At 41.2% G+C, this 144,179-nt stretch overlaps 5 protein-coding genes across 9 annotated transcripts in view; 3 read left to right on the forward strand and 2 right to left on the reverse strand.

The window, feature by feature from the left end:
* Positions 1–22,112: 22,112 nt before the first annotated feature.
* On the forward strand, positions 22,113–43,542 carry LOC308330888 (polycystin-1-like protein 2; the record flags this gene model as incomplete). Its single annotated transcript, XM_080785961.1, has 22 exons — positions 22,113–22,227; positions 22,784–22,974; positions 23,070–23,300; positions 23,621–23,722; positions 25,399–25,577; positions 28,002–28,148; positions 28,790–28,989; positions 29,318–29,547; positions 29,739–29,949; positions 31,413–31,641; positions 31,862–32,090; positions 32,339–32,432; positions 35,125–35,253; positions 35,906–36,091; positions 36,876–37,203; positions 37,596–37,729; positions 38,564–38,691; positions 39,683–39,843; positions 40,231–40,441; positions 41,061–41,162; positions 42,832–42,963; positions 43,363–43,542. 22 exons carry the CDS (start codon positions 22,113–22,115, stop codon positions 43,540–43,542), a joined length of 3,849 nt encoding a protein of 1,282 aa, XP_080642087.1.
* Positions 43,543–48,300: 4,758 nt separating this feature from the next.
* pth2ra (parathyroid hormone 2 receptor a) lies at positions 48,301–86,672 on the reverse strand (the record flags this gene model as incomplete). The annotated part of the gene is made up of 13 exons (XM_080785715.1): positions 86,655–86,672; positions 81,830–81,935; positions 79,961–80,071; positions 77,972–78,093; positions 73,283–73,380; positions 70,913–71,096; positions 61,235–61,388; positions 60,138–60,198; positions 57,830–57,896; positions 55,489–55,583; positions 51,744–51,882; positions 50,662–50,703; positions 48,301–48,711 (listed from the first exon to the last, which is right to left on the reverse strand). The coding sequence occupies exons 2-13, from the start codon at positions 81,933–81,935 to the stop codon at positions 48,301–48,303; spliced, it is 1,590 nt and encodes a 529-aa protein (XP_080641841.1). The 5' UTR covers positions 86,655–86,672.
* Positions 86,673–94,549: 7,877 nt separating this feature from the next.
* Positions 94,550–117,492, reverse strand: mrasa (muscle RAS oncogene homolog a). The gene is made up of 6 exons (XM_080786617.1): positions 117,351–117,492; positions 105,594–105,878; positions 103,273–103,426; positions 101,477–101,576; positions 100,619–100,698; positions 94,550–99,777 (listed from the first exon to the last, which is right to left on the reverse strand). The coding sequence occupies exons 2-6, from the start codon at positions 105,784–105,786 to the stop codon at positions 99,678–99,680; spliced, it is 627 nt and encodes a 208-aa protein (XP_080642743.1). The 5' UTR covers positions 105,787–105,878; positions 117,351–117,492; the 3' UTR covers positions 94,550–99,677.
* A 10,274-nt stretch (positions 117,493–127,766) lies between these two features.
* tmem177 (transmembrane protein 177) lies at positions 127,767–129,801 on the forward strand. 2 transcript variants are annotated; one of them, XM_080785432.1, is made up of 3 exons: positions 127,767–127,842; positions 128,392–128,632; positions 128,778–129,801. In XM_080785432.1, the coding sequence occupies exons 2-3, from the start codon at positions 128,432–128,434 to the stop codon at positions 129,507–129,509; spliced, it is 933 nt and encodes a 310-aa protein (XP_080641558.1). In that variant the 5' UTR covers positions 127,767–127,842; positions 128,392–128,431; the 3' UTR covers positions 129,510–129,801. The 2 variants fall into 2 exon arrangements, with proteins under 2 accessions (XP_080641558.1, XP_080641559.1); XM_080785433.1 differs by having other exon boundaries at positions 127,813–127,842; positions 128,471–128,632.
* Positions 129,802–133,476: 3,675 nt separating this feature from the next.
* ptpn4a (protein tyrosine phosphatase non-receptor type 4a) overlaps positions 133,477–144,179 on the forward strand; it is a 106,876-nt gene continuing 96,173 nt past the window's right edge. For all 4 annotated transcript variants that reach the window (XM_080786317.1, XM_080786319.1, XM_080786318.1 and 1 more), the window contains exon 1: positions 133,477–134,005. The gene's annotated coding sequence lies outside the window, so the exon portion shown is untranslated. The remainder of the gene's footprint in view (positions 134,006–144,179) is intronic.

Raw genomic sequence — 144,179 nt, forward strand, 5'->3', positions numbered from 1 at the left:
TGGGCCAGGCAAGGTTGAGAGAAAGTGCTGTCAGGGACATTCAGACAGACAGACAGACATTCGCTGAATTTTAGTATGATTATTGGTTTTTTCCTGTTTTTGCACTGTTGAATCTGTACTGGACCCTTAAACTGCATTATTGACTGTTGTTGGAGCCTTGGCCGTTCGGGCAACACACTCCTACCGGAGACTTTAAAGGAGAACTCCATGCTAGAAGGCATTCTTACCTTTATTTGTAGTTGTTACGTCCCCACCAAAGAGGTCCTGGTGTTATTTTGTGCAAAAGCGCGTAATTGGCTATTTCCCCTACCATAAGCCCTCAATGAATTGCATTGAATTGAATGGGGCTATGGGGTGTTATGGTAATTTACTTATTTCCATTGCTCAAAAATCTATATTTTTTTATATCCTCTCTTTATAATGTAAATGGTATCCTGAGCGGCACACTTTACTACTTATTTTGATGAAAATAAGCGATTTAGCACAAAAACCCAACCCCCATATGTGGTTCACAGGTAACCACAATCTATCTCTGTTTGGATCTTGATAATAGAAGGCAGGCTGTCATCCATTCATGACAAGGTTTGTGTACAGAGATAATGTGCATAGGTCTCTGAAAGAAGCAGACTATTAGGCAGCCTATTGTTATATCCAGAACAAGGTGCGCCAGAAACGCTCATTCAGTCCCCTTTAAAAGCACCAAGTCGCTGGATACAAGCTATATCAGCAACAACAACGTTGATTAAGTGCAGAGTAGACAATCTACTATGCTGAGATCTATGCTCTGTCTAGAGTAGAGTTTATCCTTCAAAAGTTGGGAATAACTGACAGCAGATAGGGGAATGATGGACAGCACTGGTCTTCCAGTACTTCTCCTGTTGACGCTCAGCTGCCTTTCTTGTGCCGAGAATGAGAGAAATAATTTTCTTCCCTGCCCAGAGGTCCGGGAGACATTTGGAGACTCTTGCTATGAGTTTGTGATTCTCCGGCGTTCCTTTGCCGGTGCCCAGGCTTGGTGTGAGCAGGCCGGGGGTCACCTCGCCTTCATCCCAAATGAAGAAACCCAGTACTTCCTTCAAAACCACCTGGACCCAGAAATGGACTGGTGGATAGGAGCAGTACCAGAGGCGTCTCCACACCTGAGATTGCAACAATTTGATGTTGTTAAAGGTAAGCGGTAGTCGGTAGACAGCCAACTCGAAAAGAGATTTACTATAACATTATTCCCATGAGGTCTATAAGATCACTCTATAATGGTAATGGATCTCATCATGCACAGATTTAAAGCAGTAATTGTGGTTAAATTTGTAAGCTAGTATAACTATTATCAATAGTGTTACACGGAAGGGCAACATTTAAACAAGGCAATTCAAAATGCTTTATAAAAAGGAGTGACCAAAAATATCTGATTTACAAGCTCATAGTGAGTGATGCAAGCTTGTAGATCGTCTATTTTTGAAAATGTATTTAATAAAATAAAATAAAAATTGGGATAGAAGGTTCCATTGGCACTGGAGGAAGATTTTGATATTTGTTAAAATGTCGTTATTATGTGGACACCCCCACCAGTTCATTAAGTATGCCTGGTTTGCCTGGTGGGGTGATCCACCTGAACTGAAGCCGCACCCACAGCTGCTGTTGTATGATAAAGGACGAGGGGTTAAGGGGATGGGATGATAGTGTGATGTCACTATATCACTATTTCTTTTATTGGCACGTTTGACTGTCAAGGTTTCGGCCTCCAGGAAGAAACCCTGAATACAGACATCATTGCACATAACAACCACACCAAGGGGACTAATGAAGTAAACATATTGGCCTCATAAACATATGAAAAACTGTAAAAAATACAAAAATCACGGCACTCCATCTTTAAAGGTCTCGTTAATACAATTCATTGTTAAATAAATATATAACCTAATGAAAGAGTTAACTACTTGCATCCTGGCGTCCTCATTTTGCGCTAATCCCTATATGCAAATTTGTTTTATTTTTTCAAAGGTAATGCAAATAGCTGAAATACAAGTATACAGTATACAATAGGGCAGCATTCATTAATGCAATATGCATTTACAAGGTTCTCCCCGACAGAGACGACACTTTGGTCAGTGTTGGAATGTTTTCTCTGCAGGTCCTCTTTCGTGGCTGGATGGTTCACATATCAGCTACTCCAACTGGGTGAGCAGCCCACAGCCAGAAGCAGGCTGTGGACACATTCTGAGACACTCAGCCTTCCGCTGGATGGCCACAGGCAACTGTACTCAAGAATTGCAGTTTGTCTGCCAGTTTAGTATGTTTATTTATGTCTTAAACATATAGGGCTGGATTTTGAAGGTGCGTTTTACCATGTGGTAATACATAAATTGGCCTCGCTCTGCGCACAATCGTATTATGAAAGCCTTATCGTCCCGTGTTGAACGCACACACATATGGAATACGACGTTGCTGAATATTTTAACATTGTGGGAGTGTCCATATGTTAATTATTTTCGCTTTGCGCAATTTGCTATTAAGCCCCTTGACCTGCGCATAACGATTAGACGTGGGTCTAGGCACCTCATAAACGCAAAAAGAATTTAAAGCACTGTTTGATTTTACACTTGAGCGGCTCTGGGACGCTGCTGGAGTGTTGCCAAGTCTGTTTATTATAAGCGGCTTCTTTTTCTGTAAAGTTGCTTGTAAATATTGGTAGTTGTGGTTGCTTTTCTTGTTTCTAAAGGTTTCTCCTAATGTTGTTTAAACCAGTGATCCTCACACAGCACATTCCCATGTCAAGGATCCCCAGATTAATGCATTTGCCCAACTTAAGGACGGCTAATACAAAAATGTAATTAAAATGTTACTTTTGAAAATAGCAGATCTACCAGCTCACAATGAATCACATTCATTCATTAAAACTATGAACTCTGACTGCAGGCGGATATATAATGATCATTATAACAATGTGCAAGAAAATATTAAAAAATATGGAAGGACTTTATATTTGTGGACAATCAAAATATGTTTTTTATTTTAATGTGGTGTCATTAAAATTAATCTGGATATAGCAGACTCACTATCTAGAAAATAAAAACATGGCACTTCATTTAAAATAGGTTACAGACCCCTGTTATATGCGCTTATTTTGGGATTATTTTTATAGACCTATTTACTTGTTTCTATGAGACATGGCAACAGCCAGCAAAAGACGCATCCATTCTTTTTGAAAGGTTGAGATTAGAAACGACCATAATTATTTCATTTCTCAACCTTAAAAATAAATAAAAACATCTCCATAATCCTTGAGAGGTTTGCTTTCATACGCTGTATCACACTCGATCCAAGTCTTCTTCAATAAAATGCTACGAGCGAAGACCATACCATCACGGGCATACGCACCACGCATTCAACTCATTACTCATTTCAAATATAATATAATTATAATTTAAATTAAAATATAATTTTACTGGTGTTTCTCAATAGAAACAACTTATTTTGAGGCATAAAGGTGACAGCATGCAGTGCAATAGGAATAATTAACCCAAATGTGACAAAGTCATATGTCATGTCTTCTATGGTGCCAGCCTGAAGAAATGTAATAATAACGATCCCCAAAGTGCGCATTCCGTATGTGACATCAGCTGACTGGTAAAGAAAATAGTACGGACATGTTGATTGGGTAACTCTCAAACACGCCTTAAACACTCCCATGACTAATTCAAGGCCGTTTTGCGCACTCCACGGGGTGTCGAAAGCGCTTCTTAACATGCTTAAAATTGCAATATGACATACCTCACGCCCCCAGCTCATATTACTGTAATAGGTAAAACGCACCTTCAAAATCTAGCCCATACTGTACAAAGTGTACATGATTAATGATTATGAAATGAAATCCTAAAGCAGCTACAAAAAATTCTGTCTTTATACTTTCCTCCCCTGTGGTAGAGTCTGGGAGACGGATTGCGTGTGCAGGTCAGAGTGTCACTCTGCAGTGTGATGATGGTCAAGTATTAGAGATCGAGGGAGGCTTCTTCGGTCGTAAGACTGTCCACTACTGTCGGTCTGGCCTCACTCCCTCACCCACGTCCACAAAGGATCAGTGTAGCTTGCTGAAAGTTACGCATTCATTAAAAGGTAAACACTATGACCATCTGTTGCTTTCGTTGTTGGACTTTTAAAGATAATAATTGCATAATGATTACATGGAATCAATTTCATATATCACTTTATCCAGAAATGTTACTTTTTGAGCCCCTCCACTGCTCCAGTATGTGGCTTTTGAAGATTACGTCATATGGCAGCCAAGTCTATGTGATTTAATGTTTGTTTAGGGCAATAAGGATGTCATGTGGTTGATATAAATACATCTTGTAACATATTTATACAAGAAACAAGTCAGAATGGAAAAAGGAAATAAACAGTAACCAACTGTAACCAATGAGGATAACGTTTCACAAAAGCAAAAAAGGCACACTCCTCAAATCACAAGAGTTCTTTGCCTTAACAGTAGGTCTTTTCAATGCAGCCATTGAAATAGAGAACCACTTTGTCTTCAACAATGGATTAAAAAAAACAGTTTCACTAAAAGGTTCTGCATGGTTATAGAAGCTGTAATGCAATTCAATAATGGTCTTTATTGAAAGAGGTGATTGCTGGATGCCACAAAAGGGCTAGATATATTATGACATGCAGAAACCCAATATATGAAACAGGTGATACCCTCATCAAATGCAAGGCCATACAATGAACACATTTAAGCCTCAATACAGTCTAAGATATATATCAAACCACATTGAAGTAAATATTGACCCATGGATTTCACAGGCAAGCATGTCTTTCATGTATGAATGGCAGGCATAGAGATGAGAGTGTACCGTGTACTCCTGTGTAAACCATTTACAAAGTACAGTTCATGAATGGTAAATGGTGCATTCATACAGCGCTTTACAATGTACATTACATAAGTGTTTTATGCATTAGGACACCGAACTGATGGTGGTGTTGTTGATGTTAATTCATGAAATATTCAGTCAATCTTGTTTATTTGAGTGTTTTCAGGTCATTATCATAACCTTTAAATCAAGGGACCTTGTCTCTCTGTTGGATCTGTTGCCAATGTTTTTCACAGGCCCCTTTTCCACCACGGGTTGGCCTGGTTGAATTATTTTCCCCGCCTAATATTGAACCAGTTCAGAGTGTTTTCACTGAAAATGTATTGATTCAGAACCCTGACAGTTTCGGAACGGGAACCAAAATATGGCCGCCCGTTCCGTGAAAGCACCATGGTTCCAAGAATCTAGAACGGAACTAGTTCTATAGAACCAAAGCTCTTTTGGTGGAAAAGTGGCCACAGCTTATGATAATTTGGTATCGATTTCCCCTGGTATTATTGTGTCTAGGCTTGGGCATAGCAGTGGTGGCCATTTTGTGATGGCACAGATTGAAAGCCCATTCATGTTTCACCATAGAGATTTCCAAAATATTGATGGAACCAAGCCATCCAGCATGGTGAAACATGACCATAAAACATTTGATGCTCTGTCAAATAAATAATACTATTGAATTATGTTAATAATTCAATTATGTTAATAATTTATTGACACAATAATTGATTTAGATATATATATATGGGAAAAACTGTATGGGTTGTCAATCTGTAGCACCATAAAATGACAGTCACTGCTTACCCTATAGCCCAGATTGTAACATAACCACTTAAGCCAGGAATATTATGTCGTATAAGGGGGCGAGGGCGGCAGTGGCTATGGGGTAGAGTGGCCGGATGGGAAGCGGAACGTTCCCAGTTTGAAGCCGGTCTCCCCCAGAGTTAGTGTCAAAGTGTCCTTTGACACTAACTCTGAACAAAAGACTCTGAACCCCTAATTGCTCACGATGAGCAGGTTGGTGCCTTCCTCCGCATATGAATGTGTGTGTGAAATGGGTGAATGTAATGCATAAACTATGTAAAGCGATTTGGATAAAAGTGCACCATGTACCATTTATAACAAATATACAAAAACATATCCATGCTTGTGTATGCTGTTTTAGCTATTTTGGAAAATTTGCCCTTAAGAGACTTAAGAACAAAAGCAGACACTGCCTTGTTTGTTTTGTCTATCCTATAGGTCAGTGTGACGGACACCAGGTCTGCCAGGCTGTAGCAGCTGTCATCTCCTTTGATGATCCCTGCCCTGGACTAGGAAGTTACCTGTCTGTGGATTATCACTGCAAATACGGTCAGTAGCATCATTGGGTGATTGCTTGTTACTTCCAGTCCCACTCTAAAGTAGTAAAGGTGCAAGAAAAAAAATCCTGTTCTGCCAAGGTGTGGGCATTGGGTCCATTTCCCCATCGCTACAGCCACTAATGATACAACCAATCGGCAGATCTGTCTGATACAAAGGCAATCAATCCCATAGGCAACAAACAGTACTTCTTACTCTGGCTTCTTGGTTTCACTTCTAGCCTGACCAGGGAATGGAAGCCAATTAAGCACGCTATCTTTGACTTTCTATTTTCACTATAGTTTCGGTCTAATTTATTTTTTTGGGTCTTGAGCTGAAAGGTTTGGGAACCTCACACATCTGAAAGGTTTGGGCACCTCACACATCTTTGGACATGTCTTGCCCACAGGACTCAGATTATCAATGGTCAAGCTGGCTGCTGTCTTTGATAATATCACCATCAGCATAAAGTGGCTCTACCGACCGTTGCAGGGCAATGCTACCTGCAAGCTGAGTACTGGAGATGGCTCCATCACTGAACTTGAATACACTCCAGCTAGGTGAGTACTGGAGATGGCTCCATCACTGTACTTGAATACACTCCAGCTAGGTGAGTACTGGAGATGGCTCCATCACTGAACTTGAATACACTCCAGCTAGGTGAGTACTGGAGATGGCTCCATCACTGAACTTGAATACACTCCAGCTAGGTGAGTACTGGAGATGGCTCCATCACTGAACTTGAATACACTCCAGCTAGGTGAGTACTGGAGATGGCTCCATCACTGAACTTGAATACACTCCAGCTAGGTGAGTACTGGAGATGGCTCCATCACTGAACTTGAATACACTCCAGCTAGGTGAGTACTGGAGATGGCTCCATCACTGAACTTGAATACACTCCAGCTAGGTGAGTACTGGAGATGGCTCCATCACTGAACTTGTACACACTCCAGCTAGGTGAGCAACATCAGTGTTTGACTGAAACTAACACAAGAACTGTTGCTAATGTTTTACATTAAGTCTATGGTAGCTTCTCATTACGCAGTTTACAGTTACACCATCAATGACTCAATAATACATTTGTTAAAGTTACTAAAGGACCATTTCATGTAGGTACTGTAACACCTTCCATAATGCATCTGAACGATAGTGTTCTTGTTATTCTAGAAGATGTGAGCAGAGTCTGCTCACATCTTCTAGAATAACAACAAGAACAGCAGACAGCAGACTTATTCATTCAAAACAGAAAAATCACCAGCACTCACTCATTTAAAGTAGCTATAAGCAATATAGGGTTAGGGTAAGTGGTATTCAGACAGCCAACAATGGGTAAAACGCTCCCCAAAAAATAGTCTCTGTGACACATCTAGGGGCCACAATCTGCATTCAAAGATGTTCCTAAGAAGCTTTGTCATTGGTCAATTTGCCTGTTTACTTCACACACACACGCACACATGCACACACGCACGCGCACACACACACACACACACGCACACACACACACACACACACACACACACACACACACACTGTGTGGCATATAATAGGTTCATTGAAAATAACGGAGGCGGCTGTTTTGACCCGCGGCGTTCACAGACGGTGTGTGTTCGGCTTAATACATTGTCTGCGTGTCATCTTGAATGGGATTAAAAACGGAGTAGTTTGTAATCAAAACCAGCTGTGTTTTTAGGATGATGCAGCAATGGGAATCAAACGGGTGAGCTTCATTTTTATTGGCTTTTATTGATGTGGGCCTCGACACTTGAAAACGATGATGTTATGGACTTTTTATATAAAAATACACAAAAATGTAAATGTTTCTATTTTTTTGGAATCCATTGTTAGGTATGCCCAATTTGCCCATATGATGAAAAATGTATTTTTCATTTCACTGGGTCTTGGACCATTAACTCTCAAACTATTGCTGTGATTACTTCGTTTCTCAGGTTGGAGCAGCATTTTTTCCACACATATATCTTTCCGAGGGACTTTGAGGTGAAGGTGGAATGTACCAGTAACGATGTCGATGTCACAGCTCAAGAAACCATTACCATTCAGGAGTCCATCACAGGGCTTCGTGTCACAAAGTGTCACAGTGGGAATGTGTCATTAGATGGAGATTACTGTAAAGCCTTGTACGGGGCCCTGTTTCAAATTCAAGTGGAATTAGAAGCAGGTAAGAAGAAACTATAGTCTGACCATGTTAAAGGAGCTTGCAGTACATTTTATCGCTTTTAAAATGTGTTTGTTGTGGATGTGTTTTATATCTCAGTAGCATAACATATTTTTGTAACTTGTATGTATCGTTAAGCCATTAGAAATGCAATGAAGTATAATCAACAAGTTAATGTGATATGTTCCGTATGTGCTAAAAATACAGTATACAATATTACAACAAGATATCACATAATAAAATAAGTGATGCACGATTAATCGGTAATCGGAATTGGCCATATCGGACATTAAAATACCATATTGGTATCGGAACGGTCTCAAAATAATACAGAATATTTCATTGGTTTTCACAAGCAAAAATATTTTAAATGAAAAATGTTAAATCATCAATGAGTTCAATATAAATCAAGTGTCTAGTACCTCTAGTCTAGCACAAAAGCCAAATCAAATATGGTGTAAAAATGTAAGTCAAAATAATAAATATAAAAGAGTATAGGCTATTTATTGATTGATTTCATACTTTATTAACAGGCTTTGGGCCAAGCCCCTATATGGCCTAGGCTTGTTTCCATTGTGGTCCTCTGTATAATATCGGAATCGGTCAGAATCAAGAATACAAGATAGTCATAGTATCATACAATAAATAAAGTATAAAGATTTAGCAGCAATGGGGAGTGTAGGCCTACAGAATATAAAAGGAGAACAATGTATAGAGATAATATACATACACAATGCACAATGCACTTCCCTAGGAGAGATGGATAAATAGATACATGCAACACAATGCACTTCCCTAGGAGAGATGGATAAATAGTCAGTCTGGTAAGGCAGCAGAGTCAATATGCAGTGCGGAGCAGGATTTTAGAAGCTGCACGCTACAAACGCAAACTACATTTTAACCATCATCATACGATCAAGCTGTATTATTATTAGTATTATTTATTTATTTTTGGAAAATGAATAATACAATTAAAAGCTCACAATAATTGTAAGATTCGTAAAATTGTAGAGTAGACGATAAAATGATCCAGTTTTAAAGTGAAAGTGTGTGTGTGTGTGTGTGTGTGTGTGTGTGTGTGTGATTTCGATTCAGAAGTTCAAGAATTCATATTCTCTGAATTCTGTCTCTCACCTGCATGGCATTGGCAGGTACCGATGTGACCTACAGACTCCAGCATGGAGCAGTATTTTTGGCAGGTTCATCGGTGGTCAGAGGAATCACAGCAGAGAACATCACAGTGAGTCCAGAGATGATGAAGCTGCTGGCCCCGGGCTGCCACGTCCTGCTTCTTCATGCATCAAACAGGGTCGCAAGCCACGGCCCAGAGACCATAGAATTGAAGGTGAATGAAGCAAAACATAAAATGTGATATTATTCTTTCTACAAACCCTTAAGTTTCACGCTAGTATCTTGCAACAACAACAACAGGCTGTTGTTGATGCCACCCCAAAATAACATGAACATGCAGGTTACAGGATTCTCATTCTGTTACCGTCACTGCCTGCAAGGATGGCCGCCGTGCCATTTCTTATAAACTTTCTAGTTCATACGTGGGTTGTGAGTCCACGGTGGAGTTGTTGTTACGTTGTTGTTGTTGTTCATGCGTGCCGCGGTGCGCGGCATGGAGAGGGCATCATGTGCACTGGCTGGTTGGAGCGCAGCGCAACAGCCTCAGTAGTATGGCATATTGTCTGTACTCTTGTGCACTCTTGATTTTCTGTGTCTAGGCTGGTGTTTGTGTCGAATTATATTCACTAATAAAGAGAGCTGTAAAGGGGATATGTCTATCGTCAGTATAGTGTATATCATTCTTGTTTTTAACCATAGGTTAATTAATATGGGCCGCGATAATGCGGCGCAATAATGGTAGGCAGTAATACAATACAACGAACTTGCGCAAGCATTAAAAAATGAGTTTTAATTGTCAGATAACAATTTACAATTTACAATTTACAATTTAGGCATTTAGCAGACGCTCTTAATCCAGAGCGACTTACATTAAGCAAGAACAAAAGCATGGGAATACATCACATAAAGACATTTATCATGAAACATGCGTAGCTAAGAAAGTAACAGTGGAATATCTATAATGAAACTATACATATAAGCTATACATCTATACTACTATGCTACACATATGTAACGAAAAATAACATACAAATAACAACTTTTCTCAGAAGGTCATTTGTAATTTAACGGGATTAGTTTTATGGGCGGTAATCCTAATCCTGTAACCTAACGACATTACTTACAAAAGTAGCGATGCCCAACACTGTCTTGTGACCAAAAAGAGGATCCGGGGCTGGCGAAAGTGTTGAAGCTGAACCAAAATACAGTGCAGTCCGTAGTCACAGAGGGGTGTGTTGTGTGTTGGAGCATCTATAGTCATTGTTTTGTACTGCTGTACCTCCTGTGTCCAGGTGTGTGTGTTGGAGCAACTCGCAGGCCTGCAGGCCTCCGTGATGGCGGAGGAGGGCCAGTGTCTAGGATCCTCTGCTCTTGACATTGTTGTGTCCCTGGAACGGGGGGCCCCTGCATTGCTCCTCTTCTCTCGGATGGGAGACAGTGGCCCCAGACAGCTGCTACAGGAAATGAATACACGCCAGCACATTTTTCAGATCACAAACACAATCCAAGGTACTGAAATAAAACAACAAAACAGAAGCACTAAGCAGCTTTAGCAAACGGCGCTGTACATTAAAGGCCGTGAGGGGTGTGTGTGTGTGTGTGTGTGTGTGTGTGTGTAACATTCCCTCCCGTTACCATAGACTGCTATCTGGGGCCAGTGCTAACAGAATGCACGAAAAAGGCAGCAAAGAAGAGCCATGATCCGGTCGTGTGACCGGAAGTAGTAATCTGTCATTTTCCAGCCAGGGTCGTGGCCGTGATCTAGCGATAGAAACACTATGCTAAGAGATCGAATTAATTTTTTATTAAGCTTCTAACACCGTCCTTTACATTCCGATAATAGACACATTTTGAACTGGAACCCAGGCTGATGAATGGAGGTTTTTTGGAGTTATCCCTCTCTCCTGATTCAATGAAATTTGTAACCCACATGAAAATGTGTTGCAGAGTTAAGTAGACACCCCCGTTACTGAAAAAACAGGCTGCATAATTCCCTTAACCTCATATCAGTCTTAACCGGCCATATAAGTCAGTTTCACGATGTTTTCGCTTCGGCGCCAGTAATCTCACTTCCGCATGTCCTAGTCACCTAGTTGGGGTAGGCAGTATGTGGAAATGTCCATACTGGCTGCATTGAATGGTCTTGATAAGAACATACTATACTGTAGGTTGATTACATTCAAATATCAGCACGTACTGTAATGACATAAATTGATTATTATTGATGAGAATGAAGGTCTCAAGAAGGTTCTAAAATTAATTTAGCAGTTGAATATTCATCCTCAAATGTTTATTTGTTTTTTTGTTACAGAATCTTTAGAAGTGAAACTCAGAGCATGGAATGTCTTCTCATCGTTGGATGTAGATGTGGAAATGCATCACTTGGGTTCCTGTGCCACTCACTTCATCCCCAGATCAGACGGTTTTGGAAATGGCTTGTTGAACTTCAACCAGGAGAATGGTGGGCCGGTAAATGAACCCTATAATGTCCCTATTCTGACTGAGCATATCATAATTTATAGGCAAACGTTTTGGGGAAATAACCGATCTACAAGCTCACAACATGAACCCTATAATGCTTGTAGATTGGCTATTTTCGCCGAAGAGAAAAATAAGTAGACCTCTATGGGTCTACTTGAACTATTACAATTGCAATTACATTTATTTAGATTATAAAATTGTTTATGAGTCATGACTGAGATTTGTTTTCATTTTCAGAGAGCGGAAGAAGTTCGAGTTCTCAGATCCGTAAACAAATTAGAAATCAAAAAAGTGTCTTCAGATTCAGGTTCACATTCTACAGATTTGGTTTCAGATTATTCAGATAAACTTTCGCATTTGTTCAAATTCAGGTTATGATTCCTCTAAATCAGTTTCACATTCTTCACAGGAGACATCTCTCTTGAAATATTACATAATGGTTATCTGGGCAACAGGGACTACAAACAAGAATGGTCATGCAGTAAGACGTTTGTATTTCCTCTCCACAATACATTGCCAGATTGTATGCACCTTGAAATTAAGAAAATGCCAGCACTCATTGTATGTCCTTTTCACATGATTTTATTTACCTTTGACGAGAGTTGATAACGAACGTGTTTCGGCCTGTGAGGCCTTCGTCAGTGCTATCAATAACGTTTGATAACGTTATTACTACTTTATTGTACTCTTTCAGTACCATGATTCATTTTAATTTCTTTATCCCACAGTGCACCCCTGTACATGCCAAGGACCATGGTTGACATTGACCCACACTATTACAAAAGCCTGTCTACCAAAACCATTTGAGTATGATAGATACTTATTGAAGGTGACTATGACGAATAACGGTGAAGAGCATGCAGGTAAATGCATTACTTATGAACCCCGTCAGTGGCCACACACTTCCGTTGAGTTGAGGTAATTATTTGCATACAATGCATGTTTTCAATTCATAGTATTGCTGTCTTAAATCAACATTTTCCGAAACATGTTTGCAGTGTATGGGGAGTAGCCATGTAACGCACAATGATTTTTTAAAAATTATTATTACAAACTGAAAGGGCAACATGTAGTCAAGACCAGTTTGACAAAGAGGTCTGCACTTTTCAGACAAAAACAAACATCGAGTGAACTAATGACTTATGATTATGTAAATAACAATAATATAAACTATTTATATAGCACCTTTCATGACATAAAAGTGATTTACAGGGCAAAAAAGGAACAAAAACGTAAAATAGCATTAAAGTGCAATTGCAGTAATCGAGTCGAGAGAAAACAAAAGCGTGCAACGTTTTTGCATTGTCGAATGACATGCAATATTTCTTAGATGAAAGAAGGCATTAGGCTGACAATTAGCCTGAATTTTCATTTAATTTCAATTCAAACATATTTTTAATGGGAGTGGCTAGCGATTCAGGGGCTGGAGCCAGGCCAAGAAGGCAGTCTTGGTAGCGTAAATAAAGACATAAACTGTGGGTAAGGGGGGTGGAGGTTGCCAATAACATTACAAATCTGTGTAGAAATGTGTTAGTGGCAATCAGTATGCATACTTGTGTTTAAAATATCAACATTTAATTTGCGTCTATGTTAAATAAAAAAATGTATTAATCTGTTATCATTTCAGATGCACAAAGGGTTGTATAAACCCAGAGAATCACAGGACTGATATTAATATCAAGCTGATATGTAAGCAAGAAAATGATTGCCCAGCAGACTGGGCATGGCACATTGAGGATCCACGAAATAGTAACAATTGGGATGTAAGTCTCGCAAAATTACTAATTTACCTTCACAGCATTTGGTTGAAGCTGTTATTAAGTGATCCAAGCTAGTGTCCAGACAATATTACGATGATTCCGCATGCAGTGATCATTTTATAATGCTTGGAACATAAGAGACAAGAGTCAAGGGAGTGCAGTGTTTTCTAAACACATCTTTGTTTAGCTCATTAATTTGACGACACTGCCGGTTTTAAATATTAGAAAATAATGGTGATCAAATCAATTCTCAATTAAACACCCTTTTAAACATTTTTATTCCTTTTACAGCAGAATATCGGAGGAAGGACGAAACAATGCTATTTGAATAATGGCAAAAGGCCACTGATAGAAAGAACTGATGGAGCATCCGAATACAGAGTATCAAGACGTATGATTGACCATGCCATTCATAATAGGCTGAATATAAGGGTTGTGGTTTATGGTGAGTATGTATATATAATAAAGTGTGGTGGAACCAAATAAATAACACCAAGGTTATTATATTAAATAAAACTAACTAAATAACATGAACTATAATACAAAAATTAAAGAGAACTAACTAAAACTAACCTAAATCATACAGAAAATGTTCTTAGTAGCCTTATTCTATGTCAATATTTTCATTTCTTTGGGTCATATCTTATCCTGCAATATTAAAAAAAATAGCATAGGTAGAACAAGGTTCATAGGTTGTGAACTTCTAGGACTGTATACAAAATCTAAATTAAACATGCAAGCCTGCTTTAAAAACTAATCAAAACTAAATTGAGATTGCTCCCTCCATTGGCTCCCAGTCGCTGCCCACACAGAATACAAAACTCTGATGCTGGCCTTCAAAGTAACCAAAGGTATGTCACCCCCATATCTTGCAAGTCTGATCGGACCCTATACAAACCTTCCCACACGCTCAGATCAGCCAACGCAGGGTAGCTGGAAGTACATTCACAAAAATTTCTGGGACAACGCTCCACACACCCAAACGCTTCTCACTTCAGTACTGCAGACTCACTCAATGCATTATAAAGGCGACCTTAATATAAAGTGTTACCGTAAAGTGTAATTGTAACATTGTAAAGCAAAACTAATTAAAATGAACTACTATAATAACCTTGCTACTATAATGCTCTTTCTCAAACTTGGAAGCAGATTTGATTCTCTGATCCTCTTTGAAGCGCCTGAAAGGCCTTGTACACAAACACACATAATTGTTTTCTCATATATTATAGGGAAGAATGATGAGGGGTACACCAACTTAACCATTCCGACAATGAATCAGAATCAGAATCAAGCCCAAACAACTCCACCACGTACTATCGCACCCATAAATCCTTCAAACCGACCTGAGGTCACTTCTGTGAATCCAGACCCACTTGAAGTCACCTCTGTGAATCCAGTGATACCTGAAATTATCGTTGCCACTCCATCTCGCCCACCTGATGTTGCCAGGACCACCACTTCTTACACGCCATCACCGGGAGAGACAACCTCTATAACTTTGACGACAACCACTGACAACATCAGTAGCTTTTTTTGCACCCTTTCACCTCCAAAGGGAACTATTCTCGATGCTTTCAATGTAACCTGCACCACTAAACGTCCATGTTCAGGCTGCCGGTATTGCTTTCAGACTGACGAGGGTAGGTATTCAAATTTGACCTTCATGCAAATTATACCACCGTGGCTTGGATATTCTGTACCTTCTATTTTGGTTCATTCTATCAGAAGTATGTCTTGTCATTCTTTACTGTTTACAATTAATTTGCTGTCATTTTCAGGTCAACATATACGATGCAGTAACGACAGAAAGATGCAGTCCGTGTTCCTTCCTCTTGGGCCTGCTGTATCCAACTACACTCTGAAAATTGTGGCAACATTAAGAAATGGTAGTTCTACAAACACAACCTACATACTTACAGAGGTTTGTCAAGAAACTTTATCATAATTTTGACATGTTTTATGCTTTGTACAGAATGTGTAAGTAATATGCCATCTCTTTTATCTCATATTTCAAGTTTAAAAAAAAACCCCACCCATATATATTAGGGGTTGGACGATATGGGTACCTCACATATATTGTATATGTATGGCGATATTAGGCCATCAATAATGATAATATCACGATATTCGATATATTGCAAGAGATTTCATCAACGATATATCACGATATCTGCAACTGAAAATGAAAAAGGATAGAAAGGAAAAAATCAGGAATTACTGCCGTAAATCCCCATTTATTAATCCGGGCTTTTATTTGTCTCAACCGATTCTGATACCGGTCTTTTATTGGAAGGACATGACAATGTGCAATAAATGGCTAATGACAAATGAAGATGCAAATAATAAAATTAAAATTACATTCACAATGAGAGAGAGAGAGAGCTACGTAGAGAGAGCTCGTTCGTTGCATAAAAGGTAGATCTGTTAGCAACATGGGGCTGCTGTGACCGCAGATAGCAGCCCCATGTTGCTAGCAGATCTGCGTTTTATGCAGAAAAAGCTTTAGTCTACTAGGAATAAGTAACTTGGTCATGTTTTACGGATGATACGTGACCCGTTTTTCCTCCCAGAATTATCCCCCGTTACGTACACTCTGTGACCCGTCTTTGCCGGCGGTGTATCGATTATTTATCACGGGAGGAAGTATCGATATTGCGATATCGATATTTCAGCACACCCCTAATATATATACTATATACAGTATATGGCAAATCACAAAAATAGCCACTGATATACAGTGACTTATTTGAACTATTTCTCCAGTGGGTTTTTGTGTACAGTACATTAAATGCTGCATGTCCTTGTAAAATGTGTATGAAATATTAGTATTTAAGACATAATAACTTGGAACTTGGCACACTGTGGCCTACAGTATGTTAATAAAACAGTTTTTGCTCATTCATTCATGCATTCATTCATTCATGTGTTTGTTCTCCTCAGGTGCAAGGTATAGAAGAAGACTCTGATTCATCTTCACAGAAGCTTCAGTTAGTGAGGCAGTTAGTGAACGATACGGCTCAGCTGCTGAAGCAAGGCCTACTGTCTGGGGAGAGCTTGGGACAGATGTTCCGCTCTTTGTCCGATGTACTCAACAGTCAATCCAATGAGGCAGATAAGGATGCTAGGCAAGAGGTATGCCTGCACAAGCATTGAAACTTTGAAGACCCTAAACGTGAATGTTCAAGATGCGCTCCATATATGGCCAGTACAGAATTCATTCCATATTTTGTTTTCACGTAAGTAAATCACCATATGTTGATCTGACCCCCCATGCCAAAGCGCCAGTGCTCGCCCGCAGTCTGCCATCTGCCGTCACCCAGGAGGATGCGTGCATGCAACCTCATGCAATCTTCTGTGTGTGTCGCACGCGCATGCGTGCGTGCTTGCGGAAAATGCATGTGGAATTATTTCCTGGGCGTGTCGTCGTCATGAAAGGGGGCAGAAATACACTATAAGTGTTGCTTTGTGAAGTGCTTTGTTTATAACAAGCTTAGTTGTTTCAAATGTGTCTTGAAGGTGCGTGAGCAGATGCTGGGCACTATTATAACCGTATTGGAGGAGGTTCCCATCATGTCTCCGCAAGCAGTGGAGCTGATGGCTAGAGGACTGGCTGGGATCATCAAGAAGGGTTCTGAACTCAGCCCCTCTGCCCAGGTACACCCTGATAGATTGGACCTCCAGTTTGACACAAAGGGTTCTGAACTCAGCCCCTCTGCCCAGGTACACCCTGATAGATTGGACCTCCAGTTTGATACAAAGGGTTCTGAACTCAGCCCCTCTGCCCAGGTACACCCTGATAGATTGGACCTCCAGTTTGATACAAAGGGTTTTGAACTCAGCCCCTCTGCCCAGGTACACCCTGATAGATTGGACCTCCAGTTTGATACAATGTTGTATCTTTGGGACCCCAATCTGCATTGTAAAATCAAGTATTCATTTAACTCAAAACGAAAAAATTATAATCAAAACATAAAACACCAATGCAAATAAACAACATAGGAGAAAATCAGGGAAGAAAACATAGGTGTTCAATTGGGTGTACGGTAACGTGCCAGACAATGACATTTGCATTCCTCCGTGTTGCGAACTTGTTGATTGGCTATTTGTGGCTTAGAGGAAAAACAGGATAAACCTGATTCTTTACTAAATTAATGGTTGTATCATGTTCTCACCACTAGAAAGACGCAGCATCATTGGTTAAAAAACTCAGCGTGTGCCTTCGTGACCTTCCACATCCCTTGGATCCTCCCCTTCCACCTACCTCGGAATACAATGCGTCCAAGGCCATTGTGGAGTGTGCAAGCAATATCCTGGACTATGCCTCAGATGTGAGTGTTGGCGGTGGCGCTGTGAAAATACTGATTCTTCCATTTGCTATATATAATGTCCTTGATGTGAAATTTCCTTCACAGAAAAGCATCGCTGATGACCTTCTCGGGGCTATGAGCAATATCCAGAGTGTTTTATTAAGAGGGACAAAAGTTCATGAGAAGGCAGTCGTTGTTCATCAAGATCTTATCGATGTGTTTGTCAAGAGGTGAGTTAAGAGCTTGCACTCGTAGGTATAAATGGAGCGTAGCCTGCAGAGTTAGTTCATGCAGACATTCTCGAGGGGGTTCATGCCATGCTCAAGGCGCATACTATACTCAAGGGGTTAACATGCTGCATTACCATGTGGGTGTATAAGTGTGTGAAAGTCCCACACGTCATTCGCTGATGTGGCAGTCAGCTGAACAATTGGGTGGGCTACTTAAGCTCACCAGTCTGCATGCTCTTCCTGCCTTCCTCCAAGGAAGCTCTGAGAAGGAAGTGAAGTGGTCACGTGACTGGGCTGCGCCATGACACTTTCATGGGAGCCAAACTACCTGGAAGTTTGGCAGAATGCATTGGAGTCAATGAGAGCTCAGTGACCAGCTCATGAACAAACATTATTTATGAACAATTGAGACCTTTTGTAAAGTAATCACTTCTGGAAAATAACAGAAGACATGTAATACATTATTGTCTGCTGTGTTGTTATTCGATGTGTACACTGTGTAATTTTTATAGAGGTATGGTATCTCTATAAAAAATAGAGATACCATAAAGTACAAAGTACATTTCTGAACGCACCAAGTATCGCGAGACTTCCCACCGTTTCCTGTCTGGCAGCCAAATATCGCGATACTTCGGAGCCAGAAACGATACCTGCTGCTGTTTAGATCATCAGATAAAATTATATACTGTGCACTCTGTGCACATCGAAAAGTAAGTGATTAGAAAACAACCTGTGATATGTCTTCTGTTATTTTCCAGAAGTGATTACTTTACAAAAGGTCTCAATTGTTCATGAATAATGTTTGTTATGAGCTGGTCCAGCCGGCTCCATTCACTGCCATGTATTCATTGCACTTCCTGTGTGAGTTTGGCTCCCATGAAAGTGTCCATGAAAGTGTCATGGCGCAGCCCAGTCACGTGACCACTTCCCTTCCTTCTCAGAGCTTCCTTGCCTTCCTCTGCATATGGTTCCTTTATGGTTGTTATGTGTTGTTTTCTCCCAGCACAACTGGTGGGCTCTGTTATTTATGTTCCCCATGGGGGTTTATTATATATCTATCTCCCTGCTCTTTATTTTTTACGATGGTGTTTAATCGCGCCGAGCAGGGAGAAAATCCAGCAGAGTCTAATATCCTATGCACACTTGTATTCTCATTCTATAATAAATATTGGTTAAATCTATTCGTGAGTTGTCTGACTGAACTTCTATTATTTGAGTTGCGTCACCTACGTTCACTTCATCGGGCCAGGTCTTCTACATAGACATATATTGGCTTATTTTAATTAATACATTTATTTTATAATAATAAAAATCAGAGGAAAGAGGAAAGTTACATATACTGTAGTGCATCTTTAATACACTAAGTCACAATTGTCTATGTGTGGTTTTCTCCCCAGAGTGTCTCCTGGAAATTTACAGACCAATTTTACCATTCCTGATAATGCATCTGCTGGATTTTCTCTTCCATACCTACCTTCTAATATAATTCCTCCAGATGATCATAAACCCGTAGATGTTAAAGTAAGTGTACGTGCCTGCGTGCGTGCTTGAGTGTGTGCGCATGACCATGAGTGTGTGCATGTTGTGTGTACAACATGTACCAGGGTGTTGCAGCAGTGTGAGAGAAGCATATAATTAATACTCTCTTTCCAGATGCTAAGTTTAAAGAAGAACCCGTTTTCCTGGAGTGAAAGTGGAAACATCAGTGGTGTTGTAGGTGCTCTGTCACTCACCAGAGAGGATGGCTCAAGCATCCGTGTGGAGAACTTGGCAGAGGATATTGAGGTATTAAGGAATTCCATTTGATAGGGGACAATTCAGTCAAATGTGTCTCAGTCTGTACGATTATCATTTTAACCATAACCCTCAATATATCATTTTATCACGACACTAAACACCACCATCAGATCTGCTACAGTACAGTATGTCCCTGATAAGATCCTCAACATTGAGTCAGTACATCTGCAAATATAATGCCTTGTAAATATGCTTTAATTATTAATTTATTTAGGCATTTTGCATGATCCACAGATTTTCTTGCCGAGGTCTTTGGGGATGGAGGTGAACAATTCCGTTTTGGATCTGCGAAACTACAGCACAATGAAAATCAACATTACTTCATCTGACACTAGCCTGGTGTTAAAGGTTCTTTGACATTGATTTTAATATTCATGTTAAATATTGGATAATTGTTATAATACTGTGTTTGCAAATCTGCATAACCATCAATGAACTTAGAAATTATTCAGTGTTAAACTAGGACATTACCATTTTACCATGTCAACAATCCCATGTTGACACTGATGCCAGTGCTGGTATTGGTTCTTCGTGAATGTATTAATGACAGAAGCAGATTTTCACAACAAAAAAAAGAAAGAAAGAAAAAAGGTATAGGCAATATGTAATTGAAATCTGAAAATAATTTGTGCCAACTGACCCCCATAAAAGATTTGTGTTGTTAAATTGTTTCAAAAATCTTCCCAATTCACAAACCTTTCTTTCATGATTGTTGTGTTGTGATCTTGTAGGCTATAATGTCAAGGTTTGACTGCGCTGCTTACAGAACTCGCCTTCGGCTCGTTCTTGCAGCAACGCAGGCGTGCAATTAATGACAGTAGCGCACACCCTCTCGTGTAATATTGCTTTATTAAGACATCAAGACAGCAAAAGTAAGACATTTAAATATAATAAAAATAAGTGAAAAACAAATTAAAGAAGGATTAGAAAATCATTTAAAAGAGTTGTACAGACCTGCAGTTAGAACAGATTTTGCACTTCTTGACAAAAGAATAGTCACAACATTGGTGATCTAAGGCTCTTCGTGATTGGGAATGGCATCAACCAAAGATCGGTCAGGCTTTATTTTAAATATTTGTTACAAAGTAAGTATTGATATTGTATGTTACAAAGCTCTGAAAAGTTTAGGGGAGTTGAGTACATTTGTGAAGAAAAACAAATCTAAAATAATAGTCAATATATGGAAGTGTCTCTAACCAGTGGTGCAGTATTTCCAACTTTCAGTACTTTTACTTCTACTCCACTACATCTCAGAGTCAATAATTGTATTTTTATATAAGCTTACAATGCGAAAGTCTTATAAATCAATACTATTGAACACACTGGGTGTAAGCACACTTCCATGCGCGGAAGAAAGCCGATTGTGGCAGGCGTCTCTTCCTGGTTTTTTGACAGCTGGTGAATGGAAATGAAGCTCCACGTCGGACAGATTCCCAGAAGCGCTTGCCCCCGCGGCATTCAGCTTCATTTCCATCCACCAGCTGTCTAAAAACCCGGAAGAGATGCCTGCCGCTTGCGGCTTTTGGCATCTTGGTGACGCTAAAGTGTGCCTGCGCTGACTGTGTCCTGGTATTGGCGCTGCGTAATGTGGCTGCCTGTTGCTGTTGTAACACTTCAATCAATCTATCTATCTATCTATCTAAAAATATTGAACCAATGAAAAGTATAATAAACCGCTTCGGACAAAACCTCATAACTCCATTGGACCCTCAAACTGTCTGCTGAAGCACCACCTCTTCACCACCTCTCCACCACTCAATGCAAGTAATTGACAATATACAAAGTCAAAATACCAACTCATATGAGGCAGTATTGCATTGTTTTAATAATAGGCCTGTAACGTTTTCTTAATTTATAGATGTTTTTTTTTATTTCGGTACATTAAGTACATTTTTATGCCAATACTTTTGCACTTTTACTCAAGACATTTTGATTTCCACATTTCAGTGTTGATACTTTTACTCGAGTAAAGAACGTGAGTACTTTTTCCACCGCTGTCTCTAACCATGTATTGTATTCTTCTAAAGATGGAACCCTCGGTGGATTCTCTACCCCTCAAACTCTATCTGGGTCACGGAGATTATCCCACTGACACCAAGTATGTGGCCATGACTGAGATGCCTCATCAGGGAGAGACACAAGGTGACACATCCTTTTGTTTACAGCTTGGTAGAGATGGGACATTCTGACTTGATAAAAAAAAACACTTTCAACCGGGCATCACAGATTCTCATAAATCTCAAGTGAAGTTTTATGAAAATCTGTAATGCCCGGTTGAAAGTGTTTTTAAGTTAAAGAAATGTGATCGGGAAATCCCTATAGTATCAGTATCATATTATATCATGATATTAGACTGGATATTGTCTGTGATTTTGGATATTGTACTAAAGATAAATATCGGATCGGGAAAAATCAGTATCGGCAGATATAAAAAAAAAACTTGATCGGGACATAGTCTTCACCATTATTTCACAAACAGTAAATAGCAGGTATACAAGCTCACAATTAATGAGTCTTTATTGATTGCTGAGGAAATTATAGTTTACGTATAAAACATGTGAAAGAGAATATATTATACTGTATAAGAAGACATTAACAGTACGTTAAAGTTTAACATACTGTTAGAGCGCGAGTGCATGCGTGAGCAGCACCTTTCATGAAATGAAGTGCAGCTCACAGATGTGTTTATGTGTTGCAGAGGAGAAATACACCTGGCTGCTGGATGCCAAGGATTTGAAAGGAAACACTGGAGAGCACTATCTCGTAGTACGGCCCATTGTGGGCCCAGGAATTAAGTCCGTCAATGCCAGTTTAAACATCGCATCCATCGCCACCCAGTGTAAATACTGGGACGAATCAAAAATGGACTGGAGTACTGATGGCTGCAGGGTAGGTGGACAGCGGTAGAGTATATAAATCAACAACAGAACAGAACAAACTGCTCAGGCTAAACTGCTGGACGTACTTTTCCAATGCCTTCCTAGGTTGGTATTCGGACAACACATCAAGCCACTCAGTGCCTCTGCAACCACCTGACCACCTTTGGGAGCTCCTTCTTTGTCACCCCCAACCCTATCGACCTGTCACGCACTGCGGAACTCTTCGGTACCTTTGCTGAGAACCCTGTGGTCGTGTGCGTTGTCGGTGCACTCTTTCTGGCGTACTTCCTCGTGGTTGTGTGGGCGTGCAGAAAGGACATACAAGACACAGCCAAGGTACAGACACCGCAGGATCAGGGTTGTGAAGCTGCATTGCTGAATATTGTAGCCTTTGGTGAATGGCCCTTGGTGAATGGCCCTTGCAACTTAAGTAGAAAAAGGAAACCTTCAACCTTGAATAGAATTTTTCAATGCAATATGAAGTGCTTTTATACGAAACAGGATAAAAACCAAAAACAAACCTACATACCCAAAGGATTTCCTTTTTTTTTTAAATGCTATAGTCTCAAAAGGTTGTGTGGTCATTAAATGCCCATTATTCTGTTCTGTATTCACTGAACAGACTGTGAGATGTTTTTGTGCCTTCTGACTTACAGGTGAAGGTGACAGTACTAGAAGACAACAACCCTATGGATGAGTACGGTTACATGTTGACCATCAGCACTGGCCTACGGCGTGGCGCCGCCACCTCCTCTCAGGTTAGCTGGTTGAGTATTCACATGTTTTACTTAAGTGTCAATACTGCAATGTAGAAATTCAAGGTTCAAGGTTCTTTATTATTTGTCTCCCGAGGAAGAAATGTGTCTTAGACAAAGGGCCCGCATGCAAGCGTAGCCCTTATGTCCATGTCGCCGCAGTGCAGCGCCAGTACATCTTTCTTGCATCATAGAAGAAAATGTTTTTCTGGGTACCCAAATTATTTTCCAAAAGAAAAACTGAATGGCTGGGAAGTTTACATAGTAGGCCTACACATAGTGCATGCATAAACTTTCCTTAATTATTCTATTTTTTTTATAGTATCTTCTTTATATTCACACCAACAGGAGCAGAAAGTAAAGTGAATGCTGATTGTGAATAGCACCGGCTGTCAGGAGTTAATTTGGTTCCATTATGGTCAGCTAATGTTCCTGTTACAATCAGTCTATCGCAGAGCTGCCAACTCTCATCAGTGTGAGGGACACACAATTAACAACTGACGTCAACTCATGCACAACTGAGAAATCCAGCAAAGGGAATTAAATTATTGTATCAGAAGTAGTCCCATAGTCTTTCGTTAAACAGTAGTTTTGATGAATTGAACAAGGTTAACAGGTCTTTGTATTGAGTTGTGTGTAGTGGCCAAGCCCTATGCTTGAACACTGTGGTTGGCTGACGGCAAGGAGGATGTTCAGACGTGTGCTCAAATAAACTGAAAGTCCAAACTTGTCCATTGAGCTCACAAACAAAGATATTTATTAGCTGATCTGTCACCTCAGCATACAATAAATACTTACATAAATAAACTGTTCAGAATACATGACTACAGCTCAAAGAAACACAGTTGAAAAACATTGTGCCTCTGCCAATCGGCAACACCTGCTACTTGATTGGGGTCCATTAAATACCCAAGCAACCTGGGTCTAGCCCACGCCCTGTGGTGACATCAAATTAGTCTACAACACTACTAGACATCATATGGCTCTTACATTGTGCTTGAAATGTACTGTAATTCTGCAAACTGTTAATAAATATTTCAATCAATCAATCAAAAAAGCAGCCAGGCCTGTGTTCGTCTTGTGTGAGGAACACTGGGCAAATGCGCACGTCGTCATTCCATTGACCATTTAGGCTGCTGTAGGCTGCTATCACCAATGGACTTCCATCCATATAAACTCACCAACATGTCTTGAGATTGGATTCAGATGTTAACTTCAGGTATATATATAAAGTTATAAATATATAGTTATATATGAATAGAGAAGACACCCGAGTTCTCCTCCCATCCACTTGCATTAAGTTGCTCAAAAGCGCATGAAGCGATTTCACTCCTCCTTCCTGGTAGGAACAGAGTGCATTCTGGGATGGATTTGCCTCAAACACATGAACGCGCTGCCGTTGACTATCATTGTGCCGTTTGTGCGCGTTCACGTATGAAACATTCGTTCACGTGTCATGGCCTCAATCACATGAACGTGCGCAATGATAGTCAACGGAGCAGCGCTGGCTCGAGCTGCAATGACAAATTCGGCCACTATGTCCATTTCGCCTCAGGGTTTCCTCTGGGTGCCTTCTCTATTGTATATATACTCTGAGGTGAAGATTAGTTGACACTCATTTTACTAGGTGAGCGAGCTGCACCACCTGATAGCTTTGTGTTTGACTACTTTTTGAACAGGTGACAGTAACTCTGCAGGGTGTAGATGGAGAGAGTGAACCACACCACCTGACAGATCTCGAGAAGCCTGTGTTTGAAAGAGGCAACGTGGACACATTCCTGCTGACCACACCCTTCTCCCTGGGAGACCTGCAGGGCATCAGGCTTTGGCATGACAATTCAGGGGCTCACCCTTCTTGGTGCGTAACTGCGTATATACTAGTCTGTAGCTATACAAGCAAGCTGCAGCAATGAGAAGAGTCGCCTCGGGGACCGTAGGTGTTTTGTTTTCAAAAGAAAAGAAAAACAGCCTGGGCAAACAACGCAGGAAAACTGGTATAGGGGTGGGGAGCGAACCAATAATAATTTTGCCGGCAAATTAGATTGTTTTCCTCCACCCCTCTAGACCAGCACTCGCACTCACACAGCGGTCCTTATAGAGGGGCCCGCCAAATCTTTGTGTGATGGGGAACATTAGCTTGGCTATTTTGGGAGAGTTGGTGTAGGGAGAAGGAGCAGTCCAAGTACAGAACCAACGGTCGGTCATAAACTGAATATATTGAGGGTTTAAAATGTTAACTGTCTGAAAATTTGTGTGAATCTAACAAAAAATGTAATATATGTAATGTAATGTAATGTAAAAATGTAATATATGTCAAACAAGTCTATGAACCTATCTATGAAGTCAATGAAAGCTGCAACACAATTGTATACAATATGGGGGTCCCTGCATCTCTCTCTCTGCTAGGGGGTCCTAGGCCTGTTGCAAAAATGTTGCTTCAATCAATTTCAGATCAATATATGTACCTATGTACCTGTGCAGTATCAACCCACCGTGGACGCAAAATGTTAGCCTGGCTAATAAGCCATACTGAATCAGCCGTTAGTCTGGCTTATTAGCCAGGCTAGCGAAATGCATGAATATGACCATAAGCCAATTACCACCGCTTTCAGCGATTCGTCATCACGTCACTGTAGCACGCTGTAGCATGCTGAGTGCTAATGTGGGTTGTTGCCGACTTTGTAATTAAAGCTTCTGCACTTTGACCACATAAAAAGTTACACACGTGTTGGTGCATCAAGTCTAATTATGCTACTGTACTTGTAGCCCAGCTGCCAGCCTCGTTCGGTACTTCGGCAGTTGAGACGAATAACCAGTCCATAATTTATTCTGACCCCTCCACGAAAAGGCCTATCTTTCTGTCCTGAACCCTATAATCTATACATTATGGATAATTAGTATGGACTTAGATGGTTATTCGTCTCAACTGATAACTTTGCACCATTGAGCCAGCTCTGTGGGACTGGCCAACAGGGGTGCAAATGGTTAGGGGACGGTCAGGCGTCTACTTGTTCCTTGTCCTTGTTCCTGACTCGATATCCTGGTGTGGAAACCGTGGGCTCCCCCAGAGTTAGTGTCGAAGTGTCCTTGAGCAAGACTCTGAACCCCTAATTGCTCCTGATGTGCTGGTTGCGAAATAAAGGATTTATGTAACTCACATTAGACTGTTAATGTTCCATTTTCATATCATTCTAATGGATTTCAGAGGTGGTGAGTAGCCTAGCTCCCCTTAGTTTCCTCTGAAGTGAAGCAGCTATGTCCAAGACTCGGTCCCCGTTCGGTTTCCAAAAGAACAAACATAGCCTACAAAGTTTACAAACCATCCATGCACCGCTCATGGCGTGTCTCGACAGCTTATTATTTTAAATTGGGCACATATAACGAGGCGCACCGCCGCACCGAGGGACGGCGGTCATAATACTAATCATTTTGGAAATCAAATAGCCTGTAGCCTGCAGTGGGCTGTAACATTGCGTGGTCATACACTACAGAATTATATCATTTATATGGATCTGTTGGTGACTATATGATGTTGATTAGGCCTAATGATTAGGTTATTCATCACAGCCAGCTGGGTTTAACGAGATGGCTCAGTGCAACTGCAACATGACGAAAACCTGACGCTTCAGCTATCAAGTGATAATCCGGTTGATTTTATAAAACATTTAGCATATGAACTGAAGCTCATTTGGTGCGCCGCAAACCAGAGGCCAGCCAGCGGTATAAACAACCACCCCACTGTTCACTTCTCTCTGATCATGCCTGCGCGCATTCAGTAGGCTATGCGTGCTGCCGAGCTCGAGTCTGACTGAAATGCCACCGTGCTGCGCCAAAAGCCACTCCTCCGTCTTCCTCCTGTCACAATTAAGTGGATCAAATAACAGAATTGCTATTTTTATTATAATAACATTCTTAGAAAAAAGAGAAAGAAAAAAGAAAAAATCTGGAAAATCACTGAGCCCGAGGCTCGGCCAGGCCCGAATAATTAGCATATTCTTTTGGCCCGGCCCGGCCCGGCCCGAAAACGTCGTGTCGGTGGTCGGGCCAGGTCGGGCTCGGGCAGAGTTTGAGAACTTTATCCACTTGAGTAAGACTTCTAATAAACAGCATGAATTTGGGAAAACTGAAAAGTTTCCTCATTCCCTTCATATTCACTTCATCCCGTTGATCAGTCAATCTGGACGGACAGACGGACGGACGACAGGGTTTCTATATGATCAACACATCTGACACATGATGACCCCAGTCAATTTGTCATTTGACACGTGCGTTTTTTCCTCAGGTATGTGAGCAGGATCATGGTGCAGGATTTACAGACGGAGCAGAAATGGACTTTTCTGTGCAACTCCTGGCTGGGCATAGACATAGGCGATTGCGTGCTTGATAGGATTTTCCCTGTTGCTACGGAGATCGATTTGAAGAAGTTCAGGTGAGTGATAGTCCTTGTGCTTCTGCTGTGCACAGACATCTCACGCACGCATGCATGCACATTAGGTGTATACTGTATCAGTACGTACTGTTGTATGTTATATACTGTATGGTTTCTCTGTATGACCAATGTTGGCTTAATTTGTTTCTTAACAGCCCTAGCATCCCTATTCTAGGGGGAACATCCACCAAAAATAGTATGTAATACTAATGTATTTTCGCCAAAGAGACTTGACGTATATCTACTGTGTATAGGTAGAGGATCAGGTAGGATCAGGGGTGTACATTCGACTAAGTATAGGGTTTATGTGGTTATGTTCTTTTCTAATTTAAAGTACGACTCTTCATTACTACATTGACCAAGTTTTAAGACACTCCCTTGTGCATTAACTTGAACACACCGTGTTCTTTCTCTTTTGGAAGAAATAAAGAGCTCTGAATTATCGCATGCAGTGAGGAATTTTTCTGCTTCAAATGACTATAGGCCTACTAGTGCAGTGCCTGATTCTGACCTCCATTCAGAATCAGTGCTCAGTTAGAGCTGCCTGTCAAAAAGTGCATACTATTTATTTTCATCGTATACCTACTTTCTATTCAGTGTGTTCCAAATCACACAACCAATTTTTGTGACAATTTCCCTAGCAATTTGTTCTTCATGAAGACAACCAAGGACTTCAGTGACAGCCACCTGTGGTTCTCTGTGATCAGTCGCCCTCCCGGCAGCCCGTTCACCTGCGTTCAGAGAGTGTCTTGCTGCTTCTCCCTCCTCCTCTGCACAATGCTGACCAGCATCATGTTCTTCGGAATCCCCACTGACCCGTCTGAGCAGACCATGGATCTGGGTACAGAGAACAGTGCAGTTAAACCAGGAGACATGCAGTCAGTAGCAAGATTGTTGTGGCAAACATATTTTTAACTCTTCGCTTCTGGGCGTCCGTCGCCAGCTGCCACATATATATCATGTTGGGGGTCCTTGACATGAAAAAGTTTGAGCACACTGATAGGCCTATAAGTTTTTCAGAAAAAATGGTAGAATCAGCCTCATGTCATAATGGGTTATAGCTCTAATGGGTAATTGATTTAATGTATGTATGTATGTATTTTTGTAAAGTACAGTATGTTTGTATGTGTATGTAAGTCACAGTACGTATCTATGTGTTGTGATTACAGGTCATTTCGAGTTCACCTGGCAACAGCTCATGGTCGGAATCCAAAGTTCACTCATCATGTTTCCAGTCAATCTAATCATAGTGAGCATCTTCAGAAACACTCGTCCTCCAGAAACGTCTTGTTGTAAGTCCCTACCAGACGCCACTAAGCAGGAGAACATTCAGCCAAACCAGGTCACTCACGTCTCCTTAGTGGAAGTCAAGGATGTCTCTCTAGACACCATCATCAAGGTAAAGATCAGTGGTGGTAGTAAAAGTAAAAGTATCAATACTGCAATATAGAAATACTCCGTTTACAAGTAAAAGTCCTGAATTCAAAATATACTTGAGTAAAAGTACAAAAGTATTGGTATCAAATTTGAAAATAGCCGCTCACAATGTTTTCTCAGGATGTCACAAGAATTGCCCTCTTGCTCTCTAAGACTGTGAAAAGCAACCTCCCGATAGAGTCCGACTTTGGGCCCGGGCAGCAGGTCGACATCAATACTGTTCTCTCTGTGGTGGAAGACTTCATCAAACAGCATAACAAAAAGAACAATTCCACTGCCAGCACTGAGGCCACTGAAGGATCTCACGCTCTAATTGTAGAGCCACAGCCTCCAGATGTGAAAGCTGCATTCTGGAGAAACACACGTACGTATATACACATTCTACTAGTTTTGCCTTTATTTATTTTTTAAATCTCTATTTGGCACTTCAATTGCCACTAATCTCTAGAGGTTATACTAGTTTCTGCAGTTTAGCATTGTTTGTTACGAACGTGTCATTCAAAGTAATTAGCTCACTTATTTGGAAAAGATACTGCATGATCCGTCTAATTACTCCCTGAGGGGGTTTGCACCCACATGCATGGTTCTGAGTTTATTATCCTGCTAATATCCAGGTTGGTCACTTAATTAAAATATATGAATAAGTAATATTTATTCTTAATTTGAGGCAAAATGCTCCTTGAATAGAAACTTTGCGTTGGCATTATCTTCATCAATCTAGGAAATGTCCGTCTTTTACACACTGTTTTGTGTTCTTTGTAAATACATCAAAGATGCAATTATAATCCAGATAAAGCCTTGGCCTGGAAGAGAGGTCATCAGGTGGACCCCAACCTTCTTAAAGTGTTTCGACCCTTAATATAACCACAACACTCCAGTTAGATTTTTTTTTAATTCAATTTATTTTCACTGCACATAGTATACAAATACTTTGACAATGAAATGAATATTTTGGCGGGAGTGATTGGTCAAATCACTGCCCCTCTCATCCAGGCTTCCAGCTATTGTCCTTTCTCTATGCCAGATCCAACAGGAGGCTCCATCTGCCTTGTGTGTTCTTTGCAAGCACTTAGAGGTCTCTAGGACTGTAGTTTGTTTCTCACCAGACTATAAGTATGTGCGGTGTGCATGCATCCGTCCTTGTCCAAACTTGGCCTTACTCTGGTGTTTTTGAGTCAAGGTGGGTTGTTTGAGCCTTCTCTACGTCTGTGTCACTGTCGTCGTTGTTGCCGTTTAATCTGTCCTAGTGAGTCTCTCTTCCTCCCCTCCTCTCGGGAGACTGTGGGTATAGAGGGTATATGCGCATGCATAAAGTGAATGGGAAATCATTTAATGCAATCAGATTGACTTTTCTGTTTGGATGTATGGGCTATCAAGGCCGAAAAGTAGTTTTTTGCCACTCAGCAGGCGTTCCCGCATAACATCCGGGTATGATGATGATGCCACGCGGCCGCGCATACCCTCTATTGCTCATTTGTACGATCTGTAGCTTGCGTGGTGCATGCCCTCTTGCGAGTGATGCAACAGCAGTTGCACCATATATACTACTTTACGCAAACCTTTATCACCAGCACATGCATGTTATGTTTCCCCAGAAGGGGGCAAGATATTTAAGTCTATGTTTTTAAGAAGAGCCTGCATTTATTTATGTTGGGTTACATATAATAATACATATTATAATGGCTAGGCAGATCTACTGTAGATAGATACAATACATATATACAGCCTAGAATTAGCATTACAGTCATTATTAAATATTTGGTGCACAAAATAATAATCTTGGAGTAGGAGGTGTTACCAGTGTCAATTTAAAAAATGTGTTTACAGACACCAGCCCTGAGAAGATTGCAGATGGTGTTCAGAAAAGGAGCAACAAGATCCAGTATCTGTACAGACAGCTGTGTCACATAGACCAGGAGCTGAGTGCGCTGGGTTCTCGTGGGTTCCCTGAACCAGACAGCTACACGGAGGCTGTGGAGAAGGTCCAAGGAATGAAGGGCCTTCTGCAGGATCAGCTCCTGTCGTCCAGTCTCACAGACCCTGACAAACACACTCGGTACAGAACAATTTTAAATACTAGCAGAGCAGATATGTACAGCAATAGAATAATCGTGATGCTCGTGACTTAATTTAAATTGAAAAAGAAAAGTTTTATTCCAAGTTCCTCTAGCAAGTTATATAATGTATATAACGTCGTCCTTTAAGATTTAAAAATTAAAAACACCTTAAATATTTTCTTAGTAATAGTTATGTTCTTATTGATAATGTGCTCCCAGCTCCCCTTCTGAAGATAACACCAAAGGTAAAAAGAGGAAATGCTGTGAAGGAGGTCTACCCTGGTGGTTTGTGTTTGTCGGCTGGCTCCTGGTGATCGCGAGCAGCTGTGTGTCGGGATTCTTCACAATGCTGTACGGGTTGAAATTTGGGAAGACCCGCTCTGTGAGCTGGTTAATATCCATGGTGGTCTCCTTTTTTGAGAGTCTCCTCGTGACTCAACCGCTAAAGGTGAGATGTGCAAATGCATGCACCTTGTCTACTTGATGAAGACACTATAAATGAAGGTATATCCATGATGTGGAAGAAATGTTAACTGACTCACCACACAATATTTCATAAAACCTATACCGATTTTATATATTGTCTTGAAGTAAAATTCATGTTAAACCTTTTTGCAGCAAAACAACATTCAGTTTGTCCTGTTCTGGCATAATTCCATGCAGAGACAACATGTCCCTGTGTGCCTCTTGTTTCAGGTTTTATGCCTGGCAGTGTTTGTTGCTCTTGTACTCAAGAAAGTGGAAGAGGACGATAAAGAGGAACTTGTTATAGAAAATAACAGAAAGCCAGGTATATTTGCGATACTGTAAATAAAAAGAATAGGTGGAAAGTGGTGTGTGTGTGTGTGTGTGTGTGTGTGTGTGTGTGTGTGTGTGTGTGTGTGTGTGTGTGTGTGTGTGTGTGTGTGTGTGTGTGTGTGTGTGTGTGTGTGTGTGTGTGTGTGTGTGTGTGTGTGTGTGTGTGTGTGTGTGTGTGTGTGTGTGTGTTACACAAATTTGGCTGTAGAAAGATGTGTGTTTTTTACACACTAGAGAAAGTAGAAAATTCTGTAGATTGATTGGTATTTTTTTCATTTGAGGACCTGAATAGCTGGGTAGTTATTATGCATAGCCTTATTGGAGTAGCAGACTATGTCCACTGTTCTGAAGGACAGTTGGCTTTGTTATTTCTCCCCAATCTAGTCATTATGCAAATGCTGTCGGTCTGAGTGACTCTATACCGGGCACTGCATTCCCTGCGGGGGTTTGGAACGTGTGTGTCGAATGTGAAGTCGGTCGGCTAAACGGTTCTCGAGTTACATGCATTACAACCGTGTACACACACACACACACACACACACACACACACACACACACACACACACACACACACACACACACACACACACACACAGATGTGGCACATTTATAGTAGGATTTCTCCCAATTTGGACAGAGGGAATAGGACAGGTGGTTCTTTTTACATTTCCCCCCAGTTTTGTAATTATTTATCTTGTAGACCCATGTCAGTCACTGCCACTGCCAAATATGGAGACTGAGAGAGTAGGGTATTGAGTGACATGCAGCAAATTCCATTTGTACACTCTCAGAGTTATGGGTGTTGCTACAGTGCAGGCAGTACACTCCTGGTAAATCAGTAGCATACATATTCTTTTTATGATCAGTACTTTATTTGGATTTTTTACAAATACAAAAAACAGAAAACACAAGCAACAACAACAGAATACGTATGCATGGATATTATGTATGAACACAGAAACATAATATAAAACAAGGATAGACAAGATAAACAAAAAAAACATACAAATTAATCAAATTAAAAGTTTTAATTAGTTTACACGAGCAAACACGCAGCATCATCAACCGTATCATATGTATACTAATACAGTAAAAAATCAAAAGGGCATTGCCTGACCATGGATCACATCAAGGACCTGCAACATGACTGAGAAACACGTTCCACTTCGAATCATATTTATCCAACTCATTATTCATCTTAAAGGATAACCTCTCCAAAGCAGCCACAATACCAAGCTGAGTGAACCATACATGTGCTGGAGGCAAATCCTCAGACTTCCATTCCTTAACAATGAGTCCAGTAGACTCTATTCATTATTTTAAATTGAACTAATCTGGTTCTAAGTTCACGGGACATCTTCTTTGAGTTCCGTAGAATCATCTTCCATTCACTGTCTGTAAAGGATTGATTTAAATCAACCTCCCAAATCCTCTTTACGCTTGAGGGCTGACCTTGGTGTGCTATCATAATTTAATAATATGTTGATGCCTCATGTCCAGTTCCAAATAGCTTATAGCTAACAGTATCATACATATTCTGAAGAAAACCCAGCTGAAGAAAACCTATACTGCGAGACATGCCATTCAGTAATTATATCTTGATGAAAACAAACCTATACTGGAGACATGCCATTCAGTAATGATATCTTGATGAAAACAAACCTATACTGGAGACATGCCATTCAGTAATGATATCTTGATGAAAACCTATACTAGTGGAGACATGCCATTCAGTAATGATATCTTGATGAAAACCTATACTAGTGGAGACATGCCATTCAGTAATTATATCTTGATGAAAACCTATACTGGAGACATGCCATTCAGTAATGATATCTTGATGAAAACCTATACTAGTGGAGACATGCCATTCAGTAATTATATCTTGATGAAAACCTATACTAGTGGAGACATGCCATTCAGTAATTATATCTTGATGAAAACCTATACTAGTGGAGACATGCCATTCAGTAATTATATCTTGATGAAAACCTATACTAGTGGAGACATGCCATTCAGTAATTATATCTTGATGAAAACCTATACTGGAGACATGCCATTCAGTAATGATATCTTGATGAAAACAAACCTATACTGGAGACATGCCATTCAGTAATTATATCTTGATGAAAACCTATACTGGAGACATGCCATTCAGTAATTATATCTTGATGAAAACCTATACTGGAGACATGCCATTCAGTAATTATATCTTGATGAAAACCTATACTGGAGACATGCCATTCAGTAATTATATCTTGATGAAAACCTATACTGGAGACATGCCATTCAGTAATGATATCTTGATGAAAACAAACCTATACTGGAGACATGCCGTTCAGTAATTATGTCTTGGTTGAAAATGATGGAAAAATCAAATATCTGACACGGACAAGTCTTTCCCTCCTATATAAATTACATAGGTCTCCAGCTGCTTCTTTTCACCTGAGTTTCACTGGGAGGGTGTAATGGGTGCAGAGGAACAAACTATTCTTCCCAGTTTTGGAACCAAATGGACACTCATTCGGTTCCATTTGTACACACAGAGATACCGGTATAGCCCTATGTGCTTCTGGTCATTTCGTATGTCCGTGGCAAAAAATACATTTCAACAAAAATGTCCAACACAAGCCAACATGGCGATGACCCCTGCACATCATGACTATGATACTCTTGACACACAGGTGATTGTAAGATGGTCAGAAGAAGGGATAGCAGATTCTACAAGCCGCCACCTCTGGTGGACATCGAAAAGATGAGAATTAACATGATAAAGGAGCAGAAAGCCTTCGCTCTCATCAAGGAGATTCTCAGTACGTATGTCCAGTAGGCCTACAAACTTTGTGGTTTGTTCCAAGTATCAAAATGTACCTAAAGTAACACAATTAGAAAGTACTCAATGCAGAATGACCAGTTTCAAGTTTTCAAATGAATACAAATATTTTGAAAATAGCAGATCTGCAAGCTCACAATGTGTCGAATTGCAACGCATTGTGAGCTTGTTGATCAGAGGTCTTCATGGGTCAGAGTCTATATACTCTACTAGACTGCTATTTTCAAATGGCCATAATGTGGGCTGAAATAGTTAATATACGTTTTGTAATAATACTCATAATCTGCAAAGTTTTCACTTAATTATATAGTGAAGCTGAAGCACAAGTACAATATTTGAGATGTAGTGGAGTAGAAGTAAAAGTATGGGAAATTGGAAATACTCAAGTAAAGTACAAATAAAAATTCAGGACGGGAACCCCATTTGGTGTTTTAATTATGGGGGTCAGCAGCCAATTACATATATTTTTGGGGATCCTTGACATGAAAATGTTTTAGAATTTTCAGAAAACTGTCAGGATTTAGAAGACTTTATTTACGGACCGGGGAGGGGGGGGGGATTTCCAAATCACTGAATGCTCTTTAAGTACAGTACTTGTATTTAGTTACTTTCCACCACTGGTTGTGTTGCAGCGTATGTGGGCTTCATGTGGATGCTGCTGCTGGTGGTGTACGGACAGAGAGACCCCAACGCTTTCTTCTTGACCAGACACATTCGACAGAGATTCAGTAAAGGCATCTCAGACAGCATGACTCTCCAAGACATTTTCACATGGGCTGACACTTCTCTACTCCAGAATCTGTTTGGCACTTATCCAGGTAAGAAATAGCATTCAGAAAAGTGACTTTCTTTCTTTCTTTTTCACTTTATTTATGCAGGGAAGCATGCAAATAAATTATTATTATATTGACATTGACAATTAAATAATAATTGGCATGTGCTATACACTGTCCTTCAAAGCAAAAGTCCACTAACAAAATGTTTGGAGTATTGACTTATTTATTTGTCTCAAAGGTCAAATCAGACGTCATATTGGGGGATAAACTATTTCTAGTTTGTTGTACTAGTTTAATGCCTTTTTTATTTTTGTTTCTTTGCGTACTTTAATACTGAAGCTTGACTTTGACATTAGAAAAGAAAACTCACATACTAGTATGATTGTTGTAGCGACTACTTCTTCCCATCAAACCAAATTAAAGTAGCGATATAAGGCTGAGCTGTCGGCAGGAACTGTATGACGTTGTTAATGACAGAAAAGCAAGGTCCAAAATGTACTGAAAAGGTTGATAAACGAAATGTAAACGTAGGTACACTATAAACTTAAACGGTCAACAGAAATGATTGTGCCTAGAGCTCACCCACATTCTCTCACTGAATGCCCACTGCCCCAGACACATTAGCAGACACACAGCAGGAGCTCATGAATCAGGTAGGAAGTGGGACATCAAAACCAAGCGTTGGAAAAACTATAAAATAAAATCAACAAACAAAATGTATATTCTGGCTCCTACAATGAATATATTATGATTCTGACTCTGGGGAAAGAAAGTATGATATAATGCTAAAAGATTGTTGTCAGAGCATTGATATGGTTGATTGCAGGATTCATCACAGATGGGAACTCCAAGCTGGTGGGCAGTGCACGTCTTCGTCAAGTGAGGGTGAAGCGGAACGCTTGCCATATTGCCAAGTCCATGAAAGAGCATGTGCATGATTGTCATGCTCAATATTCATGGGAAGCAGAGGACATGGGATCCTACGGCTTAGGCTGGAACCGCTCTGTGCATGATAATGCCTCACAGAGCCGTCCCACTCCTTGGAAGTACCAGACGCAGTCTCAAATTAGAGCCTATCCTATCTGGGGATACGCGCTATACAGAGGAGGCGGTTTTGTAGCAGATCTTGGTCCTGACTTGCAAAATGCCAGCAGGTACTGTAGGCTTGCTGGTAATTAATTAAAAGTGTTGAAGGTTTAATAGAGGCTATGCGCATGATATCATCATCATCATACCCAGACGTTTCTGGCCTTGACAGCCCATACACACAAACAGAAAAGTCTTATCTTTTGCATTAAACAACGTTAAACTCACTTTGCCACTCACTTTGCCACTTGATTTTCCACTCACTTATGCATGCGCATAACCTCTCTATTATTAGTGATGCAAAGTCTAGATCATGTTTCTAATTATATAGTATATAGAAATACAATTCGTTTTTTCCTATACAAAAGAATCATGACTGTCGATATAAGGTTTTGAGCTGTGAAAAGTTTCATCTGCCATTGAGTGTGTGTACGTGTGTCCATGTCTAATGTGTCTACAGAAACCTGCAGTACCTATTCAAAAACACCTGGCTGGATGCGTACACAAGGGCAGTCTTTGTTCAGTTTACAGTGTACAATGCCAACGTCAACCTATTTTGCATCGTCACACTCATGCTGGAGACCATGGCGATCGGTACAACTGAGCACTTTCAACATCTGCAGTTTGTGTACAACTTAAACAACTCAACAATGCTTTACTCAGTAAATCCCCTATAGTGAAATGTTACCCTTGTGAGCTGCATGAATTGAATGATTTATTATTTGCCAGAAACGGGCTTAAACACACTTTTTCTATAAATGGAAGCCATTGTGTTGATGGTGACACAGTAATGAGAAGTTCTCATATTATGTTCTCAGAACATGTACTAAAAGAACTAGGGCTGCACGATATGGACAACATGTTATATCTTTTCTTTATGCCAAATATTGCGATATCGATACGATATACGTTTGGAAACTCTTTTCTTAATTCTTATTGGCTTTCCATATGTTCCACGTATTCATGTCGTAAAATCGGGGCGTTTCAAGGAATATTTAAGGGCGTGTTATTTAAATGACGGTCGTTTCAGACGTGACATTTATCAAAGCTCCGACCAAAAAGTTCAGCTGTTTACGATCACTTCACAAATGCCGTGCCGATGGAACCGTACGCCAAAACCCACGCTCGAATTTAAGGCAGAATTTACACTCCATTCATATAGGAGGGCCATTGTGTTCCCACACTTGTTATATAATATGCAACAATGAAAACTAGCATGGATGGGATGTTGCTGGCTTTAGAAGTGGACGATATATCGATATATCAATGATTATAATTGACATATCGCAATACCGTTGCCTTTTTGCAATACTGATATTGTGCATGTTCATACCTCGATAACGATTTATTGTGCAGCCTTAAAATGAACCTACTCTACATGTGATAACATTTCTATTTCTATGCTATTTCTGAATCTGAATTATAAAGGAGCGTTCCAGTTCCGCAGCGAGCTGCATAATGTCCGTCTCTACACTGCCCCTGGTGGCCTCCACGTTTTTGTCATGGCAGCTGAGGTCATTTACTTACTGTTTATCCTATACTACATGTTTCTTCAGGTAAGCATTAACCACTTGAATGGTATGCCTATAGTATATACATACCAGAAAAGCACATACAATTGTTAAATTAATTCAGATGCAGTGAAAGCCGTGTAAAATTGGACAAATAAATCAATCAGACAATGGGAGAAGAGATATATGGCCCAATATTGGGCCATATCTTACTATATTGAAAAACATTTTAAAATAGTTCAACTAGCTGATCTAAGGCCTGGGCCGTGGCTCAGCCGTCCAGGCACCTTGGCCGGTAGCCCAAGTCTGGCAGTGTGCTGGGGGTTTGACTCCCGATCCCGACGGCCTTTACTGCATGTCACCCCCCATCTCTCTCAATTCCTGTCAGCCTACTGTCTGTCCATCTATAAAAAAATATAAAATAAAGGTGAAAACATTAAAAGAATAGCTGATCTACATCGACACGTTGTGAGCTTTTAGATCGGCTATTTGAATTATTTAAAGAGGGTTTTTCAACATAGTAAAAAACTGCAAATAAGCTTAAGGGTAATAAGGTAATAAGGGTAAGGGCAAGATATATCCCTATAATATACAATGCTTTATATAATAACCTCAAAGCACGTGATTCTCTCAGAGACTTGCTGCAATTATTCCAGGAGAAAATGTGTGATTAATGCTGCATCTCAATTAAGGGGCCATCCACCCAATAAAGTTCTGAAAGTCCCAGTTTTGGGCATGTCTTTGTAGGTGTAAAATGAAAAATAATCTTTCAAACATAATTTTTCTTTTGTTGAAAATAACCAATGTAGCCAACAAGCACGTACGACACGGAACACGTCACAGCAATTTTTTTCAAAAGATGCAATATTACAAGGTTTCTGCATGCCTGACTGTGACAATATACAACAATGTACACATTACGCAAAATTGGATCATTTTGCACAAGCTATTCCATGAAGCGCAGTGGGATATTAGTATCTCAATGCAAGGCTAATTCCATTCCTGGCTGCTTTCCCATCCATCCATCTCCTGACAGGGCAAGTTAATGAAGCAGCAGAGATGGACTTACTTCAAGAGAAAGTGGAACTTGCTTGAGTTGGTTATCATTGCCCTCAGCTGGAGTGTCCTGTCTCTCTTAATCAAAAGGCATCTGCTCGGAAACCGGGAATTAAACTACTACCAAAACCACAAAGACCAGTAAGAATCATTTAGCATTGATTTAATCAAATATCACAATTTTTAGAAAGACTGACTGGTGTTATCTGGCTGCACTGAAGCGTATTATTCACCTTTTCATTGTTTATAATTGTTTTAAAATTCGAGTAGTAAAACAATCGAAGTAATATTCGTGATATCGAATCGCAACAATCGTTGAATCACAGAATCGCATTGAATCGGGAGGTAAGTGAATCGGCCAATCCCACCCCTAATAGACAGACCCTTTTATAGACGGCTAGCCTCTTTCAGACTCACCTGATGAAATAATGTATTACACATTACTCAAGAGAGCTTAAAGAGTCGCTATTTTTGCTGAATGTTCTTGAAACATTTTCTTTTTTCATTATTGTGTTTTGCTGCATATAGATTTGCCAACTTCCAAGACACAGCCATGGCTAACTCAGTGCTGGGGCATGTGATCGCCGTCCTGGTTCTCTTCGCCACCATCAAACTGTGGCACCTGCTTCGACTGAACCCCAAGTTGAACTTGATCACGGCCACACTGCATCGTGCCTGGACCGACATCTCAGGCTTTCTGATGGTTATGGCCATCATGTGTGTTGCCTACTCTGTTGCCGTGAGTTTGTGTATTATTTTCTTTTCCTTAAACAGTTGTTCTCATCCTGCTTTCATGGTTCTCTTTCTGTCTTCTTCTCTTAACAACAGCAGGGCTGTATAGCCACTGCCACTTAGTGACTGAGTACTGCAGTTTCACAGCCAATCGTGCAAAAGTGTAAATTTTGCTTGGTTTCAGTCAGTCATCCTGGCATGACCAACCATCTGTGAAATTAAAGTTATGGAATTAAACTTTGCTATATCTGCCTAAGGTTGTACTTTTACTGCTCCCTGCATGTCACTGTGTCATATTAATTGAAAGCCCTCCAGAGCTGTTATGCTAGTTTTTGATCTTATTTGGTGTTGCTCCTTGCCTTAGAGAATTACCTTTGGCTGTGCCAATTTGTTTCATGGTTTCACTTATCTCATGGGTGCACCTGTGATAGATGTGGTGGTACTGTACTACCACCACCTCTATCGCAGTAGAGCTAGCACACACTGTACTATAGGTTCGAGTGAATCTGTCTTGAATATATTCATGATTGAATATGAAAAGCTCCCAGTCCTGTATAACTTCAAAGTGACGTTTATCCACACTGTTAAATGTTTCATATGTTTTCAACATAATTGTATTTTTCTAGTGCAATTTGCTGTATGGATGGAAGTTGGCTTCATACAGGACTTTCATGGACGCTGTTCTGACCATGATCAGTTTGCAGCTGGGCATCTTCAATTATGAGGAGGTCAGTGAGGTTTTTATTACGGCCAGACCAATCATATATTGGTCATTATTTCACTTTTTTAATGACACTAGACCTGTATGTGCCCGTTGTTCACAGGCCTACTTGAGAACGATGCAACTTGGGAACCTAATAATACCTGTTGTCAACTTGTCATAGCACCCGTTTTAACTATCTGTCTGTGTCCCTTTTGTGCCCATACTGTATATGGAGATATCTCTGTATCTGTCTGTCTGCCTGTGCCTGAAGAGTGTTGCAAACTGACTGTGAAAAGTGTGCTGGTTAAGTAATCAATTGGCAGGTGTGGGGTTGCCATGGCAATCAATTGGCTGAGGCAGAGGCTGGGAATTGCAGATGTGAGGGGGACTTAAGCTGATTAGGCCCACTGGCAGAGCCTGATCAAAGCCTTTTGTGGTGGTTCTGGAGAACCGTGGGTACGACCAACTCGATACCGGGCACTGCACTCCCTGCGGGGGTGTGGAACGCATGTGTCGAATGTGAACACACATGCACGCACGCAGACACAAACACACACACAGAGCCGTGGCGCATTTATAGTAGGATTGGTATCTACAATTATGCAGCCAATGCATAATGTGTTAACCACTCCACTTTTGCACTCTTTAGACACAGGCAGACATCCATATACAGAGATCTCCATGATAGACAGATACAGAGATCTCTATGTGGGACACAGACAGACCGTTAAAATGGGTGCTATGACAACGGGTATTGCATACTACAGAGATCTCCATATACAGTATGGGCACAAAAGGGACACAGACAGTGCTATCACAAGTTGACAACGGGTATTATTAGGTTCCCAAGTTGCACCGTTCTCAAGTAGGCCGGTGACCGACGGGCAGGTACAGGTCTAGTCTAACTATAAATGTGCCACGTCTCTGTGTGTGTGCTTGTGTGTACGGTTGTAATGCACGTAACTCGAGAATCGTTTGCCCCACCGAATTCGACACATGCGTTCCACACCACCACAGGGAGTGCAGTGCCCGGCTTCAAGTCTGTGAGACACACCGTTGTCCAGAAACACCACATAATGCTCTGGTCAGGCTCTGCCAGTGGACCTAAGTCAAAGCTTCCCTCACCTGTGCAATTTCCAGTCTCTGCCTTGATTGCCATGGCAACCCCACACCTGCCAATTGATTACTTAACCAGTCCACTTTTCAGTCAGTTTGCACTCTTCAGACACAGGCACATACACAGATCTCCATGATGTGGGACACAGACAGACAAAATGGGTGCTATGCGCTAGTTAAAAAATAAAAGAAAGAGAGATTGGCTAGGCCTATTTTTTGTGTATAAGGTAAATGTTCTCAAATATAAACTTAACCAAATCAAGTTTTACAAATATATTAGGAAATGTTGCACTTTGTGCAACATTACATCAGTAATCGTGGTCTAGGTCTCGGTATCGAACCCAAAAATCTGGCACTGGTCTGCTCTAATGTTTACATCTCCCATTGGACTCAGCTCATATATCGATGTGTAGTTGGAGTGAGGTGGAGGTTTTCTTTCTATGATATTCCTTGAAGAACTTGCTATCTTTGTTTTAATATTTTAGTCAGTGTACAGCGTACACTGAGTGGATGTTCATTTGACCATGGTAGTCGGTATAATCAGCTCAGATGAATTGACGCTGATACTTCCTTAACAGGTTCTGAACAACAGTCCAGTGCTCGGGGCATTGCTCATTGGATCATGCATCGTGTTCATGACCTTTGTGGTACTCAACCTCCTCATCTCTGTCATCCTTGTAGCATTTAGCCAGGAGCAGCTGCATCACAAGGTAGTTTTTTTGTAATGCTATATTATTTAGAACAAAAATATATATATACAGTATAGTGTACAAGTACTAACTGTTATGAAGATATATATCATCATATATAATGTATTTTTCTTCTGTCATTGAATTCTGAATAAAGTATCAAACTGAATTACTGTTTGGATCAAATATCATCCCAACAAATATTTGCAATAGTAAAATCCCCATACTTATGCAGTCTTCCAAATACCTTTCTGCTGGATATGTGCCTAATTTTCTTTCTTTCTTCTTTCTCAAGTTTGGGTTTGAAATGTAGTGAAGTCAAAAGTACAATATTTGAAGACCTATAATTACTGTCCTCTAGACTAGTCCTCCTCAAGCACCACTTGGATCTGTTGAGTATGTCTTTCTCCTGTTCCCCAGCCCTCAGAGGAGGAGGAGATTGTGGACCTGATGTTGATGAAGATTTGCAGTCTCTTTGGGATCAGATGTAAAGAGCTAAGTCACAACACCACCAGCCCTGAGGGGAGTGGCAACTCTGACTCAGTGTTTAATAATGACAAAAAGATCATCAACAACAATGCTATTGACTTAACCACTTAAACCCTGTACGTTTCTGCAGAATTTTTATGCTTTCCTGTGTGTGTGTGTGTGTGTGTGTGTGTGTGTGTGTGTGTACCAATATACCGTTTACAGTACCATTTATCATGACAGGCCCAGAATAGGGTATACTGACAGGAAGATTTTATTTTTTAATTAGCCTACGGTATATAAACAAATTTTAGTCGTCATGCCAATTATTTCCTGCTTTCTGCTACCAAAGGAATATGTCGGCACCACTGCCCTAAACATGTATTGTTGTTGGTGTTAGTAGGAATAAACACAGAAACACATGTAGTGCCTCCATCCTACTCCTCAACATTCCCTACTGACAGGTGACGCTATAGCCCGTAGGAGTATGTGCCTGGCTTCTCTCCACCAAACACAGCCAAAGATGCTCGGCAAGCCGAATGCACCATAGTGGATTCAAACCCCTAGACTGCGTGGTAGTGGTCAGAATATCAGGATACACAGTTTGCCGGCTACTGCTACAGAGCTGACAATGAGGTTATATCTTCCCTTCTTCTCTGGAGTTCTGCCTCAAAGCAGACCAGAGGTAGAAAACTGTCGTTCCCTGATGTCATCGCTAGGGACATCCACGATCTCGACCGCGGTCGAAAAATTAGCAGTAGCCTCGGAAACTCAGACGTTTTTATTTCCAGGGAGAAAAGCAGTGGTTCTTTTTTCCTTTTTTTTTTCAATGACCCCTCATTTTGTATGCATCAGCCCCCACTTACAGGTCCATTTGGTTCCATTTGTACACTCTTGGTTCCTAACTTTCAATCACTTTGACCCCTTGGAACACCCTCAAGGACCCCTGGAGGTCTACACTACAGTAGTGTATAGCTCCTTCACCACATGCACGCTAATTATAATTACCTGCTTAGACCAATGATGTTCCAAGTGTTCGCGTTTCATTGCTGAATAGATGCAGAGAGACATTTCACAGTCTTGTAATTAGTGGCATTCATGATACGCATGTGCAATTACTGTGGTGGGAATAACCTATCATTCTAGGTTAAATAGAAGAATGCCAGGCAGCACTCATGGAAGTGTACTTCAGGTACTTTAATCTCTCCTGTCATCTCAATTAGACTTTTACAGAATGAGTACTGCTCACATTCTTTCTATGTCACGCATGAGGAACGGAACAGATGGTGTTTGTTGTTTACGGTACATGAATGTAATGTGTTGGTGTATGTGGGGATGTTGTCATTTGTATACCTAATCTGAAGGTGCAAATGTGTGCATTCTGTGTGTACTGTAGTGTAGTCTATAGCCCAGTGGTTACGCAATTAACCCTCACGAAATAATCATATTTGAACTGAGGAGTCTGAGGACCCCCCCCAAAATAATCATATTTGAACTGAGGACCCCCCAAAATAATCTTATTTAAACTGGGAACCCCCCAAAATAATCATATTTGAACTGAGAATCCCCAACGTGAAAAGCATTTGGAATTGTACTGTAGGAGTTGAAGCATTACATTTAGTTTGACTCAGTTCCACAGATAAATATTGTGAAAATAGACGTTCTACAAGCTCACAACGTCCCACAACGCAATGCTTTGTCAGGTACTTCAGCTTCTATACTTTAACTGTGCTTCAAACGTTTTGCCTCTCATATTATTGGACAATTTGGCCAATGTTTGACCAGTTTTTGTTAGGGTTGTCCCAATCCGATCACGTGATCGGAAATCGGGGCCAATCACGTCATTTTCAAATGATCGAAATCGGATCGGGAACAAAAAAATGTGATCCATAGTATACCCCAATATTATATCGATATCATGAATGAATCGATAGACTGGATATTGTCTGTGATTTTGGATATTGTACTATTTTGATATGGCATAAGTGTAAAATATCGGATTGGGAAAATCGGCAGATACTCAAAGATAAATGATCGGAATCGTATCGGGAGCAAAAAAGTAATCGGGACATCCCTAGTTTTTATAGTATAGTTTTTAATAACATTTTCAAGATTCAAGATTCAATAATTTATTTGCCATGTCAACAAGTTGATAGGAATTTGTCTTGGTTCATACTCAACATATACAGACAACCATAGATACACAAACAAGAAAGACAGTACAATACAAAAACAAAAACCAGCAGCATAGGAAATTACATCCAGTTTTTTAAAGTGCTATATGCATATACTATGAGTTCAGATGTCTAATGGCTACGGGGTAAGTGCTATCCCTGAAGCGACATGTAGAGCTCTGGATACTTCTATATCTCCTGCCTGATGGGAGGAGATTGAAGAGGTGATGTGCAGGATGGGAGTTGTCTGCAATGATTTTATATGCCTTCCTGATTATTCTGGTGGAATAGAGTGAGGAAAGTGTAGGGAGGCTGCATCCTATGTTTTTTGATGCGCGACGTACTACTCTTTCCAGCTTTGATTTGTCTTGAGAGGTTGTGTGACCAAACCAGACAAGCATGGAGAAGGTGAGAACACTTTCAATAGTGGCCCCATTTTAGGCAGTAATGGTGGTCTACTTTTGATGCACTAATAACTGCACTAACTCGGACGCGCTTTGGGTGGCTACAACACAACTTAATTTGTTATACAGTACGAGTACCACCTCATTTAGTCGTCAAAATGAGACACGGCAGGGTAATTAGTTGACATTTTAGGATATCGTCTCATCAACACCAACCACAGCAGCAGTTTCTCAGAAATAAATGACATCTCATTATAGCAGAGACATGAACTGAGCCCCTGCTGTTTAGACAGAATAGACACACTCGCACACTCAGTCACACACACACACACACACACGCGAGCGCACACACACCCAGCCATGATAGCTGTCTTATGTAAACTTGTTTTTCACTATATTATGTGTTGTATTTTATAAGTATACTTGCTGTGATCAGGGCAGAGACAAGAGAGTTTGCTCTCAATGGGCTTCCGTGAATAAAAAAGAAAATAAATAAAGAAACTTTAATTTCCCCGAAGGGCAATTGGTTTAGTTAGCATCCTGTGAACATAAAATAACATGAAATCACATTAGTAAAAATAGCAGACACTGCACTGCCTCAATGAACAAACATATTAATCAGTACAGCAATAAGAACAATACAATGACTGTCATAGCATATTACCAGCATAGCAATATACAAACAAAATAATGAAGCATAAACATACTGTAGGTAGGCCTACCTCAACTCAATTCAGCTTTATTGTCACATGACAGATGTAAGAAGAAAAGGTGGGCACATTCTTCTCCATCATTGCCGTTTCAAGAAAGCTGTAAAGAAATAGAAAAAAGGAGCAAACTCTGACATTTGGAGTATTGTATTCGCAGGGTGCAGGCAAAAAGAACGTGACAACGTTTCTATGTTAATGCATCTTCATCAGCCATGACTTGATGAAGATTTATTGACATACATTTTTTCCCTTGCTCCTGTACATTCTTTCTTCATGTCTACGAGTCTTGCTCCGGAAATGCACCAGACAGTCACCAGCCTGAACTTGGCTTGAGGCGCGGTGGAACCATGTACATCCTTCGGCTCTGGGCCGTCTGCATCTCAAAGGGAAGGCAAGTTTGCCAAATGATTTATCTTGGATTTGATTGTAATTAACACATTTTGATCACAAGGTATAGTTGTCCTGATTAATTAATTTTGCGCCATGCGCCTGTGGCTTACTGGAGGTTAGGGTTTGGGATAGTGTTAGTAATGGTCAGACTATCAGGAGGTCGAACCAATGCCATGCTAACTACAGTAGTCTGGTCTAGAGGAACTAGACTCTAGAGCGGATACGGAAACGATGCGCCCACCAATTGTCTGTACTTGTGAATTATGGGATGCGGAAGGGCGGTCCTTAAACCGTCCAGAACAATCAACACTTTTGGGGACAAAAGATGCAATTACTTACAAAAGGGAGTAATATTTAAAGTAATAATAATATTATTTTTTTACAGTAACTAGTAATAGGTAATATAATACAGTTTTTGAGTGGTGGCTAACCGCTCCATTACACAGCAATGTGTTTATGTATGTCTCTGTGTCTGTATGTCTGAGCATGGACAGCTGCAACACCTAAAGTGGCCAGTAGAGTACAGCACAGAGTGAAGTGGCACAGGGTACACTACACTACAGTACAGCCCTGGGCCGTTCCTGGTGCTCTGGATGTTCCGGGGACCCCCACACGGACCCCCGTGACCCCCACATGGTAACTGTCATTTCTCGACTGTTTAGGACGCAGGGCCGCTCGCCGGAACCGGGCCGACCCCCTGGGCGTGTTCCTGTGGGTCTGGATGTTCCGTTATTTTTCAATTAAATTAATTGTGCCTTTCACTATCAGAGGGTGATTTATACGATTTTACAGCTATAAATTATACAGTACTTGTCCATGCCACCAACCCAATGTTCTACAGCAGTGGTTCCCAAACTTTTTGCCCGAAACAAACCAAATTCCCAAAACATAAATGAGGCACTCTCCCAGGACCTAAACTAGTGAAAATAACAGATCTACAAGCTCACTATGCATCGCTTACTGCATTATGACCTTGTAGCCATTTTCACTATTCTTTTCTTCCAATTTATGGATTGTCTTAGATTTTTCTTTTATTTCATAAATCATTGAAATTTGGTTTAATAGTTTTGCTTTTTTTGGGAATGCTTTTTGAAAATGTTTTGAAATAATAATTAAAAAACAAATGTAGGAAACAAAAAACAAGGGGACCTAAAACAATGTGTCCGCGACCCACAAATGGGTCCCGAGACCCAGTGTTTGGGGACCAGTGTTCTACAGTGTTTCCTCTTCGTCGTCCGCTGTGGTACTGCTGCTCAGAACGGGTGGCGTTTCCTTCAGGGAGATATCCACCTGCTTGGGTCCGCTGTCTTCTGCCTCCTCCCGCATGGACGGTTGGAGGCTATCCGGGTCCGAGTTGCTGATCACGTAGCCTGGCAGAGTGGCGTGCACGCTGACCACTGGTGGGCCGCAACTTCGATAGACGCGACTGGAGACGAGTGTGGTGGAGCGGGTGGCGGGTCCGCCCCCAGCCAGGTGGGAGTGGCTACTGGCGCTGTTGTTGTTGTTGTTGAAGGCGCTTAGGACTGAGCGGTAGCGGCAGTGGCCCTGGCCACAGACCGTCGGGCCTTTCCAGCCAAAGTTCAGATTCCAGCGTGTCCATGTTTTCTTTATCTCCGTCTGTACCTAGTGTCATTCGGAGGAGACATTTGCTTGTGAATAGCCTTCTTTTGTTATCACAAAAGCAATGATAGTGCTGCATCACAGTCCCTTTCAGAACGACGAGTGTTGTATCCTGACTTTATTTTCCTCTTTCTAATTATTCGCCCCAAAATATTGTGTTTGTTGTCATGATTTGTCACGATCCGAGTTGGCTTCGTCCGTGGCGGAACCGTCTTTATATAAATACTTTTTGAAAAGCCTATGGAGAAAATGAACAGGGAATCATTTCCTGGGCCACTCGTCGTTCTGAACGAAAGGGGACTGCTGCGCTCTATAAGGATGTAAAGAAAAAAATCATTATTTGGCAGTTCAACAAACTATATTTTGTTTTCAGGTAGTTTTGCATTATTTAGACAAACTATAGTCAGTTATTGCAAAAGCGTAAGCTTATTTGTTAATCTACTGGACGCTAAATATTGAGAATTCGGTGGATGACAATAAGAATAAGGAAAACTTTATTGTCCATTACATTTACATAAAATAGAAATTTGTCTTTGGCACACCGGCAGTCAGTTACAACAATAAAACATTACATAAAATACACAGATTCATTAAAATACTATATAAAATGCATTCACATAAACACAGCAACAGTGATCATGAACAGTGGGTGTTAGGTGAACTATTTAAACATTTTCTTATTTAAAATGTCCACAGCAGTTGGCACAAACAAAGTTTTGTAACCCTTCTTTTTAGCTAGTTTTGCCCTAAGCCTCCTGCCCGATGGCAACAAGTCAAATTCAGAGATAAGAGGGTGGGTAGAATCATTGTAAATCTGAATTTCTTTTTTGGTTATGGAGCAGTAGTATACGTATGTCCTGAAGTTGCAATTGTTTATCTCCAATGATCTTACTTGCCTGGTTGACTACCTGGGTGAGCTTGTTTTTATCTCTAACTGAGAGATTCCCAAACCAGGACACGATGTTAAAAGTGAGAATACTCTCAGTGAGTGATCTATTCTACAGAGTGTATATAGATCATGGTCAGGGTGTGTTTACTAGCATTAAAACTTCTCAGTTTCCTGAGAAGATATAGCCGCTGCCTTGCCTTTTTGTAGATGTTATCTGCAATGCATTGGTCTGAAAGGTGAGTTTATTGTCTATGGTTGTTCCCAGATATTTAAAGTCACTGACCTGCTCCACTTCCTCCCCACTCAGTAACAGGCCTAAAGATGGACCCTGAGCCCTCTGCTCTTGACCCCCCTCCCAAACACAGCTCCTTGGTCTTAGTGACATTAAGGTCAAGGAAGCTGCTGTCAAACCAGGTGGCAATACGGTCGATGTTCTGGGAGTAAGACGGACTGGAAACGTCCTGCAGGCCATGTCATCAGCTTACTTTATGAGAGAGAACTCTTTGTTGTTGTATTTCAACTCATTTGTGTATAGGGAAAATAACAGAGGGGATAGAACGCACCCCTGTGTTAAATATGACGTAAATTAAACATCAAAACATTAAACGCCATTGACATTGAAGGGAAATTTTACGTCATATGTAAACGAGCAAATCAGCTAACCAAACACAGGCAGCAGGCATTCTGATTGGCCAATGGCCAGTACGAGATGATGCATGATGTATGATCATAAGAGATGATAATTCCACTAAATATGACGTATATTAAACATCAAAACATTAAACGCCATTGACATTGAATGGAAAACTTACGTCATATGTAAACGAGAAAATCGGCTAACCAATCACATGTTGGTGGGAGTGCTTGGCCAATAACCAACCACCTTATGTAGCAATGTCAAATGTCCGCTAACATAAATGGATGTACGATGACAAGAGCGCCCCTCATTTCACACGTGTGTGATTGTTTTATATTATATTGGTTGTCCCACAAAGCTTTTCTATTTCCACAAAAGTATATTTCGTGGTATTGAAGTGAAGACTGCAATTGAAGTAAGCACTCACCTCTCCATTGCAGTAGCAGTAAATGATGGACACAAAGAACCCCTGAAAGAAAGAGATCTCTGTTGTAAAAAGGCATGGTAAAATGGTGACACTGTCCTCCTCAATAGCTCAATTACTGTATTGTAACACTGTCCTCTTTTCTATCTTCTGGAATGATATATTTATTTCAATCTGCTTGCATTGAAGCATGACTCACTCCAACAAACACATCTGAAAGAGGCAGGTGACAGCAGGTCAGCCCATAGAGCCCAATTTTGAGTACCCTAACGTTTTATGTTAGAAATGTTGAGTATAGGTCCCCAGCATCTAGAAACTGGCCATGCTAACTTGCATATGTTGAGCAATTTAATTAAATAATCTGACCCATACCATTAACCTATATACGGCAAAAGAAAATCCCTCATGCTTTAAGTAGCATGTTCGTGTCAAACTAGGGGGTTTTCATGATTCTGAATCCATTCCAAGCATTGGTTTTGCACAAAAACACTCCTTGGGCTAAAAACGTCCACAGCCCCGGCAGTTGCTCAGGGGTAGAGTGACCGGATTTGAACCGCAAGGTTGGCAGTTCGAACCCGGGCTCCCCCATAGTTAGTGTCAAAGTGTCCTTGAGCAAGACTTTGAACCCCTATTGATCCCGCTGTGCAGGTTGGTGCCTTGCATGGTTTCCTCCAGCATCAGTATGTGAATGTAATGCACCTTGGATAAAGGCGGTATATACTGTAAATGCACCATTTACCATTTTACCGAAATGTGCTGATCTCATCACATTTGTGATCACGGCTATGGCCGTATTTAGCACAACGAATGTTAGCCCAACGACCTTGCCCTAAAGGGGTCAGATCGACATGGAATGAATTCTGTACTGGCCATATAAGGAGCATGTCTTGAGTGTACAGGATTTGATGAGGTCAGATCAACATATGGAATGTCAGAACAGGTCAGCTCCATATATGGAGATCTAAGGGTGGTAGCGGGGACATTCTTTCTCTTGAGTGTACAGGAATGATTTAAATGATTATTATGTTATTCTTTATCGAAAAATCAAAAAAAAAATTAACTCATGGACTAGAAAATGACTGCACCTGGAAGGAGTTGAAGAACAGCTCACAGTACATGCGGACCTCCCAGCTGGGTCCTTTGAACTTGTGCGGCATACCTACGAAGATTATGTAATGGACCCCGAACACCAACACCAGTACCAGGGTGGACTTGGCCAGCTTCCTGTGGACACACAAACAATAACATCATTATACACATCCACACAAACAAGGTGTTTTTCAAAATGCACTTGAAACAGACAGCAGGAGTGCATATTGATCCAGTGACGATACATGAAAGTGTGGTATCTGATGGAACCACATTTCATTAATATAGCCTAATAATGTTAAACTAGAAAATTCGCAATTTAAAAAAATTGCAGAGTGTGTTTGCCGCAGTGGCTTACATATGCCCCTCCCACTAATATTGCCAGCCAATTACAATTTCAAGTCAAACCTTAGATCATGTGTAAGTAATTCGGAGGGGATTTAACCCCCAAAATTCATGTTTTTGCGACAAACTGTTACATTTCTCGCATTTGCCGCGCCCCCTATAGATGAAAATGGAATTGCTTTTAGAACTTGGTTCATTAAACCACCCCGGACATGTGATTCAAATTTGGGATGGATTGGACATTCCGTTCGTGATTTATGGCATTTTTTGTGATATAGGCCCCTCCTACTAACTTCGGACGACGATTACGGCCGAACGATACGCACTATCAAAACTCCCAAGGAATCCAGGGGGAAAATAATTCTGATTTTACGACCTACGGATCAAGAGTTATAAGCCAAAACGTAAAGTTATAGCGCCACCATGAGGCCGACCGATAAAATTATAGGTTAAATAATTTTAGTGATAAGTATGAATTTATCCTCCAAGTTTTATAACTATAGTGCGTACAGTCTCCGAGGAAAACAATACTTGAATGTGAATTTTTGCATTTTCCCATTCATGTCAATGGGGAAATTTAATTCACTAATACATTTATATCAATTAAACTATACAACATTTCTCTTAACAAAATACAAGCACACGATTCCCAATTTGACATATGGCTCAAGTGCGTACAGTCAAAACTGGGAGGTATAATGCGGCAAACTTTGTCTTACTCCAGTAAAATAATAAAGTGTTACAGTTAAAGGGCAACCACACTAACTAGACAGACTAAATTGTTTCACATCTAAACTAGTAGGCCTGACCAACAGGACGTGTTTGGATAGACGCATGGGCACCATTCACAGCTTGCACTCTATGGTAAATAGCTATAGGCCTACTTTGATCTAGCTTGTTGATAGCATCATCTAGAGGTCTCGTGTTGTTCTTCATGTGAACACACCTAGTGACTTGGACCATTTGGTTTGGGTGTTAAACGACTGTTTGAAATGTGTATTGAGCTTCTTTATAAACTAGCCAGAACTGTCTATGTGGGGTCAGTGTCATGGCTCAGGCCATGAAGCTGTACTTTGTCTCTGAAAATAAATCTGGACTCCGAAACCCTGATTCATCTGCCTGTGCCTCCGGGCTTATTCTGAGTGTTTTAGTCTGTTTATGGGCTCTATAGGGAGAGGAAAAGCACTCCTCTCTCTGTTTAGCTCATTTACTTCAAAGTGGTGCGTCGAAACCGGTCATGAACAATAACATAATTATACACATCCACACAAACAAGATGTTTTTCAAAATGCACTTGAAACAGACAGCAGGAGTGCATATTGATCCAGTGACGATACATGAAAGCAACATGAGTTTGATGAGTCACCAAACAGACTGGCACTGATAATACAGTGTTAATGATTTCCTATTGACAAACTGACTTCCACAGATGGACATTAGTCACAATGGGATAAATAAAAACTAGGCCACATCAACAGCATGATTGGCCAAAGTGGCCATAATAACACAAATTAAATTGGTTAAATATGCATACATTAAAACCCTCTTACTTAACCAATTTCACTTTCAATTTTTTTCCAAAATAGCGAACATAGCCGCTCTACAAGCTCACAACACACCTTGTGAGTTTTTGTTCACCCATAACATAGGGTTGAGTGGTAAAATTACTGCACATATTGAGTGAACACAGAGGGCAGAAGCACTTTCCACAATGTACTTCTAGAATGCATAAATTATATATAGTACAAATTAAGTATGCCCACACACATACCAATACATTCATAATACACTTGTCTGTAGCAGCCTATTTTTTCTTAATATTATTATTATTAACACACACACTCGACTCTTCCGCGACCAGTCGTTGCAAGACACACAGATATAAAGCATGTAATTGTGGACAAAATCATATCCAACGATAATACAATTTCTAGTCTTGGGTCTGAGAGGCTAAATCTCATCAAATGGTGGGCCGTGGCTCAAATGCCGAATAAATAATGGCCAGGTTGAAAACCACTGGAGTGGTGTGATTTTTGTATTTTTCTCCAGTTTTTCATGTGTTTATGAGGTGACAGTACTTCATTAGACCCATTGTTATGTGCAATGACCCTAACCCTAAGGCCTGACTCACACGTGCACAACAGATTGATGTATAGCTGATGCATGAGACTTATTGACGGATGCAAGTTCGCAATTCATTTCCAATGGGAGTCACATGGTTTGACACAACATTTTTGTTGTATGAGGGGGTGGGGGGCAGTCGAAACACAGGCGAAAGCCGTACAACACAAATGTTGTGTCAAACCATGTGACTTCCATTGGAAATGCATTGGGGCAAGATGTAAACAAACCCTTTCATACATCTAGTATGCATCAATGAATGCTAGATGCGAAGGCCTAACCCTAACAGTGATATAGTGACATCACATTATCACCCTAACCCCTCCCTCTTTATCATACAACAACGCGGATATCTATTCTAAGTCCGAGCATAGACATGGTAACGCCCCGCCTGCCTCTGATTGGCCTACCGACACTGCCCGTCTTGCCTGTCCTCTGAGAAGCAAGGGTACTCCGTGGTGGGAAAGAATACAGTACAAAATAATGGCAACCCGCGACAGTAACTTGTAACTTTAATTTTTGTAGAAGAGGCAAACTAATATTGTTTGTGCCTTTTGCTTTGATTGAATAATTGATTGAACACGTATCGTATGTAGTGTACTATGATTTGATTTGGCTGTGTTCTAAATTAAAGTGTTAGTGTTGATTATTGTGTATTAATCTAATTATAGTAAACTACTAAAAAAGATAAAGATCAAGGTATTAATCTAATTATAGTAAACTAATACTGTTATACTAAAAAAGATAAAGATCAAGTACAATAATGTTTCAAGTTTACACATGTATACAAATAAACAGGCCAACAGCATAAACAATATTAGTTTGCCTCTTCTACAAAAATAAAAGTTACTGTTGCGTGTGCCATGCTGTCATTATCGTACTTGTATTATTTATTTATTTCCCACCACTGAGTAACCTCACGGCAGACTATCCAGCATGTATCTTCCACCTCAGAGTAAACTCTGGTAAGGCCAGCAGTGTCGGTAGGCCAATCAGAGACAGGCGGGGCGTTACCATGTCTATGCTCGGACATAGAACAGCTGTGGGTGCGGCTTCAGTTCAGGTGGATCACCCACCAGGCAGACCAGGCATACTTAATGAACTGGTGGGCATGTCCGCGTAAAAACGACATTTTAACAAATACTGTACACTTTTTTGAAAAACGTATTCCTCCTTATATAATACCTGATGATCATGTTTTAGGGTGGAAAAAAATATGGCACTCCATCTTTAAAGGGTTAAGCATAAGTTGAGAAGGTCAGCATTGTCACCCACCTGTACTGTTTCCTGCTGTCATATCTCCCTGCATTTGTCTCTCGGATCTTGGTTGCCAGAACTCTCACAATGTTCAGAAACAGGATGAAGTTGAGCTAAAAAGAAGATTTTTTTTTAACTATTACAATTTGGGTATGGTATTTACTATTTTTTTTCTTGTTTTGTTGTTCTGCTGGATCTGTATCCACACTTTTCCTGGGCTGTGTGTGCTCCACTTCCTGTCGATTTCATTGGATATCATTGGTCATCTGACCAGTTTCATTGGATTTCATTGGATCAAATCGACAGGAAGTGGAGCACACACAGCCCAGGAAAAGGTTGGATAGCCTGGTAAAACCACTCCCCCTGCTGGACAACATTTGTACAGGAGGAGGGAACTTGAGAACTCAGTACTGCCGCAATCTGGCGGAGTCAGGTTAGGATCTGTATGCTCACCATGGTTTAAAAAAATGGTAATTTGTAAAATTTATATAGTGCGCTTTACATAGATTGTGCATTACATTCACCCATTCACACGCACATTCATACACCAATGGTGGCGGAAACCATGTGCAAGACACCAACCAGCACATCAGGAGCAATTAGGGATTCAGTGTCTTGCTGAAGGACATTTTGACACTAACTCTGGGGGAGCCCGGGTTCGAACTGGCAACCTTGCGGTTACCATCCAGCCACTCTACCCCTGAGCCACCGCCACCCCTAAAACGACTCAGGGTACCAATGTGGTCAATTTACCGGTAGTTTGCAGGTCATTCCATGTATTAGGGCCACAGAAGCTAAAAGCAGATCTACCAAGTTCACAGTTAACTTTTGGTACCTTGAATTTGGGGAAATTTTGTTCTTCATGTGAACACACCTAGTGACTTGGACCATTTGGTTTGGGTGTTAAACGACTGTCGAGCTTCTTTATAAACTAGCCAGAACTGTCTATGTGGGGTCAGTGTCCTGAAGCTGTTAGGCTGAAGGGTGCATGGCTCAGGCCATGAAGCTGTACTTTGTCTCTGAAAATAAATCTGGACTCCGAAACCCTGATTCATCTGCCTGTGCCTCCGGGCTTAGTGTTTTAGTCTGTTTATGGGCTCTATAGGGAGAGGAAAAGCACTCTCTCTGTTTAGCTCATTTTGTTTTTTTGTTTTGTAACACCCAGTGCTGGTAAAAATAGCACGCACACAAGCACACGCATGCTATACTTATGCAATGAGTCCAATCTGGGTGAAATTCACATTGGAAAATTAATATAACGGCACAGTGAGCACGGACAGCCACAGACATGCCGGTCTGACAGACAGAGAGACAAGAAAGGCTGTTGATGATGATTATTATTACCACTGTAACTCGCTGATCAGCATATGTTGACAGAGACTCAGCCAATTAAAGTTTCCCGTAGGCCCTTTGCTGCAAGCACCTATATCCGCATCCATTTGCGTCGTGGTATTAATTAAATTAAATTAAATGTATTAATCAATAGGGCCTTTTATCATTGTAGAGTTTTAAGCATTTGGTGTGGTGAACTGTAAATTAACTTCTTTCTATATGTGAAACTGAAAGCAACTAACATCAGTTAACTTCTGACATTTAACAAGGAGTGAAGCAATGCGTACCAAGTTGGCAAGTTTCGTTTATAATTATATATATCGCGCTGTTTGCTTGAAGATCTGTCCTGCAGAGACCCGCCTGTCAAAATTAACTGCTCTACAAGCTCATCGCGGCTGTTGTACATCATTTAAAGCTTGGGAATCCTCTGTGCAGGCTATGATGACATTTTTCGATATTTCCTGTTGCCTTATGGTGTGGAATGGGCATGGATGTTAGGCGACATCAGGCGAATCGCTTGGGAAAAATGCGGAAAGGATACACTCGGCGATCCGCACAAATTAAGTGATTACACCAGGTTCTCTGAATAACACGGGACCTAATCGTAGGTTGAGAGGACGGATTAATACGATATCAATACGCATCTGTTTCCGCATCATTTACACTGTGGCGTATTTCTCCTTTGTGAATGAGGACCATTGGCTGTAATACAGGCCTTATCGGGGCGCAGTCGCAAGTTAACCCAGTTCATACTGTATGATATCCAGTCGGCACGTCAAATATCAAACGTGCTAGATGTTCAGAAATGGTCGGGGAGGCGTCGGCGAGCGCTTTTATCGGCGCTGGATCTTCTCGCAGCTCCTTTCACACACAGCGAGCAAAACCTCACCGATCAAAGCCCGATTTTACGTCAGATCGGGGGTTTTGTCGGCGAGCACCAAAAATGCTCCCCGACAGCATAATCGGAGCAAATATCAGCAGTGTGTACGAGCCATTACTGTGCACTCATATTCAAATAAACACTTACCCCAATGGCTGTCAGGATGGGCACCTGATAGATCCACTTAATGTTGCCTGCACTTAGCTCCCAACACCTGTGGTTAGGACGAAATACATAGAGGAGAGAGGAGAGGAGACAACCATGTGAAGGAGTACAAAAGCATTATTCAACCTGTTCTGTTGTACTGTTCTGCATGTTTCTACACCAAACTGTCCATGCCTAACAGAAACAAACTTTTCAGTATTACCTGTATTACTTCTATATCGGACTTCCTACACCCACACTTTCTGAAATGAACAATAAGGCCATCACACGGCAAGCACTATAACACCTGTAACACACCTGTATCTTCTTTAACCTCATGACATCTGGACAAAGATACAGAACCTTGCCATGGAAAAAGGTCTGTTTTAGTAGGCGCCGTTCACACCTGAGGCCTCGTACACGAAATCGAGATCGAAACGAAATCGCTCTCTCTGTTCCGGGGGGAGAGGGGGGCAGAGCAGCTCGCAATTCATTTTCAATGGGAGTCACTGGGTTTCATAGAGCAGCTCTGCTCCATGGGGGGGGGGGGGGGGGGGGAGGCTCAGGAGAGCAGAACACAGCCATGGAGCAGTGGGAACATTGTGTTCATACCAGCTTGACAGTCCAAAAGCTGGTCTCCAGTCTGATTTCTACAGTGGGAACATTGTGTTCAGACCAGCTCGGCGGTCCAAAAGCTGCTCTCCAGTCAGATTTCTCTCTCCATGTCCTCGTCGATCGCTCCATGCAAACGCCACATGCATTTTGTGGGATAGATTCTGCCAATTACTTGTTCGCCATGTCTTCTCCCCATGCACCTAGTAATGAGCGATCAGCAAAGAGCCAACATGTCTCACATTAGGCTACATCTAGCTTGGTTGAATAACACAATATATATAACGTTTGACATTTGAGTCAACATTATCAGGGAAATATCCAAAGTCAGTGGGCTCCAGCGGCATGTCCTTGTCAAAGTTGTCCTCCTCGTCCTCCTCTGCCTCATCTCCAGCATGCTCTTCCTCTTCCCCAGCTTGTTCTTCCTCCATCCCCTCAGCCGGCTCAGACTCCATGACCATGTTATCATTATCAATAATATTAGGCCATCGACCTTGTCCTCTTTCTTTTCTTAAGTATTTTTGAAATGTTTGCTCACACAAACACGCACGCACGCACACACACTCACACAGACACACACATATAGACACACACACGTACACACACACACACACACACACAGGCCAGGGAGGAGGGCTTGTACAGGTCCCCAGTACTACAGCACGAGTACAGTACAGCACCACTCACTTCAGACTGGTCTGATTTTTCTATATTGTACAGTGTCCGGGTAGCTCAGCCTCAGTCGGTAGAGCACTCGTCTTTCAACCGCAATGTCATGGATTCAATCCCGGGCACTGCCAACTCAGTGTATGAGAAGCACGGCTTGAAGTGGTGTGGTAAGTACTGGGAGCTGATGGCGCTCCACCCCAGCAATCCATCTCCCAGGGGTCTAGCGCATTGTGAAAGGGGGATATACTACTACACCCTGGGTGATACTTACTGTATGTAGGACTTTCGGCCTCTTTTTCCGTCATTTAAAGTGTATCACTTTGGAGATTTTGTATGTATTTTTAGGTAACATAGATGTACTATTGTTGTCTGTTTTATGATGTATGATGTAGCATGGTTGGCCAGTTCCCACTTGAAAAGGAGTGTGTTTTTACTGGTTAAATAAAGGTTAAAAGTGCTCGAAGTGCTTGAAACTATCGTACTATGGTAACAATAGTAGCATACAGAAGACAGACATCAGCAGGGCTTCCATTCAAACTCTTGTACAGTATAGTGCCAAAAGATAACAACACAGCTGGCTGTGTTTTGGCTGATTTATGCTGTGTTGATGCTTAACATTCGTTATCACTCCCAATCCCAATTAGAGTCTAATTATTTTGACTCAGTCCAGGTGTGTGACTTTCAGTCATCACCATCCACCACCCCACAATGCTTCTATTTTGGAACAGAATGTGCACACAGAGCTGTCGTATTTCAATGAAGATCAGTGTGCTCCAAGTTTCCATTTTAAAATGATGACCCAAAATTGCATTAGAAAACAAAACAGAATATTTTAACCTTTTCTGTGAACACCATGGACTCTCAACATTACAACAATTGCATTCATTCACATTTTTTAACCCATTAAAACATGTAAAACATTGTTCTAAACCACCGTTGAAAATCCTATGAGCTTTCCGAAAAAACTATTATTGCTTTGTATATAGTTAAAATCTAAAATTATCTAATTAGGACTTAATTGTTAACTAACCTTGCATCTGCCAGTGTCGCCCTGACAACAGCCCACGCAGCCACAAAGAGAGCTGGAAACCCTGTAATGACAAAAGACAGTAAGAAGCGTTTACCTGTCCTGGTGGATCTGTAGTAGTAAGTGGTTTTTTCAAACATATTACAATTCTACAAGCTCACAATGTGTCGCAACGTGACCATATTTGCCTCTGAGATGTACTGTCCATTATTTTGGGCAATTCCAAATGGTGGACATTCAGCTCACATCTGTCTGATTTTGACTCTATTTAGAATACAGGCTATTCTACTCTATTTAGAATAAAATAGAGTAGAAGACCCTCGGCTGCGCCTCGGGTCTGCCTACGCCCCCAGCCAGTGTAAAATACCCGGTAACCTGAGACCTCTCGTGGCTTATTGCTTAAATATATAACTCGTATTTCGTCGGACTCTGATCAATGGGCCTGGCTCTGGCGTGGTATTTTATTGGCTCAAAACTAAGTCGGACAGTGTTGTAAATTAGGCTACTTCAACCCAGACCCAGTGCCCACCTCTAAATGTTGTCTGTTTTGTTGTGTCAGTGAATGGGATCTCAGGAAAAAGACGCTCAACTTGAGAAATGATGTCAAATCCGCTCTCTTTTTTTTCTTCCTTTATTTTGGCCCAAAATGATTTTTTATATAATCCGTTAATCAAAGACCAAATAATTAGCTGGCGTTAATTACCTCGCGCTGCGCAAGGGTATAGGCTATTCACTAGAATGCTCTCAACATCACGAACTTGTGGGTTTGGTAAACTGAAAAGAAAAAGAAAAGGTTGAGTTGTCCTGTTGAGTTGAAATGGTGCCCGCTGCCTTTAATTAGTTGGAATGTAACATTTAGAAGACAATGGCAAGTCGTCGGCGGGTGGGAGAGGTGTGAAGATCATTAGAAAAACACGGTCATCCTGACCATTCAGCCGTCAGAGTAGTAGGTGAGTTGAGTTCAGACATGCTAGTGTATAGACATATAGCGCTTTTCTCCAAAGCGCTATATTATACACTGTCCTGCATATCTGTGCGCTGCCTCTCTCTCTCTCTCTCTCTCTAGTCTAATGTGATGTACTGAGAGTTTTTCTACTCACCCCACCCAATGAGTGTGAATCCCCACAGGTATTTGCTGTCTGAGAGGAAGGCCATGAAGATAAGGCTATGGAGATAGAGACCTTCCACCAGGATCCAGTAATAGTTGGTGGAAAGGAAATAGATGAAAAGCAGCACTGCCACCTTGCAGCCAATCTAGCGAAGAAACATAACACACACAACCTGCTTGATGACATGATGTATGGAGATGTATGTGTTTTAAATACATTATTGAGATTCTAATACATGCCTAATGGCCCCTACACACTGTAGGAGTTTTAAAGTTGTCTGCGAGTCATCAGATCGTTATGTATTTCACACTACAGGAGTCTTTTTTTTTTTAAATCGGCTGTCATATTATCTTTGTGGCTTTCACACTAATGGCCCCTACTCACTGTAGGAGTTTTAAAGTTGTCGGTGAGTCATCAGATCGCTATGTATTTCACACTACAGGAGTCTTCTTTTTTTAAATCATATTATCTTTGTGGCTTTCACACTAAACGATTGATCGCCGACTAGGGATCACACACTGCAAGAGTTCACCAAGATCAAGGTCAATGTTTCTTTATTTTGTCTCCCAAGGGAGAAATTTGTCTTGGACCCCAAGGACCCGCCCTGCAGCATACAGATACAATACAATACAATACAATACAATACAATACAATACAATACAAAACAATACAATACAAGACAACAAAGGCGACAAAGTGACCCATAAAACATTAAAAAAACCACACACCAACATACCTAGTGCAAAAGAGGAATAACATCACCTCATAACCTTCGACCCCTACCATGTCTGCCCTCTGCAAGGACAATGTTAAGGAGTGTGATTGACAGAGGGACAAAGGAATGCTTGTACCTATTGTATTTGCACACATGGACCTCTTACCTCCTACCTGATGGCATTAGCCGATACTCAGGGTTACAGGGTATAGTACATAGGAGGGGTCAGACATAATTTTCTTAACCTGTCCAATGGTGGCCTGCTCAAAGATGACCTGGGGGGTGATCAGAGGTGTAGACATACCCATGATCTTCCCTGTCATTTTGGTTAATCTAAGGATCTCAGATTTGTATTTTACAGTTAGGTTTCCAAACCAGCTGGTGATACCATATGTAACTGTTGCCACTACAAGTCATATAATTTGTTTATTTCTAAAAGGTCTAAGTTCATAATGAAGAAGTTCATAATTAAGTTACAGTCATGTTAAAACATTATTTCATGTCTTTTTCTTGTCAAGTTGTAATGCTTTTATTTTGAAGGGTCAATGCCACATTCTGTGTCTCGTTTGGTCTGCTCTCATCATCTCATGTCAATTGGTACACAGAAGTTTTGTATATGCAATCAAGCTACAAGCAACAGAAGCAGCAAGGTGCAGCAGCTCCGTTTGCACTGGTCACACAAAGACACTTTAAAGTTACAAGAGACTGTTGAAAGAAAGGTTATAAGGACCTAAGACTGAAGAGATTTCCTTCCTTGTTTATGCACGCAGCCAACGAGGTATTTGTTGTTTGTTTGTCTGTATTTTACTTATGTGAAATGTTTGCATCTACATGCTGTGCTAGCCCTACAAGCAGAACCCAATGCTATTGAAGTTTCTGACATTTTTGAGACCCAGAGCATGGGGTCCTATTCCACCTCCACCCTGCCACCGGGTACGCACACATAAATAAACGCAAACACCTTCGGATACGTCCTTCTGCGCTCTTTGAGGACTTTTTTTCGTTTGAGGGCTTCTGAATGTGTGAACTTTAAGTACCTATAAATACCGCTGCGAATATCTCCTGTGGCGCGGAAGCCATTAAGTATTTTTGAGTGGTGCAACCACTCCTACAACCAGCAATGTCCGTATATGTACCTGTTAGTGTACCTCAATTCATTTCAATACGAAAACAAAGTAACGCACAGGGACCCTACGGGTCAGCCCGGTTCGGTTCGGATTGGGCTGACCCAGGGGGTTCCGAGAGGGGCTAATGCTGTGCATGCCATGGTGTCGTTTTATGTTAATTGTAACGTGCTTGTTTTATTGTATTGTTTATACTTTATAGTTTTCACGGTGTGTTTGGAGGATTGAAGATCGCCTTCAAATAAATCAGTAGAGGAAACCATTTGTGTCTGTCTGTGCTCGGAGGGAGTTACACCATACCAAGATGTGATCCAGACCCGATACATATACAGTAGGTACATCATTTGTTTTTTATTCTAATTCATTTTGACATCTCAAGCACGTGCAGGATGCCGTGATACAAGTACGAGACCCACACAGGGCGCATCTCTCTCTCTCTCTCTCTGCATGCACGCCACACACACACACGCACACGCACACACGCACGCACGCACAAAAAAACACACAGCGGCAATGCGGTTTTATCAACATTATTCAACTGAAATGCGTAACGGCAATATTGGGCTAATATACCAATATGTAGGACACAGGGATTTACCGACAGAATGAAGGTTATATATCTTATCATCTGATCAATCATCTATCCAGACAGAATGAAGGTTATATATCTTATCATCTGATCAATCATCTATCCAGACAGAATGAAGGTTATATATCTTATCATCTGATCAATCATCTATCCAGACAGAATGAAGGTTATATATCTTATCATCTGATCAATCATCTATCCAGACAGAATGAAGGTTATATATCTTATCATCTGATCAATCATCTATCCAGACAGAATGAAGGTTATATATCTTATCATCTGATCAATCATCTATCCAGACAGAATGAAGGTTATATATCTTATCATCTGATCAATCATCTATCCAGACAGACGGACCGACCGATCGCTTTTATCAGCGCTGGATCTTCTCGCAGCTCCTTTCACACACAGCGAGCAAAACCTCGGAGATCAAAGCCCAATCTTGCGTCAGATCTGAGGCCCATCACTACAAGTACAGACCCTTCAAAGAATTCCTTCAGGCAAAACAATGTGGTGTGTCTGTGGAACAGGACTGTGTACGTAACCAGAAAAAGTACTCACATTTTGTACTTAAGTAAAAGTATCAATAGTGCCGTGTAGATATACTTCCAAATTTACCTGAGTAAAACAAAAGTATTGCCATCAAAATGTACTTAAAGCAGGGCTTGACATTAAGGCTTGTCCTGTTGTCTGGGACAACCAATAAATACATGTACTGTATACACACATATATTTAACAACCCAATTCATCATTGCTTAAGTTAAAGGAAGACATGAAAATAGAGCAAATAAAAACAATCTTGGCAATAACAGAAATAAAATCAATACAACTGGTAAAACCGGTACTTTAACAAACAAAAAACATCCAAAGGCCCACAACGGGCTGGATTGCCACAAAGGTGCTAGGACAGACAGCCAGAGTTGTGTTGACTCAATGCATCAACACCGCCCCTCCTCGTACCTCCTAAATATGATCATTTTATATGACCTCCTAAAGTGGTTAATGTTTGGACTGAGTTGCACCTCCTTACTCAGTCCGTTTGGCAGACTAAATTATGATGTCATGATGAATATGTATTTAACTGTGGACCCCTAAATGAATATGTATTTAACTGTGGACCCCCATCTGAAAGAATATGTATTAATATGTATTAATAATAATATTAATGTATTAATATGTATTTAACTGTGGACCCCCATCTGAAAGAATATGTTGCGCCATTAGTAAGTGTGTTTGTAGGCTACTGTATGATTAAAGTGGTTAAATATATTGTTAATAAATGTTGCTGGGGACCCCCTGTACTCCCCTCAAAGACTGCTGGGGGTCCCGAAACCTAACCTGACGCTGCCAGATCCAAAAAGCTTGCTACACAAATTTGTTTCACAGCTTATTTGGATCTGGGATCGCGGAAGCAAATTCGATGACGGGGCTGTTCCTTTTTCTCAAGATACATGGTAGATGATTGGATGGGAGCGTCTGTCTATCACCGTGTGGGCGTGCAAACACAACCAATCATATCGACGTGTCTATATACCGTCACATCCGCATCCCGCCTTTAGCTCACGCTGATTGGTTCGGTACGAAGCAGATCTGACTCAGGGCTCAACTCCGTCAGAGATCCCAGATGAGTGTTGTGTTGGGGAATATGTTTCCGCAATACCGCCCTCATCTGGCAGCGTCAGGTTACCCGAAACCCACTTTGAGAAGCAATACCATAGGGTTAAGAAAAATCACACATTTTTTTTAAAGTTCCCACATATTGTTGCTGTTAAACATCTGCATTACTAATACCTTCATTCCAGTCAGAGCTCAGTCCCCTGTCTTCTAATGTCACCCACACAGCACGCAACCTGGGTGTCATCTTTGATTCAGATCTCTCATTTATTCCCCAAGTCACACGTTGTTCAGACATGCTATTATCAGCTTCGGAATATAGCCAGAATCAAATCCTTTTTATCAATAGCAGACCTGGAAATGGTAATTCAAGCTTTCATTTCATCTCGTTTAGACTTCTGTAATAGCGTATACTCTGTCCTCTGCAAAACATCAATTTCCTGCCTCCAAATAGTTCAGAATTCAGCTACAAGATTACTAACTAACACTAAGAAACGAGATCACATTACACCTATCCTAGATGCACTACATTTATACGCGTTACTTTTAGAATAGATTTTAAATTTTTATTGATAACTTTTAAAGCCCGGCAGGGATTGTCTCCCAGCTACATTAAAGCCTTGCTGTCCCCCTACGAACCAGGGCGCTGCCTTAGATCCACGGAAAAGGCCCTCCTGAAAGTCCACCCGTCTCGCCTCGTTTCACGGGGCGATCGGGGCGTTTGCAGTTCGGGCACCCACTCTGTGGAATGCCCTACCTGAGGAGCTGAGGCTTGTAAAATCAGTGTCCTCTGTCAAGGTCTGTCTCTCCACAGACCATGTCAGCCCTGGCCACTCCCACTTCTTCCAATTCTCCCTTTCTCTGGAGATAGACATTAAAGTGTTGGGATATTAATATTCATAATTAGGGCTTATATATCCCTTAAAAATACATAACACCAACTATCCACATAAAAACAGAATATGTATGGAATGCTAACGTGTTGCGTAGGCCTCATGCACGGAACGTGCAAGGAATGTGAATGAAGTGCACACAATGTTCACACAGGCAGACATTAGCAGACTGTCTACAGTCTAGGCTGGAAAGAAAAAATCTTAACAGACCACTACAATTTAATCCAATTAATAGAGCAGCCCACTAGAATCACTAGCCATTCAGCAAACCAGATAGATTTACTCTTTTCAAATAAAGTAGAAAGAATCACTAAAACATATAATTCCTTAACGGGCCTCTTGGACCACTATATAATATTCTTCTCCAGAAAACTCTCTAAACAATGTCAGTAATTACTGCTACTTGATCAATGCAGCCTACTGCGCCTGCTGGCCAAGTGGTCCAGGCACATGCCACATAGGCTCTAGCCTGAGTCCCGTTCATGACGACCTTTGCTGCATATCGCTCTCCTTCTCTCTCTCCCTCTTTCATGCCTGTCTTCACAGTATCAATGTGAGGCAAAAAGCCAAAAAAAAATAACAAATATATATATATATTTAAAAAAAGAATGCAACCTACTGAATTTCTCCATGACAATATAACGTTTCGTGCTGGATGCGGTTGCGGTAGGTCAGTAGACGTTGTAATGGTGTTTGTCGGCTTTCAAGTAAAACAATTTGACAAAGCCATGATGCACCCAGTATATGAATGTAGGATTACGCAGGCATGAAGAAGTCCAATGTCCACAAAGTTGCATTCGTTTTGCTTTGCTTTTACTTCAAAAAGGGTGCATAAATACAACATGAACATTCTCCTGTGCTACTACCTCCACATAGGTGCATGATTCCCCCTCCCCCTTGCCACCTTGGTAATGGTGATGTTTCCTGTGTGGTCTCATTTACTTTTCCCACCACTGGCCTTTTGTGATGGGGAAGGGTGTCCTTTTCCATTGAATGGCTCTTACCACTCTACACAGCCTCCAAACATTCCTTTCCGGCTCCCAAGACGCTGCTCGTTGTCGTTTAGCAAGTTGGCCTTTTCGTTCCTGAAAGGTATTTTGAAGGAATAATGACCACTTTTCAATACAGCGGGTCTGCGGGTTAACCAATTAAGAACCCATCCCACTTTGGTCCTTACTGCATATAGGGACCGTTAATGACTTCCCATGGTTCTATGACCTTGGGAGCGTTGGTTCCAATGAGCAGATATATGTCAGAATCAATTTTGTGTAGTTTGATGCCACTCAAATATGGCCATTGATCCACATCCTCTTGCCTGGGGATGTTGCTCTCACTCACATGCATGCTGCTGTGGGTGAAATCAACAAAAGTATTATTGTCCAGTGCAGACACCTCAAGCCATACACTGCATGGGTAGAAGTATAGTCTTTGACTGTCGTTCGCAGCGTAATGTTAGTCCTTTTTTTCCGACATTCAATCTTTGAGCCAGGCTGTCAGGCTGGCACAATTGAAAAAGTACAGTCATCGTTTCCGGCCCCAATATGACCGCTGCAGCAGGTAGATTGTCAGCTGCTGACTCCTCGGATGGCTCACTTTGTTCAGGGAAGTTTCCTTTGTCCTCCCTTTCCATGTAGAGAAGGCTGGGGTGTTTTTGGCTACACACATTGCAAGTCAATCTTTTGTCACATGTTTTGCTCATGTGGCCTTCCTTTATTAGGCAGCCAAAACAGATCCCCTTCTCCTTAATGAAGATGATCTTTTCCTGGTGTAATTGTCCTTCAAACTGTGTTCACTCGTCCAATGAGTGACTGCTCCTGTTGCAGTATAAACACACGTGTTGATGAATGGAGGAATGTGTATCCCTCTCCATCCCTCCAGATTTTACTTCTCCTTCCATTACAACTGCATTTGCAGAATAGATGCCTCCTCTGTGCTCCTTCAGACCCTTCATCTGGCCTGTAGGAGCTGCACCTCTGTTTGAAGAGGCGAATGGCGTGTCCTGGATGTTGCCAAACAATGGATCGCAAACAATTCTGACCTGCTTTTCAATTAATTGAACCAGATCATTAAACATGGCCCTGGCCTATGACCTCGTCACTCCTGTAGGTCACAAGCAGTGCTTCTCAATTTTTCTTGAAACTTATATGGCAACTTTAAAACAATGTTCCTTATGTTACATGGCATGTCCAATTCTCTCATATACACATGCCATGACATCTTCAGTTTTAATGGGTGCCCAACTAAAAGCTTTCTCCATATATGCAGAAGTGTTTTTTTGTGCTCAAAATACTTTTTGCCCTTTCATATCCCTGTTGAGGAGGCAGGTGCTGACAGCTGTGCACCATCTCATGGTGTATTGTTCAAGGAAGTGCAGGCAATCACCAAAATAGTTCGTTTTCATTTCAACAACATTTTCAAAAGCTCGCATAAAAGCAAAGTATTCAAGAGGGTCGCCATCAAACACAGGAATGTGTCTCACTGGAAGAGCAGATGAGAGTGTAGTATATTAAAATACCATACAGGAGAGAAATTTGAGACGGCAGACGAGATGAGGTTTATTCAGAGTACACAGCAGCATACAGCATAGGCTCACCTCCGACGGCCTTCGCCGTCGGGGAGAATGACCCCGTTTACATTGAAATCGAACTCCTTTAAACAGAGTCACGATACACATTGAGCCAGACTGGCATTTGGCCACTCCCTGGAAGGTAGATCACTGTAGCTTTGATCCATTGTTCATCTTCTAGCATGTAAAATCCTTAGGTGTGACCCAGGATCTGAACTAAAACAAAAGGCATGTATATAAACAGGCCAACGACACCCTGACTTATAACAAAGTATAACAGGCCTTAGAGTCGAACTGACTTGCTTCAGACCTACTGTACTGTACATTTTGTTCACGAACATGAGATATAGTATAGAATTATGGATTCCCATATTCCACACGAGATTCTGTTGAACTAATAAAGAGGTTATTTCATACTGTTTTTGCATTATTTTGACTGTCAAATACTGTGATGATTCTGGCTGTTATCATACAGCACTGGGGCTTGAGAAACATGCCCTGGCATCGGCTTTGCCGAGTGTCTTTGATGAAGTAGAAACCCTTTGCATCCCATTTGATGCTCTAGAGCCGTTCTTGATGCATTTTCCTCTAAAACATCTGTCTTTTCAGCTTGAGCTTTGATACTGTAAGTGCAGATGATGTTGTTGATTAAGTGCGTGAGGTTTGGGACTTGGAGTGGGACTTTGGAAACACTGTCGTCATCCTCAATTTCTGTCACATGACTAGCAGCAAGGGTTTGTGATCATTGACGGCCTCTGAAAGCCACCTTTTTACATCCACAGTACTTTCTCCTTTTTCGTCTCTCTTTGCTCATTAACTTCCTCCTTGAGGCAACCTCGAAAATGCATGTTTTCAAAGTGTTCATTTCAGATTGCATTGTTGTGGCATTCTCAGTAGAATTCATAAGCCCTCTGACTTTATCAATGCACTGGCCAGTGTGTGTGTGCTTTTTTGTCTTCAGTGTTTTGAGTTTTCCTTATACAAAGCCATGCCCTTTTCCGTTAACTTTAGGTTCCTTTTTTCCGGTAGTTCTGCACCATTGCTCACAGACTTCATGACATCTGACATATTTGCAGTTTCCCCTTTTAGCACAATAAAGTGCAGTGCAGAATGTAAACTTTAAAGTGCAGGAGCGCTGTTGACAGTTCACAGTAATGTCCGGTTCAGGTGCAAAAATAGCAAAGCAATTGCCCAAATTAAATAAAGGCAGTACATGTCACTAATAAAAGTCTGGCAATGACAACATCAATATTAATAACGGACAGCAATGCAGAAAACCTTTTGCTAAACGCACAGTTCTTTGTGCGTTTGGGCCAGCCACACGCAAACGGCGTTTTCGGACACTCAAACGGAGGTTTTTGGAAACTGATAAATAAGTGAAGATTTTCGAAAATATCCGGATCAGTGGAGCTGTGTAGTCATGCGAAACGGAGCTTTTGAGAAATTATGATGTCACCGCTTATTAGCGCATATAATTTTTACTATAATCAGGTGAGAAATGCAGCATGCCTGCATAGAAACTACACGGACGGATATCTCAGATTGTTCATGTTTATATATGTTTATATATATATGTTAACTTTAAAACATATGTTGCATCAATTGCACTGTCTGCAGCGCGAGCAAAGGCTCTGCTCTGCTACATCCTCCAATAATAAATATATCAGCCTACTAGTCCAGTGCGGACTGGCGATTTAATTTGTATTGGTGCTGAGTGTGAAGCTTGAACAATAGATTAATTGCGGTTCGCTATACAGATAAACTGTGGATATTAACCTACCAATAAAGGACCGAGGCCAAATGCCATTGAGCAGTACACCATCAACAAGTCTGTGTGCATACTGCATAGCCATGTGAAACTATATTCTCGTGCTGTATTTTGCTCTCCATTTCATGGTCAAATAGCGTGGTTGGTGTTGGTGAGAAGAAAGTATACAGTAAGTGGGTATGCAATGCATATGGCATATATCTCTATATATAGGCTATGCATGTATTAATGACACATCTGTCTCCTGTTATTGCGAATACAGTATATCTCATCTCATCATTGTCACAGATGAGGCTGAAAATCTGCTAAATGCTCAGATTGTAAATTGTTGATCACAGCAGCCAAATCAGAGTGAACACAGTGTTATAGGTCAGTTGAAAGGGTGCAAGCATTACTCACATACTTAGAGTTGTCCAGTGGGGCCAGTGTAACAGTTTTAAAGTTGTCCATCAGAGCTGAATCAAACTCCTGCAAGCCAGCGGTAGTATCAACAACGTTGTCCTTCACAAAGATGATGATTGCCCGTAACATGAAGGAGACAAACAGATGCATATGGATGTAGTTCCTTGTACAGTGAAGACGCCTGTAGTGAAAGAAAATAGGATTGTATAAATATGCCAAAAACAAACTTATTTACAGTCCAAATGTACAGTATGTAGACTTATTATTATTATTAGCAAGCTGAAGATGTAAGACATTGTATAGGCAATTAAGTTTTGCCTGGGGCCAATATCTGACCAGGACTTTTTATGGGAGGGCCAGACCCCCAAATTTGGCCTTTTGTCAGCTTCCTAAGGAGATGATGGTGACAGTTTTGGAGGAACTTGCCTCAGACAAGTCTAATGATAATATCATTGTGTCAGTCAAACGGATATCCCTCTCTGCAAGGTCTGCTACCCGCCGCGTGGAGGTGCAGGGCGTAATTATCGACAGCCTCCGTCATGCAAATTCCTTTTCCATGGCCACTGATAACACAGATGTAGCGCAGTTGTGCGTTTATGTTCGATATTTTGATGGAAAAGATTTCGAGGAAGAGCTGCTTTCTCTTATCCCATTAGAAGGGCACACCACTGCAGACGTTATATTTAGGAAAATGGAAGAGTTATTTAAGCTGCATTCTGTCATTTGAGAGGGTTAACCTAGTCGTGACAGACGGGGCTCCTGCTATGATTGGGAAGAACAGGGGTCTAGTTAGCAGGTTGAAAGAACACGCCCCCCAAATGAACGGCCTGCATTGTCTCATTCAAGTGTTCTCTGCGCCAGGCTCAGTGGCGAGCTGTAGAGTGTTATGGATAAAGTGAAAATGAAAGTAATTAATTTTGTCAGGGCTACGTCAAGCACCCAGCATCGGCTATTCCGACAACTTGTGTCTGAGGCCCAATCCCAATCCACTCCCTTGCTGACTCAATGAGCCCTCACTGACTTAGCTGCGCGTTCATGTGAAGTCTGCGAGGGCTTGAGGGATGTCCCATTTGAAATCGGTAAGTCAGTGAGGGCTCAGCCCCGCCCCTTTATGTGCCCTTTGCCAAAGTCTGCATCGATGCTGACTTTGGCTGACTTTAGCAAAGAAATTACCCACAGTTCATAGCGTTACCAAGGGAATGAGGGGGACCCTCCGAACGTCAATCATTTAAGTATGCAAATTAGTTATGCATCGCGGTTAGAATGTCAACAAACACAATAGTGCTTTCTCACTGTTCTCAAAAGGAGACGGAATGGAAGGATATAGGCTATATATTTAATAACAATAACAATAATAATAATAATAATAAGGGAAACATGATGAGAAATGACTAATGATCAAAGTAAAATAATATGGAAATGAAATGTATAATGAATATTATTATATATGAATATTACAACCCATATCACACAGGAAAGTGTATTTATTAAACTAATAATAAAACGATCAGCTTAAATACTAAAATAGACGTCACGTGATAGACATGTATATATAGACCAAGCATGTAGGTAGGCACTGTCTGTGAATAAGGACAGTTTTTATAAAGTGATGCAAAGTGTCATGAATGGCGGACTCATCTTCAAAGTGCTGTCCCATTTCTTTCACAACAATTTGGAGCCCTTGCAGCCTGTCACCCTCAAGCACTTACAGCTGACGTCATTAAAGTCAATGAGGGTCCAGGGCTCAGGGCTTGAGGGAGGCAATTGGGATTGGGCCTGAGTCAGAAGATGCTGCCCATGATGATCTGCTGCTTCACAATGACGTGCGCTGGTTGAGCAAAGGAAAGGCATTGGAGCGCTTCTGTGAACTAATAGGACAGGTCAATGCGTTCCTTTCATTGAGCAAGAATAAAGCCTCAGCTGACCACCGTGCCCTTCTGGGAGACGTACAGTTTATGTCTAATGTAGCATTCTTATCTGATATATTTGGCCACATAAACGAGCTTAACCTCAAACTACAGGGGAGAGAGAGAAACTAATCGTGGACATGGTTGAAAAGCTTGAGGCATCCCAGGTAGCCTATAAGATCAAGGGAAGTGGTGTTTAGTGTAACTAAACATGGAAGGAGAGGAGAGGTGATACACCACGACAGAAGAATAACAATTTTGGGGATGACATGACATGAAACGGTTGAGATATCAGATAATAATTGAGTGGTGTGGCTTGTACAGATACATAGAAGACATATACCTCGTTAGAGAGACAGAGAGAGAGTGAGGTTGAAATGAAAGAGCAACAAGAGCATAAAACGGGGAGGGATGAGTCCTGAAGCTTATTTGAACAATGTTGCTTCAGTGTTTTGCTCACCTGAAGTATCCGATGATGACGATGGCCACTAGTAGAGAACTGAAGGACACAGCGTAGCCAATGGTATACATGACATAGAGCCTGTCAAAGAAGTCCTGCTGTGTAGACAGATACGGATACAATACTTGTAATAGCTTTTTATTTGATCATTTTCAATGCCATACTCAGTACATATGTCGAGCAGCTGCTGTAGTCCAGTGCTACTTGGGCTCAGTATGACTAAATAATTTGCATACATCAAATGATTGACAAGATTAATTACCATTACCCAGCATATATAAATAAATTCTTCCCTGTCTGACCCCATTGGTGACCCCAAATGGGCCTGATTTACTATTGCCCCACTTGACTCCCATGGTTTGGTTGGCATACCAATAGGCCAAGATCCTAACTATGCCCCCAGGCACCCCCTCTTAGGCTTAGTTTAATAAAAAGCTTTCTATACGATTATGTTTTAATCGGTTAAACGTATCAGAGAATGTTTGTATGTGTTGTGTGTCTGCTTTTGTCAGATGGGGTCTCCAACCATAAAAGGTTGGGAACCACTGGGATTAACACAAAATATGTTGACGTTTACAGTATCATTTTGTCAGGGTGGATTGCCTGCAGTGCAATGTTTAGTTTCAGTGTGCGTGCGTACGTGCGTGATTGATTGATTGAATACTTTATTGGCAGAAATGTAATCAGTACAGGGTACATTCAAACACGCATCCAAAGGGATCACTATCTCCTTGCGGTCTTAATTACCCATTTACCCATGTTTGTTTTGAAAGTGGGTGGCACCAGAACGTTGTTTTCACTTCCTCTTGTATAGAAAATGCACTTTTTGTAACAAAGTGCACTGCATTCAGAACAATGTTGCTATAAAACGGCATAAAGAGTTGTCTAGGCCTACAACAAAATAGTGCAAACAAAGACTGTAACAGCCAGGCCTTCAACAACCACACAACAACAAATTAATGCACATAGCCTACCGTCCAGTATACAACATGCTATGCGATGCAACAGCCAGGCCTTCAACAACAAATGAATGCACATATACAACATGCTATGCAAGTGTGCATACAAATATTCAAACTAATGAATGTATCTGTAACTATTTGCAAATGAAATATGTTCAAATAAGGCAGTCTGTCCTCATAAGCAAGTAGTAAACATTGTATAATTTAATACATAAAGTACAAACTGGAGTAGATACAGTATACATAAAGTAAAAACTAAATCACAATGATTCCATTATTAAATTAAATATCAAGAATCTGAAAAAAGGTGGTCTGTCCTCATGAGCAAAGTAAACATTGTATCATGTAGACACCAAAAGTAGTAAAGTACAATAATTGAACTCTGTACCGTGGTGCTGGTTTTCCCTAGCCTGATTATCAGACTGAAGCAATTAGGTTTTCCCCCTAATGATAACCTTGAGTGAGTTATAGCTCACAATGAGAATGAGCTCATGAGCCTATGTTAAGGCTAATTAAAAGTCAGTGTTGCCTACTTCTTATTAAGGAACAGTGGCATGTTCTTTTTAATGAACAGTAGCTTCTCAAGCACATGAGCTGTCGCACTGAACAGTCTCTCACTGTCAGTGCTTGTGCACGGGACACACAACACTTGGCCAGGTCAGTAAAGCGTTTTTTTTCCTTCTCTCCAGTATCCAAGAGGATCCACTTGCACGTCCTCTACTACGGCGGCGATGGTCTTTTCAGAGAGATAGTCATCCAACTGTTAAACGGTCATACAGTAGAATAGGTATGAAATTTGGGACCCAGAGAATGACCCAGAGAACGACACCCTAAGCCAAATTCCAATACCGCAACTTTCACAATCGCTCACTCCCCTCGCGTCCTCCACTCTCTCCTTAGCTCCGCCCCCAGCGAGAAGGAGAGGATTCGATGCTTAGACAGAGTGGTGGAGTGGATTTGCCTCTAGAATCAGACTACGCTGTCATTTCAAAGCGACGGCACATTCCACGATCACTTATGATGTGTATCACTTCAATTCAAAGGGCTTTATTGGCATGGGAAAACATATGTTTACATTGCCAAAGCAAAAGTGGTGGAACAATACAGTGTCTGTGTCACACAGCTGGAACTCCGAACCCAGAGCCGTACAGTCTACAGAAGAATAGACTCATCATTTTGTGCATGTAACCAAGGCCAATGTGTATGGTAACATGTGCAAGGCTATTTATTCCTGAAATAGTGAATAAGCGCCAGGATGCGCAAACTTTTATATTATATGATTGTGAAGGGAATTCCTAACCTGCTCGCAGCCCGTGTTCCTTTTTCCTCGTATAAATCACCCCCCCCCCTCTTCCGACAGTCCCTCCTCCTACGCCCTACGGTCTTTGCAAATAACGTCTCTCTGACTTAAATATTCAGTTCAGTCCACATATAAATAAATACATTTTTGTCACCGTCATTCATAGCAGTCTGTGCATTCAGGCATGCACAGAGAGAAATTTCACGGACACCTGTTGTTGTGACTCTGGACTGGCACGAGCGAGGACGTCTCTATAGCAACTTGTTGCTATCTTCCACCACGAGAACTAATTGTATTTTTTCACATGAAATTTGAGCCTTGTAGATGGCTCAGTTTCTGTTTCTTTATACACTCTTTACCAAGATATATGAATATGTCTGAGGAGAATGTAATGTCCCGATGCTTTGCTGTGGAAATCACACGATCTCTCTCTCTGGACATATCCTGTTGTTGTTTCCACACACAGATAGACACAGATATTTACATTTCATAGCACACTTCTGGAGATATACGGCAGCAGCTGGAATTAATTCTTCTTTCTGTGCTGTTCGTGGCCGCCTTGACCTCCTGTGATGCGCGCAGCAGGCTGCTCTGTACTAGGCTGCTCTGTACTATAGGCTGCTCTCCAGGTGGGGTCTCCTTCTTGATGGAGAAAGCACTTTAGAGAATCTCCAAGAAAGGCTCCAGACCTCCCAAAACAAACTGGTCAGGCTCCTACTTGGCCTCACCCCACTTTGACAGGCTGGAATGGCTTGGGGTCGACGACAGAGTACAGCATTTTGCAATGGGTCTGGTCCACAAGATTCAATACACCACCAAGATACCCATGTACCTGTCTAAATACTTCCTTAATGTTAACGAAGTCCACACCCACAACACCAGAGGGAGTGCAACAAACCATGTACAACCCAGATTCGGCACAAACAAGGGACTATGCCACCAAAAAGGGGAACGCCCTACCAACAGTCATTCAGACATGTGAATCCCTTGACTCCTTCGAAACCGCTCTAAAAAGGGCACCTACGGACGGCTGCAATTCGAAACTGGCCCCCGTAAAATCGGAATCCCCCCCCTTTGTTTTCCCCCTCACTGTATATGTTTCTTTTCCCTTTTTACCTCCTTTATGATGAATTCCTGTTCTGTTCTGTTCTTTGGCTATATAGAAGTGTCTATTTGTACGTCTCTAAATGTTTTGATGAATTGAACAAGGTGGACCCTCTTGTAAACGAGTGTAATGCTTTATTGGGTCGTCCCAACATTCTTTTGTATTTAGTTGCTTGAAATGTACTGTAATTCTGCAAACTGTAAATATTTCAACCAATCAATCAAAAACGTCTGCGACCGAGGCGTCATATTTTCTAATGGCCCTCATCATCTCTTCAAATGTGGCAAGAATGGAAATAATGTTCTGTATTAACACCCACTGGTCTCATGCAGTGAATGATGCGGGGAGATCATTATCGGCGCTGTATGTAGCCAAGACTCGCTTTTGTGAAAAGAGGCTTTCTAGCATAATTTAGTTATGCATGATCACAGGGGTGACGTGACATTGTAATTGGCTGGAAAAATTAGTGAGAGGGAGTGGGAGTAAGCGACTGCGGCAACCACAATTTGCAATTTTTCAAAATTGCGAATTTTCTAGTCATTATCATTCTCTTGAATAAACATTTCTAGTTCTCTTTGGGCCATTAAAATAAAAGACCCGTCATTTCTACACGTGCAGAGTTAAATGAACACTGAGGATATCACAGTGTAGATTTGGAGATTCAAAATCAAATCAAATCAATTGGGGGTCAGTACGTGGCCTAACGCATATCAAACTGGCCTGGGGGTCCTTCAAATGGAAAAGGTTGAGAATAACTGCTATTGGCCCACTGTGTAAGAATCATGTGCTCCTACTGCCAGCCGCTTCCCTACTAACTACACAGGTGTTACTGATTATATTAATTAAGGCTCTGTTCCATTTAGTGTACAGTGGTTTTCAAACCCTCATACTCTTGACAGTGTACAAATGGAGCCAAATGAGGGTGAGGTGAGGGTCCATTTTAGTTCCATTTTAGGCATTTGGTTCTATTTTAGGCATGTTATTACTTTTAAGTTATTCAAAACTAGTAGGAAAATGGTAACAGCTTAATGTGATTAATGTACGTTTTGTAAGACCAATTCCAAATCTGAAAATGAACTAGTAATTACAATTTAAAATAATTATAGTGGACTAAAAAGTGCAATATTTGCCTCTGTGTTGTGTAGAACAACACGGAGGAGTAGAAATCTAAATTATCGAAAAATTGACATAGGCCTATATTGATCGGGTAAAGTAAAAGTACCTCACAACGATACTTAAGTATTTGAGTAAATGTACTTTACACCACTGGTCGGTGTGCATCCGCCAAAATAATGCTAATGGATCAGTCAACCAATACTTACTTTTTCTACTTTGTTAGTAGGCTGGAGGAAGTGTATGCACTCAGTGTAGTTGGCCCATGTCCTGTTCCAGCTCTCCACCACCACCCACGAACCATTCATGTCACATTTCCTATAGGCATGACCTACAAACGCAAACAGCATGTTATGTTCTGATTGTCATGTAGGACAGTGGTTTAAAAGTTAGTAGATAGTTCTTTCCGGAGTTTGAACTGATTTCTGATATTTTGTGCAATATATATATATAAGATATTGCCCAAAATATCATGAAAAATTAGTTCAACCACTTTAAATCTATATACAATTTGAAAATAGCCATTCTTATGTGTCACACGTGAGATTATCAGATCTGCTATTTTCGATAAATCATGAAATGCGATACATATATTGAATATTTTTCAATATAATAAGACAAATCTGGTCATTATTTTAGCTTAAAGGTTAAGGATGATGATTTTTTTTTTTTTAAAGGCGAACATTGGTTCAGAACAGTGCTTCTTAAATAAATAATCACAGCTTTAAATAACAAAATATAAGTAGCTACTGTTGTAAAATATTGTAAACATGTCTGTAACATGGGGTCCAAGTGCAGAGATGAAAATCATAATGAAATGGCCTAGGACCCTGTCACCCTATAGGCTAATTCATATACATTTAATTTGGGGGTCATTGAAATTAAAATGGCTGAGGATCAGTGAATTAAACGGTGGTGTTGTTTTGTGAGTTTATATCAGGGGGGCAGTCAGACAGATATTTTGTGAAGCCACTGAGGAAATCGGGATTTCCTGAAAGTTCATATAATGGCCTGTTGTGGCGCTGTCATTGGACCCAGAAAAACCCATAGCCCCATAGAAGTCCATATTTGGGCCCAACTTCACCTAGACTGTATTACCTTAATAAACATGGTCATGAATACTTTCTGCTTCAGTCACTAGTTTAAAGTCTCATTTCTAATTATGGTCCCATTTATTTAAAAAATGACCATGAAGTCACGTATATTCTGAGGGGCGTGACTACCGTTACAGTCTATGATCGGGATTCCCCTCCCACTCGAGTCAAAATAAAAACCAACGGAGAAGAAGGGGGGAAGTCCCGCCTCGTTGTCTGGGCCAGCCAATGGCCAGCTGGGCCAAAACGGATCTAGAAAGATGACGACTTACAATACAAGGACTGACAGGCTTAATTTTACGTTCATGTTAGACCCGGAGAACGCTTTGTCCATATTATTTACAGTCTATGGTTTATATCCATGAAGACCACGTTGGTCTTAACACACGGGCTCTGTGTGATAATAATCCTGAAGTGTCAGTGTCAGCCGAGTGTCAGTGAGAGCTGTCAGTGCGTGCATGTGTGCATGGAGCGGAGGAGGAGGGAGGAGGCAAAAGAATCAAACCACAAATTGCAACACAACTACAATACAGACAATACAAGTCTGCGTGAGACATTTGGGGAAGGTTACCGTAATGACTAGAACATTGCACAGAGGAAATACGGTAAAATGCTGTGGGCACCGGTCGCACTGTGGCCGTCTGGGCATTTAATTTTTCAAGGGGCACACGGCCAAAGAGAGGGGCAACGACGGCCATGGCCGCCGTGGCGTGGCTCGCTCTGGTGGGCGCAAAGCTGCACAAAGTGTAGCTACTTTTGTGAATTAGGAATAGTTTTATGAGGTTAATATTACTATATGTTTGTAACCGTTTTAGAAAGCAATAAGACACTCGAGGTCTCAGGTTACCGTGTATTTTATGTCTGAGTGGGTCGGAGACACTCCGCTACGCGTCATGTCTCACTTCGCCTCTCAGCCATTATAAAATACCCGGTAACCTGAGACCTCGTGGTGTATTGCTTTATTAATTTGGGTTCCTTGAAAATGTTTGAGAACCACTGGCGTAGGAAACAGGTTCTTCAACTTCTAAAGTTCTCGTCCTGTAGATGCTATACAGTAGCCTACTTGAGCTGAAAGGTTTAGCGTCCCCTGTTGTAGCATCTTACCTTTATGGTTGAAATCATAGATGTAGGAAGGGCAGGGAACTTTTGTAATTGTGCCGAGGGAGCCTTGAGGCCAGCAGATGAGACCATCCCAACCCGGAGGGCACAGCTCATCTGTAGGAGAAATTAAGATCTATTATTTGCATTTGTTAAGTTTTTTTTCTTCTTTTGCCCCACTAAGGCTCTATCTTGGGTACAGGCATAGTGGGGGTCCCACAGGGATCTGTACTTGGTCCCCTCCTTTTCTCACTGTACACTAAATCCCTTGGCACTATCATCTCTGCTCACAATATATCCTATCACTGCTACGCAGATGAAACACTGTTTCTATCCTTCCCCCCTGGGCCACTTGTCCCCTCTGCCACTCAGGTGGAAGAGCGCATCACTGCATGCCTGGCTGACATCTCACAGTGGATGTCCTCCAACCACCTCAAGCTGAACCCAGACAAGACTGAGCTTCTCTTCTTCCCAGCTAAGTCCTGCCCTATGCGGGAGCTAACTATTTCCGTAGACAACGCCCTGGTAACGTCTGTCCCAACAGCCAGGAATCTTGGTGTTGTCCTGGACAGTCAGCTCTCGTTCAAAACTCACATCACAGCTGTCACTCGATCCTGTAGGTTCACACGCTATAACATACGACGAATTAGACCGTTCCTCACCCAGGAATCAGCCCAGCTCCTACTCCAGACAACAGTCTTGTCAAAACTCGACTATTGTAACTCCCTCCTTACTGGGCTACCAGCATGTGCACTTAAGCCTCTCCAGCTGATCCAAAATGCCGCAGCTCGCTTGGTCTTCAACCATCCCCCCTGCTCCGCTCCCTCCACTGGCTCCCAGGTCGCTGCCCGCACAGAATACAAAACTCTGATGCTGGCATTCAAAGCAACCAAAGGTATGGCTCCCCCATATCTTGCAAGTATGATTGAACCCTACAAACCCTCCTGCGCACTCAGATCAGCCAACGCAGGGAAGCTGGAAGTACCCTCCATCATGGCCCATAGCACTTACCCGTCCCTACCCCCTTAGATAGCATTTCTGTAGACTTAGATAGAATTTGATACAGACTTATAGCATGTTATGTAGACAGCACTATAATTGCATTGTATGTAGTCATAGCACGCCATAGTACATGTATAGCATAGCAGTATATATGTATAGTTTATATGTATAGTTTCATTATATAGATATTCCACTGTTACTTTCTTAGCTTACGCATGTTTCATGATAAATGTTTTTATTTTTTAAGTATTCCAATTGTAGGCATAAGTTACAACATACTAAGTCTGACAGTCATTTGTCCGACACCCTACCCCAAACCCTAACCTAATGTCGAGAGCAACGGGTGATTTGCGCATGTCAGACTTTTGGTGTGTCGGATAAGTGCGCGCATCCCAATATCTCTAGAACAACGATTCCCACCCTGTGGGTCGGGGGAGTGTCAATACCTTGTATCAATTGTGTTTTTATAAAATTATAATCTATCTAAAAGAAGGCAATATTTATGCTGTGCATCGTGTGGATACAATTCGGTCAGTTCAGTTTCATTAATTCATTGTGCATTAAATAATTAACGGATTACAATATAACATTCTATATAATCAGTAGGTGATATATATATATATATATATATATATATATATATATATATATATATGGTTTTATTGAAAGGCAAATAAAGGCTAGAGTGTCTGGACATGAGCTGGCAAAGGCTGCCAAGCAAAATAGCCTTTATATTATGAAGTGTTGTATAAGTGCAGGCTTGTTGAATGCATCACGCAATACAAAACTCAAGACGGCAATAAAACACCTTGGCGCGCGTGCGTGTCATGAGAGTGAGCATATAACCAATTTTGCTTTAGTGCTGTATTGTACCTGTGGTGACCGGGTCTCTATTGGAGAGGTTTTGGTGGCATTGCAGTTTGACATCATAAAGGATATACATCTGCTCCTGAGCTGACAGTGCCCCGTCAGACCCCATCTGTAGAGTGCAGGAAAAAATATATAAGTTGATCAGGTTCATCCCAATTAGCCGCATATGTAATGCTACACGCACTCGGTGAGCATGTGATTTACATGGTGAGAATATCATCAATATTTATTACTTAGCAACAGGCATTGAGGTTTACTGTGGTCGCATCTTCTATCAAGTAATTAGGTATGAAGCAGGTGGAGAATCTTCTTGAGGTTTACATGTTGAATGAATTATTCTTTGTTGCGCAACAGTCAAATACAATTAACCCACAGTTCATAATACTGTCATGTCTACATTCAATGCATAATAAATTGTACTTGTATTTTACAGTGCTTTAAAGGTGATATAGGCAAGTTTTCAGCCAAAAATCAACATATTTATCTATCTATATTTGTGGCCTCCCTCTATCTTCCCCTATATTTTGATGCTGAGCTGCTGCCCTGTAGACATACACTCTCCCTTTGTCTCCCTCTATGTGTTTGTATCTGTTTATATCCACTGTTGTTTATGTCGCGGGACGGAAGCGTCGTGTTGGGAGGAGGGTCTGTGTGGGGGGTGACGCGGAGTCTTAGCCAATTGCAGCGCGAGACTGTGACTGTGTGTTCGACCCAGCAGTATTATAATGAAAACGCTTGCAATTTGCAAGTATAATATTATCCCCATATCTTAGTTTCACCATTGTTCATGTGAAATAGTATGTTTATGATGTAATATGTAAGCCTGTTGAAATTATGAGAATCGCTATGTATAGCGCATGGTTTGGTGGTCCGGCCGGCTTGAAGCTTGCATTCAACCCGTGCTCGCCAACGGTGACAAGCCGTCGCTGATCATCATAGCGATGAATAACCGTGGACAAAGTAGTTCACATGAACGATGCTGTAGTGGCTGGGGCATTTGAGGGGCAATATGTTTTATATGCACGATTACAAATGAAAGATAATTGAATTCAGAGCCAGTGAGTCTGCTCCACTACTTCCTACTTCCTCATTTGCGGGACTCGTCGTGTCAGTTTTGTGATATTGTGATTACGCTACAGTTACCCTTAAAAAAACATGTCAACTCAATGTCATTGTTGTAACTATGATATCGATAGAAATTCATAATTTTTTAATGTCATATTTAGCCATACGAGCGCAATATCCATAGCGTCCCTCCCAGCAGCAACAACAACCCCATAGCCTGAAGTGACCTGGCTCAGCCAATAGAATGACGGGGGGAGGGGGGTGGAGCTAGATTTTAATTTGTTTGGAAACACTCGATCAATTCTGTGTACAAACACTGGAAACTTGCCTATATCACCTTTAATTAAAATGAATTAATGGAGCTGCTTTTAAATATATTCAAAAGCAGCTCCATAAATGTTTTTGTATCAACAATAATGGTAAAGTGCAATGAACCTAGCATTCACTAATGACAAATGTCTCCTTCTGAAAGGTATATGGCAGGAATAACCATGTTTGTGCACCACTATGGCTGGTGCAGAGCCATAGAGTAAGACTCCGTTCACTTCATGGGGCCAGTCCAATGGCTGCTCTTCTAGACTTGGTTTGTCCCTTAGAGTATATATGAATAGAGACGGCACCCGGAGGAAACCCTGAGGCAAAATGGACATAGTGGCTGAATTTGGTATTGCAGCTCGAGCCAGCGCTGGTCCGTTGACTATCATTGCGCACGTTCATGTTATTGGGGCCATGACACGTGAACGAATGTTTCATACGTGAACGCGCACAAACGGCACAATGATAGTCAACGGCAGCGCGTTCATGTGTTTGGGGCAAATCCATCCCAGAATGCACTCTGTTCCTACACGGAAGGAGGAGTGAAATCGCCTCATGCGCTTTTGAGCAACTTAATGCAAGTGGATGGGAGGAGGAATCCGGTGCTGTCTCTATTCATATATACTCTAAGGTTTGTCCCCATTTGAAGGCTTCAAATAGGAACACCCGGAAGTTTACGGAATGTATTGGAGTCTATGGGCTCGCGCGAGTACATGAACCACGTGACCGGGCTGTTTTCTGCCCCCTCAATAGAGCGTCGCAGTCCCTCCCCCTTTCAGAACGACAAGTGGCCCAGGAAATGAAATGCAATGCATTTCTCCAATAGGATTTATAGTAGTATTTATTTAAAGACGGTTACGCCGCGGACAAAGCCAACTCGGATCGTGACAAATCATGACAATGAACACAATATTTTGGGCCGAACAAATCATTAATAATAATAATAATAATAAACTTTATTTGTATAGCACCTTTCATACATAAATGTAGCGCAAAGTGCTTCACAGGGCAAAAATAGAATACAATAAAAATAAGTAGTTAAAATGATAAAACAATGGCAAAGAACAAAATTGAATATAAGAACATAAAATAAATAAAAACAAATAAAAACAAATAAAATAATAATAAAAACACCACATGCAGCAAATCAGTCAGGGCAGGGTGGGAACGTGCAAATTAAAACTCAATTAAAAGCAATGTTGTAGAAGTGGGTCTTGAGCTGAGCTTTAAAAATGTCTACAGAGGCTGCCTGACGAAGGTACAGTGGGAGTTTGTTCCATGCCGACGGCCCATAGAAGCAAAAAGCTGCTTCCCCGTATTTTTTAGTTGCCATTTTTTTCGGCAGCGCGAGCAGGCCAGCAGTGGAAGACCTTAGGGGGCGGTTTGGGACATATTTAGGCAGGCAGTCATTTAGGTAGGAAGAAGAAAATAAAGGCAGGAGACAACACTATTTGTTTAGTTTTTCTTTTATAAATTATTTGATCGGCCCAAAACATTGTGTTCATTGTCATGATTTGTCACGATCCGAGTTGGCTTTGTCCGCGGCGTAACCGTCTTTAAATAAATACTACTATAAATCCTATGGGAGAAATGCATTGCATTTCATTTCCTGGGCCACTCGTTTTTCTGAAAGGGGGAGGGACTGCGGCGCTCTATATCGCAACTCTTCTATTAGATGGCTCTGGGCTGATGAGGTGACTGAATCAATGCCGGTTCTAGGCCTTTTGAGGCCCTAGGCAACATATTATACAGAGCCCAAAATGTTTATAAACAAATCACAAATGTTTATAAACAAATCACAAATGTTTATAAACAAATCACAAATGTTTATAAACAAATACCAAAATGTTTATAAACAAATCCCAAATCCCTTGGTCCTACCCCCCCGACCATGAGACTTACTACAGGTAAACTGGTAGTGGTCCTACCCCCCCCATGAGACTTACAAATCCCAAATGTTTATAAACAAATCCCAAATGTTTGTAAACAAATCCCAAATGTTTATAAACAAATCCCAAATGTTTATAAACAAATCCCAAAATGTTTATAAACAAATCACAAATGTTTATAAACAAATACCAAAATGTTTATAAACAAATCCCAAATCCCTTGGTCCTACCCCCCCGACCATGAGACTTACTACAGGTCAACTGGTAGTGGTCCTACCCCCCCCCCCCCCATGAGACTTACAAATCCCAAATGTTTATAAACAAATCCCAAATGTTTGTAAACAAATCCCAAATGTTTATAAACAAATCCCAAAATGTTTATAAATAAATCACAAATGTTTATAAACAAATCACAAATGTTTATAAACAAATACCAAAATGTTTATAAACAAATCCCAAATCCCTTGGTCCTACCCCCCCGACCATTGGTCGGGGGGGTAGGACAAACCATGTACAACCCAGATTCGGCACAAACAAGGGACTAAATTATTTTCGCTCCTATGCGACCAAAATGTGGAACGCCCTACCAACAGTCATTAAGACATGTGAATCCCTTGGCTCCTTCAAAACTGCTCTCAAAGGGCACCTACGGATGGCTGCAATTCGAAACTGGCCTCTGTAAAAGCTGAATTTTTATCTGGATTGTACTATGTTTTTGTATGGACGTGGTGTTGGGTGCCTGCACATATGCACACATGGCATCAACGCATGGTGTTGTGTGCAGGCGCCCTACACTCTGTCTTTCGTTTTCTTTTATCCCCCTGTTCCCCTCACTGTATATATATATTTTATTCCCTTTTCGCTTCCTATATGATGAATTCCTGTTCTGTTCTTTAACTACATAGAAGTGTCTATTTGTTTGTCTCTAAATGTTTTGATGAATTGAACAATGTGGACCCTGTTGTAAACAAGTGTAAGGCTTAATTGGGTCGTCCACTCACAGTTAACAGTCTTTGTATTGAGTTTGTGCTTGAAATGTACTGTAATTCTGCAAACTGTTAATAAAGATTTCAATCAATCAATCAATCAATACGATCTGTCATTACCAGCCGCATGTAAAACATATATTAAGAAGCCAAGATATATGCCAGAATATAATAATACCTGCAGAAGGGTTTATGACTCGATGTGGTCCAATAAGGCAGTGTTCAACTTGACTCTCGGGAGTTTGCTTTTTTTTAATCAAGTGTCAGAAAAAGGGCATTTCAAGCAATAACTGACTATCTGTTGCCCTCTAGCGATGTCTACAGTTCGTGGAATTAGGCTGTAAAAATTGTAATAGGGGTGTCTCTCGCTAATTAAATCACCTTTTAATCTGCAGTGTATATATATTTATATATATATAGCTTAGTAGCCAATAGCCATGCACTGTTGCAATACTTATTTTTTGTTATGCATGCATTAAGTGTTGTGAGTATATAGCCTTTATAGCCTATAATGAATATACTGGAAATGTGCTCTTGTTGCTATGAGCTTACAATGTCGGGTTGTTTCCTTACCTGTGCCTCAACTAAAGTCCAGTACATGAATAACTTGGCCAGTTTCCACAAGGAGCTATTCATTCCGTCCACAACGATCCTCTTGTTCATCGGCAATTGGGAGCTGTGCATTGAAATAAATAATGTCCCACTTTAATTGCTCTTCCAAAAGACGTTTACCGCGTGTTCCCAGATCACCGTTCTATCACTTCTATGTGTGCGCAAATTACCAGTGTCGCATGCATTTTTACAGCTCGAACATGCTGTTGAAAGCTGTACGTGTCCCAAACAGAAAAGTCGTCATGTGCCACAGCCACACACATTCCACAGGTTGGCTATCTCCCCTGCACAGACTGTAGGCTACAGTGAGCAGGGGAAAGTGCTGTGCTGGCTTTCACCTGCCGGCTCTAAAGTGCTACTAAACTCTAAGGTCGATTAGAAGTGCAGTCCTCATTAATACATTGAATTCCATCCACTGTTTCTCCAGCCACGCGTCTGCAGATTCTCTCTGGTTAACCTGTCTGTCAGAACAGAAGTGTATTGCTTTGCAGCGGCCAATAACTCTGTGCCTGGACACGGTCGATTTGAAGCACTCAACGTCAACGACGCTGAGCTTTATTTGGATCGTGTGCGTTGTGCGAGTCGTGTGCGCGCGCACAGATGTAACGCCACACAACCTATCAACCTCTTTGGATGCGGTCGGGTTGCGCCACACTACATACACGTTTAGCAAAGTAAAAAAAAAAAAGTTCACCTGTTGTTCGTAGTGAGAGTGCAATGAGACAGTCCACACTCTACCCTTTCAGTGTGCGCAATATAAACCTCTGCCTTAAACTTTAAGCACAATAGTTTATACCTGCATGCTGCCGCTGCTGCTGTTACGAATTAAAGCACACTTTTAGAGCACACATCATGCAGTGAAAAAAATGAAAAAAATGGGTATGGATATGGATTTGTATAATTATGATGCAAAATCTTTGGTTTTGTGTGAATCAAGATTGTTTATTCATCAGTTATAGGTTAGGGGTTACATTTCATGCTAACAGGAAGTACCAGAGAGTGTTAACATGGAGAGAGACACAGCACAAGACAAATGTCATTATTGACAATGACATGTTCCAGTTGTTTATAATATATTGTATCCAACTAGTTGGACTCAATATATGTCATTGTACAAGAGCCTTAAGAACAACACAATATGAATGTGAAAGAAGTACAAGTGTTGATTGATTGATTGATTGATGGATTACATTTTTATTTATTTAAGTGTCATGCTTCCAAGCCCATATGGACTTAAAGGACACTTTTACTTACATTTTACATAAATAATGACAATAAACCGACATGACAGTTCACTAACAATGACCAAATGGGCCTGTAACAGGAGACTGGACATGGACCTACTTGAAGAGTCTTAAATACTTCATGATTCCATGAACTAAATCCAACGTCTGACCATCATCTTCCCAGAATAGCTCAGGTTATTGTTGATCCATTACCTCAAATAATGGTACCCTCAAATCATCAATAAAACATCAAATTAAATAAATTTTCAACATCATTGAGGTCACATACTAGTATATCCTATTCTAATCTGGTACCGCTGAGAACTGACTTACGGTCCTATCTCAATAGCAAGAAGCAGGATACCAGTTCTCACCTCACCACCTCATTTTTTCCCCTATTTTTTACAAAATGGTTTCCCAGATTGGGTCCAATATAAACGATTTCAGGCTTCTTATCTCTCTTCATGATCATCATTTTTCGACAGCGGTTCGAGATCATGGATTTCACAATGCCACGCCAGACTTTCCGGTCCTTCATTGCCACCCCCAGTTCCTGCTTACTGATGCATGTGTCCCTAGTGATGACATCAGGGAACGACAGTTTTCTACCTCTGGTCTGCTTTGAGGCAGGACTCCAGAGAAGAAGGAAAGATATAACCTCATTGTCAGCTCTGCAGTGGCCGGCAAACTGTGTTTTTCTGGATCGGACTAGTGAAGAAACATTAGATTAGTCGATGGGTGGCTCTTCCAGGACATATTTTGCGCTCTCATTAGAATGCGGGTGTAAGTGCCATCCAACCGTTTCTCTAATTTCTTTGAAAGTGTCCATGTCTAATCGGCTCAACGGTCGTCCATAATAATTCTACTTTTAACATCTTACTAAGCTGGGATGACCAGATCTTATGCATGTCATTGCAGGCTGACCAGGCCATACCCTTCCTAGTTTGAAAATCCTTTTGGGAAGAAGATATATATGAACCCAAATACTTATTGTTGGATTTGCATATATTTACATATTCAGTTTTCGGCTCGTTGAGATAAAGACCAACACAGTTAGAGGCCTGCTCAAGAGACTGAAGGGGAGCCTGAGTGTATTCCAATGATTGACTGATAAGCACAATGTCATCAGCAATCATCAGCAAGTTGATAGTATCAACTGACATACGAAGAACATAATCAACAACAATCTCTCTTGCCCAAAGCTTTTATAATTCTTTTCTGATTCCAATCGGCCCACATTTGAATCCAAAAAGTAGACCGTGTGTGGCTGTAGCTGGGGCCCAAGACAAATTTCCCTTGTGGACAATAAAGTTGACCTTGACCTTGTAGCCTATTGAGTGTTCTACTGTATGAGCCCTTTGACCTTGCAGCATACCACTGTGGTTACTTTGCGCCGTATGCACTAACTAAGCAACTAAGCACAGAAATAAGTAGAACTGCACTCTGTCGAGTGCATACTCACTTGTTGCACACGTGTGCAAGCAGAGCGCGCAAGTACTTTCGACCGCTACAAACTGTCAAATCTCAGTTTCTCTGTGAAGGAACGTTTGAATTGTTGAATTATTAGGTTTAACTATTTGCTACCTACCTACTTTATGCATGTCAAAAAGTAGTATTATTAAGTATGGTACAAGTTTCTATCTATAAAAGAGTTTTATCGATTTAGAACTATTCTGGATCCCTTTTTAGTTTCTCAAAGAAAAATAAATCATTGATATCTGATATCCGGTATATAAACTGAAATAAAATATGTTATCACGTATACAGTATAATTATTTAATTATTTATTGTAAATTGTCACTTGTTTAAATTTACTTAATCTTGGACTATAGTGATATTAATACTAAATCATGATCAGAGTAATAGGTGTCTCTAACTTCAATTTCTGTAATAATACAAATAATTGGTTGGAATAACGTGTTCCTTCCACGCGCTACGTCCAACCAGGGAAACTCCCCCCTGTCAGGTGTAAAGGAGCAACTTGGACACTCAGGCATGAGTTCAAGTCCGTTGCTCTCCCCTTGTCCTCCATATATGGGGACTAGGTTGGTGGAGGGTGTGTAGAGCCCAGGATCACATTAGATGATTGACACAGGGGTGAAAAGAGGGTTACAAAATCGTGGGATAAAAAAAAATATATAAAAAAATAATAATAATAATACAAATCACATTTGTTAAAATATACATGATCTAAAATACTTCTGTAATCTGTAGTTGGATTTGTGATTAATTGTTTAAAGCCTAATCTGGACATGAATTTATACTTCCATTTTTCTCACTATACTGGTCATCATTTAAATCTCCTAGTATCATAATGGAAGAAGTCGAAGAGGATAGATACTTTATCAAGTTTTCGAGAAATGTTTTTAATTTCGAAAGGTCTGTTTTAGGTGATCTGTACATGCATACGTGTTCTACTCTTTCTAATATTCTGATTTCATTTTTGAATTATTTTAATGGAAATATCTTCTTTTATAACAAACATCACTCCCCCACCTATATCATATTCTCTGTCATTCCTGAATGTATTGTAATTCATGTTCATTGTTCTTAATTTAAAAGTAAGGTTATTATGTTTCTTTAAGTGTGTTTCAGTAAAAGCTATTAGATCCAACATTTCGAGTTGGGAATCTGAGTTACGTCACCATCGAAAACCAATTACACTCTGGCATTGGGTCCATGGTCCTTTGGTCCTTTAATCCACATCTTTATTAAGTCATCATTGAGAGCTAGTTATACCAGTTAGTTATACCAGTGCCGGGTGGATTAAAGGAACTGCCTCTATGTATATGTAATTTGTAAGTTGATTAGCGGTATACTGTGGTTACTTTGCGCCGTATGCACTGTCCCAGCATTTTCAATGCGTATGCACCGTCCCAGCATATACGATGAGTATGCACCGTCCCAGCAAATGACGTAATGACTACTTGTGCCTGATACGGCAGTGGTGCCAGATTACATACATGTATACATTACCTTTAATCCTCCCGACACTAAAACATATCGTCATTACGTCACCATCGAAAACCAATTACACTCTGGCATTGGGTCCTTTAATCCACATCTTTATTACGTCATCATTAAGAGCTAGTTATAGCAGTTATAACCTGACGTCATATGCTGGGACGGTGCATATGCATCGAATATGCTGGGATGGTGCATACGCATCGAATATCGTCCTGGACGAAACTAGTACTTGCGCGCTCTGCTTGCGCAAGTAATTTTTTCTGTATAACTTTATTAAAGACAAAAGCTTAGTTACCAAATTCATGTTCAGGCCACTCCAGCAGTGCAAGTCATCCTGCCGAGCTGAACCTCACACCAGCAGTCTTGTCCCGCAGTGCCCGATCTTGACCTCTGCCTCCCTGTCTCTGTCTCTCTCTCTCTGAAATCCAAGTTTATGTATGGGTTTGCGCAACACACAACATAAATTATCCTCTCTCTGGCCAACAAAATCAATGTTTGCCACAAAATTATGCGGAAGGAACCACATCAAAGGTCCTCTCTCTGGTTGATGCATGACTAACCGGAACATCAAGAAATTCAAAAAAGTCACACAATTACCATAGAATCAAAAAATACCCTAAAAAAAAGTTCCGGCATTCAAATTACATAAAATCATCACCAGTGATCTTCATTAAATTTACATCATCATCATCATCAGCGTGCTTGATTCTCTCTGTGTTTACTTCATACATTTTAACACAAAAACCACAGTAAAAATCGTTTACACCCCAATAACTTCGCTGTAGTATAATCCATATCACTTTCAACAATTACATTATGAAAAATGGCATAAATGATTAGTGCACATATCTGACACTAAATCACAATACATTGTCGCTTCTCCAACCCCTTTGCTTTTATTCAGAAGCACCCCAATCGTAGATCAATGTGTGTTATATATATAACCTTTCAATCGTGACATCTAAAGCACTTAGCTTCAGTTAATGTCATGACTAAATTATAGCTATAATCATCCAATACTATTGATCAATTCTTTGTTTAGTTTTCTTTTAGGACATGCAGAAATTATCCATACATTATTTCAACACTCCATATTTCCAAGGCTGGGGAAAAACATCAGACAACATCAGATTCAACCCCACTAGTTTCAACCCAATGAACGATAACCGTATCGCCTTTTATCCCACACACGCAGCTGGTTCACAGATCAACTTCCAACACATATACGTCAAAAAACAGAGTCATCTACATAACAATAGATACATTCCAAAGTCTTGGCAAAATACCTGCGTTGACTTTTTTCCCCATTCACAAATTTATTTGAATGACAATAACACCTTTATCTAATCTTAGGACGGATTACACTTAAGCGTACGGGAGTGGCAAACGGGATCCCTTTCGACTGATGAAGGAACATCTACCAATTATATTCTGGTAAATATTACTATTCATTTTCCAAATCCCCCATAGGCATATTCATCCCCATCAGGATGAATATCAACTTCTCTAATTAAAATACCATACGACAAAACAAACAATCAACATACATGCCTATTATATGTTGAACAAGACAAACATAGACACACATTTGAAATCAGATGGAAAGATATTCATCTGATATTTAGATTCTTCTGTAACGTTGGTTGCACTTCCTTTTTGTCTCACAATGTTCAGTCAGCCAGCATACAACAGGCTGTATGCATGGCATGCAGTGCCCTGACGCACTGCACAGTTTATTGTTGTCGAGCTGTCCTCACTTCACCTCTCCTCACCAAGAAGTTAGACTCTCCTCTTCAAGTACCCACATTTTGAATCCCAGAGCAATACCTCAAATCCCAGAGCAATACCTCAAACCGCAAACACATCTGCCTTGGGGTTACATTTCATGCAGGGTTGAGCAGTTGAGCATTTCAGAATGATGTGATACAAAAGCTAGTCACTTTTCAGCACCAGTGTGGAATACACTCCCCATTGCTGTCAGACATGGGCATAAAAGGGTCCCTTTTATGCCCATGTATGGATATTTCTGTATCTGTCTCTCTGTGTCCCTTTATTCCTATATATGGAGTTCTGTGTCAGGCATGCCCAAATATGGAGTGTAGTGATGTCAGAACAGGCCAGCTCCATATGGAGCCTGGGCAGGAGCCCTGTCCAGAGCCCAGGCAGAGGCATTTTGGCAGTCCACCTTCCTTTCACAGCAAGCCAAATGAGAAAGATAACCTGCAATATCAAAATAATATATAACAAAGCCTGTGGGTTGGATTGGAAATTCCACATTTTATGCAGTGCTTGTCGTCCAGCTCGAGTTCCAGCCCGAGTTCTCAGCATGTGGCCTAACTGGACACCTGAGCCATGTCATGAACACACTGGGACAATTTAACCATGGAGAAGATATGAAATGCAGAACAGTGGAGAGGAAGTTGAGTTCGTGACTTCCTTCACCTACCTGGGATCCATCATCACTAACAATGGCAACATAATAATCAAAATAAAGTGGAGACGTGCCCTGGCAGCCAGCGCCTGCATGAAAACACTATGGAAGCTACTTTCTGATAGGGGCCGATATTGAGGTGGCCATATTGGATTTCCAGCAGCAAGTTGACCGGGTTGTCCATATAGGTTGTGTTCCTAATGGGTCATAGATATTATTTCTGGTGGCCAATCTTTTATAGCAGGGCAAATGCAGAAATCTAAAAAAGGGGTTACCCAAGGTGGGTAATTAGCATTTTTACATGATATATCATGTAAATGCGAAATACCCTGCACCCATACATGCCTTGTTTAGAATGTAATCAGCTCCAAACCCTTGCCCCCAAAAATGTAAATTTAACCACTGCAATCTTGATTTTATGCCATGATCTAGGAGGCGAGATATTGAGAAATTCGTTTTTGGAAGTAGCCAGTGTGCATCCGCACGCGTGTGTGTGTGTGTGTGTGTGTGTGTGTGTGTGTGTGTGTGTGTGTGTGTGTGTGTGTGTGTGTGTGTGTGTGTGTGTGTGTGTGTGTGCGCTCTGCAGTAAGGCAGAGGGCTTAAATGGGGCCTTGGTGACTGGCTGACTCAGTGAAGGCACAGCAGAGATTGGATCTGGTGGAGGACCCTTATTTCGGGTGCATGTGTTTGGTCCGACATACAGTACTAACAGTCCTAGTAAAAGTATCAATCAAGAAGTAGTAATCAACAAAGTCAAAGTCTGTATTCAAAAAGTACTTGAGTAAAAGTATAAAGGTACTGTATTGGCATCAAAATATACTTTAACTACCAAAAGTAAAAGTACTCATTGCGCAGAACGTCCCATTTCACAAGCTTTCAAAAAATAATTGCACCACTGCGTATCAATGTCAATTTGATCGAAAATGAATCAATGTTAGCAGGCCTTTATCGTGTGTGACTTAACTTCAGGACTGGGATGGAGATCAACATAGCCACATTGAGTTCTCATCACTCCAACAGTGTGGAAACCAATGGACCTTGAAAGCTGCACTGATTAATGGAGGGAGATTCTGCTGAACAAGCAATCAGAACACTTCTGTGCGAAAGGTCAAACATGCAAGCATTTACCAGATATGAACTTTACAATAATGTATAATAACCATCCATTCACCCATGTAATGTCATATTCAATATGAACAAGAGAGTTAATACAAGACAAACACAGCCAAAAATATGAAATCACAATACTTGTATTTCTTTATTGAAATATAATCGACCCCTGAGGCTAGATAGAAAGGCCATAATTTAGTTGTTTGCGCCTCATCTAGCTCTTCAGTCTGACACAGCCAGTTAGAACACAACAGACCTGGACAAAAACATCTCACCACTGTCATGAAAACCGCTTGGCTTTGCTTTTTAAATCCAATCGTAAAGTTTACACAGTCCTTGTGAGCTGATGTATCTTGCTTAGGATCCTTCTATGTATTTGATGTATTACCATGTGGTGTTCTTGCTTACTGTAAATCGAATTAAGAGCATCTGCTAAATGCCTAAATTGTAAATGGATGTATATATCTATCTATCCTGTTTATGCTTAAGAAGTCTGGCTTATATGATTAATTATATTATATTGCCCATGTGACTATCTAAAAAGAGCCTTTTGATATTTCTATGAATAACCTTTTGGAGATATGACAGATGGTTTCAATCAGACTTTTTACTTGGACACTTCTCATTTTATTTTATTTTATACTTTGGCTATTCAAAAATAGTAGATATACAAGCTAATAGCATAGCACGAAGTCTTGATGAGCTTGTTGATATGCTATTTTAGGAAAATCTTTGCAAATCTTTGAATAAATATATTTATAAAGTGAACATTTTTAAGTCAAATCTTTGCCTCTGGGGGGGGGGGGGGGGTCTCTGGAACAAATACATATAAATACAAATACATATACATTTTTACATGAAAAAGGTTTGAGCACCAGCACCAGTGATATTGAAACAAGTTTTTTCATAAAACGATTTAGAAGATATTTGTAATCGGCCTGAATGAGTTAAGGGGGTAAAATTTACATACCATACACTAAATTAAAATGTAAATCGCGTAAATCCTAAACTGGATTCACAAGGGCTCTGTAGCCTCCTGATTCTGCTCTACACTAAATTGCTTTGCCAGAAAATAGTCCATCTACAATCTCACAAGTCGAGTCAAGTCAAGACATGTTTTGATGAGCTTGTAGATCTGCTATTTTTTGCTACACGTTAACCCTTGAATAGGGATGCTAGCTAGAGTAAGCACACTGGCAACTTGGTTCAAATTATTGATACTAGATGATTCAATGTAGCATTCGCTTTTGTCTGTCAGAAGTGCAAAGAAGAGCGGGGAAACATTTCACCAATTAAGATCTTAGCAGAGCCAAATTCAAAATACCATTTTATACTTTAGTCAAGATACCTGAAATAGCTCTCTAAATAGGCAGGTTATATATCATTATAGACTGTGGCAAATTGGTGCGTACAATGTTTTTTCTTTATAAAGCCTCATAGGGGTCATCTGCCCGTTCATGGTACACAGCTACATTCTCAGTGTTCATTAATTCTGAGTTTAACTTTAAGTTACATTAACACTGATGCTCCTCTTACTCTGTATGGACATTGATTTAAGCCAGGTAAGTTTATAGATGTGGTTTTCATCCTGGGGACTGAAGTGCTCAATCATAGATTCTCAAAATTATTAACAAAAGGGAAACAAAACTGAGTGATTTGATTTCTTCAACCAAGCCCCATGGCTCATTAAAGCTTAGTATAACTCACTTGGCATGTGGGGATTGAGGTCTTGCAACCCCATTTTGAGTCCTGATCGATAATTTAAGAACCATTGTTGACTGCTGTAAAGCCTGACTTGTACTTTGGCCATTGGCTTGATGGTGTTGCGCACCAAAAATATCAGATCTACAAACTTGTGTGTTTTGAGATTGCAGATCTGATATTTTCGCTGCAACACAAGCTTGCAAATAATTCTAACTCAAGACTTGACTCACACTCACACCAGGAGCTGCTCAAAACAGAGTTGTTGTGTTTTTTTACCAGGTCTGGGACACACTGAGGTAACATGGACAGTAATAAATTATTCAGTCGTTTAAAAAACACTTTGCAAGAATCATATCAATAATACAAAAAAGTATCAAACATACATGATGTGATATAACATTTTCTTGATCACATTTTTCTCCCACCCACCCCACCATATCCCCAGAGTCAGTTGGTTCGCAGCCAAACAAGCGGCACTTTGTTTGATTCGGTCTCATTCAAACTTCTGATCGTTTAAAAGTCCCTTTTTCCATACTGTGTGTATTCCTCTGTTGAAATCAATTATTCACTTTCCAGAAAGGAGCTGCGGTTTTCTTTACAATTTTTCAAATGGGTTTTCTTCCACATAACATTTTTCCACATTGAATTTCAATCGTGCATTTCAAATATAAAATCACAACTTCACATTTTTGAACTTTATACTTCTCTTAAAGGTTTCATGACATTCATTTTCATTCATCTTTATTTTTCGTTTTTCTTTTAGGTTTTATGACCTCAATTACATCCAAAAAACCTGAACTTCGAACATTCAGTGGATTTTCTGTGGTCTGGGGTTTGGAAGTCTTTCTGAGCTGCAATGAAAACGGGCAAAACAGTGAAAACAGTGACATCTGCTGGCAAATCCCATTGACATATGGGATTTTCTGTCTCTTACATCACAAACAGCAGGAAACTCAGAGCACCTGTTTGAGCCAGAAAACCCCACACCACAGAAAATCTACTGAATGTTAAAAGTTTCTTTGGGTGCAAATTGAGCTCAGAAAACCTAAAAAATTAATAAATGTCACAATCCCGTTAAGCCCACAGCCCCCCTACCCTCCCACCCTACGGCAACAGGCACGCACAGGCAGATAGGGCTACAAGTTAACTCTATTTGCTTATTTAGCTATTACTGATTTTTTTTATTCCTTTTCTTTCTTTCTTACATTCAGAATACTTTCTAAATGCCATCCCTTTCATTTGCAGATTGGTAAAGAAAATAACATGCCAATATGAAAGTCAGAAAATCTATTAAAAGTGCAAAAGCTTCCTTCCTTCAAGTGACAATATGCGTCCAGACAAAAGCCCCAAAATATTTTAGTGTGTTAACAGTACAAGCCATTTCATAGGTTTCATAGGTTATTACATTGTTCCATAGGCTATTATTACATTAACCTTCCCATTCACCTGTCTGACTACATACATACTGAATGTCTTGTTGCTTAGTTTGTGGTCCCCTTAAAAAACAAACTTACATTGAATACATACAGTATTTTCTGATAGCCTGGGCTACCAGAATATTCAGAATGGCACATTCCAAAGTGGCATAAGTCCTACTTTAGCCCAGGGATAGAAAGTCCAGCTATAGAGCAGTATTCCTGATTTCAGGACAGTCATGGACTGGTGCAGTGTGAAAGTGGGGCTAAGTTAGCCTTGCGATAGCATTGCCTCACAATTATGGTTGGCCCATAGTTATCATTAATCATGGGCTAACAACACTATTGTGAACAGCACTTTTTAAGTATTTCACCAATAACAGAACACTGACTTCTTTCGTGCAGCCCTGCTATGAATGAATCACATTTGGCGAGTGACCAGTGCAAATCAACAGCTTCTCCAGTCTGATTCATGTAGCCCTCATTTCCCCTAGTTTGTTGCGTAAGAATGTAACTTAAATTCAACCTTTCTTGGAATAGCTTTCTTCTGACCTACATTGATACAGATACAATCTGTATAGAACAAAAGTCACATTGAATATTTATCTGTTACATACAAAAAGGTTTATCTGCTTAGACAACATTGGAAATAAAAGATCAGGGCCCGTTTCATACAGTGCAGAAGTAGTACGGATTACTGCTAAATTCTCAATGAAAGGACAGGCTGCTCTCCATCATTCATATTTCTGTGCACTACAAGTGGGCTCTGATTTGTATCACATATGGAGGGAAAGATCCAATCCTACTATTGTGTAAACAGACAAGCTGCTGATATGTCCAATACAACGCAGCCCATGTAGCCCTGTTAGATTTACATAAAGGCCTGAAGACACACACACACACACACACACACACACACACACACACACACACACACACACACACACACACACACACACACACACACACACAGTCAATGACGAATGCCATTTACACATTTCTCCATTAATTAATCAACAACATTGGTCAATATGATTGTTATTTCTCACCCGTTTTGACCAGCATCAAGCAACTTTCCTTCATTTGCCCTTTCCCCATCATGTGTAACTTGCCTTGTTTCAATACCACAACGACCATAATGTACAATTTACACTCACAAAACTCACAGGTCACCCACTGACAATGGCAAAACATTCATTTTCAAGGGTCCCCGGAACGACATCATCATGTCCGTCCGTCCGTCCGTCGGTACATCCCTGCACTTCAAATGTCCCCTATGCGGAATAAGTGCAATCTCAACACATTGGATCAAAAATTTGACAATTGAGAAATTTGACACAGGTGTGCTTTTCTTTTCCATTTTACCCCTTCTCCACACCCAAAATGATACAAAGTTAAGGAGGTACAGCAGGGACGGTGGAACGGACACATCCCTGAAAATACGGCACCTCCGCCAACCTCCTGCTGCCCCCTCGCCATTCACTCTCTTCCCCCACCCCAAAGACTGTTTCCAACAGAACGGTACGTTCGTGATCTCTTTTCTCTGGTAAGACAGTCTGCGGTCTTGGGCTCCTCGCCAATATGCTTCTGAGACGAAAGACTCGTCAGAGAAACGGAAAACACTTGTGGCTCCGGTTCCCTGCAGTGGGGACGGGGGTGAGGGCTCCAGCCCATTGAGGAGTTCCCTGCAGTGGGGACGGGGGTGAGGGCTCCAGCACATTGAGGAGTTCCCTGCAGTGGGGATGGGGGTGAGGGCTCCAGCACATTGAGGAAAGGAAAACATGGCGGTCGTTCCAAGGTAGGAAACAGATTTAGCTCTCCTTCCGTTCTTCCGTTCTTCCATCCATCCATCCATCTATCCTTCAGTGCATCCATCCCGTACATCCGTGTTTCCAATGCGTCCCTCCCTTACATTTGTGCTCCAGTAGTTGTTGCCTGCAGGGGCTGCAGTGTTCCCTGACGTACGTGTGTGTGTGTGTGTGTGTGTGTGTGTGTGTGTGTGTGTGTGTGTGTGTGTGTGTGTGTGTGTGTGTGTGTGTGTGTGTGTGTGTGTGTGTGTGTGTGTGTGTGTGTGTGCGCGTGTGCGTGTCTGTGGGTTTAAGTTATTGAGGGACACAGAAGAACAGGACAGTCACAATATAACACAGTGGAACCTGTGAGACCCAGTGGAGCGTTCCCCTCGCCACTTCATCTTCTTCTTCTTCTTTAGGCTTCGCTCTGGCACCTGTTGCCTGTGGTGATGGATGGGTGGATGCCGGGGGGGGGGGGGGGGGGAGAGAGAGAGAGAGAGAGAGAGAGAGAGAGAGATTCATAAATATGGCCACAAGGGGGCAATGTGTATCCACTGATCTTCTCTCCTCAGTCTCACACAATGTAGCTAGCAGAGTCATTTCCAGACTCCAGACAAGAGGACTAGGTTATGAGAAACCGCCTCAAAACTACTCTAGCTCCACTCCATGTTTTGTTCTTCCCCTAACCCTTGCACTCCAGTAGCAGTAATGGGACTTCAGACAGGATATGACCACACAGTGAAACATCAACACAAACCAAATTCTTCAGAAATTACACGTCTGTCAGACAGGAAATAACTCTTTTTTCTCTCCTCATCCTCTCCCTTTCACTTTGAAAAAATAGAAAATTCCCTGCACTCAACCTGTAAGAGCAGTAGCCATTATTTTACTTCACATTCATAGTGAATTTGATGCATTCAAATCTGTTTCTCGAAGATTCCACAATGGAAGAGTAACATGAGCCCTCTCTCTCTCTCTCTTTCTCTCTCTCTCTCTCTCTCTCTCTCTCTCTCTCTCTCTCTCTCTCTCTCTCTCTCTCTCTCTCTCTCTCTCTCTCTCATGAATGGGACTAAATGGACCCTTCTGGGTCCAATTGGTTCCCGTTGCACAGTTAAATGAACAAGGATTTTACTGTGCAGTATCTGTGTACTGAGATAATTTCATGAAAATAATGATTTAAAAAAGACACATTATTTAAAGCCCCAATAATTTGCCCCAAGGGGAAAACAATCATTACAATAATTATTACAAAAAACGATAGAATTAATTATGGTTGAGTTACCTTATAACACGGACCAGCTCGTGAAAGGCTTTGTCAACGTTCATGGGAGGGTCCTTGGCACTAGTTTCAATATATGTTATCTGGAAAGACAAAAATATGCATCCATATTTCATGGGAAAAACAAAGAGTTATTGACAGGCAGAAAGTTGGCTATTGTCTGCTTGAGCCTATCTGACTCAGCTGCTGAATATTGTCCTGTTATTGTGCGATTGTTGCTTTTTATTAATAGTAAAACCCAACTTGTACTTTACTTTGACAATCTACAAGCTCACAACGCATCTCATCATGATGCTTTGTGAGCTTGTAGATCTGCTATTTTCATTGTGTAGCAACCAGACTGTAAAAAGATATGTACAAAGCCTTCTCCGGGTCTGATATGGACGTAAAATGAAGCCTGTCAGTCCTTGAATTGTAAATCGCCATTTTTCTAGATCCGTTTGGGCCCAGCTGGCCATTGGCTGGCCCAGACAACGAGGCGGGACTTCCCCCCTTCTTCTTCGTTTTTTATTTTGACTCGAAAGGGGGGTGGCTCCCGGTCATAGACTGTAACGGTAGCCTCACCCCTCAGACTTTATGGTAATTTCTTTAATAAATGGGACCATAATTTTCCAAAAAGAATATTATGACATGAGAAATGAGACTTTAAACTAGTGACTGGAAGCAGAAAGTATCCATGGCCATGTTTATTAAGGTAATACAGTCTAGGTGAAGTTGGGCCCAAATACATGGACCTCTATGGAGATATGGGTGACAATGACAGCGCCACAACAGGCCATTATATGAACTTCCAGGAAGTCCCGATTTCCTTATCTGTCTGACTGCCCCCCTGGTAGCAACACACACACACCTACTACTTACATTGTGTTTGGCAGCCATCTCCTGGCCCTGCTCACTGGTGATTTTTCTCAGGTGGACTAGGTCCACTTTGTTGGCCACAAGCACCATGGGGAACGCCTCTCTGAAAGGTAGAGCACACACACACACACACACACACACACACACACACACACACACACACACACACACACAATTTCCCATCAAAACTAAAATGTGCTCAGCAGGCATCTGTGTGGCACAGACAGGGGTAACGCTTCTGGCTCCTGCCAAACACTGTGAAGGCTGGGATTTAATTCCCCCACAGTGTCTCCAGCTTAGCTGGGCACTCCAACGAACACAATAGCCCACATTTGTGGGTGGGAGGCCGAGAGGAGGGGGTGATCTCTGACGCTTCACTAGAGACGCCTAGAAACGCCTAGAAACGGCAATATAGAAATAAAATCCGGAATTCAAAATTACTTGAGTAAAAGTACAGTATGGGCCTCAAAATGTACTGTCACGGGGCAACCCGTGCCCTATATACAAAGACACATGAAACTGTTTCCTATAACATGCAAGGACTGTTGTTTTAAACTTTATTTGAATGGTAATCACTGATTGGTTAGTTGTCTCTCCTGCACTGCTGGTGGCATCTCCCTTGATGAGGAAAGGGCCAAGTGCTATGCAGGAGAGGGGTGTTTCTCCTTATTCTTTGAGTAATTGTCATTGAGTGTTCATTCTGTTTTATACTTGTTTAATTGTAACACATTATTTAGAATGTTTAGGTTACTGTTTATTCAAGGTGGTTGGAAGTATTTATTTATTAGTGTAGTATTTGAGAAGAAATGTGCTAATTGAGTCTGTGCCCAGTGGTAGGACCCACTCCTATTTAAAGGAGGCTGCAGGGACAGGCTAGTTAGTTGGATGTGGGCATTGACACAAATAACATCCCTGAGGGAGAGCTACAGGGCCTTGTGTGATCAAGGCGCAGCCTGAAGAGAGCTCTCATCCTGTTTGGGTTTTGTTAAGGAGTGTTGCCCAAGTATTTATTTATCTTTTTGTCCTTTCTTTATTTTGTTGCCTGTAGTATAGTTTGCTATTGAGAATTATTGCACTGAACAATTGTATGGACTTTTGGTGGAGGAGTTTGGGGAAAATAAAAGCCCTTAACTACCATTCCTGACTGTTCTTGGAGCCTTGGCCGTTCGGGCAACTTCACATGTACTTAAAAGTGCCAAAAGTAAGAACATTCAGGCGATTAAACACTTCTGCACAATATTTTGTAACACGAGGGAGAGGAAGATGGAAACAGATCTCCGATCTCAGTAGTACTTACTTGACGCATGCAATAAAGTAAATAAAAATGAAGTAAACCACCAATTTGGTCACCTGCCTGACACGTCACATATAGTAGGCTACATCATGCACCATATTTTTAATAGATTTATATCTCCCTGCTCTTAAATGGTTGTCTGCTGAGCAGGGAGAAATGTATAAACAGAGCCTGAACGCCAAGATCAAAGATAATATTCACACTTGCATTTACATTTCATAAATAAAATGTTCACAAGCTATTATTGTTCTCAACCTAATTGTTAATTAACAATTAACAATTTTTAAATTGTTAATTTTGGGCGGGAACATGTTTTAAACATTATGTTATAATGTAGCTATTTAAAAATAGCAGATCTACAAGCTCATAGCGCGCCACCGAGTGGCACGCTACGACCTTGTAGGTCTGCCATTTTCTTTAAATCGTGAAAATATTTATTTCTGAAAACTGAACGATTTAGAAGATTTTATTTTATTTCGAGGTCAGGCCTTAACTGTCCTCTAACCTGTCTTTGACCCGTAGTATGAGTTGGTGGAATCGATCAACGTGCTCGAAGCTGGCCTTGTCCGTCACCGAGAAGACGATGAGGAAGCCGTCACCTGTCCTCATGTACTGTTCCCTCATGGCACTGAACTCCTCCTGACCGGCCGTGTCCAGCACTGGAACATCAGTGGTAGGAAAAGGTTATTTTTTTACTTACATAAAAGTATCAATATTGTGGAAAATGTAGAAGTGTAGAAAAAAATAGTATTGGTTTAAAAATGTAGCCTACTTAAAGTCCCAAAAGTAGAAAGTACTCATTATGTACTTATTATGTCCCATTTCAGAGGTTTTGAAATGTATGAAATATATTGTATACAAATCTTTTATATAAGATCTACCAGCCGTGAGCTTGTAAATGGGCCCAAATGTACCTATGTACAGTAGGACTGAAGTGGGGAATGTATGTGCTAATGTGTGTAATAATCAAAATCTACAAAGTAGCTAATATAGTTAAAGTTGTAGCGGTTTGCTGGGGTAATTGCCATTGTCAGTCTCAGTCTGACAAAAATGTTTAAATAAATACCACCAACAACCATACAAGGGACCGATGAGATTATATCAAACCTGAATTAAACAAACACAATATACCTCATAAAATCATAAAGAAAACACACGCACGCACACACATGCACACACACATCATCATCATCATCATTTTTCGACCGCGATCGAGATCATGGATTTCACAATGCCACGCCAGACATTCCGGTCGACAGTTTTCTCTGGTCTGCTTTGAGGCAGGACTCCAGAGAAGAAGGGAAGATATAACCTCATTGTCAGCTCTGTAGCAGTGGCCTGCAAACTGTGTTCTTCTGGATCGGACTAGTGAAGAAACACGGGGAAGGTTGCCGTATATTAGATTAGTCGATGGGTGGCTCTTCCAAGACAGATTTTGCGCTCTCATTAGAAGGTGGGTGTAAGTGCCACCCTAGTTTCTTTGAAAGTGTCCATGTCTCGGAGCCATAGAGTAGAATCGGCTCAACGGTCGTCCTAAATACTTTTACTTTTAACATCTTACTAAGCTCGGATGACCAGATCTTATGCATGTCATACCCTTCCTAGTTTGAAAGTCCTTGTCCTTGTAATACTCTGTTTGCCAACAGAGTATTAGATGGATATAGTGAAACCAAACTCCCAACATGCAATAGTTCAATGTTCACACCAATAGAGTCAATTCCCCAAATCTCACATTGGTTGGAGTGGTCAACCAATGTTCAGTCAATACCCCACGCACGCAATTAATGTTCACAGGCAACGCAACAGAATAGTAAGAATCAAAACAAATGTTTAAAGGTTCACCTCCGTCCTCCGCCATAAAATAAACAGTCAGTCAAAACGTCAAGTCAGTCACTCATGGTCAAGGCGCTGTGAATCTTCACACTGATTGTTGATCATAAAACTCTCAGGGATGATCCACAAAGTGTTGACTCCGCTGTCTTAAACCGGCATTACCTGCCGCAACGAGGACTGGGACAGGGGATACGAGCAACCGCGCTCCAACAGGGAAATTATCACAATCCACATCCACGATTGCGTTGATTAAACGGCAGCGTGTGCTACAAACAACGGTCAGAGGTACTGAGGTAGCCTCAAAAACCTTTCTCCTTATAGACAACATTATGTTGAGGCTTGTTTAAGGCTTGTTTAAGTGCAGGTGTCAAATATTTGAAGGTAGGAACAGTGTTCAGCGGTTTCCCTTCTATGCTGTGAATGTTGCTGGAGTTAGGTCGGCAGTCGGCGCTCAACTGACAGATAGCTTGGGTTTTCTCTGTGTTGACGTCAATCCCAATGTGTGGTGTGTAGTGGTTGTGGTTGCTTGCTCAGGGTGGGATCTCTGTCGGGTCTTTGCTCTACATGTAAAGAGTCTTGAGACAACTTGTCTAAAATTGAATTGAATGGAAGTTACAGCTGCTGGGAGTGTTTTCTGGGGCCTCTGGTGTGTGTGTGGAGCTATGCCAGCGCACAATCATCAGCATACTGTAGCTCGATCATATTGTCATAGGTCAACTTAGTGGTTGCTGGTAACTTCCTGATGTTAAATAGCTTACCTTCAAGCCTGAATAAAGTCAAAGGTGACTCCAGCCTGCATCTCCAACCTCTTACAGTATGCAGAATAGACAGATGTAGTATATAGAATAGGACTGGAGCTGTAGCACACAGCCTTGTCTTAATGCAGTCACACACACACACACACACACACACACACACACACACACACACACACACACACACACACACACACACACACACACACACACACACATACACACACACACACCCTACCGTCCAGTATGGCCCACTGTCCGTCTATCTCGGTGTGTTTCAGGTAGGAGTCCTCTATGGTGGGGTCATAGTCTGGCACGAAGATCTTCTGAAAGAACTGGATGGTGAGCGCGCTCTTCCCCACACCACCGTCTCCCACCACCACCAGCTTGTATGTCGGCAGGTTGTCGCTAGGCACTGCGCTGGTTGCCATGGCTACCTACCTACCTACCGCCACAACCGTGATAAAAGGTGTGTGGGCACACAGGCTAGTAGGTGGCTAGAGAGACGCACCTGTAGGGAAGGCTAGAGAGAGAGACGGGGGTAGGAGTGGGGGTGGGGGGGAGTTTGAAGAAGGAAGAATGAAGAATGGATGGAGCGATAGATAGAGAGGGAGAGAAAAGCAGAAAGAAAGACAGGTGTTATGGTTGTTGTTGCTGCTGCTTATTCATCACTATGGACACCCTAGCTGAACCAGAGAGAGAGAGAGAAACAGATAAAGACAGAGACAGGTAGAAACAGAAAAGAGAGAGGGCTCATGACCCTCTTGGATAGCACCACACAAAACAACACATCATCAACACCATCCTTCAGACACAGAACCTTATACGCAAATTAATGTCTAAGATTTCAGATATGCACATGATATCGGTCTTTCTTTGCAGTGGTGGAAAGTAACTAAATACATTTACTTAAGTACTGTACTTAAAGGGACACTTCACCCTTTTTGCAAAAAGATATATGTTAATGACGTTTAGAAGCTTTAGAACACTTTCCTGGGGGTCTTTATGTGTGTAATATGTGGTTTTAGATATTTTAGATTGTAGCAGTGAGCCCGGTGTCACTGGGCTCACTTACTTCCTGGACTACATGTTGTCTCAGTAAGACAGCCCTCCCCCTATCCACAAGGAGGAGCAGTGCACCATAAAAATATGGGAATTGTAGTCCAGGAAGTTAGTGTAACCAGTGTCCATGACATCAGAGACACTGTGCTCACTGCTACAATCTAAAATATCTAAAACAAACCAACAAACTATACTATAAAAACTGGTCAAACATTGGCCAAATTGTCAAATAATCTAAGAGAGAGGCGAACATTTTGAGAATAGCAGATCTACAAACTTGCATGACGTTATGGCTATTTTGGTGTGGGTCCCCAGTTCAAATATGTTTATATTGCGGGGTTGCTGCCTGAAAACGGTTGAGAACCACTGCATTAAGTAATCAATAGAATAATTGCTGAGACTATAATCAATAGTTGCAGCCCTATTGGAAACCACATGAATAGCTAAGCCCAGTTTATAGTTCAATTAGTCCCAGTATTGGAACCCAGGCTAATGAATATGCCCTGGCAATAGCCCTGTTTTGTCCCCACAGAGGAAACCAGGCCAGGGACTCCTCCCTGTCTCCTCGTTTAGTCCACCACACAACCACAGAATCGGTGGAGAAATGTGATGGTTCGGAGTTCAGACAAATGGGTTACGCTAGTTTGTAATTATGGCTTTTTAAAAACAAAAATAAAAGTGTCTACATTGGTACGGTATGAGTGGTTATTGTAGATGTTGAAAACCGACTGGAGTCAGGGATTTGCTTGTCATGCTGAAAACTGAATGTCTATTGATAAATATCCACCTTCAGTGTTTGTTCTACACCTATATGACTGAAGGGGAAAGTCCTTGTGTTATGGGAAAGCTTGAGAAATACAACATGGTCATCACATCTCCCAGGGAGCATGACTAAGCCAAGAGCTTTTGTTCCTTGTGTTGTGGATCCTCGCCCATTTTCACGGGATACCGTGCTGCTATTATGGCAAAGGGTTTTCATTCTCACCACAGAGAGAGGTTTGCAGAAGGAGAGAAGGGTGAAGGAGAAGGGGCAAGTGAGGACAAAGGCTTGAAGTTAACAACAGACACAAGCATGGTGGTGATGAGGCAATTGGCAGACATGATGGGAGAGATTAAGCTGAATGTATAATATTGTGAGCTCTTTATGGCCAACAATCAGGGCTGTAACTATCGACAATTTTCGTAGTGATATTATTATTACTGTTTTGATTGTTACATAACCAACAAATATTTTATATAATTCTTTTTTTTACATTATGAGTCAATATGGTTTGTAATAGACTAAATCAAATAGTCTGATTAACTCTTTAGCCCTTTTATACAGTGCTTCGTTAGACAACAGTGTCGCACAAAAATAGCGAGAATAGCAGATCTACATGCACTAAAAGAAAAAGGACAAACTTTTGCCCCAAAATCAATTACAATTTACATAATAAATTATTAATTAATAATAAACTATTGTTGGCACAAAATATCCTCGGTAGCTTAATTTCTATCAAACTACCGGTAATTCATATTATACTCTGTTCCTCTTATCTCCCTCAAATTAGCTGTTTTTTAATAAATTGTGTATCACATTCACAGTCTTTTAATTAATTGTGTATTCCCACTCACAGGTCTCTATTTTGAACGTCAAATTTACCGCCAGGTTATATGTCTTAATTTAAGAGGAGGCGTGACCATGCAATGCCATTTTTCTATTATGGGTGCGGTAATTTGTGCCATGGCGCTGTGCGTAAAACGGCCCTGAATTAGTCATTGAGCGGCACCTCCATCAACCCAATCAGCGTGGCGGTTGCGCAAAGCTTTTATTTATTTTTCACTTTTCTGATTCATGTAACACTAAAATTATTACCACATCAAACATTGTTGAGAATTAAGAGTGAGGAAGCATCCCGACATGGAGGAAGAGATTGCATACACGCACATACTCTCTTCATTTGTTTCTATGGAAAAGCAGCTAAAAGAATGCGGTGCACAAGCCTTTGAGATTGGATGGAAATGGAATGGAATGGAACTGCGTACTGAGTATAGGGCTGTCTTTCCGTGCGTAATGTGGCAAACATCGTCCGATCCAAAGTTATGATTGTGCTTGTCATTTGACTGGATATCAATAGAATCATGTACGATACAACAAATGAAAGCATGGCTTCCCAAGAAATGTGTTCTTGAGAGGGGGCAAAATTTTCCCGAGATTCCTCACGAAGCAAACTTCCGCAAGCATAACGTAACGTAACGCTGTGATTGGCCACTACTGGCCAATCACAGCGAGTTGCGGACTCACTTGAGTGGCAGTGAGAGACATGGAGGAGTCGCATGAGTGACGTCACTTGGGCGTCGCAGCCTTCAGCACTCTTCCTGCGCACTTCCGCCCCCTTGGCTCCAACAAACTGCAGCGGCCAATGAGGCATCTATGCTTCCTGGACTACATATTGTCTCAGTAAGACAGCCCTCCCCTTCTCCACAAAGAGGAACAGTGCAGCAAAGCATTATGTTCATTGTAGGAATTCAGCAATGCAGTCAAATCCTAGCCTGGGCAGCATTCCTTTTCAGGTTCATGATCTGGTCAGAATCGGATGATATTGTTACGCCATGTTGTAGTCATTGTTTTGTAGTCATCAGGCCGGAAGAATAATACCTTCCCAATAAAAGCCATGATGTGGCGTAGTTTCCCTGATTTCTAAAATATGAACGGGAGTGCACTTTCCAGAGACTAGACCTGTATACCTTTGTTATCTCACAGGTCAATTCTATTCTCATCACAGGCTACGAGAGAACGAATTTTGAATTTTCGTTTTTTGCAATTTCATTAGAATTTTGGCAGCTTTATGCTTCCATACAGTAGCTAGTAGCTACAGTAGCTACTGGCTCAACTAATTTATCAGTAAATTAGTTAAAAAGCACTTTAGGCCTATTTGACAAGAAGGAGAGGGGTAATGTAAAAAATTGCGTGTGCTCGCGCGCACACACACACACACACACACACACACACACACACACACACACACACACACACACACACACACACACACACACACACACACACACACACACACACACAGTTTGACAACAACAGCAGCAGCAGTAGAGTAGACACAACTAGAGAGAGAAGAAAGGACTGTCAAACTGGGCCCAGTAGCACCACTCCCACATCCCTCCTTCATCCATCAGGAAACAGCTGTCAGCTGGCTACAGTCTGCCCCTTCCTGCCCTGCACAATAGAGGGAAGGAAGCATCTTCCTTCCCTCTATAGCCAACCAGCTAGTCAACCAGTCAGTCAGTGCCAGTCAACCTACCAACCAACAGCCCACGAAATATATTGTGATGATGTAAAACGCCAAATATCTCTATCCAAATAGTCTTTACTTTCATCAGGGGAAAAGTCAGCGTGTCAGTCAGTCAGTCAGTCTGTCACATGATGCAGCTCTTTAGCCACGTCCTGAGGAAGTCACTTGTGTCTTTCAGCATCCTTTTGGCAGTTTTAATGTTTTAATGTTAATGAGCTCTACAAGCTCGTGTAGATCAGCATTTTTTAGCGAAGATATACCATATAAGGTTTAAGTGGTTAAACTGTCCTTGCTCGTCGGGAGTGTGCTTGGAGTTCGCCCATCGGGCTTCCTTTCATACTGTACAGTGTACATGGCATGCAGCTAGTTGCGACTCAGCCAACCGACTATTTTATTACTCCAAGTCCAAGCTGTCACTTGTTTACAGCCAGACACCCATTCGCTCATAGTCAGCCAGTTGATCACAGTAAGTCATTATGACAGTAGAAAGAAACTACTCTTGAACAGCACCGTGGCGTGAACTGAGATTCTCCGAACTGAGATTATCTCACCAGTCCTGCTTTTCAACAGTAATTTGCAATGGCAATTATAGTCCTTTAATTTGACCCATTGGAAATTATGCAGATCTGTTCTGATTTTTTTTACCACTTTCAAACTGGCACCACTATTTATTTCAAAAGTATTCCAAAATTATCTAACTTTTTCCAAAAATAGGAAATCTTTTAGATTAGCTTGTACTTTGGTTGGGATTGTCTAATTGGGGCCAAGTTTAGTTAAAATGCTGTAGTAACCAATAACCATTAGTCTTTCATTCTTAACCTCGTCTTGGTGGAGAGCACATCTTAAAGTGACAACCAAACTCGACACAAACTGGTTGCAACAGCAAAGTTCTCCAGTTCTCCACTCATTTTTAGATTAAAAACCTATCTTCATATAAGTGTCAGAGAAGGTCTGTAGACAGTTCAGAAACCCGACTACCAGTGACATAATTTATGGGGAATCCAAGCTAATAGAGACTGCAGGCTCCTGGAAAGTTAGCATGCTATAATGGAAGCCATTGTTATTGCGAAATAAAAATAAAATAAATATTTTTTTAAAACAGCAGGCTCTCGTGTGTGTGCCACAGTCTGCCTCAGCTCACGGCTTCACATTGCGGCATTCAGAGTATGCAGCCAAGAATATGGCTTCATGTTGTGACGTTCAGTATGGTGAGTATGGTTTTCATGCCGTTCAGGTATGGGTTTTATGGGAAAGTCTACCATTGGCTTAGAGGCAACCTAGAGGCAGGCAACCAATGACGAAAAAGTTTCCACTAGGTCGCTACTACGGTCGCTAGTAGAGCAGTGTCAGCTCGTCCATAGGGGGCGCTGGTGCGCCACACTACCATCCCACTGACCTGAATACAAATTAAGCCTATAAATATATAAAATATATATAAATATAAATATAAGTATAAGTAAATATAAGTCACCAGCTTATATTTTATTTTAAATGAGCAAGCCAGGAACGTAAATATGTTCGTGCGCATGGATCTGTACCCCATCGACTCTCGTTTAAAGACACGCCGCGCAGCACTCTCAATACAAACATTTAGGAGGCGCTTGGTCGCATTTAAGCTCTGCTCCTGCTGCTAATACAAACCACCACTTAGGGGCAGTGTACCTCATAACAAAGACTGGACACAGTGTGTCACAGCGTGACTGATCACAAATTAATGATTAGAACAATGTCGGGTAAACACAGTAATAGTGTAACTTCATGATGGAAAAAGACAACTCAGTTAAATCACTGCAGAATTAGAGGACCTGGTCAAGCTGTTCACATCACACAGAAATATAAGGAAGGGAATATACGGTATTTTTTTTAGATGCTCCGATAATCGGTCACCGATATTCACTCTGATCGGTAATTTACCCTATCTGTGATCGGCAATTTACCCTATGTACCCTATTCGGATAAACTTTAAAAATGACACCCGTATGAAGTGAGTGGTGCAACTCCGTGTGGGGGTTCCCGGGGGGGAGTTCCAGACCAACGGGAACGCACCCAGGGTGCCGGCACGGTTGCGGCGAGCCGCCCCGCGTCCAAAACGGTAGAGAAATGACAGAGTTACCATGTGGGGGTCCCCGGGGGTGGTGGGAGGGGGGAGCTCCAGACCCCCAGGAACGCACCCAGGGGGCCGGGCCGGTTCCGACGTGCCGCCCCGTGTCCGAAAAGTTTGAGAAATGACAGAGTTACTGTGTGCCGGTCCCTCTACTGTAGGCTGTCACTGTACTGTACTGGCACACCCGGAATCATCATATATACAGTTAATATGTGCGTGTGTGTTTGTGTGTGTGTTAGGCACAGACACTCATACCTACCCAGCCAGCCAGCCAGGCACCCACCCACACACATAAGGGGAGTGGTTGCACCAATACTAATTGGCTAATTCTTTGGTGTAGGCCTAGGGGAAAATCCAGGGGTAGTAGAGGTAAGTGAACAAGTTGTCCAGCTGCTTTTCAAGCAGCTGGAAAAAAATCCTACAATGATGTCACTGGTAGGCAGGTTTCTTAAGCGTCCACAGCCCTACTCTATGTGAGACACGGCGTGAGTAGACAAAAATGGTACAATTTTATCGTGAGGACCAATTATATGAAGACAGCATGGATGCAGATTTGTTTTGCATGTATCCATCCGACATCCTCCAGCCAGCTGATCAGTCATCGTGCTTCTGGCCCTGTAGCCTTATCGACCTGGGAAAGGATATGGGGTTTCCTCATGAAAGCCAAACAGGACCAGCTACAGCTTATTCATTCTTCATGTCGCTGTGCATCTAGTTGCCAAGAGAGTTGATTCATATCAGCTGGACTAGTTGTCAAATAACCCACTCAAGACTTCCATTTAGTTTATGTAGCCGAATACATTTTGTTAGCTGATCATGCCAGTCCCGATTTTGGATAGTCCTATACCTAGAAAACCGATTACTGATGTTTTAACCAATATTTTGTGCATGTAAACAAAACGTTTTTGAAAATGTTTGAAAACTTTTCAAAAAAATTGCCTATAATGACATGCCCCAAATTTGTATCCAGGCTGAAAATGGCTAAAATCTTTCTGCATTATTCCTGATACCGATGTTGTCAAATAATGCCCAATATATCAGTGTGGCTCTACTGTGGACCCACAAAGTACCAGTTTAAATCTGCTGTTGACTACTGGCTGATCACAGGGAAGGATATGCATCTTCCCTGGCCTGTTCACATGGGAACAGAGCAGTTTTTTTTGCTCATGTAACAGGGACTCATGGGGAACACAGAGCACACCCTAGCCTGTGCTGTGCTAGTACAATGAGTTCAATGAGTTCAAACTGTTCTACCAGAAAATGTTCACATATAATGTGACATACCTCAAACTGTGGGTCGGGGCCCCAAGGGGGGTTATATTTACACAATATTTATCTGGGAAACAGAAAAAAAGAAAAAAGCCTCAACTCCTATAATTCAAAGTGCTGGTCAGGGTCCCAGTTCAAATATGATTATTTTGGGGGTGTCGCGGCTTGAAATCAACACTGTTCCTGTAGGCTGTATAACATAACGTCTCTGATCTGCTCTGTCCTGATAAAAGACTTCATGCAGTGAATTTAGCTATACTTCCAAGTTCCAACATGCTGCTGTTGTCTTTTGATCTAAAGAATAACGTGGCTGTCCAGGGTAATTGAGCTAGCTGTCCCTCACTGTCCTTTATATCACCTTCTTACAAAGTAGAAATTGATTGGATAATCAGTTTAATTCTCTCTAGTGTCTCTCATGCACACGCGCGTACACACACACACACACACACACACGCACACGCACACACACACACACACACACACACACACACACACACACACACACACACACACAGTGTTGGTAGGCAGGTTTGGCACTCAAGATTATTATTATTATTTTCTTTTGTTGGGGGGGGGGATGTATAGTATGCAAGAACAATGGTTTCTATCATGCTAACTATTCAGGCCTGCTGTTTCTATTCGTTTGGATTCCCCATCGATGATGTCACTGGTGTATGGGTTTCTGAACTGTCCACAGCCATCCTCTGAGATAAAGACCAAGTAGAAAACAAGCAAGACCTAGCTGGTTCAGTGTCGAAACGGAAATACCGCCCAAGGAAATGATGTTGAGGCTTTATACAAATCTGTTTACATTCTCTGTGAATGAAACGAGTGTTGTGATTGGTCAAAAAATATAGTTTCTGTGGGAAATACAGACGACAAAAGTCCTGCTCTTATATCCCCTCTGCTTTAGGTCATGCCCAGGCTCCTTAGAGATGAGTAAAGGCACAAAATTACTACCATAATTACAATTCGCATTAGTGAGGACCAATTATATGAAGATACTATACAGCCAGTAGTTGACAATGCTGAAGTTGTTCTTTTAACACAATTACATATGCAATAATTAATTAATGTTATAACAAACCTTAGATCAACTGGTATAGACTTCCACAGAGTGGGACCATAGCGACTGAAAGCACCACAACCTAATTTACAGTTTATCCCTAGTGAGGAGACCGTTGTCAGATGATCTAAGGGTTCCTATTGGCACGTATATGGGTCAAGCGCTTTGTTTCTACTATATGACTGATTACAATATATTCTGAAATATTAAACAAACAAACATAATTTCCAGAAGTGAAATTATATAATGAGAGTTTTATTCAGAATATTGCAATGTCAAATACTTAGTGTTAAAAAAAGTGATTGTTTGTGGTCATATGTCTAAAATGGAAAACACCCAATAAAAATATATAAAAATCAAAATAAAAGGTTATTGTGTGTGAAGATATCGGGCAGCATACTGTAGCACAAGATGTGATGCAGACGTACACCATTATATAACATCCACTTCCCAGTAGGCTATAGCCTCACAATGCCACTGAAATACAGGCAATTATGGTACAGACCAGTGGTCCTCAAACTTCTAAATCTCAAACACCTCCATAACTCTGAGAGTGTACAAAAGGAATCATGACGGTCCTGGACCCTACTGTAAGAACCACTGGTGCAATGCTGTGAAACCCCACAACCATGTTTACTCAAACTATGTGGGTTCCTCAAATTGAATCACATCTCTTTTGCTGGTGAGCTCCCATTTGGCAAGTGATAGTATTCACTATTCAGCATGGGTCCATTTTGAAAATCAAAAATGTAAATGTTTTATGACATCTATACTACAAGAAATCAATGGAATCCAATCAGTAAAAAGAGTATTAGCCTATAGATATAAGGATGGTGAACTCATATTGGAAATGAGTTAATTCAGGATTAAATGCTACTTCAAGTCGTTAATCTTTTTGATTGATTGAATAGCCTACATTATTAGTCAGTAAAGAGAAAACGGCATGTGCTACAGTAAGATAATTTTAGCCTTGAAATTAAACGGGTTGAGAATCACTGCTAGATGGGGGTCCCTCGCATATGTTTTTAAATGGGGGTCCGCGGCCTAATAAGTGTCAATTTGGGGGTCCTTGACCGTCCTTGACATGAAAAAGTTTGGGAACCACTTGTATAGGGCATTGGCCCGTTTCCCATCACTTCACTCCAGCTATTAAAATATGTAGCCCAATTACCATGCCTGCTTGTATCCATAACTACATAGGCCTACTTAAAGGAGCTGTGCCATTTTACAGACATTCTTTCAGAGCTCCTTCGTGTAATACTCTGTACAAGTTTGAGGGATTTTGTGCTTTGTTGGAGCATTTCCAATTACATTTAATCCACAAATTTTTATTTGAAAACTTTAGGCCTAGTTACTTTGTAGATTTTGATTAATATTCAAAATAAATAAATTAACCTCTTCAGCCCCTTTATACATTTTGACCATTTGAAAATAGCCGATCTACAAGCTCACAATGCGTAGCGATGCGACACATCTGCTATTTTCAAAATATTTTTATACATTTGAAAACTTGAAATGGAACATTCTGCATAATGAGTACTTTTACTTACTTGAATTCTGAACTTTTAATTGTAACAGAGTATAGGCTATTTCTACACTGCAGTATTGAGAGTACTTTTTCCATCACTGCCTAGTGCCTACCAGTCATTCTATGGGGAATTCCTCCTCTGCTGCAAAGCACATAGGTTTACCAGGTTTCAGGCTGTGCTACGGTAGGCTGACCAAACTCCCTAATAACGGAATTATTCATTCAGTTGACGTTTCACAAGTCAGAACAGTGTCGTTGTCTTCTGAAACTTTATCATCCTCAGCTGGGTTTGACGAGGTCTTACATTTACTTGAAGCTGCGATGAGAGTCTTAGAGGGGGTCTGTGACTCCTCATGCCCCCTAATAGCCAAATTATCTGGTGATTTCACTATGCTATTAATAGTGATGAATATGCCTCTGTGTGTGTGTGTGTGTGTGTGTGTGTGTGTGTGTGTGTGTGTGTGTGTGTGTGTGTGTGTGTGTGTGTGTGTGTGTGTGTGTGTGTGTGTGTGTGTGTGTGTGTGTGTGTGTGTGTGTGTGTGTGTGTGTGGACTGCCTGGTGCTTCTGAATGATCTCATCCTATGATCTGATACATGAAGAATCTCCACAGAATTTCTTCAACAACAATACATGTATTACATATGTATGTATGTATTTGGTTAAAATGGGTAGGGTTTAAAAAAAGGCAAGAGTTTGCTCTGGTGCACTGGCCTAAAAGTGGGTCCTTAAAAACTGCTAAATATACTGCTAGATATGTATGTGTGTAGTATTTAAAAGGGGGGCTTTTTTGTAAAGAGCCCAGCCCACCATACCTTCATATATTTAAAACTACTCCAAAATAGGGTTACCAGTGAAGGGCAAAATGCCTATTCACTGGGGACTATGCAAGGCAGAGGCGTCGTATATGTATGTATATGTATGTATGTATGTATAGTATGTAGCCTATGTATGTATGTATGTATGTGTGTTTGTGCGTGTGTCGGTTTGTATGCATGTCGTATGTATGCACGCGTGCACACACACGCGCACACACACACACACACACACACACACACACACACACACACACACACACACACACACACACACACACACACACACACACAGTGTCACACGCACACACACACACACACACACACACACACACACACACACAGCGAGTCAAATACACAATTGTCGATCACTTTGATTGACGAATAACACCATAATAACATACCAGGTTAAGAAAGACGAGTGTGCACAGCCCTCTGGAAAAAAACACATGTCTTAGTTTGGGCATAGCCTATTATAAAGGCAAGGCCCGTAGGCTACGTGTTTCTATGTGTGCGACAGTATGGGGCGAAAAAGATAGCTACCGCCCCTGAATAACGGATTTCGGTTGCTTCATCTTTCTCAGAAGTTTGCAGCAATAAGCAATTTCCGCAAATGTAATATTGGCGTCCATATATCATAGTATCTTCTTGAATCAAACAATCTTGAACTGCGCGTTTGCCGTGGAATCATCAGGTTAATGTAAAGCCTCAAAATACAGTATGCTAAGTTGATGATTTCATGAGGTGCTGCTGCTCTGCAGCCTATACGGGATTTTAGATTTGTCTTAGCTCCCCTCTGTCCATATTCACGACCCTTTCACTCTCAGCAAAAAATTAAAAAAAATAGGGAAAAAAGAGCCACTTACCGATATAGCGTCGCTATCGTGTAGAAAGAAATTGCTTCACGTTGTCATATTCCACATCTCGATCTGTGTGTATTTGTGTTCTCTATCCCACCGCCCTCAGCCCTGCTTCCACAGTCGGGAGTGTGCTTCGCACATCCGCAAAACAATACGTTGTGTAGCAAATCTTTATATTGCAACAGCTGATACTAAAAATAGAATAGCCCTGAAGGGGTGTCCCTCGTTTTTTTAAGGAATCTATATTGACAAATGACTCGATTTCACGGAATATGGTATTATTGATTTAGGGGGAAATGTGCATGTAAAATATTCACCTAGATTAAAAAGCAAACATTTCGCGTGCAGTCTTGAGAGCCGTTAGAAAGCTGACTCGTGGGACATATGGGTCTCCCTTTTCGTCTAGAATGGACTGTTCCGTTATGTCGCGGCTGGCGAGTTGTTTAAAGGGATACTCCCGTCAAATTAGCAATTAGTCATCTTGGGACAACATCCGCATGGTCATTGATGATGATGATGATGATGAAAGGTCGAATTTGTAGGTATTATTTATCATGGTGGACCATGATTGCCAATCCCTCTTCCAGTGGATTTAATTACATTTTCAAATGGAGAAAATATCCTTTTCATTTTATATTTTTTGTTTTGTTTTTAATCAGTGGTCCTAACATTTAAATTAGACATTACATACAGGTTTTTTATCCAATATAGGTCTATTTTATAGTTCAAATACAGTATAATAACCAATTAACCATATTATGGTGTTTTGTTCATAGATTTCTTGCGATAAAGCAGCAGGTTAAGCATTTTGAAGAACCCTGGGAGACTCCAATGAGGCCTTTGTTGATTTAAACTGGAGGTCAGGGAGATAGATAAGATTCTGATCAATCTAGACTAGAGAACGGAATGAGGTGTGTGTTTGACCTTTTTGATCTTTTGTTCTTTTCATCCTTTGCATGTAAAGTGCATCTGGAGCGAAGGAGTCAAACTTATGTTCAAATAAAATCCTGAGTGTTCATTTAGCTCTGAAAGTGGACCTTTACGGGCCCATGGTCTATACCCTATGTGTTACACTACCTCTTACCCCTTACATCGACACGCTGTGAGCCTGTAGATCGGTGCTATTTGAACTATTTTAAAAGGTTTTTCAAAATAGTAAAATGTTTAGCGATAAGGTGTAAGTGGTGGCACAAGATATAGAGCCCCGGTTCCATATACCATGTGCACTCTAAATGTAGCCTGGCTAATAAGCCAGACACAAATCTGCCTTGGCAAAATATATATATCCTTCGGCGTGTGATATGAGTCTGACTTATTAGCCATGGGCTACTCTAAATGAACACTTAGGATTTTACAGTGTAGGGTGCCCAGAGCAAAGATCTATCTCCTTATATATGACTGTGATATTAAGTCACCAGCTCCATCAAAGAATTGCTTCTCATCAGAATCGTGGAGTTTTTGGGAAAAGGTAATGCATTGTACATAACCTGTCCTACATGGTCCTGAAACTGTAATGACATGTCAACACTGACACCTCAGGAATGTCGGGCAGCAAATCAATAGTAGGCCTATAAGACTAGAAATCACCTGTAAAATAGAGCACTTTAGGAATATGATTCAAGTGTGTGTGTGTGTGTGTGTGTGTGTGTGTGTGTGTGTGTGTGTGTGTGTGTGTGTGTGTGTGTGTGTGTGTGTGTGTGTGTGTGTGTGTGTGTGTGTGTGTGTTCGCGTGTGTGTGTGTGTGTGTTCGCGCGCGCGTGTGTGTGTGTGTGTGTGTGTGTGTGTGTGTGTGTGTGAGAGAGAGAGAGAGAGAGAAATGTATGTAATTTGATTGAAGCAAGGAAACAGAGCTCAATATGAGCCTTTGTCTTTATAAGCCACAGGCATTAGATGCTGCTTTTACAACTCACATTATAGTGACTAATGGCCATGAAATGAAATGGGCATTTCTCTCTCTCCCCCACCCACACCATGCAGCATTTCCAGGAAACACTATTGATGGTCATTCAGTATTTAAAAGCACAAACACAGACAGATAGACAGACTGACAGACAGTCTCTCTCGCGCACGCACGCACACACACACACACACACACACACACACACACACACACACACACACACACACACACACACACACACACACACACACACACACACACACACACACACACACGCACGCACGCACGCACGGTCGCACGCACGCACACTGTATACATTTTTTCCACACATTGTGCATTAGCAGTGTTACAATCCAACATAATTTCCCTTGAATGCTGCTGTGCACATACAGTAATAAGGTCAATATAGTCATGTATCAATAGATTAATTTAATGATCAGCAGCATATGGCTGAAAAGACAGAAGGAAAGACATGAAGGAAGGAAGGAAGGACAGCGCCTATAAGGGAGGGAGGGATGGATGGATGGATGGATGGAAGGAAGGATTTCCAGAGGATCCCCATACTTCAAATGCTCTGTAGCAATGACCGTATAATTGGCGGGTATATTTGAGATAACCTGTTAAAATTTGATCAAGGTCACACAAATACTGTAGTATTATCGCCATCTCCAGAAAGTAAAAAGTAGGCCTATACATCAACGTTACTAATAACTTTTTCCAGATATTGGAATCTGATTCATCACTTACAGCAGTGCAATCAACCAGGGTCCTTCCATGGGTGGTCCCCAGCTAAATGGACCCATACATTTTTAACTCTTAAGAGTGTAAGATGAAACCAGATGGACCCTTATGGGTCCATTTGGTTTCACTTTACACTCTCAAGAGTAAAATGATTGTTAAACACAGAACAAGGATAGTAGAAGGATAGTTTGGATCGTTTGCCCGTTATATCTCCTATGGTCCTTAGTATACCACATCAATACAGCATGGAATTGTGGACAAAATATTATCAAACGATAACAAAATATTCTTTCGTTTTGGGTCTGCGAGGCTAAATCTCAACAAATGGTGATCCGTGGCTCAAATGCTGAATAAACAATGGGCCTTGATATGAAATGGGTTGAAAACCACTGAGTTACAGGATTCTACAGTATCAGGGAGAGAGGCAGCAGCATGTGATGTTTGGGGTGAGGAGGAGAGCTGCTCCATTGATTGGAGGACTTCTCAGAAACAATCAAGAGGCGCTGAACTGATTGAGTGAATCATTGATTCACTCTGCTTGACTGATTGGCGTGATGATGGGAACTTAATTTGAATATTGATTCCCCATGTCCAGCGTTCGATTCGTTAAAAGAAAAAGGAAAAAAAAAACAGAGAGGGGGTTGGACATTTTCTTAAACACTTAACCACTTAAGTTAAAACCCATGTGGTTGAGCGGAGTCCCTCAGGGCTAGTGTATTTTCAGTTTCTTGCTATTGTGGGGAAAGCTTTAGCTGATTGACAAGCTCACAACGCGATGCGTTGGTATATGCGACGCATTGTGAGCTTGTATATTTGGTTTATACATTTTTTTGCTATAAATTTTGTGTGAAGAAAATAAAATCTATATAGGAACACTATATATGGTTAGTTTCTAATTAAATTGTTAAAGTGTTATATAAACAAACAAACATACTGTATCAGACTACTGTACGATGATGTACTTGTACTGTACTGTACTGTACTGTACTGTACTGTACTGTACTGTACTGTACTGTACTGTACTGTACTGTACGGACAACTATACCGTGGCATCAGCCTGAGCTCACAAGTCACCAAGACCCCCTACTGAGAAACTCACAGAACGAACAACAGTTGAGCAGATACTGGCACTGAGGAGGATATTGGAAGGGGTAAGGTACAACCTGTCAGTGGTTATCGCCTTCATTGACTTCCAAAAGGCTTTCGATACCATCCACCGGGGGAAACTCATGAGTATTCTACGTGCCTACGGAGTTCCAGAAAAGTTGGTCCAGATGATAGAGTCAAGCTACAGCCAGACTCCAGTCAAGGTCCAAACCTGTGACCTGCGACAACCCTGTTCGTTGTTGGAGCATGCACTGAGACTTGCAATCAATGGCAGAGAGGAGGCTCTGGGGTTCACTCTGGTCCCGAGGAAGTCAAGGCGAGTACACCCCATCATGGTCACTGACGACTATGGAGACAACATCGCCCTAATCTCGGATACAGTCGAGAAAGGAAGGGAGCTACTACTGGCAGTAGAAAAGGAGTGCAGGAAGATTAGCCTCCAGCTCAATGCAAAGAAAACAAAGGTAGGCCTAATGACAGTCACACTGAGGACTAAACCATTGCCACTGCAGACGGGACAGTGCTAAATTTCTAGGACAGTAGGGCGTTCCACAATTTAGTGGCATAGGAGTGGAATTAATTTAATCCCTTGTTTGAGTCTAATCTGGGTTGCACATGGTTTGTTGAACTCCATCTGGTGTTGTGAGTGTGGACTTTGTTGACATTAAGGAAGTATTTAGACAGGTACATGGTGTTGTAGAAAATCTTGTAGACCAGACCCATTGCAAGATGCTGTACTCTGTCGTCAGCCCTAAGCAATTCCAGCCTAAAGGGGCAGGGGTGAGGTGGTTCCGGGGAGTGGGGCCTAGTAGTAGCCTGACTGAGTAGCCTGAGTTTGTTTTGGGAAGTCTGGAGCCTTGTTTTAAGGGCCTTTGAGGTGCTGTGTTACCAAGACTTGCATGCATAGTCAAAGAAACCTTAGGGCTCTTGTTAGGGTCTTCAAGGAATTTTTGTTGACCAGTGAGGAGATCCTGTACAGGAATCTTGTTCTTTGGTTGACTTTTTTGATTACGCTGGAAGCCGGATCTGCCTTGCTGAGATTGCTATTTGATCCAAAGAGAATGGATTCAGTTTTTCCTAGATGTAAAGATAGTTTTTCATCAGCGAGCCAGGTGCATATTCTACCGAGTTCAGAGCGGAGTTCCAGTCTTCACGGTTCTCCATACATCTGGCCAGTTCGTTGGTACTTTGAGCTCCTGCGTCTTTCTTGAGTACAGCTGGCCATGTATGTTAATGTGGGACGTCCTCTTGATCAATGCCCAATGTGTTGGTGTTGGTTCAGGATCTTGTTGGTAACATGTGCAATTGTGCACTCTTGCTGATGTTACTGCACGGCAGTGCACGCAACATTCTGATGTAGCACCCGTCTAGAGACTTCTGCAGGGTTGGCGTCAGGGTCCAGCATTCACTGCCATTTAGAAGAACAGAGTCTACCATTGCATAGAAGAATCTATTAATTGATTAATATAACAAATTAGGCCAATCTCTCAGTCTAATCCTGCACAAAAAATAGGCCATTCGACTAATCAAGCTCAGGCCTAAACAGTAACCAATATAATGTATGCTTATGCATTTGGTCATATATGTTCATGAAACTGTGTAGCTGTCTGGTATTCTGTTTTACTGTGGATTTCCCCTGGAAGAGAGTCAAAAGGTTACAGCTCTTATCATGTCCTCCTCTGGAAGTCTAATCCATTCAACACCATGGATCGTTGAGCACCGGTCTGACAAAATGGCAATGATGCACCAACACGCACAGCATGCACGTGCACAGTAAGGTTAGAGTAGTTTTGGATTCTTCATTATACTTTAGTTTTTGTTAGTTTTGACGTATTTTTTCTTATTCAGTTCGTTTTAGTTTGTTTTCAGAGTAGGTTTACTAGTTTTTATTTCATATTTTTGCAACATCACTTAGTTTTAGTTTAGTTATTATTAGTTTTAGTGTTAATAAGTTGGATGCAGGATTGAAAAGGCCAGAGTAAGTATTGTGGAATAAAAACTCAAGAACAGATAGCATTTAAAAAAAGAATATTCAGATACAGATTAAAGGACCACTTCACCACTTTTCAACCTATCTTCATAGAATTGGTCCTCACTAATAATCATGATAAAATAGCACAATTATTTTCCTCAGTCTGTGTCTCATAGGAGGGCTGTGGGCAGTCAGTTCAGAAACTTTTTTTTTTTCTTTTTTTTTTTTTCTATTAAAGTTGTTTTTGGTTTGTTGTTACCTCTGTAGAGCCCCCCCATGTAAAGCGTTTTTGGGTACTCAGAAAAGCGCTATATAAGTTTGAGATATTATTATTATTATTATTATTAAACCTGTCCACCAGTGACATAATCGATGGGGAATCCAAGCTAATAGAAACTGCAGGCTTTCTATTCCTGAAAGGTTGCAATGCGATAATGGAAGCCATCGTTCTCACGATATATTAAAATAATAATAATAATAATAATAAAAGCTCCAGACACCCAGGAGGTGGTGAAAAACAACCATGCTGTTTTCGTGCTCATACAGTCAGCCAGGCACACAATTCAATTCAATTCAATTCAATTCAATTCAATTCAACAACATCAACTCCGTAAGCACCACTCAAAAGTCTGCAGCCTAACGATGAACTGCACACAGCCCTCTGTATGAGATACAGACCGAGTAGAAATAAATTGTGGTATTTTATCATGACCAATGGGGACCAATTATATGAAGATAGATTGAAAAGTGGTGAAGTGGTAGGCTTACTTTAAGCTTAATACATTGACAAAAACGAAAACTAATGGCATTTTGTCTATTATTTCAGTTAGTTTTAATCAGTTTTGTAAACACAATACAGTTTCAGTTTAGGGCTTTCACTTCTAGTGATGTTTACTAGTTGACTAGTCAACTAGTACCAGCAAGGTCAACTAGTGGATTTACTAATCGACTAGTTGAATAGTCGACTAGTTGCTTAAAGCCCTATATTTCAGTTATAATTTTTCTTTTCCCTTTCTAGTTTTTTTTCAGTTAATGGAAATGTTTTTAGAATTTTAGTTTTAGTGTTTTTAATAGTTAGTTTTAGTTAACTATAATAATAACCTTGCATGGCGCACGCAAACACATGCACGCACGCACGCACGCACGCACACACACACACACACACACACACACACACACACACACACACACACACACACACACACACACACACACACACACACACACACACACACACACACACACACACACACACACACACACACACTCAGGCATGCATACATATTACTCCTCCTCCATTCCTTGATCAGTGTGCTTGGATTGCTTGTTGCCTAGTGACCCTACACTGGGGTTTATGGGAAGAGGAGTTCCAGAAGAGAGAGAGAGAAAGAGAGAGAGTGTGTCAGAGACACAGACAGACGGACAGACGGACGGAGACGTAGAAGAGATTGCTGCTGTCTGGTACATGCTATATACGTGGACTGCATCCTTATGCTTAAGAGCCTTGATCGCCTCTGTCTTAAGCCGTTACATAAATCATATCAATAATTGGGGGAGAGTTTGTGCTTCCTGGCAAACACAGGCTGGAAGCCAGTTTGTTACAGTGGAGCTGAATATTGGATTGGCTAAGCCAGAATAGGAGTAGGTGGGAAGCTTGTCCTTTGGCTGACTGGTAAACCTTTGATATGCCATCCAGATGCCCAGGTTTCAGTTGGATAAAACTAAAGGCCCTTTCTGTATTTGTAATCAATTTAAACTATGAAAAATATAGTTTAGCAAAACCATATCGCCATGGGCATGATTCTCAATGACGCTGGTCGATTTGAGATATTACTTTTTGGGTATTTTTGCTGGTTGCCTATTAGCAAACACACTAATAAATACGAAAGAGATCAGTATAACTTCAAGTAATTAATAGCAACATATCAAACCTATACCAATGGAATGGAGCGGAACTGAACTAAACAAACAGGTAGACCAGAACTGAGTAGAACAGAACCATGATTCTAATTTTATAAGGATGACCTGATTCTGGCTGATCCATATTCAAGCTATCCAAAGAGTCTGTCACACACACACACACACACACACACACACACACACACACACACACGCACACGCACACGCACACGCACACGCACACGCACACGCACACACACGCACGCACGCACGCACGCACGCACACACCATCCATTGCCTCCTATCTGTTACCATGGAGACAGCAGAGCTGTTTTGCTCTAGCAGGATCAGAGCCTGTGGCTCTCTGGCTCTCTGTCTCTCTCTCTCTCTCTCTCTCTCTGTCCTCTTTCTCTGTGTATGAGGACCAGTTCTGCAGGTCTAAATTAGGTTGGCACACTAACATTGTGCTATGACCATTAGATGCTCCAGGTATGATATCATTCAGCAATCTGAATTGAGGCTATACCTCTCGACCATTCTCAAAGGTATAGCCTACTTATTATCACAATTACTTTAGCAATATCACACCTACAGTAGTGTTTCCCACTCTTTTCTTTGACAAATGTAGCATTCAAGTGGTTCAATATCAGCCATTGCTTATAGGTCTAGGACTCTCCAAAATCTAAATCAGAATTGGACCAAAACACCTGGCATCGGTCGGGCTCCATGTTGGCCTGTACAGTGTATACTACTGGAACCCGACCGATGGTTGTGTACACAACCCTATAGTAAATGAGAGACTGTTGGCTTAGAGCTAATCAAGTTATGTTAGAAATTCAACATTACACATCCATGCCAAGAAGTAATATTTGTTTGTAATTGTTTATGTTTTTCATTAAAATTCCTTAGCCTATATTTCTTTGACAATATGGTTTGATCAACGGTGGGTTTTCCAGAAGGGCCAATACACTACACACTACACAAGACCTAACTGGTCAGCAGTGGTGGAAAGTAAGTACATTTACTTATAACCTCTTAACCCCCTCAGGCCGGGAACCCATTTTTGGGTTCTGTACAGTATGCACAGTATTCAAAAATGTTAAATCTTTGATGCTGCTATATAAATATTTGAAGTTTTTCAGAAACCTTAGGTCAGGATTTAGAGGCGTTATTAGAATCGACCTCAGGCACATTGAAATGTAACATTCTGCATAATGATTACTTTCTACTTTTGTTACTTGAAGTACATTTTTATACCAATAGGCCTACTTTTGTACTAATTCCTTTGCTACTTTTACTGCGAGTACATTTTCCACCACTGCCGGTCAGTAACACTGAGAGTGTAAATTGAACCCGGCCCATATACCATACTGGTTGTCTTGCCACTGGAATACCTGTCCTGACTCCAGCATCACTTGCATTCTGTGCATATAAGCCCCACCAGTCTCAGCCGCACATTAACATTTAATAATGGCTTGCGGGCATTTTGACACGTATCGAGCACCTCAAAGGAACACAGGTCATTGCTTCTCAGCAACTGTACACATATTCTATTCTTGCTTTCTTCGATCCGTGTGTGTGTGTATTCTGTGTGTGTGTGTGTGTGTGTGTGTGTGTGTGTGTGTGTGTGTGTGTGTGTGTGTGTGTGTGTGTGTGTGTGTGTGTGTGCGCGCGCACGCGCACGTGTAGGGTGCCCAGAACAAAAATCAATCTCCTTATTTCAGACTGTGAAATTGAGTCACCAGCTCCATCAAAGAATTGCTTCTCAGAACCGTGGAGTTTTTGGGAAAACGTAAATGCATTGTAGGCTTACATAACCTGCATGGTGAAACTGTGATCCCCCCCCCCCCTGGCTGACTACTTTTCATATTCCTTTTAAACTGTTTTTTCTTTTGCATTGTACTGTATAGAATTGTATTTCATTAAATGTTCTGATGATTTGAAGGCGCCAAGTAGCTCATAACATGTCTACGGTGGATTATTAAACAAAAACTTTACAGATTGAAAGAGGATAATGCAAGCTTTCCCTACAGCTGCAATGTTGGTGATTTTGACGTTGTTTAATATAATTAGAGACAGAGGACTTTTCTGTTTGGATAGGTAGGCCTATGATGGCTGCGGTCTGAATATGGCCAATAGCCTGCCCTCTGTTCTATTCTCTTCTGTTCTCTGATCACTTCTGTTCTGTATTAGCCTATGCATTGTACTGCTCTGAGTCTAGTCTTATCTGATCTGTTGCAATATTCTGTGGCTGCTGTTTTAATGTAATGTATTCTGTTATGGACTGTTCAGTTCTGCTTTCCTCCGTAGCACTGCTGCTGCAGGTCGACTTAGCTCTGCAGTGTTATTGTAGCTTTCTAAATTTTACATCGAGGTGCCCAGATGTCCTATAGTTCCCAATGCCCATGCAGTAGGCTACCGGAGTACCCACCTATCCTGTTTTAGTTTTACCCTTATTATTTTACATGGTGCTTGCTGTAAAACCCTAACCTCGCGTCACCAGGCTTATGCATGAAATACGACCCCTGGTGGACGACTCTATACTACCTTTGTCTCAAACTACAAAACGACAATTTAGGTTTATGATTATAAAGCATAGGCTAGCCTAGACTATAATTTGTGCAATAAATATATTTTACTGCTAGTAAATGGACGTACTTCATATGGATTTTATTGCAGCTAAAATAAATGTAATGGATCTCGAACTGATCTCGAAGTCGAACGAAGAGTTGTGTGTATGGTTGTGTTGTGTATGGTCGTATGTCGTAAAACTGTCGCGCAACAACAGGACTCATCTGTTTTCCGGCTGTGTAATTCATATGTACTCTTGCTCCTGTCCTTGTGATGAAGTTAAGTAGGCTACATACTGTACATACCATGTAAGTTTTTCTTCTAAATATGTTAATTGTCTCGTCTCCTTTATTGTTGGAAAATACATCACAGCGATTTCAAACTATTATTTATTATCGTGTTATCATCTGTTGTTGTCAGTGTGGCCACCCTCGATGAATTGCTGTCATTGACTGTCCTGTACTGTTCAGAATAAGAAAGTTAGGGAGTCGTAGAATGGATGTCTTCATGTGCAGCCGTACGTGAAACGTTAGATGCTGTATTAATTCAGTCGAACTGACTACTCACCCATCATTACTTATGAAATATTACTTGGGAAGAATTCAACCAAAATCAGACATGCTTATATATAAGCATGTCTGATTTTGGTTGAATTCTTAATACCATTATAATGGTATTAAGTAACCTTACCCTGCGTCCGTATTTTGAGCAACAAAACAAAATAAAATGCTTCCTTAACAGCTTCCTATTGACAAAACTGACAAAAAATACTTTACCCCTGTCTACAGGCTATAGGCTTAAGGGTCATTTATGTATGTGGTTAACTCACAAACTACTGTGATTGTCTTTCTTCACAGATTTCTCCATCTGATGTCTGTACATTATCTATAATAAAATATGGCCTCTTCATTCCTCAAGTATAATGTGCTTCTCCAGAGGTATCGCACTCCTCTGCTCATTGCCAGCTGCAGTGGGGTGTTTGTGGCCAACATGTTCTACCATGTATTCCCTGACAAGTCCTATAGACGGCTCTACCAGGCCTGGCGTCAAGGAGAGCCAGCCAGCCTCTCTGACAAGCTGAATGAGGTCTTCCAGGAGGTAATTACATACCCCATTGCTTATGTTTTGGATTTCTTTCAGTATATTATAATGCTTACATTGTTAATTAACCTTCAGAATGACTAATGTGTTTTGGGATACCTTCTTACCTTACCTTGTATTTCATAAATCTAATAATTCTTAGGTGCTGAAGGACTATGGCGTCAGCTCCCCCGAGAAGTACTCTGCGTTTGCCTCTTTTGGTTTCCACCCAGTTGGTGCTGGTGTCCCCTGGCTTCCGGCAGGGGCTCATATCGGCATCCCCGCCAACTTCAACAGCACAGCCGATGACTCGGCCGGAATCACCAACCGCACCGTTTTTATTAACGGCAAAGTGGTGGAATGGGACAGTGACTCTGGTGCTGCCCTGAAGCAAGCGCTGGTTTTATCCGCTGAGGCGCAGAAGTTTGCTATAGCGCGAGAAGTTGCCCGCTTGCAGTCCGGAGGGCCCATCGTGGCCGCTGCAGTGGCACCCGTTTGTCTGGGTGGAGTATGGTTCTACAGCGTGTTTCTGAAGCAGGTCTTTACGCTCCACACTGGACCCGTGCTGCTCCGTGCGGTTGCGAATGTTGCGGCCCTGGGGCTGGGTGCCGTGTCGTACTTCCTCACCTCGGATTCCATAAGCCAGTGGACGGACTACAACACAGACCAGCTCGCGGCTAGATTGTCCCGTGCCTACGCCAATGGAGGGGTTGAGTTCTATGACAAAATCCTGTCTAGGAACAAGACGCTCCGCTCACTGATGGGACAGAAGGGAGAAGAGATGTATGCGTCCAGCGGGAACCTGTTCCCTGCTCACCTCCTCAAGCTGAGACATGCACCTTACACGTCGAGGAGGGATCGTATCCTCAATCTGCTGAAGGAGGAGAAAGCATGAGAATTGTGGGTTGAGACTGGACATTGTGGACGTATGGGCAATATATATTATATTGATATTGTATGGAATTTTGGATATCCTAACATTGTGATATCGCATAAGTGTTTTAATAACATGAGCCCTATTTTACACTTTTCTGTTAAGAAAAAAAGAATACCCGGAATAGCCTTTAAAATGTTTTGAGCTTGTAGAACTTTGGAAGAAAAGGATATATTGTATTATTGCCACAATACAGTATGATCGCCACAACATCGATATTGGTATTTTAAATGTGATATTTGATTTTGTCCATCACCCAACCCAGTGATTCTGAAACGTGCCGTGCAGGCGAAACTAAATATGGAAGCATGTAATTAACACTTACAGATAGACACTGATGCCTTTGCATTGCAGTGTTAAAGTAGACATTAAAGTAGAAAGTTGATGCAAAATGGTGCCTTTAGTAGTATGGTTTTATGAATTATGATTAGTAAAATTGTAGGTCAACTTTTTGTTTGCAATATACGTAATCTGTGAATGCAGATTGTGCTAACAACAAAATGCCTTGCAAGCCTCTTTGAAGGTACAATTTAGTGTTATTGTATAGCCTATAGGCCCTAGATTGTAGGAGAGAAGTGAAAGTCAAAAGGTGAAAGTGAAGATGTAGGCTATTAGGATTAATTTGCTGTTGCCATTGGATTTGCATTCCTTCAGGTTCTATTTTTAATTTTTACATTTAGAGTTAAATCAACAGACTGATTGCAGGTAAGATTACAGTGTGGGTAAGTTTCAAAAATCGGTCAGAGCGTAATGCTTTGAAACACTGATATTCATTTATTCTCACTTTGCAAAGCTGGGAATATGCACTAAAAAATGCAGATAAGGAATATGGAAGTTATTTAATGTGCAAGAATAATATCCACTTTTGACAACTTTCACTGAATTTGTAAGTGTACCCTGCAATTTCCCTGACTACAAAGTAGACTTCAGCATAAGTATGTCAACAACACTGGGCTTATTGTCTTGTTTTCAGCACTTCATTACATCCCTGGCTTCCCCCAATAGCATAGTTACAATGGCCCATTGTTTGTCCTATAAGAGTGACATTTCTTGTCCAAGCCACAGGGGGGCAGCACAGCCCATATTGCGTGCCAGTTTTGTTAGCGTCGGTCTGTCCTAATGAGGGATACGGTTCCGTTTATGACAGATGATTTTCATGGCAGTTGCAGTTCTTTGAAATTGAGTTACAGGCAAGGTAAATTAGGTAATAGACACTAGACAGTGATGGAACAGCATGAATGATGTAAGCCAGTTTAACCTTTGTGTAATGTTTTTAGGTCAAAGTCCAGATTGTTCTCATAAAGACTAAAAGAATACCAACAAACATACATCATTACATTTAGTAGGTCTCACGTGACGAGTAGGCCTATGCTCTTTAGCTTGGATGACAACAATATCAGCCTTTTTCTGTACCAGTTTCAGCCAATGCATGTGACTTTGAAACAGTTTTGCACAATAGCCTACATTCTGGACTGGAAGTGGATTCCACTTGACCACTTTCATATATGAAAAACTTCATAGTATGTCTTCCGACTCTTCCCTGTGTATTTTTGAGTGGTGCAACCACAGACCACTCCTATAGACAGCTATGTGTGTGGCTGTGTCCCTGGGTCTGTCCCTGTGTCCCTGGCTGTGTCCAAGCACGAAAATAGCGTTTGTTCACCACCATGCAAGTGTCACTGTTGCACAGCCTAACAGACACACAGGCCAGGGAGGAGGGCTTGTACAGTACAGTACTGTTCAGACCCGTCTGAAGGGTCTGATTTTTGGTTTCTTCCTGAAGGCTGAAAGCATTTTGAGCCCAATCGAAAATACACAATTTTTGTGACATGATAACCTGTCCTAATCAATCCCTTAATCCCTCTATTATGAATCATACAACACACAGCTGTGGGCGAGGCTTAAATTCAGGTGGGTGGTGCTACGGTGAAAACCGTATTAATGGTCACATAAAAACACTTTGGAACAAAATCTTCCTCCTACTATAGTATCATAGGACATGATGATCATGTTTTTGTAATAATATATACAAATATTTAAAAAAAGTGTGATTTCCGTGAAAATTTGCATGCATATTCCCACTAGGCTGATAAGAAATACCAAGTAAACATTTTCAATTCAGCCTCATGGTGGCACTAAGCTATAACGGGCAGATTCGTGTTATTACCTATAGCTGCATGGATCTGCTTAAAATTTTGGTAGAGGGCCATGCCAAACGGTGACTATGCGACGCCCATGACGATTGGCCAAATGGTGGCGTTTGACCGTTGGCAATGACACTTTGATACACATGTGTCTCCTCATGCCGAACAACTTTCGTGTTCTAACTTTTGCTCTCTGACCTTTAGATCACCTGCCATTTTGAATTATATGAAAAACAGTTTAAATGTATCTCCTCCCAGGGTCTTTGATCAAAATGCACGAAAACTTCTACACGTGAACTTTGGACCTATACGGACAAGAAATCTTATTACAGACAGTATGTACAGTATGGTAGAGGGTCATGCCAAATAGCACTGAAAGCAGTCTTACTCCAATAGGTCAAAGGGGGGCACTATGGCATTTTTTTTTATATGAAACCTTTGAACAGGCATAACTCATGCCTCGTTTGTCCAAAAGTCATGGCACTTGTTTCCACTTGTTCCTTGACTCATGGGGAACACATGTGTCACTTTGATCAGCTCCTCCTTCAGATCTTCTGCCACTTTGAGCAGTTTAAAAAACGCTTATACCTGGTTTTTTGAGCAATTTGCATGAAATGTTCATTGTCTCTGTGTTGCTCAGTCAGTAGAGCTCTTGCCTTCGGACCACAAGGTTGTGTGTTCAAATCCCGGTACTGTCAACACAGCTCGTCAGTCTTATTTGTGCATATTGTTCTTATTGCGTATTGTCTTCTTTCTTGGTCCCGCCTTATCGCTGCTTGCAGCTATATTTTGTATTATATTTTTGTCTCTGAGTGGAATGCTGTCTTTCATGGGAGCCTCCTACCTCCAGGGTGTGTGTGTGTGTGTGTGTGTGTGTGTGTGTGTGTGTGTGTGCGCGTGTGCGTGCACGCTGTGTGTGTGTGTGTGTGTGTGTGTGTGTGTGTGCACACTGTGTGTGGTGGCCGTGATTGTATGGTGTGGACTGTGGAGGTTGAGATATCTTCTTTCAGTCATCCCATATGGCAATAATAGAAGATAACATGACTTACACTGTAACAACTGTAGGCTATTATTACACCCATGCTTTCTCTGTCATTCTGTTTACACACCCCAGTCCCCAACCACCACTTGACTAAAATAAAGTATCTTTTGTGTTTGTGGGCTTTCCTTACTGAGAGGCTGTATATCACCAGACCTGTTGTCTCACATGTCTCATTCATGAGCAGATTTGACCTGAATAAAAATGTTTTGGCAGCTGTATATCTCTCTCCTTTGCATGAGGACTTTTTAAATAGGTTTAATTGGGCTCTTAACTACGCCTGTCATTGTTTCCCCCCTCCCTTGATGTCAGCAATGGTGGAAATTACACGCTTACTAGATTTATTTATTTTACTTAAGTAAAAGTAGCAATACCAAAAATGTACTGTAGTAGCATGCCTAAGCATCTAAATCTATGCCTACTACTAAATAGCGGCTCTACACGCTTGTAATGTGGCAGGAGCTTGTAGATATAAAGTCACGTTCCACCTCTGGTTGCAAGCAACTTGTCACCTTGCAGATCAGTTCTTCTTGTGGTTGTGGGTAAGCTACACCGTCGTACTACGGAGTTTACAGCTTTAAAAACAAACGCCCTCCCTCCCGCGCCGTGGTCCCGCCCCTGTGCGCTGGTGGCGCTAGCTGTGAGCTTTGCGCCATTACGTTGCTATGCTGATGATCAGCCCCTCTGTGCTGCAAGACAGGCAGGCAAGCAGCTGCAGAGAGACACACACACACACACACACACACGCGCGCGCAACTGACAACGGACGGGATCTGCTGCTGGCCTGGGAGAGAAAGTCAGAGACGCAATATCAGTCTATCATGTTGTCCGATCGTCATCTGTCCTGACATTTCATGCCGGCCACATCGTCTTTTCGCGTTTGCCTTTCGTACGAGCGCGTGGAATTACGGGATATATCATTTTCTCCAGCCCGAAATCCCCCCACTGGTTGTTGTTGTATCTAGCCAATGGTTACTGTGGGGGCTTCTTCTGGCGTGTGGATTATTCGTGTGAGGATCGAGCCAGGAGGAGGAAGAAGAGGAGGAGGAGGCCCCGGCGGTCTGTTGGATGTGTTCGGAGAGGAGGAGGAGGAGAAGTAGTGATGAAGATGATGATGATGCTGCTCCGGTTCGGTGGTCGGCAGCAGAGTTCGCGCAGCGGGTGAACTGAACTTGGATGTTCAGGTTCCGTGCCACCCCGACACGAACCATTTCCTTCTACAGCAAATCATATTCCTTCAAAAAAACTGGACGCCCCTGGAACAGTTGATGACGGTAAGGACTGGAGGTCCCGAGACCGTGGTGGAGCTTCGGGCAAGGCAGAGAGGGAGAGAGAAAGAAAAAAATACGTATTTTCTGTTGAGAAAGTGTCTACACGGGTCGCGACGTCACTTTTCCCTGTTTAAAATTATACGTCATTTTTGTATGGCTTATGAAAGGATCTTCTTTAGAAGACAGTCAACTAAACTAGCTAGCTAGGCTAGCTTAGCACTGTCACTTTTCCCCCAACTTGCTGTTTTGCACAACCGAAGCTAGATAATGAAGCCCAACAAGGCTGTGGTCACGTGAAATCAAATGCTGTTCTTTGCAATATACGTGTGAGCTTTAAATTGTTAATTTGTTCAAAAAATTGGAAGTCTATTCATAAAATGACCAGCGTTGTGTGCCGCTGGCTGCTGGTGTTAGCTAACTGTTACTTTAGCCCATTCAATGTCTCCCAGCTTACTTTCTGTGGTGGCTGCAGAACAGGCATGCATTACATATTTGCAGATGTCATACATTTTACAACCGTATTCTACGGACACCTGGCGTGTACGTTCCTATTTCGCAGTAAACTACCCGATATAGAGCTCTTATTTATTCGTGTGTTAAAGTCCTGCAGGAATGTTGCAAGCTGGTGGGCGTCCGATTTGGCTGCAATGTTGCTATCTCTAGTTGAGCTCGTTTTGAACAGCCTTATTGTGTTAATGGTTATTATTTTTGGACAGTCAGCAGGGGGTTGGCAAGTTCCAGAGGTATTGTTCGGCGTTGCGTTACCCACTGTCTCATTCGATCCAGTGGCACAGATATTGCCAACACGCATTCACGTCTACAGGCTCAGCTATCATGTTCTTCGGCAAGAGCAAGAATATGACGTAATTTCAGTTCATATTATTCACCCTTTATTACAAGAGTAGAAACAGCACTCACTAGAAGAAGGCCTATTGTTAAATCTTTTTATTGCAATTATTGCTAGCCCCCTTTTACTCAGCATGCATCATTAGAATGAATGATTCGATGTTTACTCAGGTAGGTATGGCAGACCTGACCACCACCACCACAGCCCATCAATGATGTGCTTTGGAATTGGAATGGATGTGAGGACAGCTCTAACGAAACGTCCTCTTGTTTTTTATCGATGACGTAATCCTCCACCATCCGTGCCACATCTTTTGGGTCGCAGTCAGTCAGATCCTTGCTAATTGGCTGTCATTGCTGAGACAACATACATATGGATTATGGTGCATGTTCTCTTTCCTGTCGTAATGACATTTTCAAATTTCAATGGCGCTTTTATGCAGTCAGTGGTTGTCAAACTTTTTCATGCCAGGGACCCCACATTACTGCCTTTTTTTCCAGGCCAGGCACCCCCTGAAGATTTGTGTGACCCCCCCCCCCCCCCCCCACAAATTATTCAAACATTTCCAAAAAAAAAAGTTCAAAAATAGCAGATGTACAACAAGCTCGCAGCTGCTATCTTGTAGATCTGGCATTGTGGAATAGCCAACATATAGTTTTGCTGGTGACCCCATGGAACCCCAGACTGGCCCCATACTAACCATGCTCCTAACCCTAACCGCACTGGAAGCGACAGGTTGAGTATTTTATAACCGGCCATGTAGTCAGACTAACAGCATGTCAGAATTATGGGTAGTCCCCAGTCCCCACGACCCCTGGGGGTCCCCAGAGAGTAGAACTGATGCTTTAATGGCCACAGCATAGTGACTAATTCAGATACAGATTCAAATTACAGTAACCACTCACACGTGGCAACATCAGTAATATTATACACATAGAGAGGTAAGGTATAAGCCCTCAAATGAGTCTGTGTCTGAGAGTACGACCAAACTGATAGCAGTCTATAATTAGAATTACAACCTGTTCTAATTCTGGGTGATCACTGTAAACCAAAATGTAAGACTCATATCAGTCAAATTCATTGAATTCCAGTTGCAAGGTTTCTAAATTCTAATTGATTGCAGGGCATCAAATAACTACCTGTATTTGGAATTAATGTTGTCACATTACATATTTTGAAAGTTGATCTTGCCCAAACCTTTTCCATTAGGTGCTATTCTAAATCCAGGCTAGCAAGGATTATTGTGCTCTGGAAATGACTGGCCTCAGGCTAGTAGCTTGTAACATTCCCAAACCTGTAATGGCTTAAACATTTTCTGCTCATTGTTGACATAGGATTCTCTCTCTGTTCTAGATATACAGTAGCAGGTTGTAAAAGGTAGAATATCATGATGCAGTCATTTACAGTGGTCAAATTGAGGTGTGACTCTGTTTTCAACAATTATTACAGTTATTGTTCACTTGTTTCCCCGCAAGTGTGATGTCACACTTGAAACTTAGATTTAGAAGGTGGTGAAGCTATTGATTCCCCTGCCATTATTGAATCTTAAACAAAACAAACATAAGGGGATTATCAACAATTTAAAGACAAAACAATGAAGAGTTAGACCTTCTACATATAATGATCAATAATCAAAGATACCAAATTTACTGATGGTAAAACACGAGTTAATGACTTATTAATACAAATCTGAAATAGGTTTTAGCTATGAGGTAGTATTGTTTTAGTGTATTGTACCCAGATTTATTTATTTATTTTTACACCTTGAATTTATAGTTTCACACTGCCTGGTTGCTTTAATTTATTCTAATTGTATAGCTGAAAATAATCTTGTCAGTGGCTTACAGTTTTCGTGCTCTGCTCAAATATCCTGAAGTCATGACCTGCCTTTACTGACACTTACTTTACTAGGTCACACACATGAACCAGTCCTCAGTGTTATGATGTGAGTGTATAGCTTAATTTGGGGATAAACTGCACCTGCAAATTTAGGGGGATCCCTTGGGGAGCAGAATGGAAGTTGGAGGCAGGAGCTATAGGCTTAATTGCATTTATTATATAAATTGGATGTGACTGGATCCTGAAAAAGCAATATGTTGTTATTACAGTTTCATAAATTATTTGGTCAATTGTGTAATTTGACCCTGAGTTGGGTGCATAATACTGCATATATCTTGTACATTTACGGTTAGTCCACAATTAATCTCTACAGAGTACAGACACATTCTGTAGACAACAATTAAAGTGATTTTCTTTAGATTGTTAGCTAATTGAACTCATTCACCTTTAATTTGCTTGGTTATATGAATATTTCGAAAAGTGCCTACATCCTGGCTCCAATTAAAACTCAATACATTAAATAGGCTAATGAGGTTCCAAGATCTCACATTTGAGCCTATAGTGTTTTCTGACAGGGTTTCTTCCAATAGCCTTGAATTTGGCTAGGATGGTAATTTTAAGCCCACTTATTTCGAAGTCTGTAGTGTTTATCCCCTTAAGATAATGGGCTGTTGCTGCCATAAGGGCAGGCACTGCTATTTAGAGAGGAATACTACTAATTTATTTAAAATGCCTTGCAATATTTCTATTCCACAGCTTCCGCTGCCAACACAATTCTTTCTTGCTTTCTTTCCTGCTTGCTTGCTTTCCTGCTTCTTCTTTCACGATGTCCCCCTTCTTCTGACTGTCCACCTACCTATCCAACCTCAGTCCTCTCGGCCTCCACTGTGACTGCTCCTCTTTGGTTAGTCTTGAGGTTGAAAGGCACACCCCCAGTACTCAGCATGGTGCTCTGTAGTGTTGACAGCTCTTAGTAGTGGTGTCAACTGACAAGTCTTGGTAAGAAGACTACAGCGTGGGCTATGCAGGGCAGTGGTGTTAGGCTTCAAAGAAGCCAAAATTTCTGTAGCTTGCATGTATAGGATCAATTTCATTGCCGGAAGCTCCGGTTGGCTGGTCAACAATGAAGATTTACTACCGTCATCTTAGTGTAAATCAGTCGTTTTGACTAACATGACATAATTCCCTTAAACACATGAAACCTAGTGTCCTATTCTGTGCAAGACATACCGGTAATAAGAAAACACTCTGTGAAAATAGACGATTCATACATGCTCACGACACGTCACACCTTTCAACAAAGAGATTTGGTCTGGAGAGAAAAGGAGGGGAACAAGTACAGCCCACTGTGGGACCCCAAGGCTAGATGACTCACCCGTGCTGCTGGCCAATGGACAGCAAAGTTTGCTACAGTCCGCTCATAACATTGTGTCTATGGTGCATGTACTTTTAAGTAACCATAACTTGCTAAACATGTGAATTGTAAATCTGATGGGTATTTCCCTGTCAAGAATCATCAGATCATCCATTTTATTTAACTGAGGCCAGCCAGGCTCCCCAATGCCATTCACGACTTCTCAGTGACAGCCCTGTCAAAGGGCAGCCTGTTCATGTTTAACCAAGAGGACCAGCTGCCTGCCCATTCCATTATGACCCATTGGAATGCTCACAGTCCTAATTTTCAGTTGGGTAGTGCTGCAGGCAGAGCCATATATATACAGAGTTTGGCCAAATGTTGATGTTTACAGTTGCTAAACTTTGAATGCATGGGCATAACAACATAACTTGCTTCGATGCCAGTTGATTCTTAAGGCCAGTTCAGAATCAGATCAAAGATTGTCAACGAAATGGCACGGAACTGGTGACTCCTTGCAAAATAATTAAGACGCATGATTATTCGTAAAGATTCTTCTAAAACTGCTTTGTTTACAGATCTGCGACAAGACGCTACACACGAAGCAACACGCACAAATGCACTGATTCCGTAACGACACTGTCATTTTCCACGACTTGATTGGTTAACAGCACTGCAATGCCTATGCTCCCGGATCTTGATGTAGTTCATGTTCTCAATGAGAACAACGCAATGTCTGCGATTCAGCGTGGTTGTGTATTTCATTTTTGACGGTGGAGGACAGTCTTTCATATATTGTAAAAATGCCTCAGGTTGGAAGCGCGATCGGATGATTATCTTAATTTGCAACATTTCTACTGCTCTGTCTGTCTGCATTTCGCCATCAAACAGCCATGCATTCAGTCAGCCATGCAGCAAGCGCTCTCTAAAAGTCAGCCATCTAGTTAGTGGTCTTGCCGGGTGGATATGGCACAACTTTTCAGCGAAAATCTCCCCCAGAGCCCTAAACACAGCTGTGTTTACTCTGTGCTTGCTATCACGCCCTCACAATGCCAAACCAAAGGTTCTTTGGCTAATGTATATGAAAGAAAAAGAAAAAATTACCATGAATTAAGCATTTATTAATTTTGAAAGGAAAATTAAGTGTCCTGCTTTGAGGCACATGAAGTCCAATTATCAGTTAAGAGGGGAGGAAGAAGATACAAGGTTGTTGTTTTTGTTTAAAAAAAGGCAAGATCGAAACCTGACAATGTACTTTTCAGTCTTGATTAGTCTTGAAAGATCAGACCAAATATTCTCATCATTAACTGAGCAGCATAAATCTAGAGTAGCCAGTTTAAAATGGGAGGAGATGAACTTTGTGATCGCTGGTATTGAAGAAAAGGACTAATCCTTCGCCTACTAGAATAGACAGCAACCGGTAACATTTTGTGTTAAGTCTGACCATTTATAATGAGACATTCAGAAGTGCAGCAGTTTATGTTGGTGTGTTCTGTGTCATGTGATCTCATGTAGTTATGTTATGGGCCATCTATGTAATGTAGCTTTAAGCAAATGTATTTTGGGGAAATGGGGGGATCGCTGCCTCAGTGGTAGTAGTTCCTCTCAAACTCCCAAAATGCTCTCATATTTGTTACTGAATGTCAGTGTAATATTGTCAGATTGGGGTCACCCTCCCCCACCCCCCTTCACACAGACGGTCTGTCTCTGCCTCTGTCTAATGTCGCTGGAAGTGTGGATCATGCATAACTAATCAGATGAAATTGCATATTATGGTAATGTTGTTCTCGGTTAGTGGCCAGTTGTAATGGTTTGATTAGCTGAAACAGCGTGTTGGGCAAAGGGGACGGAAGAGAGTCGGGGCTATGGTCTCAACCCCCCCCCCCCCCCCTCCCCTGCTGCTCTAGGAAATGAACCTGCGGCTGATAAAACTACGATTAGGCCTAAACAGCTGGACACATATAAAAAGGATTCAAGCATAGAGGCAAGTACGGAAGGATACACACACAATGAAGTATACCCATGCTAATGCTTACAAATGCACAATGCATGCATGCACGTAGTAGTAAGCAGACAAACGGACACACACACACACACACACCATATCCTGATCATGATTTATAATGGGATTTGTTGGGTGAAGACGGGACTGGCCTATGACTAACTGCCTGACTAATACATAGTTCCACATGGGGAATTGAAAGAATTGAGATGAAATGGTTTATGTTTATGCAATGATCTGTGAAAGAGGTGTATGTGTGTGTGCGCATGCACATGGGAGAGAGACTGTGCTAGTCTTGGATCCTCTTCTCTTTACCACAGAATAGTGGGGGAAATGCAACCATTTGGACTCCTGTTCATTGTTTCTTTTGTGGGGATTATCCATCTAATCCACTCTGTATGATGAGAATAAATGTTGCTTCTAAGTTTGTCTTCACTCATACATAAAGCCAAGTAGAGGCAAAGTCAATTAAATTTCCTTAGCTCTCAATTATAGGTATAATTTAATGCTTGTTTTTATAAATAATGTTTGTCAAAATTGACTGTTCAGATTCAAATTCAAAGTGATAAAACCAAACGGAATAACACTGAATTTGTTGAGTTCTCCTCTTCAGCTGTGAAGGGTTGAGTTTAGGATCAAAACCTCACATCAAGCCAACCCCAGATTATAATCTGAGATTAAAATATCCGGTGTCTTCACAGTGAGGGCGGTGAGATAGTGTCAACTAGATACAGCTCACTTGACTGGGGGCGGAAAGCAGGGGGCAATTTGAAGGGAGAGATGAATGGGCTTAGTTATGATGTTTACTAGTAGCCCCCTTTTTTTTAAAGGAAATTATGAGAGAAACAAATGCTTTACTCATATAGCTTGACCTACGTTTCGCACAATTTTTCCAAAATTCATACAGTGCAGAGATTAGTAAATGCTTTCTTTGATGTCGTAGACGTAGAGAGTAAGTTACTTGGTAAAGTGAAATGGTAAGAGTAGTCCGCCACTTTGCACAGAATTACTCGACCAACACGCCGTCCTCACTGCCGGTGATGCGAGCAAGCGATTCATTAAAGGAAACGTTTCAAGCAGACATGTCCCGATGACAGCGCGTTGTGCTGATTGTTGATGTCCGTCCGACTAGGAAATATTTGCTCACTGTATCTAATGAGGTTCCCAAACTATTGTCATTGGTCGAGATCTGCACGTTGCTTTGTTCCCGTTCCTGGAATACAGCAATTTTGATAGAAGTTGTATTAGGAGTGATGGAAATGTTCAAATGGCATAGTGTATGGACAACACAGTAGCTGTGCTGCACCCTCGCGTACGTTGTTCCTCATGTGTTTAATATTCATATTGCTATTATTTGAGCAGTGAGGATTGTCATGGTATAGTGAGACCTTCGTCATTTCATGTTTATAGCCTAGTTCAGTATAGTTACTGGATGGTATCAACTGTCAGTAGAGTGAGATAGCCATCAAGTCAAAGCCGGGGAGACACGGCAGAGTGCATGATCGTGCTCCCATAACCACTATTCTGTGCAGTCGTGTGGACAAGCCAGGCTCACAAAAGAACTGTGGTGATAAATAATACCGGTAGCCCATTAAAGCTTGACAACACATCCTCACAACTGCAGGGCTTACAACCGTTACTACAGTTTTCTCACACAATTTCAAACCATTTCAGTGTTCCAAGTTCAGCACCAACATGGGCCCTCCTCTTCAACTAATACTAATTCAGTAGTAGTAGTACTGAACATTGTCAATAGCTAGACTCTGTTTAGAAATATTGGCATGGTTGCCCAGTTTGTGTCTGTAGGCTAATTTGTGAGGAGCTTAATCTGTGGTTTTATGGTTTTGGGGGAGTGGGCCGGAGGACACACGTAAAACAAGACAATGTGTTTTTGTTTTTGCACATCCTCACATATTGGTAGTAGATTATGTTATCAAATGAAGTGTGTGAAAAATGCCAGCATTGCCAAACTGAATGAACTGTGTAGCTTACCGGTACTTGCAAATGGACCCTAAAAAAATATTCCTGGTGTTTCAGTTCAGTTTAGTCATTGTTGCGTCACTGCTCCTTTTATAGCTGTAGTGCATAATGCATGTGCGATTCTAAACCTAAAACATACTATGAGGGATGGGTCTCGACATGTCTCAACATGTAGCAATTCACTTGCTGAACTCTTGGAAATCCTTGGTCGCGTGTAAGGCATCTGCCCATCCAGTTATGACACTGGTTTTCTGCGGTCTGACTGATTATTTAGACAAATTGAGTCATGTCTCTGATCAGGACTGATTCTGTCCTGAACGTCTGCCTTGTTGCGTTATCAATCCATCCCTCTGTGGCGTTTTAATGGCCAACCCATGACAGGAGTGATATGATTATGTTTGACTGTTGCATGGGCATTTGAGATTCCATCAGCCACATCAGTGAGTTCTAAGCTGTCTTTCTTCTCCCATCCATCCACATTGAACAAGCGAAGGAAGTACTCAAATACTGTACATAAATACAATTTTGAGGTATTTGTACTTGAGTATGTCCAGTTTCCAATACTTTTTCTTCTACTGCACTACATCTCGGATCCAAATATTGTAATTTGACTCCACTACGTGCACGTATTTGAAAACTTTAGTTACTAATTACTTTGTAGATCTTGATTATTAGGCCTATTACAAAATGTACAGTACAGTCCACTTCAGCCCTATATATATATATATATATATATATATATATATATATATATATATATATATATATATATACATTTCCTCCAGCTCACAATGGGCCGTGTCTTTTACTTGTAACAGAGTTACATCTACATTGCATAATTGATACTTTCAAAATGTGAGTACTTTTTCCACCACTGGCTGGTTTGGAGGAAATGGGGAAAATGAAATAACGTTAGCAGAAAAATAATCGTCTGTCACTCTGACTCTGAGTGCACTGCAACTAAAGCTGGGATCAAAACATGGTGAGATGGTGTTACTGTTCCAAGAAACTATAGTGGGCACCAGATTGATCATAGAATTACATTTGGACATTTTCCGTCCACAAGAGACAAACCTACTATATCTCCCATGTTTATCTTGCAGCCCAGCCCTTTTCTCGACACGTCTCAGGTATGCGGGTTGAGCTCACTCTTGTGCTAAATCCTGAGTTGGTGTTTTTCTTTTTGTGCATGTTTTGGCTTGTCCTTCCCCCCACCAACAGCCCCCCAACACCTATCATCAATTCCAAATACACGTACATGCATATTTACGTAGCAGGTTGTGTACCTGTATAAAGGCACAGGCACACACAACCTTGTAGAGGTGTGTTTGTGTGTGTGTGTGTGTGTGTGTGTGTGTGTGTGTGTGAGAGAGTGTGTGTGTTAAAGAGCAACATTTTTGGCAAGTTTCTGGCAATGTGCGGGACCCTTCTTTGTTTTTCAAAGATAACCTTTTTAAGTATGCTTTATTGCCCTACGCACCTGTCACTAGACTTCTGAGGTGTGCATAGGCCTTTTGCTAAAAAAGAGAATCTTGAAATCAATTAAAAAAAACTTTGATTCTCCTAAAGTTTCTATGTGTGTTCCGGTAGCCTCAGGTCCTATAGACCTGTCTTGTTCCAGGAGCCGTATTTCAACTAGAGCCAGACCAATATGGCCGATATATCAGCCAGACAAACATTTTAGTTGGCTGTGTGCTTATTGCTTAACCTTTTCATATAGGTGAACTAGCACAGTGGTTCCCAAACCTTTTAGCCTGTGACCCAAAAGAGAAATTAGATGTTTGCCCGGGACCCAAACTAATGAAAATAGCACATATAGAAGTAGTGAAAATAGCCGATCTACAGCTTGTATTACAAGCTGTAGATCGGCTATTTTCACTACTTCTTAAACATCTGTTTTCTAATTCTAATATATGTAATTTCTTAGATGTTTTAGTTTATTTCTTCATGAAATTACTGAAAACACTGAATTTTGTCTTTAATTCATGAAAATATTAGCTTTGTCGGGAATGTTTTTTGAAAATGTTTTGAAATAATGATTAAAAACGAATTGTAGGAAACCAAATATAAAGGGACCCATACAAATGTGTCCACAACCCAAAAATGGGTCCCGACCCAGTGCTTGAGAACCAGTACACTAGCATATAATTTAAGT

The sequence above is a fragment of the Protomyctophum bolini genome (genome assembly GCF_963924005.1).
Source record: "Protomyctophum bolini genome assembly, chromosome: 16".
In the NCBI taxonomy this organism is placed as follows: domain Eukaryota; kingdom Metazoa; phylum Chordata; class Actinopteri; order Myctophiformes; family Myctophidae; genus Protomyctophum; species Protomyctophum bolini.

Coding starts and splice junctions, on each gene's coding strand:
- tmem177 (XM_080785432.1), top strand. CDS start 128,432: ATGGCCTCTTCATTCCTCAAGTATAATGTGCTTCTCCAGAGGTATCGC. Junction 128,633..128,777: donor TGAATGAGGTCTTCCAGGAG/GTAATTACATAC, acceptor AATAATTCTTAG/GTGCTGAAGGACTATGGCGT.
- mrasa (XM_080786617.1), bottom strand. CDS start 105,786: ATGGCAACCAGCGCAGTGCCTAGCGACAACCTGCCGACATACAAGCTG. Junction 101,577..103,272: donor ATACTACGGGTCAAAGACAG/GTTAGAGGACAG, acceptor TCTACCTTTCAG/AGAGGCGTTCCCCATGGTGC. Junction 99,778..100,618: donor GAGCTGGTCCGTGTTATAAG/GTAACTCAACCA, acceptor CCATCACCACAG/GCAACAGGTGCCAGAGCGAA.